Genomic DNA, 144,179 nt, shown 5'->3' on the forward strand with positions numbered 1-144,179 from the left:
TGATTAGTTCTGTTTGACCCAGGCAGGGTAGTAAAATCAACATATGCTTAGTGACTGTATGAATGACATGATGAAACTATGTTTTCATTTTTTTCAATTGAAAACTTGTATATTGTACCACAAAAAGGTTTAACTCCCTTCTAGCTCTGATCTCCAAGTATTATTTTGTCAGCTCTATGTCACAATATTCCATGAGTCATAGAAAGAAATATAGTAAGAGTGGAGGTTAGAGTCCAGAGCACACAGTGGGGGAGACAGACCCAAGAAGGAACCTGACATGGTGACCCAGACAGAGCCAGGAGAGAAGCCATAAGCTTAGCTCACACACATTCTGACTGTGATAAGAGACAAGAGATGGAAGGCAACTTTAAGAACAGGAAACAAACTCACACATCCAGAGGAAGTGCACAGGTCCGGGCAAACGAAAAGCCTGAAATCACATGGATGGCAAGACAAGAGTCAATCCTAACAAAACCAAGGAATTGCTATTTCTTAATAGAATACTCCAGTTTTCCAAGTCAAAACCTGGGTGCTCTCTATGATGGCTACCTCTTCCTTAATTTCTATATCGAATCAATCTTCTAGCTTAGTTGACTATGCCTTGTAAATATCTCTCATTCATCTACTTTTCTTGATTCCCATTTTCAATAACGTAGCTTAGGCCCATGTCATCTTTTGCCTGCATTAATGTTACAGCTTCCTAATGGATTATTCTTTCCCCGCTAGAGCCCCATTTTCCAAACATCTTTCCATGACATCTCTCCAGAACATAAATGAGATCATGTTATTTACCTGGGCAAAATATTCAGTAGTTCTCAGTTCTCCTAGAATAAAGTTTAAAATTTTAATAAGACCTTATGTTACTCATCAATTACGTCTCTTTTCAGCCTAATTTCACCCCATTCCTCTACTACCCTTGTGACACTTCAGCCACACTGAAATGCTTCCCATTCCCAGAAGAAATTAAATTAGCTTTTGCATATGTGTGCTTTACTTCCAACTCCCCTTACTTTCTTCAGCTGATGCTTTCTTTCTTACTCATCCACTGAGACTTTACTCATAAGCCATCCTCACCCACAGAGTTCATCTTGATTCCCCTACCCTTGCTCAGGCTGGAATAGGTATCCCCCACTTTCGGTTCTCATAACCTCTGGGTTTATCTCTACCGCATTCCTTACCATGATGCATTGTTATTTCCATGTTATTTGCCTATTCCTTTCTAGTCTATGAGTTTCTTAATGACAAAGGCTCTATTTCATGCAACATGGTATCCTCAGTGTCTACCACAGAAGCTGACAAAGGAGGTGGTCAAAGCATGCTTATGGAATAAATGAATAAGTGAACATGTCCAGTCATGTGTGGAGAACAATGGGATGATCACCTTCCTTGTTTCAGACACCATACCTCTATTCATGCAGACCAGCCTAGCTTTTTCATTTTGTTTGGTTGTTGTAACACGACTATCTCTGCCTCCAGTCTTGAGGTTTGCCCTTCTCTCTTACGTAGAAATAAAAGTGTAATAGTGGAACTTCCATTTCAGGCCATGATGGAATGACAAGAGTCCAGACATATTCTCCCATCATAAACAACAAGAAAACTGGGCGAAAATGACATGAAACAAGTGTTTTCAGATATTGAACAACAGATAGTGCAATACTTAGATTCCTAAGGAAAGGGGGAAAAAGTGAGGTAAGCCCTTGGCCTTCTGTCTGGGATCTCGTTCTGGACCCCATGGCAGGCTGAGGAATCCGCAGCAGAGCTCAGCAGTCTCACTAAGTTGAGGACAGAGATTTAGTTCAGGGAGGCTAAGGTGACTCAAAATTGTGGAGCAGAGTTTCAGAGAGGACAGCTGCGCAGAAAAAACACTTCAGAGTCTTTGCTGAATATTAAGTCATGCATGCCTAGGGCAAAACTCCATGAGGCCAGGCAATGAATGGGGAGCTGGAGACTGAGAAATGCCCCAAAATCACAGCAGTGAGAGATATGTAAACTCCAACCAGCAGGAGCAGAACGTCCTCACGGATCACCTGGACCTTCAGTAGAGACCACAGAAGTGTCATGACTGGGTGGTGGGATTATCCTTAGAGCCATTGCTTCTCTAGACTTGCCCTAAAAATCTTCAAAACAAGTTGTGGGAGGATCAAATCAATCAACAAGTAACTTATCTAACTGTCAAGAAACACCTTAACTTCTTTAAAGGACAACAAGAAAATCCAGACACTCAAAACATGATATTCAGTATCCAATAAAAAAATTACTGGACATTCCAAAAAGTAGGCAAATGTGATCTGTAATCAGGAAGAAAAATCAATCAGAAAATCTTAGAAATGATCGAATTAGCAGACAAAGACTTTGAAACAGCTGTTAAGTTCTGTCGAAATGGTCGAAAGTAAACATATATGTAGTAAATATATAAATGGAAGATACATTTTCAGAAGACAAAATGAAACTTCTAGAGATTAAAAAATACAGTATATGCCAATGAAATGTCTTCTGGAAAGATTGAAAACATATTACATATTGCAAGAGAAAATATTAGAAAACTCAAAGACTAGTAATAGAAACTATCCAAAATGAATCATATACAAGAAAATGACTCAAAAAATAATGAACAGTGTCTCAGGGACCTGTGGGACAATTTGGAGTGGTGTAGCATAAAGTTCCAGAAGGAGAGGCTGGGGCAAGGGAAAACAGTAGAATATTTGAAGACGTGATGGCTAAAATTTTCCAAATTTGATGAAAAATGTAAGCTCAATGAACCTCAATTAGGAAAATGAAAACTCCACCAGAGCACATTATAATCAAGTTTTTGAAAACAAATGATTCAGAGAAAATCTTAAAAGTAACCAAAGGAAAAAAGACACATTATGTGTAGGGGAAAAAAGATAAAACATAGGTTCAGACTTCCCATCTGAAACTACACAGGGAAACAATGGATCATGTTATTTAAAGTGCTGAAGGAAAGAACAAAACAAACTGTTGGCTTAGATTTCTAGATCCAGTAAAAATATTCTTCAGAAATAAAATGAAATAAATACTTGGAGACAAATGTGAGCTGGGGTAATTTGTTGCCAGCAGACTTAAACTGTAAGAAGTTTGAAGAATATCCTTTAGACAGAAAGGAAATTTCAACAGATGGAAACTTAGATGTAGAAAAGAAATGGAGAATTCAAGGTATGGTAAATGTGCAAGGAAATGTAAAATGGACTCTTCAAAACAAATATAATAATATATTTGCAAGCTTATAATATATGCAGAAGTAAAATGTGGAAGAAAAGACAGGAGAGGGAAAATGGTAGTATATTATGGTTTTTATATGTGAAGTGGTATAATATTATTTGAAGGTAGATTGTGGTAAGTTGAGGAAACCTATAGTAAACCCTAGAGCAGAGACTGGCAAACTTGTGTAAAGAGCCAGATAGTAGAAATTCTAGGCTTTGCATGCCACATGGTCTCTGTCACAACTACTCAGTTCTGCCATTGTAGCATGAAACTCATCAGCTAGAGAGACAACCATAGGCAATACATAAATGAATGAGTGAAACTGTGTTCCAATATAATTTTATAAAAGCAAGTGGTGGGTCAGATTTGACTGCAGCCTGTAGTTTGCTAACCCCTGCCTTAAAGCAAGAACTAAAAATAAAATAAAATACTGGGCTAATAAGACAGTAGTAGAGATAAAATGGAATAGTAAAAAAAAAAAAAAAAAAAAAAAATTCAATCCAAAGGAAGGTGGGAAAAAACAAGGAAAGAAAAAAGAACACATGGGACTAATAAAAATACAAATAAGCAAGATGGTACATTGAAGCACCACAATATTTCTAAATATATTAAATGTGAAGCACCACAAGATTGCTAAATTCAATTAAACCTAGTTGAAACACTCAAAAGACAGGTATTTTAAGATTAGATTAAAAAGCAAAGCTCGGCCGGGCGCGGTGGCTCAAGCCTGTAATCCCAGCACTTTGGGAGGCCGAGACGGGCGGATCACGAGGTCAGGAGATCGAGACCATCCTGGCTAACACTGTGAAACCCCGTCTCTACTAAAAAATACAAAAAACTAGCCGGGCGAGGTGGCGGGCGCCTGTAGTCCCAGCTACTCGGGAGGCTGAGGCAGGAGAATGGCGTAAACCCGAGAGCCGGAGCTTGCAGTGAGCTGAGGTCCGGCCACTGCACTCCATCCCGAGCGACAGAGCGAGACTCCGTCTCAAAAAAAAAAAAAAAAAAAAGCAAAGCTCAACAATATGTGGTCTATTAGAAATCTATTGAAATATAAAATCTTAGAATAAAGGGGTAGAAAAAACATACTGTGAAAACAATAATAAAGCTGGAATGGCTGTAATAATAACAGACAAAGTAGTCTTCAGCATAAATGGCATGACCAGGGATAAAGAGGTATGCTTCATAATGATAAAGGGATCAATTTATCAAAAGGATGCAATAATCCTAAATCCCACCCCAGAGCTTCAAAATTCATGAAGCAAAAACTGACAGAAAGAAGAAATAGATAATCTACAATAATATCTGGAAGTTTCTAATACTTCTTTCTCAGTAATTGATATCATAGATATAAAGAAAATCAGCAAGAATCTAGTAGACTCTAACAAAGTTATTAACCATTTTGATATTATTGATCTCTATAGAACATTCCACCAATATCAGAATATACCTTCCTTTTAAGTGCACTTGGAACACTTAAGATATATTATATACAAAGCAATAAAAGAAGTCCCGGTAAATTTTAGAGTATTAAAATTATTTAAAGTATGCTCTTTGGCCACAGTAAGAATATGTTAGAAATCCTTTTTCTAGGCACATGTCTGGAAAATCCTCAAATATTTGGAAATTATGTAAGATAGTTCTCTATAATGATCAGAAAATGAATCACAAAGAATATTAGAAGACACATTGTAGTGAATGAAAATGAAAACACACTTTATAATTTGTGGGATGCCGCTAAGACGGTGACCAGGGCGTTTATGGCTTTGTTTATATTGGAAAATTAGAAATGTCCAAAATCGATGACCCACCTTCAGATGTTAGAAAAAGAAGATTGACTTAAACTCAACTGTGTATCATTACACATTTGAAGAAAATGATACATATATGAACAGAAATTGGCTGGGCATGGTGACTCGCAATGGTAATTTCAGTACTTCGGGAGGCTGAACCTGGAGGATTGCTTGAGCCCAGGAGTTCAAGACCATCCTGGGTAACAAAGTGAGACCCTATCTTTACAGAAAATAAAAAATAAAAAATAATTAGCCAGATATGGTGGTGCACACCTGTAGTCTCAGCCCAGCTACTTGGGTGACAGAGGTGGGGGATGGCTTGAGCCTGGGAGGTGGTTGAGACTTCAGTGAGCCATGATTACACAATTGCACTCCAGCCTGCATGAAAGAGTAGGACCCTGTCTCAAAAAAAAATAAATAGATAAATAAAAGAGAGATTATAAAACCTAGAAAAAAAATCAATGAATCCAAATCCAAAAGCTGAGTTTTTGAAAAGGTAAATGAATTGATACATTTCTGGTAGAGTCATGAACTAGCAGAGGAAGAAGATATGAATGTTAAATAAAAGGAATTAAAAAGGAGCCATAATTGCAAATCTTATGGAAATTAAAAAGATAATAAGGTAATATTATAAACAATCTTATGGCAAAAATTCAACAATTTACATGAAATGTATCAATTCCTTGAAAGACTCTTAACTACCAAAGCTGATTTCTGACGAAACAGAAAATCTGTATTGCTCTAAATTTATTACAGAATTTGTTACCGTTATTAAAACCTTTCCATAAATAATAATCAAGACTTCCAAGGTAAATTATCAAACAGTTAAGGAAGAAATAGTACCAGTCCTACACAAACTGTTTCACAAAAGAGTGGAAGAGGGAACACTTCACAAATCATTTCATGAATCTAGCCTTACCCTACTATCAAGACCAAAGAATTTATGAAGAAAAGAAAACTACAAGCATATCCTTCGTGAACCTAGAAGTAAAAATCCTTTTAAAAAGTAGTAAATAAAATCCAAGAATATGTAAAAAAGGATAATATACCACTTCCAACTAGGGTTTCTTCCAGAAATACAAGGTTGGTTTAATATTTACAAATCAGTTAATGTTATTTTACATATTAACAGAAAAAAGGAGAAAAATTCTGCAATGGATGCAGAAAAAACATTCTATAAAATTCACTATCCATTTATTACTTTAAAAAGGCAAGCTGCTCAAGAGCTAAAAATAAAAGGGTACTTCCTCAACCTAATAAAAGGTGTCTGAAAAATCCACTAACATACAAAAAGGAGAATGACTAACTAAATAAATGCCTTCATCCTAAGATAAGGAACATGACCATCAACTTACTACTTTATATCACAACACAAAAAATTACTTGAAATGGGTCGTAGATCTAAATCTGAATCTAAATCTCCAAATATAAATCTATATCTAAAACTAGAAATTCCCAGAAGAAAACACAAGGCAAAATATTTACAATCTTTATGTTAGCAAATATTTCAATGGAAAATATGCAGTATGAAAACATTGGACTTAAAATTTTAAACTGCTCCTCCAAAGAGAGAATCAAAAGAATAATAAGGCATTTCATAGACTGGGAAAAATGTTTGTCATAAATAAATCTGACAAAGGACAAGTATTCAAAGTTTGTAAAGAACTCTTGCAATTCATCAGAAGACTGAAAAAAAAATTTAAGTGGGCAAAAACTTAGAATAGGGACTTTCCAAATGAAGATACATGATTGACCAATAAACATATGTGAAGGTAACTAATATTATTAGTTATCAGAGGAATGAAAATTAAAATCACGGTGAAACACCAAGACATATCCATTAAAATGGCTAAATTTAGAAAGACTGATACTACCAAGTGTTGGCAAGGATATGAAGCAATGAAAATTCTCATATGTACTGGTGGTAACTAAAACAGTATAACCACTCTGGGAAATTGTTAAGTGAAATGGGGTTCTTACATCCCAGCAATTCCACTTAAAGGTGTTTACATAAGAGAAATAAAAACATACGGCCACACAAAGATTTGTACACAAATGTTCATAACAGCTTTATTGATACAGTTCCTAAATTGGAAACAACCTGAATGACCATCAACAGGTGAATGGGTAAGCACATTACTCCTCAACAAATAATTCAACCAACCAATCTACTGAAAAATGCAACCACATGGAGAAACCTAAAATACTATTATATACAAAGGTATATATACTGTATAATTTCATTTATATGAAACTCTAGAAGAGACAAATCTAATCTACAGTGACAAAAAGTTGTTTGGCAGTTGTCTGTGGCTAGGGGTGTTTGGGGTTGATCAATTGGCTAGACAGAAAATTTTTAGGTGACAATGGCGGATATCTTTCTTGATTGTGGTGGTGATTACATAGGTACGCACATTTGTCAAAAATGATCCAACCATACACTTAAAATGGGAACATATTTTTATATATAAATGATATTCCACAAACCCCAAGTTTCCAGAAGCCTTCCCAAGAGTTCCCAAGAGAGGTGCACCCTTGTTTCTGGAGCTCACCCTATGAACTCATCCATCTCAGTTCTCACCCATTTCTCACTCCCTTATCCCTGCTTCTCATGGCTGTCCCAGTTCTCTCTGGCGTATTTCACCAGAAAATCCCCGCATGCTCCTCTCTCCTTTATCTCCCAATGCACCACCAACACGACACTGCTCTGTAAAGAGCATTTTACCAAAGTTTTGGTGATAAAAGCGGAAAGTCACATCACAGGAGAGGAAACAATTAAGACTAAATGTCAGACAGCATGTCAGTGGTATTCATCCTCCACCCCTTGAAGTCTATGACTCACTGCCCCTTCTCTCTTGGCTGCAGCCTCCTTCCATGGGGCTGGGCCCTTGTTCCTTTCTCTCCCTAATTCAAGGACGTAAGACTCTGACAGGGGTTGACAGTGGAAAAACTCTCTAGTCCTATTATGTTGTAAAAGGGAAAAATGTAAATCTCATCCTTTCTTGCCCTTTCCCATCAAGAGGAGCCCTAACACCTATAATTGCATACCCCCAAAAGCCAATTAGAGTAACTTTTTTTAGCAAAAGAAGATTTACTTTCTTAAAGTTTTCCTAGATTTGTGCTTTTCACCTGGAACCCTTACTAAAAATGCAAACAACTGTGCCCACACCAAATCCAGTGAAGAAGAATTTCTTGGTTTGGGACATGGTAATCTGTATTTCAACTAGCACATCCCCTCACCAAACTCTCCCTACTTTGAATTCTTAGGCAGCTTAAAATAGAAAAAAAAAAAATGCTGCTTGTTTTGTGGTTACTAAATTATCTAGGTATATTCTAAGAAATGTCCTTTAAGCCAGAGGTCTCTCATCCTTGATTTCAGTAACTGATATTTGAATTCCTTGTGAGGGACTGGTCTATCTCCCAATCTATCCCCACAGCCCACACTTGGAGCACAAGGAAAGTTCTAGACCACCAGTCCCACAATGCTGCAGTAGGGGCAGAACTACAAAAATACAGTTAAAATACATTTTTGTCATAAGCCTTCCTTGGGGTCCCCAGATTGCATTTAAAGCTGGTGGCCTGGGAAACATCTTATAACCACGTAGAGTGATGTCTGTCTGTAACTCCTTAAAGTCGTCAGTCACCGCAAACAATACCCCTGCTCTGAATCACAGGTTACTGTAAGTTGCTCATGCCACCAGGAAGTTTTGTGGCAAGTCCTAAAAATGCAAATCGTCCTATGGAATCTTTAGATTGGCAAGATCTAATTGAAGTTGTTAGACAAAGTTCTGGAAAGGTGGTCTGGGTGCGTGCTCTGTCTAGAACCATAGAATTGCTTAAGGAAAAACCTTGAAATAGCAAATGACAAGACTTTCCTTGAGGTTCGCAGATGTTATCCACAAATGCTAGAAGCATGCCAAGGATGAAATTTCATTTTCTGGGCCTCTTATCAGTGAGCAGACAAAGATCAAGAATCAGCACTAAACATGTGGCTTGATGTAAATAAAATGTTTAAAGCCCTTCTGTTTTCCATTCCAATAATTGCTTACAGGACAATTCTTTTTTTTTCTCTAGATTTTGTTGAATTGCTTTGATTCCTCCTGAGATTATGAATGTAGAGACCAAGGTATAGATGTATTAAACTTAGGCATTAGCCAGAGACCTTTCGGAGGTACACTGTCTATCTGCTCATGAAAATTATGGTGATCCTCGTGGCCCACAGATAACCTCGCTTAGTAGGCATCCATCTAGTCATTTAAATACAAATGTATTTGTACTTTTCTATTGCAAATTTTGAATCTCCCTGAGTACAGTTGACATACAAGTTTTTACTAGCCATGAGAATGTTATGACTCCATGGATAATAATGGCAGCTAACATTTATTTAATGCCTCTATGTTCATGCCACCTTATGTATTTATTATGCCCTTCAGTCCTCAACACAATCCTATGAAAAACGTTATATGTTCACCTCATTTTGCAAATGAGGCTACTGAGAAAAAGTTGCCACAACTGTGGATTGAGGGCCAGAAGGTCCAACTTCAAAGCACTGATGCCTAACTATGATGTCATACTCACTCGAGAGATATTTGCTGAGTGTTTACTCTGTGCCAGGCACTGTGATAGGCTCTGGAAATAAAGCAGAGACCAAAAGAGACAAAGATTTCTGCCCCGATGGAGCTTACATTTTGTCTCACATCTATCATGTGAATTTACAATAATTTACCTAACAAATCTCTGTTGTAGGATGTTTAAACTGCTTCTGATTTGATGACCTTAAAAAATTAAAAAATTAAGTGTGAGGGAGAGCATTTTGATTTGTAAATCTCTATGTATCCTAGCCTCTGCTTAATTCATTAGGAGAGTTTTCCAGAACGGGAATTATAAAGATAAAGGATATGAATATTCATTTGAGTTCTTGATTCATATTGCTAAATAACCCCTGGCAATGGTGTAACAATTTACACTTCCATCAACTTCGGCAGTTTTGAGAATGTCCATTTCTCCACGCCCTTTCCAACATTCTTTGTCTCTTTTTAATCCTTGTCTACCTGATGTCACATTTATAGCTCGGTAATAACAAAAATGGTACTTGCTGACTTAGTTTTATTTAGAGAAAATGAATTTCCCTGATTCAAAATAGTTGAAGAATGACAATTTGTTTTAAAAACACCTCACCAGGCCGGGCGCAGTGGCTCAAGCCTGTAATCCCAGCACTTTGGGAGGCCGAGGCGGGCGGATCATGAGGTCAGGAGATCGAGACCATCCTGGCTAATACGGTATAACCCCATCTCTACTAAAAAAATACAAAAAACTAGCCGGGCAAGATGGCGGGCGCCTGTAGTCCCAGCTACTCAGGAGGCTGAGGCAGGAGAATGGCGTGAACCCAGGAGGCGGAGCTTGCAGTGAGCTGAGATCTGGCCACTGCACTCCAGCCTGGGCAGCAGAGTGAGACTCCGTCTCAAAAATAAAAAAATAAATAAATAAATAAATAAAAAAATAAAAACACCTCACCTCCCCTCATAATCAAAAGGAAGAATTAAATACTTCCCTCACAGTGCATATGAATATCTTTATTCAACTCTCAATTGTATCTGAGAAGCTTATCTGATACTGAAACGCCTTGTGAACATAGAAATCTCTCTGTGGAATGGCTCACGGGCACCTGTAACCATTGTGCCTGTGAGTAAATCGGCTTTTGTTGTGAGGTAGTGACTTACCCACCCTGAAGGAATCTAAAACCATGCCACTCTGCTGGAATGACATTTGATCTGTCCCGTTTTAGAATCTTCTTTGCTTGCACTACCTCTCTTAATTAAGTGCAATTTCTATCTTCTTGGAATTTCCAGAGCACATTTTATGTATCTCTGTTATGATACTCAACATAGGTTAAGTATGTACTTTTCTTAGTTCTTGGGCTAGAAAAATAGAGTTAATGGCATCTGCTGTATAGATCTGTTGAGAGAATTAAATGAATCAATGCACACAAAGCACTTAGCACAGTGCCTAGCACAGAAATACCTTCAACAAATGTTTTGTTGAATGAAGGAATGAATAGTCAATGCATAATAAATCTTAGATGCTGTCAGCGGCTGGCAAGTAGTTCTCAAACCTTAGTGTACATAAAATTAATGGGGGGGAGCTTGTGAGAATGCAGACCCCACCTCCAGAGACTGTAATTCAAGAAGTCTGGTGTAGAGGCCCAGGAATCAGGGTGACACTGAGACGGATGATCCAGACATCACACATAACTTAGGGAATCATTGGTTAGCCTGTGAGCTCTGTGGTAGCAAGGAAACTATGATATTCATCTCTAAATGACCCTATACCTATCCATCCCAGTCCTTGGTATGCAGTAAGTGCTCAAGGAGAGGTAACTTGAGTTTCAGCCTTGATGGTGGAGGAGGGGTTGTTTCCAGTCCTATCAATACAAAGTAGACAGACAACTGATGGTTCTAGAATGTTTGGACCCTAATCTCTCTCCAGACATGATCTCAAAAATATGGCTGCTATTGTCCTGGAGCAGAATTTCCCGAAGCCTCACATTCTTCTATGTCCCCCTAAGCAGGACCAAAATTTGAGCACTTTACTATGTACCAAGTGTTTTATTTGATCTAATCCACATGATAGCTCTGTGGGCGGGGAAACTGAGGCTTAGAGAGTTTGTTACCTGTCTGGAGTCACACAACAAATAAGTGGCAGGGGGGTTCATTCTAGGCATAAACCATTGCCAAATCTGAGCACCTTTCCCATAGCTCTCTAGTGGGATGGAGGAAGGCAACTGAGAAACATCGCCCTTGGCCTGCCGGGGCAGGTGAAGTGTGGATTCCAGTGTGAGTATGAGTGTGTGTGTGTGTGTGTGTGTGTGTGTTGCCAGCAAATTCCTGATTAGAGGTATCTGTGTGAAACAGAGGAGATTTTTCCCTTGTAAGTAGATACTATAAATACAGGTTATTAAATAACCCTGACTTCATCCCTAACTAACCAGCCCCTGCCAGTTTGCATGCTACTCATGTGTACAGCATGACTCAGAGGACCCTCAGGGAGCAGGTGGGCTAAAAATCTATCAGACAATAATAATTTTCATAGATGGGAGCTCCCCAGCTTCCCAGTTGGCTGTTCAGTTGATCATGAGTCATGAATTTCCTTTTTAGGGTAATATTTACCATAGAGCATGGCTGGTTATAGGGAATACGTAATATCCATTTATCTGATGGGAAACATGTTATTAAAACATTACCTAATGATAGATTTGCCTGATAAATAATCCTTGGGATTAAACAAAAAAGGCTGGGGAGGGGCTAGGGAATGATTGAAGGAAGCAGAAAGGTGAACAGGAATAAGCCATGGCTTGGTCGTAAATAAAGAGGGCATTTGTTCAGAGCTGGGTGATGAAAGGATCCTTACTGTAATAATTAGAATAGAGAAGAGAAAGGGAGAGACAGAGATACTCAGTCAAAGATAGATTAAAGGAGGAGGGAATAAGGACGAACATAGGAAACGGTTAATAACATAATAATAGGCATCTTTTAAATGTATTGTTAGTATGTTCAGGCACTGAGCTAATTCTTTTACATATATCATCATTTCTATTCTCATGAGAATCCCAGGGAACACTCCCACTACCACCCTTATTTTTTATTCCAGCCAGTATAGTAAAGCAGTTGGAAGCACAAACCTGGAGGTAGAGTGTCTGAATTGGTGTGTCAGCTCTCTATTTATTAGCTGTGATCCCTGAATTTTTCTGTGCCTGTTTTTTCATCTGTGAAATGAACATAATGATAATTTTGCCCACTTTTGGAGGGTTGTTTATAGGATTAAAATGGTTAATTTAACAATTACTTACAACAGTGTGTGGCACATTTTAAACAATAAATTCAGCTACTATTTCAACTGCAGCTGAGGAATCTGAGCTCAGAAGCTAAATCACTTGTCCAAGATCACAGAATTAGAAAGTGACAGAGCTGGGATCTGAACCCAAGTCTGTCTGATTCCAGAACATGTGCTCTCAATCTCTCTGCCTTGATTGATGGGAACAATAATGGTGGGCACTAGAAATACCACAAAGCATCTTTTCCTAATGCACGTGATGCCAATACCTTCCATTTGAGTCAATCAATTTTAAATTTTGGGGTCATTTTATAACCAGAGAGTACAATTTAGAAACGACCCTAGAGGGCATCTCATCCAAAGATTGTGAACTGTTAGCCAGTCATCCACTCATTTCCTACAGATATGATTTGTTTGGTCTGCACAGTGTTGGCTGGTGCAGAGCTATGAAAGCTTTTGAATCAGTTATTCAAATGAAAATTGTGAGGTTTCATGAAAAACAAACAAACTAACCCAGAGGTGTATATTCTCTAGAAAAATTGGAGGATCTTGCAACACCAGACCCCTATCCTTACGTGTAAGAGTCAGATGTGCTCAGAAGCCTCTGAGTCTGTTCTCATCACTTTCAGCTGTCTCCTGCATTGGGCCCGCTTCAGATGTTTATGTTCACATAACTGTCCATGTGGACATCAAATCTGGGACAATAGAACCCCTGTTCCTCGAACTTCCTCTTTTTAGAGTTACTACATTTTTCCAAAGGATGGGATCTTAATCCTCTCCCCAGGCTGCCTTCCTCTTCTAAAGCCTTAATGGATCCATGCCCTTCTCCCAGCATGTGGCACTGAGAGAACCTGATTCCTTGGGTGGAGTCTGACCAGCACAGAGTACTGGGGGATAGCCAACTCACTTCCTCCGAGACCTCCCATTCGACTGTCTCCTGTTAGACCAGCCTCCCCATGTTAAGGAGGACTTCCATGTGGCTCTCCTCAGCTTCCCCATGATAAGGAAGCTCGGGATATTCCAGAACGTCAGTCTGTCCCAGGGCCTTCACTGGGCATTGGAGAAGCTTCTTGTCTGAGGTTATCTGTTATCTCTGAAAGTTACAGGGTTTCTCTTCCACTACAGCCAAGCCCATCTTGTTCAAGTGTTTTCAAGATCGCAGTGACACTCACTTAACTTGTACAGCTGCAGTGACACCCAGCTAACTTCAGAGACTCCAGCAGGAGCCTCCAATTCAATAGCTCAGTAATTCCCCATCCTCCTTCACGTCAGGTTCTGTGATTCTGCCACATTCTCAGGAGCAGGTGCTGCTAACCTTGCTTTGAGTACCAGGCTCTCCTATTTAATCTTCAGGACTACTCTGTGAGGCAGGTGTTAAGATCCCTATTCTACAGATGGGAAAACTGAGTCTGAGCAAAGTTAATATCTTGTCCAATGACAAGTCTGTCTAATTCCAAGGTTCCATGTTCTTTACAGTCTGGCAAATATAAAAACTCAGATATATACAGATATGTACTATGGAGGAAAGAATATAACAACATAATAAATCCTCTGTAAGATAAGAGGCAATTCAAAAAAATGTGAGAGAACATCTTACAGAGAAGATAGCTCATAGAGGATTGAGATAGCTCAGAGCTCCATAGAGAAGGTAAACTGGAGTAGATCCTTGAGAAATGGGGACCATCTTTAGGGTGGAAGAGAAGATTACATACGGAGGCCACAGCAATACACAGTGTTGAATGGGAAAAATCTTAGGATATATAATTTAGTTTACCTGACTTGGGATATCTTTGCAGTAATGAAGAGAAAGATAAGGCTAGATGATAAGTGTTTCTCTAAGAGGCAATGAGGAATCCCAGATGGAGTTGGAGCAGTGACCAGTCATAATCATTAGCCCCAGAGAAAGACACTCTCTCCTCCCCCACTTCCTCCTCCTGCTGGTGTTGTGTCCTCCTGCTACAGACAGGCTTTATTGTGGGGGTCCAAAGAGGCAGTCATGCATACCAAAAAATGTATGGGCTTTGAAGATTGACTCCAGCTGGGGCAAGGAGAGTTGGGAGTTATTGATAGAGAAGGGGGCATTTGACCAGAGCTGTGAAGGACAGTTGAGCTGTCAGCACTCAGAGATGAGGGCAAAGGACATCCCAGGTGGAGGGACCAATGGAAGCAAAGGGACAGAGGCAGGAATTTAGCAGGCACATTTGGAGAGCAGTGAATAATTTACTCTTCTGAAACAGAAAGTTTGTGAGAGGACAAGGGGTGTGAAGTAGGTATAAGGCAGAAATGATAGATTTTTGGCAAATGTCAGAATAAGGGCTCCTTTTCTCATCTGAAACACAAAGTTGGCCTGGACCCACTTTGAGCAAGGGAGTGATATTGAAGGCTTGGGCAATAGCTGGCAGAATGGATCAAGAAGAGGGAAGGAGACTAGAGACAGACACCAAATAGAGGGCTGACCCAACATTTATGGTGAGATGTAATGAAGATACTGGAACTGTGCCAGTGAGAATGTAGCATTCTTTCTACCTCAGACTCTAGGAATATTGTAGCCTGGTTGTAAGCAAGATATATTCCTGTCATTATCATCATCTCCTCCTCCTTCCCACCCCCTTCTTTTCCTCTTCCTTTTCTTCTTCCTAGTCTTTTCCTCCTCCTCCTCCTCTTCTGCCTTTCTCCTCCTTCTCTTTGCTTTCTCCTCCCCTTTCCCTTTCTCCGCTTCTTCTGTAATTATGTACATCACAACAGCCTACTCAAATCTGCTTTCACAATTATTCACTCCTTTGGTGGATCAGAATGTTTTTCAACTCATAAGAATTAGAATTGGATTCTACTGGGAGTAACAGAAGACCCAAAATAATGATAAGCTTCCTTCTCCGTCTCCTCCTGCATGCAGCACAGGCCTAATATGGCAGCTCCCTGATTGTTAAACCCAGGCTCTTTCTATCTTATTGCTCTACCCTTCTCACCTCATGGTTTCCATCTCATCACTGAAGATGGCTGTTCAAGCTTTAGTCATATCTGTTTTTCAGACAGCAGCATGGCAGAGGAGGGCTGGGGAAGGGTACACTCTCCCCTTTAAGGACACTTCCTGGAATTTGTACACTGCAGTCCTGTTTACATCCCAATAGCCAGATATCGGTCCTTTGTGTTTCTTAGTCCTTTTTCCACCTCTGTGTTTCAGATTGCCAGGCCTAGGGCTCAGGGAGACTGAGAAATGAGGGCTTTGTTGCCACTTGCTGGAATTGGGACCTGCTAGTGTGGCAAAGAGAGATCTCCTCGATCTTTCCTTTTGAGGACCAGGAAGAGGAAAGTGATTACATTACTGGCAACACCAGCAGACGTTTTCTTACCACTGCCTGTGTAGGCCTGTGCCGTATGCTCTGGGGAGTATGGAGAGTTATTGAATGCCATAACTACCCTCAAGATGCTTAAATGCTCACAAACCGTAGAATCCCCCAGCTGGAAGGAATCTTAGGGATTGTCTAGTCCAGGCCTCTCTTCTACTCCATTGTAAATGAAGTAGAGAGAGGCCTGGACTAGATAATCATCTCGTGCAATTATGATGTGCATCTCCAGAGTTGGGGGCTACCATCTGAGCAACTTACTCTGTGAGTCAACAATAGTCATTTCCTACACGGAGTGACATGTGCAACCCTGTAACTTCTACGTAGCAGCTCTCAGTGTTTTCAGGAAACAGGTCTTGCTTATTCTTCATTCTACAAAATAAAGTATTTGCTCTGTGAAAGCAGGCCTCACATCTGTTTGACCATCTGTCTGTCCCCTGCTTTCCCAACCAGTCTCCTCTTTACTAAAAGGGGTGAACTGTAAGTTTAAGCTCACACACTTTGGAGCTCTCGGGCCTGGCTCTCACACTTACCAGCTGTGTGACCTTGATTAAGCAAGTGACTTACACTCTCTGAGCCTTCATTTTTCCATTTGTAAAATGAGGCTAATATTAATATTACTCACCTCATGACATTATTGTAAGGTTTAAATGAGCTGATGAATGTAAAACACAGAAACTGACACCAAGGACAGCAGTTATTATCATTACTTATATCTTTATAATTAATAATAATGAAACATCTGCTCCCTCTTCTCTCTTGAGTAACTTGTGATATTAGCTAATAAAGGAAAGGAAACTTTTAACACTTGGGGGGAAATTAGCATAAAAATGCTGCCTACAAGTGTGAGCAGGAGTCATACTTTTTGTTCCTTTTACCAGTGCCACTGGATCCCTAATGCTGTTCATAGAAAAATCACCTCCTGGGGTCACCAGTTTGCTGTCTCCACTTGCAAACTGCCTTCTGGGAGGTTCCATCTGTTACAATGGGTATTGGCATTCCTTGGCTATTTTTTTTTTTTTTTTTTTTTTGGTTAGCAGAAGCAGACAGAACACAAATAAACAAACATATTGGAGAATTCAGATTGTACAGTATAGGGAAAAGAAGTCAGGAAGACTGGGATTCTGAATTCCACCTTACCACCCACTGGCTGGGTGGCCAGGGATAAGTTATAGTGCCCTGTGGGTCTCTCGGATTTTTGAGAGCCTGTTCGGCAACAGCATCCTGTGACTAGAGAAAGGATTTGCAATGGCCTGGATTCCCCTGGAATCTCTTTCTTCCCACCTAGGGCTGGTCCAGGTGGGACCAGCATCTGGGCGGAGGCTGGGTACATGCCCAGACAGCCCTGTATGGTCTGTGAGCCAAGCATAGCCTGCCTGCTACCAGGGTGTGATTGTTCTTGTGATTTGGCAATACCCGGCAAACATGTCCCATCGGGGCTGAGCTAAAAATAGGTCCTATGCATGGGGCCCAGGAAAATCAGCAGCCCAGCACACAGGAGGTTGCCCAACAAGGCAGAACTAAGCTGCCACCACCACTTCAGTGGCACGATTACCAAAGAGAGGAGGTTTGGCCAACTCTTCCACATGTATCCTCTTTTTTCACTCTCCTCTGGTATCAGGGCCAGTGCCTTCCCACTCTGTTTTCTCCCTCTCTTCTACTTCTGGATAAATTGATTTCTGCAGAGGTACTGAACAAAGGCATAGTATGGTGAAAAAAGCTGGTGTTTGGGCATTCGTGGGCTCAGGTTGAAATCCTGGCTGTACTATTTTCTAGCTGTTTGACCCATGAGCCTGAGACCCTATTAAGGCTCAGCTGCCTCAGTGAAATAGTGGCATTAATTATCCTTAATTATGAAAATTTTTATGAGTTACTAAAAGCAGTTAGTGTCTAGAGCAAGGTTATCAAAATTTATCATACATGATAATCACTTGAGGAGTGGGGAAGCTTGTTAAAATAGAGCTAGGCCAGATGCAATGGCCCATGCCTGTAATCCAAGCCTTTTGGAGGCTGGGGCAGGAGGATTGCTTGAGCCCAGGAGTTTGCCACCAGCCTGGGAAATATAGTGAGACCCGGTTTCTCCAAAAAAAAAAAAAAAAAAAAAAAAAAGAAAGCTGGGTGTGGTGGTGTGCACCTGCACCTGAAGTTCCAGCTACTTAAGAGGCTGAGGTAGGAGGATCGCTTGATCCCAGGAAGTAGAGGCTGCAGTGAGCCATGATCACACCCCTGCACTCCAGCCTGGGCAGCAGAACAACACCCTGTCTCAAATAAAAATAATAATAAAATAAAATAAATATTAAAAACCAGAGGGCCCCACTGTATCCCACCCCCACTTTCTGATTGGGTGGGTTGGGGAGCACGGCCTTGATGCTGCTGGTCCAGCAATCATGACGAGGAGGAGCACAAGGTTAGAGGTCAAGTATGTGAACTCTGGAGCCCAATCATGAGGGTTCAACCCTGAGCCCTGCCCCTCTGGCAGAGTGTCTTCGGGCAAGTTCCTGAACCTTTCTGAACCTTATTTGGAAAATGGGAGAGTAATTGTTACTTTATAGTTGATGCAAAGATTAAGTGAGTTAATTCATATGAAAACACTTAAAACAGCATCTGGCAAACAGTAAGCTTTGAGTGAACATTAGCTTTTATTAGTATCACAGAGTCTGCACAGGGTTCAGTACGTGTTCTTTTTCTGCTCTCTCTCTCTGCAGTTATTGCCAGTCCCGCTTGCATTTCTGTCTCTAGGCCACCCCTCCCAGGGTCTATGCTCTGAGCATTGTCCTTCTGCATGGAAGGGCAGGCAGGCATATGCCGGGAGGATCTGGGGCCACCAAGGAGCACAGACTGAATGTTAAAATTTAGAGATCACAGAAGAACCTGAAGCCCTCAGACAGGAATGGGCTCACCCCAGGGTATCCGTTCTGGAGCAGCAAAACTAGAACTTGACCCAGGTTTTCTGTCTTCCCAGCCAGGACACTTCCCATGACATCATGGCCTATCTCCTGTTACACAGCCCTGGCTATTCCTGAGAGTGCTTAGGAAACAACCAACTCCCCACCCCACTCCTACACCATTGCTTGCTTGGCATTTGGGAGGTTTCTCCTTTGATTGTTTGTGCTTGAGGATGACACAGTGGTAAACATTTAACATCTGACTATAAATGACTATTTTCTTTTGGATTTTTTTTTCCCTTTGGGCTAATGTCCTCAGAATGGAATTACTGGGTCAAAAAGTACAGACAGTGTTATAACAAAAAGAAAGCTAGACTTAGCAACTCTCCCAGGGGGAAGAACTCACTGCTCAGAAACTTGAAGGTGGCTGGGATGTTGGTATCTGAAGCAAGTTAGGGAGTGGAGGGAGAGCCCAGAGCTGAATCTTCAAGTCAGCAGAAGGAGATAACAGTGGCTTGGAGAAGAGAGCCCTGGACCATAAACGAGATGTCTATCGGCCACTGGTAATTTCCCCAAGAAATGGTGTTTAGACGAATGCCTCTCAAACATTAATGTGTTTAGGGATTCTCTGGGAGATCTTACTAATATGCAAGATAAGATTCAAGAGGCCTGGCGGGGGCAAGAGTCTGCGTTTCTAACAGTTCTAGATAAGTTTTAGATAATGCTAATTCTGCTGATCAAGGGACCACACTTTGGAAAGACAATGGTTTAGGTTGCCATGCTTTTGCTCATGGTGCTTCTCTTTCTAAGCCACCAGTCCCACCAGTTTTTAGACCCAGCTCTGAAGATGTCCCTGGATATACCTCACCAGGCTGGATTGGGTACTCCTATTCTATGGTACCCTATACCTATGACTATGACAGCGCTTACCTTGCTGTACTAAATTGTCCGTCCCTCTCTCTTCCTAGGGCATGGAGCAGTCTTATTCATCACTGTATTCCCAGAATCTAGCACAATGCCTTTTGTGATGTGGGCCTAATTATTTATTTATTTATATATTTATTTATTTATTTATTTATTGAGACAGGGTCTTGCTCTGTTGCCCAGGCTGGAGTTCAGTGGTGTGACCTCCGCTCACTGCAATCTCCACCTCCCAGGTTCAAGCGATTCTCCTGCCTCAGCCCCCCGAGTAGCGAGGACTATAGGCATGCACCACCATGCCTGGCTAATTTTTGTAATTTTTAGTAGAGACAAGGTTTCATCATGTTGACCAGGCTGCTCTTGAACTCCTGAACTCAGGTGATCCACCCGCCTTGACTTCCCAAAGTGCTGGGATTACAGGCATGAGCCACTGCACCCAGTCACCTAATTATAATTCTTACTCTAGTGGGTGAATAGATGGATAGATGGATGGATAAATTAATAAATGACTATAAGGAGAAAGGAATAGAAAGTGATGGGTTAGGAAAAGCATCATGAGCAACCAAATTTGGCTTCAAGATCATTATTATCCACTTGGCATTCTTTGAACCATACTTACCTACTGAAAGCCTGGAGTCAGTGACCCTTCTCTGATCCTTGCCAGCTTTTTCCAGGCCCTGAAAAATGTTGACCCTGAACCAAGAGTGAACTCAGATAAATGAATAAGATCCAGGAAGCTTAGAGGTCCTTCACAGGGTGGCTCTAATAAATACCAGAAAACAAATAGCAGGTGTTGGCAATTTTTCTCCTGCCCAAAGAGCTATTTACACAAGTTTCCAAAACAATCCCTTCATCGCTTTACATGCCTATTACATGGTTCTCTTTAGGGAAAGGTCTGGAGTTGGTTAGCTCAGTGGATTGAAGAGTGACTCCCTCAAAGACAAGGGGTGGTGGGAGGGGGCCTTTTTCCTTCATTTTCTCCAAGGCTGCAAACTGACTCCCCAGTCCTGGCCACTGTGTCTGTGATCCTTCGTCTTAATGATTAGAGAAAGCATGAGTCAGTGCAAACCCGATTCTCCTGCTCAAAATGAAAGGCAGTGCCACGGAGTAGACTTAACTTGAGCTTTGGTATCAGACAACCCTAGATACAAAAACGCACATGCCTCCGTCACTTTCAACTGTATACTCTTTTTCTAAAAATACTTTTTATTTTGTAACATTTCAAATCTGTAGAAAAGTTGCAAGAACAGTACAGAAAACTCCTGTGTACATTTTGCCCAGATTCACCAATTTTTTTAATCTATTTTTTTTTATTATACTTTAAGTTCTGGGATACATGTGCAGAACGTGCAGGTTTGTTACATAGGTATACACATGCCATAGTGGTTTGCTGCACCCATCAACACATCATCTACATTAGGTATTTCTCCTAATGCTGTCTCTCCCTAAGGCCCCCACCCCGCGACAGGCCCCAGTGTGTGATGTTCCCACCACCCCTGCCATGACCATGTGTTCTCATTGTTCAACGCCTAATTATGAGTGAGAACATGTGGTGTTTGGTTTTCTGTTCCTGTTTTAGTTTTCTGAGAATGATGGTTTCCAGCTTCATATATGTCCCTGCAAAGGACATGAACTCATCCTTTTTTACGACTGCATAGTATTCCATAACAGATTCACCAATTTTTCAGTTTGTCATATTTGCTATCTCCATCTCTTTCTTTCTTCTGAGTTTTTTGTTTCGGTCTTTCTCACTGAAGATGGCAAAAGTTCACTGAAACAAAAATATTAAAATAAAAAAGTTATACGGAAGTCTCAAAACTGAATTAAAAGAAACAAGTAAATTTCAAAATGATACTGTTTGTAAGTTGTAGCATTTATATTTTGAAAACTTTAATCTGCACTAAAATTTTTGGGACACTCTGTAATACGGTCATGTGTCACTTAACAAAGGAGGTATGTTCTGAGAAATATGGCATTAGGCAATTTTGTTGTTGTTTGAACATCACAGAGTGTACATACACAAACCTATGTGGTACAGCCTACTGTGAACCTAGGCCATATGGTATAGCACATTGCTGCTAGGCTACAAACCTGTACAACTTGTCACTGTACTGTTGTACAATGGCAATTTTCACACAATGGTGAGTATTTGTGTATCTAAACACAGAAAAGGTACAGTAAAAATACTGTATTATAGGCTGGCCGAGGTGGCTCATCACTTTAAAACATCCTTAAAACATCTGTAGGTTAAAATAGTGTAATACTACTATGTGAATAGTAGTGGTATTCTCAGCACTTTGGGAGGCTGAGGCGGATGGATCACTTGAGGTCAGGAGTTTGAGACCAGCCTGGCTTATGTGGTAAAACCCCATCTCTACAAAAATACAAAAATTAGTTGGGCATGGTGGCGGGCACCTGTAATCCCAGCTACCTGGGAGGCTGAGGCAGGGAGAATCACTTGAACCCGGGAGGCAGAGGTTGCAGTGAGCCGAGATTGCGCCATTACACTCCAGCCTGGGTGACAGAGTGAGACTCCATCTCAAAACAACAACAAAAATAACAAAAAACAGTATTATAATCTTATGGGAACACCATCATGTGTGGCTAACCATCGATTGAAATATCATTCACAGTACATGACTGATTTATATAATAATATATTGTGTATTTTTTTTAACTATTTGAGCGTAGGTTGCCTATATCATGCTCCATATAGCATACCTTTTAACACTTCTGTATATACTACCTAACAACAAGGGTATTCTCTTGTACAACCCCAGTGAAGTTTCAGGAAATGTAAAATTAATAGAACACTTTTACATATAGTTCATATTCCAGTTTTTAAAATTGTACCAATAGCGTCTTTTATAGTAGCCTTTGTTCTTCTCCAGTATCTGAAGTAATTATTTGGTATATTTGCTTCTGTTTGTATTCAGTTTTATGTTTTTCCTTGTTGATTTAACTTTGTTTTTTGAATCTGTAGAATATTAACATTCTTCCAAAGTCAAGCTATACAAAAATGTGTACTCAGAGAAGTATTCTCCCTTCCTTATCCTTTCCACCCCATTCTCTCAGGCTTTGTCGGTGACCAATTTTATTGTTTGCGGATTTAGCATTCCTGTGTTTCTTTTTGCAAAAGTAAGGAGACAGATACATATGAGTTTTCTTATTTCTCTTTTTTTCTCACAAAAGGTAGCATCCTATATGTATACTTTCATGTTTTGCTTTTTTTCTGGCAGTCACTCCAGATGTACTCATGGAAATGATCCTTATTATTTTTTTACACTTGCATATTTGTGGTAGATTATTGGATGCTTCTCTGAGCCACAAATTATCTGCTGCTCCTCCTAGGGAGAGGTAGAGTCTATTTCCTCTCCCTTGAACTTGGATGGCCTTGTGAACTGTTTGAGCAATAGCATGTGGTATATGTGATGTTCTGGGACTTCTACGCTCAGACTTTAAGATGACCATTGGATTTTGTTTTCTCACCCTTGGAAGGCACCTACCATATTGTAAAGAAGCTCAGGATAGGCCACTGGGTGATGAGAGGTCACATGCAGAGTGGTCCTGGAAAACAAGAGACCATCTTGTGTGATCCAGCATCAGCTGAATGACCTCAGCCTATTTCATGTGGCCAAGAAGAACCACCCAGGTGAGCCCAGTCAACTTACAGAATCACGAAGAATAATACGTTGTAGTTTTAAGCCAGTAAGTTTCGATGTGGTTTGTTACCAAGCAATGGATAACTGAAACAATAGTGTGCCACTGTAGGTATGCTCGATCTCCCACATTTGAGCATTTAGGTAGTTTTTGCAATTACAAACAATGCTTCATTGAATGACCTTGTGCATATGTATTTTTGTATTATTTGTGGTGTATCGTTAGGGTAAAACTCTAGAAGTAGGATTACTGAATTTCGCTTTTGAATTTTTGCCAATCTGATGTGCGAGAAATGGTATCTCAGTGTAGTTTTAATTTGCATTCGTGTTAGTTATCTATCATTACATAACAAATTGTCCCAAACTGTAGTGGCTTAAAGTATTAAAAGTTTGCTTTCTCATAGTCTTTGTGAGTCAGGAATCCAGGCATAGTTTAGGTGGTATTTCTAGCTCAGGGCCTCTCAAAACAGCAGATCAAGGTGTCTGCTGAGACTGCAATCATCTCAAGGATGACTAGAGAAGGATCCATTTCCAAGTACATTCATGTGCCTGTTGGAAGGCCTCAAGTTTTTGCTGGCTGTCAACTGGAGACATTGTGGGCCTCTCTAGAGGGTGGATCACAACATGGCAGCTGGCTTTTCTCAAGGCAAATGAGCTAGAGAATGAGAGGAGGTACCCAAGACAGAAGCCACAGACTTTTTGTAACCTAATCTGAGTAGTGACATCCCATCACTTTTGCAATATCCTATTCATTAGAAGATAGTCAGTAGGCCCAGCTCACAATCAAGTGAAGGCAATTATATAAGGTGTGAATACCAAGAGGAAGAGATAATTGAGGCCTTGTTAGAGGCTCCCTACCACTGCATTTTTTAGCGGGCATGGGTCATTTATGCATGTATCTCTGGCATCTATTCATGTTTTTTTACATACAATCTTTGTTTTTTCCCCTTGAGATTTGAAATCTCTTTTTATGTTAGAAATTATCTGTGATTTGCATTGTAAGTACTTTTTCCTGATTTATCATTTGTCTTTTGCCTTTGCTTATGGTATTTTGCCTTGCAAAAGGTTTTTTAAAGTTTTTAAGTAGTCAAATTTATCAATTTTCTTCTTTTATCATATCTTGACTTTGAGTCATAGAAATCCTTTCTCAACAGTCAGCCTGTAGGAAATTTATCCATGTTTTCTTCTAATACTTGTATTATTCACTTATTTTACCTTTAGGTCTTTGATGCATTTGGAATTTATTTTTATCTGTGGTATAAGGAATAGACGTAATTTTATATTTTTCTAAATGTCTAACTAATTGTTCCAATACCACTTATTTAAAAGTCCATCTTTTTCTGATCATTAAAAAAAAGTTTGAAAAAAAGTCCATTTTTGTCCTAGTGATCTGAGTTATTACTTTTATTATATTCTTGAACTTCATACATGGTTAGGCTTATTTCTGGACTTCCTAATCTAGTCTATTGGTATGCCTATTCGCATAGTAGTATTATACTATTTTAACCTATGGATGTTTTAATGATGTTTTAATATTTGGTAGGGCTAGGACCCTCTTCTAGCAATTTCCTTCAGTGTTTTCCTAGCCATTTTTTGCATTATTTTATACAAATTTTAATATCAGCTTGTTTAGCTTCAGGAAATTTTTTTTTTTGTATTTTTGTTAGAATTATAATAAATTAATCAATTAACTTAGGGTAGACTGACTGACTGATGATGTTGAGATGTCTGAACCAAGAACAGAGATACTTTTCTACTTTTTCAAGTCTACTTTAAGTCTTTTAGATGTATTTTAGTTTTCTTCATATAATTTCTGAACATTTCTAATTTAAAGTTATGTAATCTTAAACAAGTTACTTCGTCCTTCTGAATCTCAGATTTCTCATCAGTCAAAAAGGGGATTGTAATATCTTTCTTGAAGTTTTGTTATGAAAAGTAAATGAGGTAAATTGCAAAATAAGCACTGTGTTAATCCTGGTTCCCTTATTCCTTCCCTTGAAGCTCATGCTTGCTCTTGAGCAGGGAGAGAATAATTTCTCACGTATATCTAACAATAACATTGTCTATGTCAGTCAATAAGTAAATCGATATTCTGGAGTTCATCGTGTACCAGGGGCTGCGCCAGTTGTTGGGGATATAATGATGAGAAAATCAAACAGGATTCCTGCTCTTATAAAGCTTCTAGTTAATGAACCTTTCCTATTTATCACATGGGGTTTTATAAAAGCAAAATGTAAACCCAATTAGCAAGCCAGGCCCTGGAATTTCAACAGATTCTATAATTGCATAGCATAGAAAAGTGAAGGCTTTAAATACTTTTATGATCCAGATCCCAGTTTGACTCATCATGCAAGCAGATATTACCTAAAATAAGAGAGGATCAGAGTTGGAGGGAATACATGAAGGAGGGAACTGGGGAACAGTGGGTCATGATCTGACCAGGATCATATAATTAGTGAGTAACTGAACTGGGACGGGAACCTTGGTATCCAGCCTCCCAGGCTGGGGTGCTTTCCAGCACACACCCACTGTCATTCTACTTTCCATCTGCATCTTTTGTCACTGCCATGGATGTATCAGGGTTTCAGTATCTCTGCTGATTGTCTAGAGAACATTAGCCAGAAATGAACAGCACATTTCTAAGAAGGACCTGATATCACCAGTCATTATGTCATGAGCCTGCAACTCAATCCCCAAAGAGGGTAATTTAACAAAACTACACTGATATGTAGATTCAGGATGTGGACTGAACGAGACAAAAATCAGAGTTACTCTAGCACAGAGTTTTCTGGAATCAAACAGACACAATAATTTACTCTCTGTGTGACTTTTTTCAGGTTGTTTAATTTCACTAAGTTTGATTTTTTTTCCACCTTTAAAATGATCTTACTAGCATGTTTCTTGTGGGATCCAGGAAAGAGACTGCTAATTGTTCCCAGTTTGGTTTTCTCCTTCCTCTGTAATAATAGAACTCTTAGTTCTTAGCTGAGCAAATGACTGTCTGGAATGAAGACAACATTTCCTCAGTTTTTATTATAGTTTGGGATAGCCACATGAATCTGTTCTGCATAGCAGGTCAGCAGAAATGGCATGTCCAACTGCTAGGAAATATCCTTAAAGTACAAAGGCATGGCCTTCTTTTTCTCCTGTTTTTCCACCACCCCCCACTTTGTTTGGAATACAGGGGTGAAAACTTGAGCTAGAGGAGCTATCGGGGACCATGAAGTAACTTTGGGAATGAAGGCCACATGCAAGAAAGCATAAGATAAGAGCCTAGGATGCTGTGAGCACTAAACCCCTGTCCTTTTTAAACTATGGCTATTTGAGAACTAAGATGTCTCACACAGCGATGGGAAGAAGTCTCACTAATATTAACCCCTTGCTATAAGGACAGCTGTTGTTTTGTCTGCTTGGCTTCCATTTCTCCTGATTTTAATAATTGCATCTCACGTTTTCTTTGAGGAATGACCTCTTCCTCCAGCCTTAGCAGAACTGTCAATTTAAGTTGTATCACCTTTTCCTAAACTGGACCAACTGGACTTTGACTTTGGATGGAACTTGAATCTTGAACAGTGTAACCCAAGCACCAAGAGTATAAGAATGGACATGTTCTGGAGGTGGGTGACAAGGAAAGTTCTTTCTTACTAAAGAATATCAATATGGAAATGTAGCAGAAACTCTAAAACTAGAAAATCAGCATGGCCATCATAATGGATTCAAACAAAAATCATCAATGGATGCTAAAACCATTGCATGAAAAGATGCTGGGAAACAGGTATTCGTACAGTCTCCAAGTATAGTGCTCTACAGATTACTTATCAACTACAAAGGCATGAAGCTACATCCCCATTGGAGTAATCTGGTGAGCACCACTTAGCCAGGTGATCAAAATTTATATCACCAATGATAGAGCATACTGTGGGGCCCTAAGAAGGAACATCACCTACGTAGTATTCATGACCAAATGGGTTAACCCGAATCTAATCAAGAAGAAATAAGCAGATAAATCCAAACTGAGGGAGATATTTTATTTCAATTGGCCTAGACTTGGCCTAGACTCTTCAAACATTTTACTGTTATGAAAGACAAAAGGCAAACAAACACAACAACCTGGGAATTCTAGTTGAGGAGACTAAAACTAATGATAGTTAAAATACATGATGCTTGATTGAATCCTGGATAAACAAAACAACTTTAACGGACAGTTGGAGGACAACTGGAGAAATTTGCATCTGGACTGTGTATTAGATTATAGTACTGTATTAAGTTTCCTGAGTGTGAAAACTGTGGTTACGTAGGAGAATATTCTTGTTTCCTTGTTCTTGGAAGCTCCATTCTGAAGTATTTGGATCAAAGTATCATGATGACTGCAACTAATATTCAAATGGTTCAGCAAAAAAATTGAAAATAAACACACACACATACACACAGGAGAGAGAGAGCGTGCAAATGTTGCCAAGTGTGAACCCTTGGTGGGGCTGCTTGGTGGCTTGACGAACTTATGCTTATTGTACTATTCATGCAATTTTTCTGTAGCTTTGACATTTTTACAAATAAAAAGTTGGGGGAAAATTCTGTCTTCCTCTTTCCATTTATAGAGTGAAACACAAAAACCTTCAGTGCAATGCTTACCTCTTGTCACATGCCTCGGGTCCTTAAAGCGAAAAAGCCGATGGATGGCCAGGGGTGTGCCTCTGCAACTATCAGCACGAAGCTGAGGAGACTGTCTGCTGCTAGGAGTGACACTTGATGTGACATCCGTGAAGTCCATTCAGTCTGTGTATCAGTGGCCTTTGGGACGTTCCCAGTGCGAGGAAATTGAGAGCCCATAACAGAGGTAATGAGGCCTGGCCCCTCTCCTTCAGGCTGTCTCCTACCCCTCTCTCTCCTGGCCTTCTACTCTCTGGTTCCTTCTTCCCCACGAATAGGCGCCGTTGGTCCCCACCTCCGGACATTTGAGCCTGTTGGTCTCAGAGTCTGTAATGTTTTGCTCAGGAACCTTGCATGGCTGCCTCTCTCAGCTAAAAGCCACCTCCTCACCAAGGCCTTTCTTGCCCACAATAGCTAATGCTTTCCTCTACCCCCAAACCCCTCTCTACCCTGTTTCACCCTTAGGTTTCCTTCACAACCTTCATCACTAGCTGAAATTCTAGCTGGAATTCTCTTACTCATTGTCTTCTGCACCCAGATACTGTATTATTCAGGATTCTGCAGAGAAACGGAACCAATATGAAAGGAGATTTATTATGAGGAATTGACTCAAGTGCTTATAGAGATGGAGAAGCCCCATAATCTGCTGTCTGCAAGATGGAGATCCAGGACGGCTGGGGGTATAATTCAGTCTAAAAGTCCAGGGGCCAGAGAACCAGGAAAGCCAATGGTGTCATCCCCAGTCTGAGGGCAGGAGAGGATAAGATCTAGATGTTCCAGCTCAAGCTGTGAGGGAGGGAAAAAAAGAGGGTGAATTCTTCCTTCCTCTGCCTTGTGTTCTATTCAGGCCCACAGTGGATTAGATGATGCCCACCCAGGCTGGGGAGGGATGTTTGCTTTACTAAGTCCACTGATTCAAATCCTAGTCTCATTGGAAGTACTCTTGCAGACCTACCCAGAAATAATGTGTAGTCTGCTCACCCCATGGCCCCATCAAGTTGATCCATAAAATTAACCATCACAGACGGGACAAAGCCTATAGCTGCTGCTCTTGTGGTGCTTACGTTCTACAGGGAAGGTGGCATTGGACAAGTAGCCAGGAACGTGATGGGGTTAGGACATGGGGAGGAGCTATGGGAGGACAGGGCAGGCGCACTTGGGCTGGAGGCTGGTGGGATTATTTGCAGTCATCCAGGGATGGAGTGATTCCCATCAGGGTAGGACATATATTCTACCTGTGTCTAATAATAAAACTACAGTGAGGAACTAGGTCTCACTGAAGCTCCTTTCCCTACTCCTAGAACCCACTGTATCAGGCTTCTGTGGGTGCAGTGCCACTGAAATTGTCCTCTCTAAAATCGCTAACTGGCCTTCCAACTGCCCAATCCACTGATCACTTGTTTTAAACTTTACATTTTATTTATTTAATGTTTTATTTGATAAGAATATTTACTCCTGCAAGAAAAAGCTCGCAAAATTAGATTAAGTGAAAAAGGTAGTATACAAAACCAAATAAAGTATGCTCTCACTTTCGTTATATATAAATCTATGCTTTTGTTTATTTGAGCATGTAAGCCGATGTGCACATTGCAAGGATGTGCAGCAAAATCCTAACAGGGATCATGTGAGGAGATGGAATTATGGTGATTTTCATTTTCCCCTTCCTACTTTTTCATGATAAGCATGTATTACTTTTAGAGTCAGGGGAGGAACATTGTTATTTTTAAAGTGTGCTGGGTGTGTTCTACCATCTTGCACTATTAACTGACTGTAGCAGCCATTCATGGATGTGAGATGGCAGCTTAAAGAAGTGGCGCGGCCGGGCGCGGTGGCTCAAGCCTGTAATCCCAGCACTTTGGGAGGCCGAGGCGGGTGGATCACGAGGTCAGGAGATCGAGACCCTCCTGGCTAACACGGTGAAACCCCGTCTCTACTAAAAATACAAAAAACTAGCCGGGCGCGGTGGCGGGCGCCTGTAGTCCCAGCTACTAGGAGGCTGAGGCGGGAGAATGGCGGGAACCCGGGAGGCGGAGCTTGCAGTGAGCCGAGATCGCGCCACTGCACTCCAGCCTGGGCGACACAGCGAGACTCCGCTCTCAAAAAAAAAAAAAAAAAAAAAAAAAAAAAAAAAAAAAAAAAAAAAAAAGAAGTGGCGCCAGTTCTTCACCTTTCTCTGGACCATGTGACTGCAGCTCCTCCCACAGAAGGCAGAGTGAATCTCGTTGCCTCTGTTTTGTTTTGTTTTTTTCTTTTTCAACTTTTACCTTAGAATTGGGGGTATATGTGCAGATTCGTTACAAAGGTACATTGCATGATACTGAGGTGTCGGGTATAGCAGAACCTGTCACCACTGGTTACTTTTAAGGCCACTTCTCACTTGATTTTTCTCTGTGATATCTCTGGTATTGATGGTCACTTTTTCAAAACTCTTTCCCTTCTGCATTTCTGTGACACATTCTCCTGATTCATTAACATTTACCACACTCTTAGTAAGTGCAGGACCCTTTTTTTTGAATCTTACTTGCAACATCTCACTTGATCCTCACAACAGTCTTGTAAGCTAGATGCCATTGTTGTTTCCTTTTACCAAAGAGGAAATAGAGGCTCAAATGTGAACTAAGTTGCACAAGCTCACAGAGTTCGTAGTGGCAGAACCTGGACTCAAGTCTACTCTTATCTGATGCCCAAGACCACAGCCTTAGTTGGGCTCCATGCCATCATGCCATCATTTCTCTCCAACCCCTCTCAATCCTGCTTCATCAGTCTCCTTTGTGGGCATTGCTTTCTACCCAGCTTAGCAAATATCAGGGTTCAATAAGGTTTTATCTTCATGTCTCTTCTTCATAACCTCAGCAGTCTCTTCTTAAATAATCTCAGCTACCTTCAGCTTTGAACTACCTACATGCTGATGATAACCAAATCTTTGTCTGTGACTTGGATGCTCCCAGGATGCTACTGGACATCACTGCCTGATGGTTGTCTCCTCGGCATTACTATCCTAATATTTTCCAACTTGAACTCATCACTGTTAAATGAGACCTGCTTTTTTGCCTTCCTGTGTTCCCTGTAGATGGTATGAATATCCATTTAGTTGCCTGAGTCTCCTATCCTGCATTCCAGCAGTTAGCAAAGCCTGGGAAGTCTATTCCCTCCTCTTTTTCCTTGCTCTATTTGCCCTAGAACTAGTCCTCATCATCTCTCAGGATTGTTCTCCCCATCTGGACCCCTCCAACCCATCCTCCACCCATTCTCTAGAATGTGGAGACCATCACAGAGACCATCACTTCATGTCCCAGCTTAAATTTAGGCAATGTCTCTCCAGTTGGGAGAGAACTCCAGTCCTTGTTGTACACAGAGGGCCTTCCACTCTTGGATCTTTTATGTTTCATCCAGATATTTTCTCATTTGACTCTTTTGCTATGCTTTTGTACCTATGTACAAGTCAGTCTGGACCTTCTGTTGTTTGCCAACTTCAACACATGCTGCTTTATATTTCAAGGCTGCCCACCAGAAGTGGCCCTCCTCCTTACGCTGTCCAGTGACCATCCACACTTTCTTCAATCTTAACTCAGTGCCTTCTTTAATGGAGTTTTTCCTGGTCTCTCTTCCTGCTACAGAAATTACTATGTCTACCAGTCTTCCTCCCTGACTGACTCCAGTACACGCTTTCAATCTAATCAAGGCATCTAAGACCTTTCTCTCTTCCTCGATCTTTCTCCTTCATGATTTTGTGAACTTCTTGATACTGGGAATGATGACTGACTCATTCCAATGTCAAGAGAAATGTCTAACACAGAGAAGGCACTTCAGGTTTATGAATGAATGAACGAATCAATCAATCAATCAAAGGTGAAAGACTTCAGGTTTAATGATAAGATCAACCACAACAGCAACACTGTTGCTAACAAACATTTATTGAGTAGTTATTCTGTGCCAAGCATTGTGCTAGTTGCTTTTACCCAAATTACTAAGTTCCCAGAGGAGTCATGGGTTATTGGTTCCTAATAACAGACAATCAGTATCAAGCTATTATCATGTGTTTAAGCATTTACATGCACTTGCTCATTAAGCCTCACAATAGCCTTAAGAAGAATCTACTACTATTACTATTTTTTCTTGAAAATGAAGATACGGAGGCCTCAAGAGATAAGGTTATTTGTCTCAGGTGCCACATCTAGTAAATGAAGGAAGTGGGATTCATCTCCCTAAAGTCAATGACTAGACTCCGAAATCCAATATCACATACCTCCAAGTGTCCTTTTCGAAGTTTAGAATAACTATAACTATAGTGTATAGTTTTGAATATTCAATGTGGTCATTGAAAACAGTTCTGAACTTCAAAACAAATTTTTGGGAGGTGAGAATGTGATTCACATGCCTATGCACACCACACCTCTGAGTTGCCTGTTACTTAAACTCAGATGTCATGATAACAGACATTTTTACTTGCTTCAGGTGAGATAAGTAACATGATAAAATATCTTAGCATGAATAAGTGTGGAAGATGTGACCAGGAGTGCTTTGGAAAAGCATTTGTTCTGGGTTCCTAAGTCATAGTCCTCCAGCAAAAGGACTTGAAATTCAGACTTACTGGAAACAAACAATAGACTAAACACTGCATGCTCACATTCATGCCAGAAGGTGGGATGTTAGAGAAGCCTGACTTGCTGACTTCAACTTCTGGCTCCTTGGAATATGGAGTGAAGCAGGATCTAGAAGTTCACAATCTGTGCATTCATTTGGCATGAATGCTTGAATCACAAGTGGACTTGAGAATCAGGGCCAGCCTGGGGCTTGTGCTTTCCCAACCCCAGAAACGTTGGGAGCTAGAGTCAGAGAGAAGGAGCTGAGAATAGTGGATATAGTGATAAGTCTGGAATCCTTCAATCTGGGGCTAAATTCATGCCCTATAACCTACTTTCTGTGTGAACCTACGCAAATTACTTAACCTCTCAGTTTTATTTTCTGTAAGATGGTGACAATAGTTTCTACCTCATACATTTGTGAGAATTAAATGAGAATATGTCTGTAAAGTTCTTAATAATAACGAACAATATTTACTGGGAATTTCCAATGCCAGGCATTGTTTTAAGCATATTTTACATGTATTAACTTATTTAATCTGTAAGGAAGGTACCTGGAAATCAGTAGGCTCTCCTGGGACACCAGAGACCAGGGATCCAGGAATGGAAGTGGTCAAATACTTTGACTGTCCCACATAGCAGGTACATCTTGGAAAAGCCACTGCTTAATCTAGATGCCTGCCCCTCACTTCCACCTTTAAAGAGGAAGCACACCAGTGAACAGGAGCAGACAACTTTAAAGTTAGACAGACTCTATCCTCATTCTAGTTTTTCCGCATACCACTGAATGTCCTTAAGCAAGTTGCCTAAACATTCTGAGCTGCAGTTTCCTCATTTATACTATGAGGGATAATCCACTGAACTAAGAGGTGGCAATGAAGATTAACTGTGATAAGATCTACAATGATCCTAACTTTAATGGGTGCTCAGCAACGAGGCTGCTACTGTTATCATTTTAATTATTATTTCCCAAATGTAGGTAGTGCACACCTGCAGCCCCACCCTTGCCTCAACTTTATACAGGTCTCAGCGCTAATTTCCACTCTCCAGAAGAAATTCATTTCTACTAAAGACAGATTTTGCTGGAGATCTTATCAGAGAGACAGAGGAAGTAATTTACCTCCCACATTCCAGAACAATCTCTTGGAATCCTCTGTTATCTTCCCTCATATTCTTATTAAATCTATTTTCTGTGCTGCCCCTAAACTAGCTCATCCGTCTACCATGCAAAGCTCCATTCTCCAACTTTCAAATTCTTCCAAGATCCTTTCAGTCTCTCACCGCTTCTTAGTCTTGACTAAACTTTACATCTAAACTCACACATCCTACTCAACAAACCCAAAGTGCTTCCGTGAACCAGGAGATCCTCCTTAGAAGCTATTTAACTCTTTAGGGATCTCAGCTCTGCCTCCACCCTAAGCCACCTATGAAAACTCCTTCTAAACTCACAGAGCCCACCTGAAAGGTGTTCCATTAAGTAAACCTTTCTCTATCTCATTCCATTACTACACCCTTCACTACTAATATTGGGTAGTGAAATCACCTTTGCAAAACTATAAGTGAGAGAATTCTGACGTAGCTGACTCTGTCTTGCTTCTAACCTCACAAACTACCTTTTCTCATTCCTATTTGTATGCCAGGCTAACTATGAGAAGAATTTAGTTTGCATTTTAATTTTAAACTAAGGATGATAATAGTCTCCTCCCAAAACTAACCACTCTCTTGTTCATTGACTGAAGCTGCTTTTGTAAAACTAATGAAAGGCCACAAGGTTAGAATTATGGTGGGAGCCTCAATTATGCTAAGATGTAAGTATAAACTCTAATTGGTCATTGTTTCTTCTGCTAAGATGTAGGTATTGTTAAACTGTAACCAGGCTATGTTTTACAATCTGCCTTTTGGAACTGCTTACTACTCAAGAGTCACGTAGCCAGTGGTTATAAGATTTATAACATCCCCAATTGCCCCTTTAGATAATGTCAGTATTGTAAAATCTAAGACTGGTGTTTGAGTTATTTTTTAGACCTTACTTTGTGATGGACCAACTGGAACCACCTGGACTGGTAACCCATACCAAGAAACTGACTCAACTGGTCCTGTAACTCCCATCTAAGAACTGATTCAGTGCAAGAAGACAGTTTTTTGGTGTTTTTGAGAGAGTTTCACTCTATCGCCCAGGGTGGAGTGCAGTGGCATGATCTTGGCTCACTGCAACCTCTGCCTTCTGGGTTCAGCTGATTCTTGTGCCTCAGCCTCCCAAGTAGCTGGGATTACAGGTGTGTGCCACTAACACCCTGCTAATTTTTGTGTTTTTAGTAGAGACAGGGTTCACTATGTTCGCCAGGTTGGTGTTGAACTCCTGACCTCAGGTGACCCAACCTCCTCAGCCTCCCAAAGTGCTGGGATTACAGGCATGAGCCACAGCACCCGGCCAAGAAGACAGTTTTCACACCCTATGATTTTTATTCCCAATCCAACCAATTATATTTTCTATTCTCTAGCCCTTCTGCCCACCAAACCATGCTTGAAAAACCCTAGATTCTGATTTCTCAAGGAGGCAAATTTGAGAAATATCTTCTGTCCTCCTCATTCAGTTGCCCTGTGATTATTAAACTCTTTCTCTGCTGCAACATCTGCTGTTTTCAGTGTATTGTCTTTTTCTGGGCAGCAGACAAGAATAACACAATTGCACAATAACAGTAGCTTAGCACATAATAAGTATTCAGTAAATTATAATGATTATATTATTATTTACAGATCACTCTTTCTGTTCTTAGTAAGCAGATTTCTTACTGACTTTTCTACAAAATACACTTAACTGATAGAGTAATTCTGCATATTTGGGTGTCACAAACATATAACTTTTTAAAAACATGATACCAGGGTGTCTGATATGGTTTGACTCTTTGTCCATAACCAAATCTCATCTTGAATTGTTCTCTCATAATTCCCATGTGTTGTGGGAAGAACCCATTGAGAGATCATTTGAGTCATGGGGGTGGTTTCCCCCATACTGTTCTTATAATATTGAATAAGTCTCATGAGATCTGATGGTTTTATCAGGGGTTTCTGCTTTTTCATTTCCTCATTTTCTCTTGCCACCACCATGTAAAAAGTGCCTTTCACCTCCCGCCATGATTCTGAGGCCTCCCCAGCTATGTGGAACTATAAGTCCAATTAAACCTCTTTTTCTTCCCAGTCTCAGGTATGTCTTTATCAGCAGCATGAAAACGGACTAATACAGTGGACTTACCCAAGATTTATTCAAATGATGATGACTCTTTCCACAGTTTAACATGTAATAGCATTTTTTAACACTAGGATTTTCTTGAATGTTACTGACTCATAAGTAAATAAAGAAAGTTGAACTGGTACAGAAACACCCTTGCTTGATCCTTTAATAACAAGGAAGACAAAATGATACCTGCTCTTTTGCTCTTTATAAAGCAGCAAATGACCATTAGTTTGTTGGATGTAAAACACTGATGACCTGCAAGTAATATTAGCAGTTAGACAAAATTATCAAAATTTCAAATATTATTCTGGTTTCAAAGGATTGGACTATCAAGTCTCATTGAATTTTTAACTGACAAACAAAAGTGTGTGTATGTGTATAGAACAGATAGAGTTTCTGACTATCCAGGCCACTTTCTAGAGAGTTAACCTTGCCCCCAAGGCTGATGAATCCTATTCTTCAGTACTGGAGAAGAGGGAAGGTCTTCTATTCTTGGACAGAAAAGAACTCAATATGAGATCCGACTTTCTTTATTAGAACCACCTGCTCCAGGCAGAAATTTGCAGATCTTGATAATATGCCACATTTCTAAAGACTTTTCTTATTCTTTTTGACTTTGGGTGTTTCCAATTCAGATGCATGAATCCAAGGGAATAGGAGTAGGGTATAGAAAGAAAATACAAGAGACAGAATGTGGGGGATAAAAGCATTTATTGAACACCCACTATATTCCAGGCATGCTGCCAATTGGTTTCACCTCCATAAGGATGTTTAATTTTCATTACATTTCAGGTGATCTGTATTATTATTTCAATCAAATAAATGAGGAAACTGAAACTCACAGAGAGTAAGAGGCTTGCCCAAGTTCTCAGAGCTCTGGAGGGGCAGAGTTAAATTGTTTCTTGATCTTCTGATTCCAAGGCTAGGTTCTCTTGTATGTTCTTGGTCTTCTGATTCCAAGGCTACACATACTATAATGCCTATGAGGGAGAGAAGAGAGGAAACATGCTATGGTTTTCCATAGTCAGACTCCTTGCATGCCTTTTGGGGAATGTGGATGGTGGTAAGAGCTCAGTCTTTGGAGTGAGTTTGCAATGTGCCTGTAAGGCTGCACCCGTTGTTAAAATACTAAAAATTGAAATATTTTTATACCAATTGATAGATTTCTGTTGCCCTGAGTCCCTTGAATATTCTCTCTGTTACCTCAGTCATTCCAGACTCTACTCCAAGATTTTCCATACCTCCCTGTGAGTCAGCAGCCCAGTGGTTATGTCACTGGACATTAGAGGGCCTTGAGGACCCTAATTCAATTCCTTGGCTAATCTATTCTGATTCATAGGTATCTTTATGATATGATTTGGCTGTGTCCCCACCAAAATCTCAACTTGAATTGTATGTCCCAGAATTCCCATGTGTTGTGGGAGGGATCCAGGTGGAGGTAATTGAACCATGGGGGGCTGGTCTTTCTCATGCTATTCTCATGATAGTGAATAAGTCTCACGAGATATGATGGGATTTCAGCTTTTGCTTCTTACTCATTTTCTCTTGTTGCCACCATGTAAGAAGTACCTTTTGCTTCTTGCCATGATTCTGAGGCCTCCCCAGCCATGGGCAACTGTAAGTCCAATTAAACTTCTTTTTCTTCCCAGTCTTGGGTGTGTCTTTATCAGCAGTGTGAAAATGGACTAATACTCTTTACTATATCCATCATTAATAATTTTGAGTTAATTAATAATAATTAATAACCATTTCTGCCCCATTCTCCCTCCTCCTCTCTCATAAACCTAGTCCATCTATGGAGATTTCTATCTTTGTTAATATGAGTCCTTGATTTTTGTGGTGCTTTATGTGAAATATGGGTTGAGAAAGGCAGGAGAGGTAGTCCATACAAGGCAGAAGACAGAAACTCAGTTCATCCACATTATAAATTATTGAGAGGAGATATAGGAAAGAAAATAGCACCTTGAAGGCTGAAGTTTGATAAAGAGTGCCAGTGTGTTTGCTGAGCATGTGGTCCTGCAACAACAGTCAAATTCAATAAATTAGTAAGGAAGCAAAGATTTCTTGAGATATGTTTTTGGGAATTGATCTTTCTTAAAGTTTTCAAAGGACCTAAGAGAAAATGAGAATTTGTTTCTAGTTACTACTGGGTTATGCTTCTTTATATTCTAGTCAATGCAAAGACTGGGCCACATGAAGCTCCTGATTTATGAAGGTGACAGGATGATCTCTAAGATTCCTTCCAATGTTAATCATAAACAAAACACCTGAATCGACCCCTCAGAAGTTCGTCAACTTCTATAGGTTCTATAGGTAAGATGACAAGCTATGAGGTCACGTGAAACTGATCTCAGTAGGTGAGTTACAGTCTTGGATGTACCTACATTTGACTGTGAGTTCATAAGAAAGTATCTTACCTTTATTGATCTCAGTATTTTTATTTGTAAAATAGTAGGTAATCTTTATTGCTGTCACTTATTTTGAAATTGTTTTTGTTGTTTGTTGTTACTATTTTTTGAGTTTAGGTTGTGCCACTCTACTTTTTGTCTATCATTTAATTAAATCTGTACAGCAAAGGTGTAAATTATTTATGATCATTTCCTTTTCATAGAGTAGACCTAGAAAACATGAGAGGCATGCCGAAGACTCCTTGCTAGACAGTGGCAGAGCTGCAATTCACAGTGTCCTCTCTGCTCCAAATCCAAAGCTTTCTTCTTTACAACACATGGCTTCCCAACCTACCTCAAGACCCTAGACTGGAAGTCATGAGCAAGCTTTTGTCTAAGAGAATGTTTTGAAAAATATAAAATGCCATAGAAATATCAGGGTTTTCAATATATATTATCAGCTGCTCATCTTCTTCTCTGTACTTTTTGTTGTTTCATCAAAATTGACCTTATAGATTTGAGGTGGACGAGGTGGGCACTGGGATGCATCTCCCATCTCCCCTGCCTCCCTCCCTCCCTTCCTTCCTCCCTTCCTTCCTTCCTTCCTTCCTTCCTTCCTTCCTTCCTCTTTCTTTCTCTCTCTCTCTCTCTTCTTCCTTCCTTCCTTCCTTCTTTTCTTGAGACAGGGTCTCACTCTGTCACCCAGGCTAGAGTGCAGCGGTGCGATCTTGGCTCACTGCACCTTCCACCTCCCAGTTTCAAGTGATTCTCCTGCCTCAGCTTCCCAAGTAGTTGGAATTATAGGCGCGTGCCACCATGCCCAGCTAATTGTTGTAATTTTTGACAGGACAGGGTTTCACCATGTTGGCAAGGCTGCTCTCGAACTCCTGGGCTTAAGCAATCTGCTCACCTCAGCCTCCCAAAGTGCTGAGATTACAGACATGAGCCACTGCACCTGGCTCCAGATCCCTTTTCAATCAAGAACTTGTTACTCTAGTTCCTGGAGTACTGTCAACCTTTAGGGAAGAGATGGCTGATCCCAAGTCACACTCCTTCCTGGAGCAACCTACATCTAGTGACTGATTGATAAAGGAGTATAAAGAGCTCTGGCTAGCTTGGCTTCACTTTTGATAACTCTGAAGGGTCATTTTAGTTCCAGGGCTGTTGGGTGGGGTTGACCAAGAAAGTTTTGGAGCCTGCATCATGCTTTGCCTTCTCACTCTGCCAGTCCTGCTTGTGGCCTTTCCCTCTTCCACAAGTGTTCATCTCAAGGCATTCCCTGAGAACATCCTGAGCGCTAAACACCTTCTGAGCCTGCTTCCTAGGGAGATCCATCCTGTAACAATATTTTGTTATAGTTGGTTCTTCATAAGTCTGACTTCCCTACTGACCTGAAAATTTCTTGAGGGCAGGAAATGTGTCATATTCATTCCTAAGTCACCAGTGCTTGGCTTGATATTAGGTCCAGAAAAAAAAAAAAGTTCATTATATGTTCAATGAACTTCTAGGATAATAATAATAATAGTTAACCCTTATGTAGTATCCTCGATTAGCTAACTTCTGTATTAAAGGTTTTGAACATATTAGCTCAACCCTACAATCATCCTAGAAAGTATTATTATTATTATTACCATTTTACAGATAAATAAAGGCAAGCACCTAATGGTTCGAAGTTCTACCTAAGCGCACATACGTAGTGGAGGATCTGGGCTTTGATTGCAGGAAATCTGTCTCTGAAATTCACTCTCCTAGCCACTACTCCTTACTGCTTCTTGTATCTGTGTATCTATCAATCCACCACTTTATTGAAGGGGCATAGGAAAGAGCTAGGTAAGAGCATAAGGAAGGATAGTTTTTTTGTTTGTTTGTTTTTTGTTTTTAATTTCAGGGGGACTGGAATTATCACAGAACATTTCTGGGGATGGAGTGTCTGCTTTTCTTGCTTGGAGTCCTGGCATGGCATATGAATAGCGTAGGGCAACAGAGCTCCCCAGGTGACTCTGATGCATAGGAAGGTGTGGGAATCCCTGATGCAGGGGGCAGTTTCAAGTGTGCAGAAGGTACTTTTGCAATTGCCGTAACAGAGGCCCTAAGATGTGAAATGATCTGGCAGTAGCTACCCTGGTAGAGAGAGAGAAGCCAAGACTCTCCCTTGTTTCAGGGTCCTGGTCCAGGGCTCTTTGAGCTGCACTTCCTGAAGTTGGGCCAGGAATCTGCCTTGGGCATGGGGGAACCACATACCTCACACGTGCATCTAACGATTACTCAGGAAGTGGAGGCTTTGGGGCTGACAAACGCTACACCGGAAAGGAGAGGGGAGAGCCTGCCAGGAGGGGGTCAGCAAAGCCAGTTCCCTCAAAGCATTGTCCTTTCCTTCCTCCAACAGGATGCCAGGAGCCCCACAGTAAAGGGACTCATTTGTCTTCCTTCCCAGCACAATAACTTGTTGCTGGCCTTTCTCTAGGGCCTTGCTCAGAGCAACAGGATACAGTCTTTGCCAGGGGAGAAGGAAGGAAGGAGGGGAGGGAAATGACAGGAGCTCAGGATCTCCAGTCCCCATGCTGGGCCCTGGAGAGACCCAGCACTATGAGACCAGGACCCGGCCTAGGGCTGTCCAGGTCCTTAACCTTACTCAGATGTAAGCTGAGTACCCGTTAGAAGCTGAGCTATCATTTATGAGCATATCTGAGTGGCCTCTCTCCAACTTTTATCTTAATCTCATTTGAAAAGAAAATATAAATTGGGTCAATTCAGAATTGTACCTTCTTTCATCTTTTAATTCATTGTTAAGAAGAAGAAAAGAAGGTATGCATTGGAGTTTTTGTTTGTTTGTTTGCCATGGAAAAACCCTCTTATTGACTTGATTAAACAAAAATAACACAAGCTACACAGGAAAAATTTTAGCTACATAGACACCACCTTTGTTTTAAGGCTGTAGTAGTTGGCATAGCATCTTCTTGCTACTTTCTCCAGCCTTCTCTGTAGACCGCAGTGATACGTTCAGAAGTCTGTTAGTTAACACAGGAATTTTTGAACACTTTTCTATTAGTTTTCAACCTGCTCATTGTCTGTCATGTCTGAGGCCTGCAATGGTAACCTTTAAAATTTAAAGGCAAAAGCTGTTGGGCACAGTGTCTCACACCTGCAATCCTAGCGCCTTGGGAGCCCAAGGCAGGAGGATAGCTCGAGTTCAAGAGTTCAAGACCAGCCTGGGCAATGTAGTGAGACTCCATCTCTACAAAAATAAAAAATAAAACATTAGCCATGCACTGTGGTGTGCACCTGTAGCCCCAGCTACTTGGGAGGCTGAAATGGGAAGATTGCTTGATCCAGGATCATTTGAGCCTGGGAAGTGGAGGTTACAGTGATCTGAAATTGTGCCACTGCACTCCAGCTCCAGCCTGGGCAACAGAGCAAGACCTTGTCTCAAATTTAGAAAAAAAAAAAAAAAAAAAAAAAAAAGGAGGGTGGGGTATGTGGGGGGAAGCTAAAAGAGAGAAAAAAAAACATGGAGCATTTTTAAAGCTCTTTTTTTTACAATTGAGGTTTGTCTGGTCTCACCCGAAACCTACAGCATCAGAAAGTGCATGTGTGGATGGCAGGGGCGTGGAGGGGGCTTAGCTGTGGGAAAGATGGCAGTGGGGTGGGTTGTAGAATTGGAATCAATATTGCAATCCACCACAGAGGTATAAACAAAACTGAACAAATCAATGCATTTTAATAAATGTTTATTTGTTACATTTATGAACATGTATATATGCCAGACCCTGTGCTGGGTGTGGGTTGTACAAAGCTAATCCTGGAGCTTGTAGTTCAATAGGTGGCTCAGATGAGTAATGAATAGCTGAGAGCGTTAAAATTATTTACGCAGGGAGAGTCAGCTGTCTGGGAGACTGAGAGGCCCTCCTGAGGAGATTCCCTTACCCTGGCCAAGCAAATGGGGGAGAGGGACAGATGAAAATGAGTCCGAGCTCACCTTCCTCCGTGGGAATGGTTGTTGAAGAAATTTGCACTCCTTTTAGATTAACATTCTAGTCTTGCCTCTAAGACTTTTTCAAGGTGAAAAAAAAAATTGTATTCAGTTAAAACATGGGCCCTTGATATGAACTCTGCTGCCTGTCAAAGAGATCACATAATTAATTTTTAAAATTAAAGTTATTTGGATTTCAGCACCGACAATTTAGTGATGAGACTAGTGCTCTCGCATACACACACACACACACACTCTCTCTCTCTCTCTCTCTTTTCTGTATTTCCCACCTGAGTTGAGATGCAGATGTGAGGTGGTGAAGAGGCCTGAAGACATTTCTGTGGTGGGCCCTGAGGGAAGAAGGGGAAGAAAACAAAGTCTCTGCCCTGTGTAGCTCCCAGCCCTGTGTAGCTCCCAGCCCTGATGGAGGTCATAGTAGAAAGTAGTAGACTGGGATAAAGTCTAGAGTCAACTGACTCCATCCCCTCTTCACCACTCAGAGTTGCCCTTGGAGAAGATTTCCTAAAAGGGGTGAGAAAAACAGGAAGGGTGGTGGGAAGGAGCGAGAGGGCCAGGGAGAAAGAGGGGCAGAGGTTTATTGTGTGCTCTGTCAAGCACTTTACACATAGGATTTCTCTTGGTCCTTACTGTTAATACACCTCCATGAATTACAAATGCTTGTCCTCATTTTCACCGGGGTGAAAATGGAGGCTCAGAAGGATGGATGATTCATACAGTCATATCACTGGAGAGAAGAAATGGGATTCTTCCCCAAACCAGCCTCATTCCAAAGCACATATTCTTTAGACTACCCCAATCTCCGGATTAAAAACCCTTTCTTGGCTGATTTTGCATTATCTGATGAAACTGAGATGTGACTGGATGGCCTGGTGAACCTTGCCTGGTGAAGAGCCACTCCACTGTCCAATGGGGAAGGTGCCCTCTTTCACGTCAACAAAGGCACAGTTTCTCTCTCAGAACTTTAATGATTATTTTACAACTTGTAATTTTCCCTCCTTTCTGTAGGTATCTAGTGTTTCTTGATTGTTAAGGAAGGGAGGAAGTTTTCGTTTTTTAAGAGAGAGAATTTTTCTGGCTAATGTATGCCCATGAGCCACAGTCTTGGCATCACCTGGGAGCTTGTCATAAAGAAAGAATCAACAGTCACAGTCTTCCAGAATCAGAACTTCAACAAGATCTGCAGATGGTTCATATGTATATTCAAGTTGGTAATGCATGGGATAGAGGACATGATTTAGATTCCCACCCGGCTTCAAATTCCCATTCTAGTGTTTACAAATAAGACCTTGGGCAGTTTACTGAGTTCCTGTGGATTTCACTTTCCTCACTCATAAACTAGGGAAGATGATGCTCATTGCACAGGCTTGTTGGAAGAGTAAGGCAGCAATGTTAACTTCAGTGCTGCTACTCAGTATGTCAGTATGCCATCCGTGAATGGTAAATCTTTTCTGCCCCCATCTTCCTTTCCAAAAAAAAGAAATTCCCTCTTCAAGAACGTGCACACTACAGAATCTGTTCTCTGAAATACAATGCTTCTGAAATACTAATCATATCCATTTGACCAGTGCTTTGTAATGTGGTAGCCATGTGTGATGCATGACTTGCTTGCTATGTGACTGACCACTGGAATTAAATTAAAATTAATTAAAATTAAATAAAACGAACACTTCAGTTTATCTGTTACACTAGCCACATTTCACTCCTCAGAAGCTGCATATGGTTAGTGACTAGCGTGTTGGACAGCATTGATATTGGACATTTTCATCATCATGGAAATTTCTACTTGACAGCATTACATTAGACACCTCCCATTTCTCCTGGGCATTTGCTAACCCACAGTTTACTGCTCACGCAGTAGGAGCTCAATAGGTGCACCTTGGCTTGAACTCTGCAGCCTCCCTTATTGGAAAAGAGAAATGATTTGAGAATCCCAAGATCTGTTTTCCAATTACTGCTCCACCTACTGAGGAGATGCGTGACCTTGGGTAAGTCACTTTTCCTCTCTGAGTCTCAGTTTTCTTATCTGCAAATTTACAGGGGAAAAGGTAATAAGAATACCTCAAATTAGTCTAGAAGCTTTTTCACTTTTTATCTCTTTTGGTAGTTTCACCAGTCTTCCGTCCTATAGGGTAACCAACACATCCTAGTTTGACTGGTCCTGAAAACTGAAAGTCTCACATCACAGGAACCCCATCATTCCCAGGCAAACCAGGACAGTTGGTTGCCCTACGTACAGGTCCCCTCCAGTTATAAAATCCATGGTCCTGTGCAAGCCTGAGAGTACTGTGCCAGAAACCCCAAAACTGCTGCAAATACCAGAGGAGTCTGAGCTCAGTCTCTGAAATCAGACAAACCTGAGTAAGATGCTGATGCTCCCACATTATTTCCATGTAAACTTAGGCAAATTCCTTAGTTTCTCTGAGACTTAGTTTCCCCCTCTGCAAAATGAGAGTGCTAATGATAGTTCTTCCTCTTGGGTGTTGTAAAGATTAATTTAACAAAGCTTTGCAGAATGCTGAGCACTCCGAACAATGTGAGTAATTAATTCAGCAGACTCTGGAAAGGGGGCCGATCTACCTTTCGGGAGATGTGATTAGGACATTCGTGTGTAACCCAAAGTATCTGCTAAAAGAGATATGACTTGCTTATAAGCCATTAAGTTCCTCTTATGAAAAACTCCCACAACCTCTGCCCCAGACTCAATTCGAATACATAACAGTTCAAACTGGTTAAATAGAGCACATGTCAACTCCCCCTGCCCCTGCTGGGATAATGACTCTGATGCAGCAAGTTTACTGAAACACAAACTAATCATTCCTGTTGCCAAAGTAGGCTTTTGGCAGAGGTCTGTTAAGAAAGAAAGAGAGAGTGAGAAAAATGTCCTGGATTGCTGAGGCAGCACTGTATTTAGACAATTAAATTTGGAAAAGCAAGACAGTTCCTGTAACTACCTCCCACATCCCCTACTCCAAGAACAAAAGGTTTTGTTGAAAGTATTCATATGGATATTAATACTGAAACTTTAATGAGCCCCTCAGTAAACTCATCAGCTAAGTAATTACACCCAGCCACGGTGCTACCAGTGGGAAGGGTACAAAATCTCGCCTCCAAAAATTAGTCACTTGTAAGTTAACCCCACAGTCACGTCAAGCAACCCACACTTGATGGCTGATTCACAAAGATTCCTTGACATCTCTGTAGTTAAAGGGGCCAGATCACCATGGGAAGTCTGCAGAAAGGGAAAAGTTCATATTTACAAAAGACCTTTATGTTGCAGAAGAGTTTTGAGGAAACCAGGGTTATAAGTTAGTCACTGGGTTAATGAGGGCAGAAAGACTAGTACTGCTAAGAACTTGCTGGGTGCGAAGCAGGGCGCTGAGCATTGCGCCTGCCTGATCTAGTTTAATAGTCACCTAAATCCTGGGGACAGGGATGTTTCTACCATGCCCAGGGGAGGAAACTGAGACTCAGGGGATGTGGAAGGCTTTGTCTAAAGTCTCATTGCTAAAGGGGCAGGGCCAGAGCTTTGAACTCAGGCGCTAGGTGAGATTTGAGCCTCACCTATGAAATTGAGATAGAAGAAAAAGATGGGAGTTTTCTTTTTTACTTACTGGAGTTGTTTCAGGGGTTAAATATTCACCTTGGGTTTGGCCTTGACCCTTGGAATGTAAATCCATAGAGGAAAGACTCTCTTTGCTTTCTTAACCCACCCCATCTCTAATTGTCTCTCTCTCAGGCTCAGAGTCTACACAGAAGACCAGGGCTCAGACCTCTCATCTACTACCCAGACTGCTGTATCTTTGTCCAATCTTTTATCTTTCCTTTTTTCTAGCTGGTTATATAGAGAAATAGGAAAGACTAAGAATGAAAGAAAGAGAGCATATAAGAGTGAATGAGAAAGAATGAAAGAGAATAAAGAACAAAAAAATTGAATAAGGAATATTGAAGAAGAACAAATGAGAGTGATAGGTTAGGCTGTTTTTGTCACCTAAACTGCATTTGAATCATTGCTCTTATGTATACTCGCTAGCTGTAAAATTTTGAGTAAATCTCTTTGCCACTCAGTTTCCTTTTCTGTAAAATGACAGTGATACTACTAATTTCACAGGATCGTTGTGATAATCAAATAATATTGTCCATGCATTTTCCATTCCCCATTAGGCACTCCATAAACCAACTAACCTGCATCCCTCTTGTTAACTTCCTTCTGGTTTAGTCCTTGAAACAACTCATGGAGCAAGTGGTATTTATATTCTCATTTTACAAATGAGGAATGGGGAGCCCAGGGAGAGGAAATAATAAGGATCACCCAGCAAGTGAATGTCCTAGCCAGAATTCAAATGCAGATCTGTCTTTCTCCACTACTTATGAAAGAAAGAGCAAGGTTGGGGGTGGGGCCATCTGAATGGCCTGGGCTTTTACAGTTTCTCCTTTAGCTGCTCCAATGGAGGGCTGTTGAGAAAATTATCCAAATCATGTTAATGAGCAATTGAGTGCCGAGTTTCTCTGAGGGAAGATAACGAACAAAAGCTCTGGTTAGGGCTGGCAGCCAGGAGCTGCGATAGTTATCTCAGCTGATACCACCAAGGAGCTCTCAGCTCAAATAATTAACTCAATTGCCTCCTCTCAGGGGTGAAGTGGGGCTAATAAAACATAACCACCTAGCCTATGGGGAAATGACTGTGTGCCCGTAGATGAAGTGCTTTCAAGACCATCTGGTGCCTAGTGGTATCATTGCAGAAGCCATGGTGAATACCAACTGGGCCCAGGGAGAGCCTTGACTCCTTGGAAGGAGCCTGCCAGTCTTGCTATTGGCTCAACAGAAGTGGATCTGAATCCAGGATGTGTCACTCTGGAGCTTAGGATGTTGGATGTAGCTCTCAACCTCTTTGAGACTCGGTTCTTCCTCTATAAAATTGAGTTAATAGAATTTACATCCTGGCAAAGGTGTTGGATGGGTATAAAAGAAAGATCTTGATATAGGACCTGACACACAATAGTTACTCAGCATACTTGAGATTTGTCCTCCTACACCAGATGTCTCTGGGGAAGGAGAAGAAGAAAGAAATGCAGTCCCCGCAAGCAAATAAACTGATTTGCATCTTCTTGTTAGGGAAATGGCAGTTTCCCAACTCTAAGATTTGAGTAGGCAAATCACTTTTACTGATGGTGTGAGTTTTGATGGCTTCAGCCAGTTGGTCTTTTCCTCCCACTGCTCCATTACTACAGAAATGTATTTCCTTTATTCCTTCTGACCCACAGTCCCTGTTGATTGAGAGCTTATTTGAGGCACCGTGCTAAATGCTTTCCTGAGATCTCCCATTTCACAATAATAATAAATGAGTGATCGCATGTATCCTCCAACAACTCTGGAATAGGTGCAATTGTTATCCCTGTTTTACAGATGAAGAAACCAAGGCACAGAGAGGTCAAGTCACAGACCCAGGGTCATTTAGTAATAAGAGGGAGAGTTAAGACTCAAACACAAGTCTGTCTGAGTCCACTACTCTTAGCATGGTTGGAGTCAGGAACTCTTCACTAGATCACTTTGCAAACACCAGCTGACCAGGTTGGGCAGCTCATCTGTTCAGTTCAGTCACTCCTTCCTAGAGTCTGATGTCTGCCACCCTCACCTCCCGAAAGCAGGTTCAGAGCTTCATCTTCATTCGGAAGTCACTGGCTACCTTTCCCAAAGCATCAGTAGGGTTGCCTGACAAAGAAGACTATACTAAAGTTGCCAAATTGAGTCGTGGCCCCTCTCCCCTTGCCCAGTCCATCTCTGCTCACTCATTCTGTAGACCCAGGCTTCCTCTTCCCCTCAGTGCTGCATGGTACACAGTAGGTACCTCCCCCTCAGTGCTGCATGGCACTCAGTAGGTACTTGTCTGTGGCCTGAGCTCTCATCACATTTAGTCTTAAATAGTCTTATATAGTCACATTTAGTCTTGCTATATTACTGACCACTGGAAAAATCACATTCTCTGAATCTCATTTGCCTTATCTGTAAAACCAGCAGGGGGAGAGATGAGGATAATTCCCAGAGAGAAGTAATATAGCTAGAGATTAAGAGCATAGGCTTTAGAGCAGACTGCCAGAGTCCAAATCTTGCTTCCACTAGCTCTGTAACCTTGGCCACTTCACGTAACCTCTATATGACTCAGTTTGCTATAAAAGGCAGATGATACCAATAGTACCTAGTTTGCAGGTGTGTTGTGAGGAGTAGTGAATACATGTAAACTACTTAGAACAACCTTCTAAAGGGCTGTATTCAAGATTTAATAATAATAATAATAATAAACAATAACTACTACTTGTATCCTGTTACAGAATATCAATTTATAAATATAAATGAGATTTCACTGATCTCATTAGCATCCCATGGAAGCCTTTGAGAGGTTACCCTACCTCTTTACTTTTGAGATAACAGAGATTCAGAAAGGCCAAATAATTATTCCAAGATCAAAGGGATGCAGACCAGGATTTCTCTCCCCTGCAGAGGCAGATGTATGGTAGAGCCTGACATACATCTTAGTGATTTTCTCTTTCTCTCTATGCCCCTTCCTCCTCCATCTCTGTGAATACCTGAGAATGTCTATGTAATCTAAGCCTTAGTTTCTTTAACTTAGTTTCTTTAAGTATGGGGGTGATACAGCCTATCTATTATCTGGGAATATCTAAACATTTGCTGCTCAAAATATGAGCCACAGAACAGCAATATCAGACCCCCTGGAGCTTGTTAGAGATGTGGACCCTCAGGCCTGCTGAGCCCAAATTTGCATTTTTAACATGATCCCCCAGGTGATCTGCATACATGTCAAAGTTTGATAAACACTAAACTAAAAGATGTAAAAGTGTTTTGTAAACTGTGAAATCAGGTACACCATGTTAACAGTAATTTGATAGAAATGAATAGCAGCATACCCTATACATGCTCAGTATTTCCATTCACATAGTCATTACTGGCCACTTGTTCCTGAGGAAGGGGAGCACAAGAGTGACCAAAGAGAGGCATTCCCTTGGTTAAGTGAATTGGTTCCTGGGGAACACGCTTATGTGGGACATATACTAAAAAATTATTGTTGCTTATCTGAAATTAAAATTTAACTGAGTGACCTGTATCTTTTCTTTTCTTTTCTCTTTCCTTTTCTTTTCTCTTTTCTTTTCCTTTCCTTTCCTTTTCCTTTCCTTTTCACATTTCCTTTCCTTTCCTTTCCTTTCCTTTCCTTTACTACTTCCTTCCTTTGCCTTTTATTTCTTCTTTCTTTATTTCTTTCTTTCTTTCTTTCTTTCTTTCTTTCCTTTCTTTCTTCTCTTCTTTCTTTCTTTCTTCTTTCTTTCTCTTTCTTTCTTTCCTTCTTTCTTCTTCTTTCCTTTTCTTTCCTTTTCTTTTTCTTTCCCTTCCTTCCTTCCTTCCTTCCTTCCTTCCTTCCTTCCTTCCTTCCTTTCCTTTCCTTCCTTCCTTCCTTCCTTCTTTCTTTTGAGATGGAATCTCACTCTGTCACCCAGGCTGGAGAGCAGTGGCACTATCTCGGCTCACTGCAACCTCCGCCTCCCAGGCTCAAGCGACTCTCCTGCCTCAGCCTTCGGAGTAGCTGGAGTTACAGGTGGGCACCACCATGCCCGGCTAATTTTTGTATTTTTAATAGAGACAGGGGTTGCACCATGTTGGTCAGGCTGGTCTCGAACTCCTGACCTCGTGATTCACCTGTCTCAACCTCCCAAAGTGCTGAGATTACAGGCGTGAGCTACCGCACCTATGCATGACCGAGTCTTATCTGGAAATTATTCCTAAATGGATCCAGTTGTCTTTTAAGTGCAAAGTCCTTGAAGTTTGGGGTATTCATTTAGCTAATCGCAGAGCTCAGCGTTAGGCTTTCTTCTGATCCTAAGGTTACTGAACAATGGTAGGGAAGGGAATCCTGAATCCTATTAGCAAGTGTCCCACTTTGTGGAGTACCCATCATTTCCAGTCACTTTACTTAGATAATTACTGCTTCAATCTCGAGTCTTGCTGCTCCAAGTGTGGTTATGGATCCGCAGCGTTCCTTGTTAGAAAGACAGAAAGAATCTTAGGCTCCCCTCTAGACCTACAAAGTCACCAGCAGTACAGGTGATTAACATGTACCTTAAAGTTTGAAATCCATTGGGCTAGGCAATTTGGGGTAAGGAATAGTCAAGTATTCCTTGAAAAAAAGAATCACTAGTAGACTTGATTTTTTTTTTCTAGACTGGTTTAGGTGTACAGCGAAATTGAGCAGAAAGTACAAAGTTCCTATATACTCTTCTCTACTTTCACCTAGTTTTCCCTATTATAAACATCTTGCATTAGTGTACTACATTTGTTACAATGGATGAGCCAATATTACATTATTACTAACTCAAGTCCGTAGTTTACACTGAGGCTCACTCTTTGTGATGTACACCCTATGGCTTTGTGGGGTTTTGTTTGTTTGTTTGTTTGTTTGTTTTTGCGGTGTAAATTTTACAATTTATTAAAATTTAAGGTACATTATAAAACTTAACCTTTGCAATAACCCCGTGAGAGTAGATAATTGAGGGTATTTCTAATTAAATTTTACAAATGAGAAAACTGAGGCTCAGGGGGGTTATTTAACTTGTCCAAAATCACAAGGCTACCAACTGACAAAGGCAAATTTAAGGCTAGATCTCTTAATAGAAATGAATATATTTTCTCCTTCAACCACAATGACTTAAAGAATCTGTTCTCTGTTTTCAAAAAAATTATTTCAACTTTTATTTTAGATGCAGGGAGTACTTGAGCAGGTTTAGTTAATGAGTATATTCATTGCATAATGCTGAGGTTTGGGATACATATGATCCCTTCACCCAGGTGTGAGCATAGGACTCAAAAGTCATTCAGTCCTTACCTCCCCTCTTTAGTAGTTCCCAGTGTCCATTGTTGCCTTCTTCTTCTTCTTTTTTTTTTTTTTAAGACGGAGTCTTGCTCTGTCGCCCAGGCTGGAGTGAAGTGGAGCGATCTCGGCTCACTGCAAGCTCTGCCTCCCGGGTTCACGCCATTCTCCCGCCTCAGACTCCAGAGTAGCTGGGACAACAGGTGCCCGCCACCACGCCCGGCTAATTTTTTGTATTTTTGGTAGAGACGAGGTTTCACTGTGTTAGCCAGGATGGTCTCGATCTCCTGACCTCGTGATCTGCCCACCTTGGTCTCCCAAAGTGCTGGGATTACAGGCGTGAGCCACTGCGCCCAGCCTCATTTGTTGCCTTCTTTATGTCTATGAGGACCCAACACTTAGCTCCCACTTATAAGTGAGAACGTGATATTTGGTTTTCTGTTCCAGTGTTAATTCACTTAGGATAATGACCTCCAACTGCAACCATATTGCTGCAAAGGACATGATTTCATTCTTTTTTTGGTGACTGTGTAGTAGTCCACATTTTCTTCATCCAATTCACCATTGTACCACATTTTCCAATGTACCACATTTTCTTTATCCAGTTCACCATTGGTGGGCACCTAGGTTGATTCCATATCTTTGCTATTGTGAATAGTGCTGTGATAAACATACATGTGTCTTTTTGGTAAAATGATTTACTGTCTTTTGGATATATTCTATGGGTTTTGACAACTGCATGATGTTGTGTATTGACCATTACAGTATCGTATAGATTAGTGTGTTACTGCCCTAAAGATTCCATGGGCTCCACCTGCTTGTCTCTCCTTTCTTTTCCTTGAACAAACTACCAATCTTTTCACTGTTGAATACTGTCTTGATTTGTTGAAAGAAAGAAAGAAAGAAAGACTCCATCCATAAGGACAAAGAGTATGTTTCTGATAAAGAAACCGATACTTGCCCAAGGTCACCAAACTAGTAAGTGTAGACGCTGAGTTTTCAACTCATGTCTGCCTAACTCCAAAATCTGGGTTTTTTTTTTCTTTTTTTCCCTCTCTAATATGACCATGCCCTCTCTTACTAGGAGAGGAGACATTTGTACTTTCGTGCTATAGGAAGGTGTAGCGTTCTCCACAGTTTTTCCCTCTAAGGATAGCATTAGGGCAGGGAGAAGGGATCTGACTGGTGTTTGAACTACTGAGGCTCCCAAGGGTTCCCAGTGGGCACTTCAGCGGGACCTGTAGGTAAATTTCTAAAATCTCCCACCAGCTGTTTATTTATTATTATTATTTTTTAAATCACCTCACTCAAACCAGTTTTCATTTACAAGTGGGAACATAGAAATGCTAATGATCCAGACTGGGCTTGCTAATTACTTCTTAATCAACTGTGAATGGGCCTTTGCTACCAGCACTGGGCGGCTGAGAAGAGGGCTCCAGCTGGACAGATAAAAGGAAGCAGGTTGTTGAAGTGCCACTGGCCTTGAGAATAGGAAGCTGTGGAGTGTGGTGGTGTCTTCTTTGCATGTTTTCTGTTCTGCTCTTTTGTCCTGATGCTTTGGCCCAATCATGCGGTATCCCAAGGGAAGCCAAGGTATTCAGAGGATGTAAGAAGTCAGACAAAGCCGTAGTGAACAGTTAGCAATCAGAGGTTAGTCAACAAATGATGACTGGATCTACACAAAATGTTGGCTATTGTGTTGAGTGCTTTCTTCCTGATCCTGTGAAGATTCTGGTTTTGGAGAGAGGACATGAAGGCAAGTGAACTTACAGGGAGGAAACTTCGAGGAACATTTATGAGAGAGGAAGTCATGAGTCAGAGGCACCTGCAGGGGGGCAGGAGAGAACAGGAAGAAAACACTTACAGGGCATGTTCTAAAATAATTGTTGAATAAATTATCTAAAATCAAACACTTTCTATGAAAGATACTTTAATAATAATAGCTGCCACAAATTGTGTACCTAATATGTGCCTGGCCTGTGGCAGTCCATCACAATGACCATTTGAAGTCGAGGTTTACTGCACCTATTCTATAGATGCAGAAACTAAGACTTAAAATGGTTAAGGTTCAGACCCACAGTCATAGTTCTAGTAAGTAGCTCTTCTGATTGCAAAGCATATACTTATTCCATGGCTGGGTCTGCCCTTTTATTTGGTTAGACGTTTAGATGATAGAATAAAGTTAGATATTTCAAAGCTCAAAAGTTAGAGAAGGGAAAATCCTATATTACATCAGTAAAGGTCCAGCTGAGAGAGAAACCATACCAATTATTTTAACATGGATAATTTAATATAGAGAATTGCTGCCTGGGAACTGAGCAACCAACATGGCAAAAAGAGAATGCTAAGGTATCGTGGAGCCAACAACTACAGGAAGCAGCTGCCTCTGGGACTGGGACAACAAAAGAAAGAGGTTGGCATTATTAAAACTTAGAAATATGGGAGAGAAGGCCCTGCAGAGATGAAATTCAGACTCTGAGAAGGGACACTGCCTGGCTGATGATAGTGTTTCTGAGTTTGAAGGACAAGTCCCGTTGGTCTGGGACCCAGATCTCTGAGGAGGGGCTCAGATTGGTTAGTGTCACTGAGGGGGCACAATGAGGCTGTTTCTGTGAGTGTTAGAAAAACTGCAAATTGGATTTAACCATTGCTTCTGAAACAGCTACTGCTGCCAAGGTGAAGAGACATTGCTCATGGACATAGGCAGGAATGGGAAGTAAACAGAAAGCAGGAAGCAAACAGAAAGGAACAATCACTTCTTTCTCTCCTCTGAGTGTGCAGCCTCCTGCTGTGGCCCCCATGGGCTGAGTTCAGCAGGTAACTGGCTAGCCAAGCTGAAATGTGGTTTGCAGAGTTCTAGCTGCAGCATCTCAAAGTACGTGTTGTGGTTTGTGAAAAGTATCTGAAATTTAGCATCCAAAGACCTGGAGTACTGCAAAAGCTTTTAATTGGTTTTCCTTATTTCAGTCTTAAATCTATAAACCATGCCTATTGCAACCAGAGTGATTGTCTTAATCATAAATCATATGGTCATTTCTCTTTCTAAACCTACAATGGATTCCTACGGCACTTACAACTACTTAAACTCCTTGATCGGTTTGCAAGACCTTGCTTTGTTTCCAATGTCTCCAGCCTTGCCTAAACCACTCTTTCCCTCAATTGCTATATCCTGGCTACAGCAGCCCTCCTGGGGTTCTTTGAATTCACAGAGCTCTGTGACAACTGAGGGACTCTAGACTTGCTGCTCCCTTGGTACGAAATCTTCTTCCCCAATTCTCAGTCTAATTACTCTTCATTTTTCAAAGCTGAGACTAAACGTACCTTTTCCATTCTCTGATATTTCTCTCTCTTGACTGGACCTTTATTGATGCAATGTAGGATTTTCCCTTCTCTAACTTTTGAGCTTTGAAATAACTATTGTATTGCATCATCTAAAAGTCTAAGCAAACACCCACCTGCCATTTTTCTTATTGCACACTGTATATATTTATGTACAATTTAATGCACTTGTGTGTTTTATTTGTAACTACTAAGTATCTATCTCAGCCATTGCATTTTGAGTCTTAGGAGGGCAGAAATCCTGTCAGTTTTTTTGTCTCATAAAACCATGGGCCTGGCATAGAGTCATTACTCCTTAAATATTTGTTAAGGAATGTGTGGGTTTTTATCTAGTTCCCAGATTAATGGTTGTGCACCTCATATTACTTTTAGGGAATATTTAAGCTCTTCGAGGGCAGGGACCACATCCTATAGGTGTTGTATAATAATGGGCAAAGAATAAGCATTGATGGGCTGGGTGCAGTGGCTCACACCTGTAATCCCAGCATTTTGGGAGGCCGAGGCTGGTGGATCACCTGAGATCAGGAGTTCAAGACCAGCCTGGCCAACATAATGAAACTCTATCTCAACTAAAAATACAAAAGATTAGCTGGGCGTGGTGGTGGGCACCTGTAATCCCAGGCACTTTGGGAGGCTGAGGCAGGAGAATCACTTGAACCCAGGAAGTGGAGGGTGCAGTGAGCTGTAATTGCACCATTGCTCTCCCGCCTGGGTGACAAGAGGGAAACTCAGTCTCAAAGAATAAACATTGATGAAGTCTTGTTGGTTTTTTATTCATAGTAACTAGTCATATACAAGGTCACCTACAGACTGTTCAGATTCTTTTGTACATTTTCAAGTCTTCTATCTGGAGCTGGTAGTGGCTGCCTTAGGGGACAAAACAGGGGAACTGTAATCACAGATAAGCATGGAAAACATATATAGAAGTGCTGAAGAACATAGGCTACAGATTGCCTGGGTGTGAAACCCAACCCTACCACTTACATGACCTAGATAACCCTGGGAAAGTTGCTTATTCTCATTGTCTCAGCCTCCTCAACTATAATGGTAATAATAATGCCTTCTTTATAGGGTGCTATATAGGGTGTATTGAGGTATTCATATGCACAGATGCTAATGGAAAAATACAAACTAAAGTGAATATGTAGAACAGTAGTCCCCCTTTTATCCTTGGGAAATACATTCTAAGATCCCCAGTGGCTGCCTGAAACCATAGATAGTCCTGAACTTTCTATGTATTAGAGTTTTTCCTACACACGTATATCAGTGATAAAGTTTAATTTATAAATTAGGTACAGTAAGAAATTAACAGTAATAGCTAGTAATAAATTATAACAATATTCCAGCATCACCACTCTCGCACTTTGATGCCATTATTAAGAACAATAAGGGCTACTTGAACACAAGCACTGTGATATAATGCAACAGTTGATCTGATAACTGAGATGGCTGCTAAGTGGCTAACAAGCAGGAAGCATATGCAGTGTGGATACATTGGACAAACAGACGATTCACCACCCAGGTGGGACAACGTGAGACTTCATCATGCTACACAGAATGGCACACACTTTAAAACTTAGGAATTGTCTATTTACATAATTTTCCATGTAATATTTTGGACCACAACTGGAACTGCCAAAAGCAAAACTGCAAATAAGGGGAGACTACTGAACTGTGTTTGGAAATATAAGCACCTGACAAATAATAGCACCTGCCTCTCAGCTAAATTTCACTTGTAACAAGGAGCTGTCCATATCTTCTGTCACCGTCTTCCAAAATAGAATTGATTACGCAGTATCCCATGACCTGAAATCTTTATTTTCTATCAACACTACTTACACGTCAGGCTAAGACTTCTTTGTTCATCTCACCTTCAGGTGTAACACTCAGTTTTTTTTTTGTTTTGTTTTTTTGCAAGGCCATTCTTGTGTGTTAACTTAGATTTTACAACTGCATTATATGTTTCCCAAAGCCACATTTTAATTCTATGTTACTTTTCATTTTGCTAATGAGACTTTCAGGATACAAAGTGGGTTCCACATCTACTGCTTAATTCTATCCCGACACAAGGTGGAAGCACCTCTTGATACCAGTTTCAGTAACTGTAACAGTCAGTTGTCAGTTGCAGAGAGTGTATTTAATTCTTCTAGCTAGTTTAAGCTGGACAGAATTTTGTGGTTGTTGTTGGTCAATTATACAGGAGACTATTATTCACCAACATCAATTTCCTTCCTTTCAAGATGAGGACTTTATCACCTTCCAAGTTTCAGCTGGGCATTTATGTGGCTGCCTACATTGCAATTACATTTGCCAACCCTCTGACAGATAGATATGGTCCTGTGGATGAATTATGGCAAATGGGATGTGTGTAAAAGTAACGCATGACGTGTTAAGTCATTTCCTTAAAAGGAAGCTGTTAGACTTTCATTTCTACCCCCCACTTCCCACATACTGGATGATGGGACCTGGTGGTGGGAAAAAGATTCAGGTGGGAAACACTCTAGGGGTTAACAGGACACCAAGAAAAAAGAAAACTAAGTCATTGAATATCTTTGGGAGATAGAGCTACTATGTTCCCCTGGACTGCCTACCAGCTTATAATTTTATATGAGAGAGAAAAAAAACTTTTACTTTGTTTAAGTGTCCATCATTTATCTTGGTAAGTCAGCCAACACAATGTCCTAATTAAAATATATTAGTATTAAAATAGCTTGTAGAATTGAGCTTTTATAAATCATTCCAAAGCCCTGGGCAATACAGGGGTCTTCTATTTTTTTCCTTGGACCTTCTATGAAATGGAAGCTTTGGTTCCAAAACTACCTCAGTACTGCTCTAACCTGGAAGAGCCACGTTATGTATGCTACAGTCTGTACCAACAGAATGGATGTTCAGTGCCTTGCCTCCTGGTCCCCACAAAGCAAGTGACCCAGCATTGGGCCCTCCACTGACATGGCTGCAGAAAAACCAATCACCCTTACAACTATGTTGGCCATAGACTCAGTAGAGGCAGCAGAAGTATGTCCCCTCACTCCTCCATTCCAGAATTTGTCCTCCTGCTTCTGACTGGCCAAGCCTAGATCTCACCCAGTGCTTAGCTGTGAGAGAGTCTAGGATATATCTTTTTTCTCTGTGGATTTCACACTGGGGATACATACTAGAAAGAGGATGAGATGGATTTTGACTGCCAATCCACCATATCTGGCATAGTAAACTTATCAAATCCTGAAGGTATGTAGCTAATCAACAGATATTTTTGAGCATTGGTTATGTGTCAGCCGCAGCATTAAGTGCTGTGGTTATAGCTCAATTGACACAGTTCACCCTCAAAGGATCATCTATGCAATTTGCAACTCAGTGTGCTAAGTTCTGTGAGGTGATGGGATTCAGGACACACTACCCCCAAAATATGGTACCTGGGCATACTGAAGAAAACAGCAAAGGCAGGAAAGGGACTCTGACTTTCCTGTGCTCTTCTCCCCTGAAGTGGGTCTTAAAACCTGGGAAAGAATTTTTGGCCTTCTCTTAAGCAAATCATAAGACGTCCCTGTGAGAGGTGCCTTCCTTACACCTGGAAGAAGGGAGCATTTTGATTTCTGAAGACCCAGGGATACAGAGAAGAATCTGAACAACTGGCCTTGATACGTTTCCTCAATTTATTCCCATTAGATCATACCCTTTTTGCCTTATCATATTTCTCCATGGCTGTCTACACTTTATCAAACCTAGCATAAAAATATTCAGATTTAACCATTTCTTTGGGTCCTCATTTCCTTATGAAAGCTGCCATGTCACATAAAATGTTGAATATATTGATACATGTATATAAATTATGTTAAATAAATGTGTATGTTTTTCTCTCATAATCTGTCTTTTGTTAGAGGAGCTTCAACCGTGAACCCAGGATGGTGAGGAAAAGGCATTTTTCCTCCCTTACAGAGGGAAGCCCGCAGCCCTGGGGAAGGCAGAGCAGGGCTGCTCACAGGAGCCACAGGTACATGTGGGGAAGAGGATGCACTGCTCAGGGAACGATGGGCTGCTCAGGGAACGATGGGCTGCTCGGGGAAGTCCTGGGCAGGTGACGCCTAAACTTAGTCCTGATGCTGACGCACACCACAGCTTTGTGCCTGAACTTGGACTCTGGTGTGAGACTGTGTTGAATCCCACTCTATCACTTATTAACTAAAACCTTGAGTAAGTTGATCTGTATGTCTGAATAAAAGGCAACATTTGTTTTTGTTTTTTCCCCCTTAAAAAAAAAAAAAAACTATGCTTCAGAAAAGAGGGAGTGACTTTACATTCAACTCTTTACAAGAGTCAGTGTTTCATTAAACAAAAAGATAGGACATTACCTTGAAATAATGATCCATTAATTGGATATGTGATGCCTTTGGAAGAAGTCACTCACCCAAGGTCACACAGCTAGAGGCTGGTGAAGACAGAATTGCACTTTTCTCCATAGCCCAGCTCTTAGCTATTCACCACATCATTCTTCTTGCCTACTGGCTGCTTCTCCCTGGTGCACATTCCCTGCCCTGTGAGCTAATTTTCAGGCAGAACTTCTGATGCTTAGTACTTTGCCTTTACTGTGTATTTTTCATTTAGCCTGCACGTTTGGCCTTAGTATCTCCCAAAGTTGCAGGCAAAGACTCAGCTCCAGCTCTGGGGCCCTGGGGAGCCCTCTTATGTTCTGGCCCCTTTGCTGATTGGTGCTGGACTCAGCCCTTTCTCGAATCAGACATACCCCAATCTGAGCATGTTTTCAGATCAAGAGGAGGAGACAACCCTATAGACCCCAGACATGCCAACAGGCTGGGATGATTCCATCTGCGTGAGGGAGCTGAATTCAAACTCTGTAAACAGCTGGCCTGCTTAACATTTGTACGAGCACTCGCAATTCAGTTACAGGCAATTCCCTTCTCTGTAACACAGCAGCCAGAATTTGACTCATCTGCCACCTGTATAAATGGGAAGCGATACGTAAGGGATTCCCAATCCTTTCCCCTGCCCCTCCCTGAATTTCCAGAGATGCCCTGACATCACTAGCTTTACCTGTTTTTCCACCCTCACTTTTTCTTAGATCCACTTTGAGCTCTCAAACACTATGAGAATATGATTTGGGGCCCAATCCAGGGCTGGTGGGCCCAGTTCCCAGCCTGCCAGTGCCTTAACTTACCTAGCAGTATGGAACTGTATTAAAGGACTAAGGTTCACCTTCCATGTTACCCTGAGACTTAGAAGACATTTTCTTATAAAATAGAGAAAAATAAGCCTGGCTTCTAGGAAGACCACAAGCTGGAGAGGCAGCCTGAAGGCATGACTTTTGGGAGTCTAAAGATGGGAACTGGAGTCCTAGTTCTGGTGCTGATAAGCTGTGTGAACTTTTGCCAAGGGATTCCCTCTACCTCTCTTGTTGCCTTCACAGTAAAATCCAGAATTTGGCTAGATGACACGAGGGCTTTTCAACTGCTAATATGCATACAAGTCACCTGAGCATCTGTTAAAATGCAGATTCTGATTCAGTAGGTCCAGGGTTGGCCTGAGATTCTGCATTTCTAACAGAATCCCAGGTGAAGCTAAATGCTGCTAGACACAGTTGGAGTAGTGGGACCTTTATAAGATTTCAAAAGCTCCCTCCTGCTCTTGGTCTCCGTGTATCACATACTCTTTTAGTAACAACAATAACAGCTCCAAAGGGTTTAAATATATGCTTATACACATATTTGTCAAATTACACCTATCATAGGTGGTTAAACCATCAAACAATACAGAAATATAAAAACACAGAATGTGGAAGTGCCCTGGTAACTGAACCCCCCAAAAGAACTATTGTTAATGGTACAAAGTACTTCAGAATATGAGGACCCACACAAAAGTTTACAGCCTTCAGCTGTCCCTGCCCAATGTGCCTCCAGTATGTTTTCTGGAAGGAGTTAAAGTTTCTTCTCTAGCTCAAAGTCACTGCAACACCCCAGTATGGTAGATGACAAGGTGGTAAGCTTGGGCATATTAAGTGGAGGACCAGAGCTCTTTGTGCTGTATTCTTCTATGGGGATTTAGAGGTTATGGTGACTTCAGAAAAGGATCTTCACAGAGCTAAGGAAGGGAGAATGAAAATACAGCCTCAGAAATCCAGTCACCTGGGGCTTTCCAAATAGGGGCTTTTTCCTCTTTAGTCTTTCTGTGGGGCCATTGCCCACTTATTAGGGGGAAAGTTTGGTGCAAGTTTTCCCTAGAAAATGTCCTGTGACATCAAAGTGTGACCTAATGGAACCAAGAACAATGAGAACTTCTTTAGCGATGGGGGCTCAGGATCAACTGGGTCCTAGCTATCCAGAGCAGAATCCTTAGTCCAAGATACACAGGAGAGAGGGAGATTTTATCTTCTGCCACCTCAAGCATGCAGGTGAGAGGGCCAGATGCAGACCCTGCTCTTGTGGCTGTTTTGAGAAGAGGCTTCTGAGACAAGCTTCCACAAGTGCCCTCAGAACTACGTTCAAACTATTCTAGGTGTCCCTTCTTGGCTGGGCACCTCCCCAGTTACATTTTCTTCTCCAGTCTTCCTCCTCCTCTGCTCCTTAGGAGAAAGGCTTGATGTGTTTACAAAAGTAGTTTTCCCAAATGACTCTGCTGTTTCTTGCCCCGGACCTTTTGTAGGCTGTACTTTCTTTCTGGAACACACCCCTGGTGCTATCATCTCCTGACAGCCTTCACTGTTTTCCCATTTTCCCCCTCTCCCCTCCCCAAGTGGAGTAGAGTGTCTCTTTTCTCTGCTGCTGTCATCTTACACCATCCCTATAACACTTTTTGTACATTATAATGTTATTTTTAATCTTCCACATTAGACTGGGAGATCCCTAAGGGCAGATATCCTATCCTATTTAAAATGGTTTCACCTAGGAGTTTACAGCCTAGAATGTGCTCATTGAATACTTGTTTAATGGATGAGAATCCTAGAAATTTCAATCACTCAAGGAGAATTTAAATGATCATAAGTAAAGATGTTTGCATGAATTCGTTTCTGGTTTATTGAGGATTTACTAATAAGGATAGAGCCCTTGATGGACACATTTTGAGGAGACAGTATGGTATAGTGAAAAAGACCCTGGGCTTGAAATCAGAGAGACTGAATCCCAAGTCTACCATTTGTATATTGTTCATCTTTCAGCAAGTGATTGACCTTTTTGGGCACTGTTGTCTTCAACGGGGAAAGAATGATTTTTGTCATTCTCACAAGATTAAAGATAATGGCTTGAAAGAACTGTATTGAGATGTGCAGATGTCAACACATTATTATTATGGGACATTTAAGGAAATTAAAGAATATTCCATACTACTGTCACTTGAATTGGGGATGGCTCCATGTACAAGTGATGAGAATATTATCTCTCAGTCACAGTTACAAAGTCTTTCACACTCATACTCGGTTTTGGGACACTGGGCTGGGACTTTACAAATCAAATTCCTTCTTTGTCAGCAGCTCCCTTTTAGGCCCTGCCAACAAGGGATGCTAGAGAGAGACTGTACGACAGGAGGAGGAAGAAAAGACTTGCTGCTTCCTGTTTGCTTCCGTTTCTGTCACCTCAGCCTGGCTTCTTCACTCTGGTAGCAGCACTTCCTTCCAGTTGAGCCCAGTTTGCGGTTTTTCCAATACATGGAGGAGCAGCCTGGTTGCATTCCCTCAGAAACACTAACACTAACTGCTGGAGTTTCCTCCAAAGAGGTCTGGCTTCCAGCTCCACAGAACTCCTCTTCCTAGCCCAGAGGAAGGAATTTCTATGCATTTGTGACCTGTATTCCAGTGCTCTGGGGCTAATCTTTCAAGTTTCTGCCTTTTAATCATTCTAACCTCTCCTTTTGTTTCCTCAGCAGTAGGGGTTGTAACTATTTCCTGTAATTGCTAACACTTGTTACTCTTTTTGTTATTATAGTTCTTCAACACTTAGTCAACAATTCTTTATGTCAAATTATCTCTTAAAAATAAGCGATATGTTTTTTTTTTCTGTATCCTGAACCACTGCACAAATGGACATATTAGTCTAGGTTTGGAGAAGAAATAGGAGGAGAACTTGCATAGAAAAGAGCTCAGGAAATTCCAATAGTCCTTTATAAAGGTTCTTTGAAAAATTCTAGAATGTTCCTAAGGTAAGTAGCTTCTGTGATGGCCCCCGATGATACTTACATGCTAGCATTCACGGCAGAATTGATTATGCCAATGCCACTTCTAAGATTAGGTTATTTTAAAAGTCTGCAGCTTCCATCTTAGGTACTCTCTCTTGTATTGCCAACTTTGGGGAAAACTAGCTGCCAAATTATTAGGTGGTCCTGTAGAGAGACCCACATAGTGTGGGGCCACAGTTTGCAAACACAGAGTGAGCTCAGAAGCAGATCACCATCCCTGCCCCCGCATAGCCCTCAGATAAGACTGCAGCCTCAGCTGACTGCCTACAACCTTGTGAGAGACCTTAAGCCAAAGACACTCAGCCAAACCACACCCAGATTCCTGACTCACAGAATTGAGATTAAAAACGTTTGTTATTTTAAGCTACTAAGTTTTGGGGTAAGTTGTTATGCAGCAATAGAAGCCCAGTGAAGTTTCTCTTATTGAGAAACTATGGAAGGATGAAGAGAAAATATTGTTCCAACTGTATTTTCCTAATCAGTGAATATAGAAAACTGATTAAAGAATCAGCAATTGCCGGGCGCGGTGGCTCAAGCCTGTAATCCCAGCACTTTGGGAGGCCGAGACGGGCGGATCACGAGGTCAGGAGATCGAGACCATCCTGGCTAATACGGTGAAACCCCGTCTCTACTAAAAAATACAAAAAACTAGCCGGGCGACGAGGCGGGCGCCTGTAGTCCCAGCTACTCGGGAGGCTGAGACAGGAGAATGGCGTGAACCCGGGAGGCGGAGCTTGCAGTGAGCTGAGAGCCGGCCACTGCACTCCAGCCTGGGCGGCAGAGCAAGACTCCGTCTCAAAAAATAAAAAAAAAAAGAATCAGCAATTGTATATAATTATATTCCATTGATATTCTTTCAGTTTCTAAGATTTTACTTTCTCCAAACCTTGGTGTGTTTCTCTTTCTGTCTTCCTTTCTAGTGAAATATATGCTGTTGGAGAGGGAACTGGGGCAGAGAGAAATAACACATATTTCTAAATAATCTTCTGGCTCTAATTTACCCACAGGCATACCCTGAGCTAGGTATTAAATAAAGAAAAACTGTATATTTCAAACCCTAGCTCTCATTTCTAAGGCACTTAGAAGTCCATTGAGATGACAAGACACAGACAAAATTAAGTAACCTAAGGAGACCAGGTCTAATCAGGATTCTTGTTTGGGAACAGTGTATTTGTCATGGTAAGTTAACATCTTTAAAAGGCAAACACAAAGTATCAATGCTTCAACATTATGTACAACTTTATTTCTTGGCATGAAGGGACTGTGAGGCAGGAGGGGCTGTGTTCTATGTACTTGTTTAAGAACCAGGAGCTCTAGGTCCTCCCATCTTGTGCCCCTGCCTTCCTAAGTGACTTCAGTGAGCAGCTGGGGAAGGAGAGCAAATAGCTGATGATGTGGGAAGTTTTTGTGGGCTAGCTCTGGAAGTACATCACTTCTTTTCACATTCCATGGGTCAGAATTCAGTTATTCAGAGTTAGAGAACTTCAAGGCAGGCTGGGAAATGTAGTCAGCTGTGTGCCCAGGAGGAAAAGGAAGTGAGGTTTAGTGAACAAATAAATGCAGCCACAAATGAACAAATTCTTATTGAATTCAATAGAAAAAATATATTGAAGTGGTATTTGCATAGCTAGTGCTACCAAGTAGAGTTGTACAGGTTTTGTACTGCAGAAAGGTTCCTGGATGAGGGTGAGTGAAAGCTGTGTTCTGTGTTCAGCTTGAAGAAAGGTTTGCTTCTTTCAAATGATCTACCAGGAGGGACGTGCCTTTAAGAAACCCATACAAAGGCACTATGTGTGTTAGGACACCCTGTGTCTAGCTTAAGAATCAATGAGAAGGCACAAGGATGACGCTTGGATATCAGGCAGAGCCCAATGCTGGTCAAGAACAATCTACTACAATGTTGCTGGTGACCCTGCCACCACTGGGCGTTCACTACCATGTGACAGGACCCTGACACCCTGGCAGCTGTGTCCTTATATGGTAGAAATGAGTCTAACTGGCTCTCAGGGGTTTCTTTTATAAGGGCACTTGTAAGGGTGGAACACACATGACCTAATCATCTTCCCACAGGCCCCACCTTCTAATACCATCACCTTGATAATTAAGTTTTAACATATGAATTTTGGGGGACACAAATACTCAGACCATTGCATCATCTTATTGTTTCCTCAGATCACTCCAGGGACCACTTATCTGGGTTCTCTGAGAAACAGACACTAGATAGCCTTCAATGTGTGATAAATTTATTAGGGAAAGTGCCTACAAGAGACAAGGGAAAGGAAGTTCGGAGTGTGGGAGAGCATGCAAGTGATGCAAGTTTGACCCCAAGTGCAGAAGAGAGGGGGGATTAATGAAGGACAATTGGGCATTAAGTGTCTAGATTGCAGTGCACCTCAAAGAGAAGTGTGGCAACATTGTTGGGGAGGCCTGAGCTAATGTTGCTCATCAGAGGAGCCCCTGATCTCCCCAGGACCTGACCTACTTTAGTACTCCTGGAGTGCTCAGTTTTTGGCTAAGAGCAGCAGTGGGAGCATGGTCCAGCGGCAGGTGCAGAGATGGATTCCAATGCCCAGCAATGAGGGCACTTATGCTCCAGGTAGTTGGAGATCTGAGGAGCCCATTGTCATGACCACCATAGCAGCAATTAGAATGCTCTAAATCAGTGGCTGGACTCAACTGTTTAAAGATTAAGCTTTTGTCATCATTCCAAAGAGTGAAGGGTAAAAAGTTCCCTGGAGGTGAAACCCTGTCTCTACTAAAAACACAAAAATTAGCCAGGCATGGTGGCATGCACCTGTAGTCCCAGCTACTCAGGAGGCTGAGGCAGAAGAATTGCTTCAACCTGGGAGGTGGGGGTTGCAGTGAGCTGAGATCATGCCACTGCACTCTAGCCTGGGTGACAGAGTAAGACTCTGTCTCAAGAAAAAAAAAAAAAAAAAAAACTCCCTGGATTCTTTATTAGTGAATATAGAAAAGGGGAGGATAGACTCTACAATCTTTTAGCTAACCCACATATCTTTAAAATCATTAATTTCATTAACAAAGCCCCTTTTATAATCTCTATTATGATAACTAACAAAACTTCTGGTGTTGAATGGAGATGAAAGTAACTGAAATGGCTCTGGAGTGGCCTTTTGACTAAATGCTGGCTTAATATTCAAGCAGTGTGTTTTCCTGCTTAGAGTCACTAGACATCCGTGGTGTAGAATAAAATGAACTGCTATCGTTTGGGTCTGTGTCTCTGCCCAAATCTCATGTTGAATTGTAATCCCTGGTTTTGGAGAAGGGGTTTGGGAGGTGATTGAATCATGGGGTCGAATTTCTCCCTTGCTGTTCTTGTGATAGTGAGTAAGTCTCATGAGATCTGGTTGCTTAAAAGTATATCACACCTCCCCCATCACTCTCTTTCCTTCTCTGGCCATGTAGGACATGCCTGCTTCTCTTCTGCCTTCCACCATGATTGTAAGTTTCCTGAGGCCTTCCCAGCCATGCTTCCTATACAGCCTGCAGAACCATGAGCCAAATAAACCTCTTTTTTAAAAAATAAATTGCCTAGTCTCAGGTATGTCTTTATGGCAATGTCAGAATGGACTAATACACTGACACAGACTTGCAGAGCTCACTGAATCTACACTGAATGACGTTAAAGCACATTGGGGGCGATATAACATGATAACCCCATATATGGCGGAAATAACAAAGGTGGAGCAAAAAAGACCAGTATCTTGGAATCATCGAGCTAATCCACATACAACACTTTATTATTATATCTTACCATATCACAATTTAGCAGAGTTTTGTAATATTATGGAAAGAAGGCTTTGATGCTATGGAATGACCAGAATTTTCTCATTTCCCTTTGCCAAGATATGAACAGAAGCAAGCAGAGGATGAATCTGACGGTGTGCATGGTAAAAAAGGAGGGCCAGCCCTGTATCTGCTTCACATATGCAGGATATGTATAGACAGGTAACTGGATTAGATGTATACTGGAAGGAAGGACTACACCCCTGACTATGTGCACAGGTGTGTCACAGGTGGGGAGCCACGAAAACACCAATCCTTTCAGGTGTAACTTTTGATTGAGCAGAATCTGTTTCAATATCACAATGAATATTTATACACAGCTTTGCTATTTTCAAAGCCTTTTCCTATACTACATTGTCTCATTTAATCCTCATAATCCTGAAAATCAAGTAGCATTTTAGTCCCCACTTAAAAAAGTTCCTAAGCACACCTAGTCATTGAAAAGCCTGAATCGAAACTGAGTTCCCAGACTCATGTCCATCTGTCACCTGTCACCACTAGTTCATGCTGAGGTTACAAAAGCAACTGGGATGTATTCTGTGCTTGCAAAGAGCTCTTCTCTACAGGAATTCCTTGAGAATATTTGACACTACTAAAAATTCTGAGAAGCTGGAGAAAAAGTACTTTTTCAATTCAGGTTCTGGGAGAGTAGGGGGAGTAGAGTCACAGTGAAGGGAGGGTATTTGTGTGTGTATATGTGTGTGTGTGTGTGTGTGTCTGTGTGTGTGAGTGTGTGTGTATGAGAGAGTGAGACAGAGAGAGAGAGAGAGAGAGAGAGCACTTGAGAGAGACAGACAGAGGGGGGCAGCCAGCAAGGCATCACTAGCTACTGTCATAATGAGTTCTTTCCAGGCCAGTGCTTGCTTACCCCCCAGCTCTGATGGAGACACACACTTCCTCCTTGGGAGAGGAGCTGAGGTGGCTTCCACGGCTCCAGAAAGTTAGTCTTGGGAGGCAGAAACCTGGAGACACTAGCCTGGTGGTTACCACGCAGGTTGAGGCTTGGATCCCTGATCTGTCTGTGACCTTGGGCAAGTTTAGGAACCTCTACACTTTTAGTTCGCTAATAATCCTAGCCTCCTAACCCCTCCCTCTTGTCCCCTCTCTCATTCCCTTTCAGAATTGCCATGTTGTACCCAGGAGTAATCTTTTAAAAATGTTAATCTGCTGGGTGTGGTGCCGTATGCCTATAGTCCCAGCTACTCGGGAGGCTGAGGCAGGAGAATTGCTTGAGCCCAGGAGTTCGAGTCTGCAGTGAGCTATGATCAGACTACTCCAGACTCGCAAAAGAGACCCTGTCTCACAATTTTTTTTTTTTTAATTTTAAAAAGTGAACCTGATCAACTCAGGACTCCCGCAGCTTCCTCAACATTGTCATCAGTAAATAAACCCTAAAGATTTCTCATTGTACTTAGGACAAAATCTCACATCCTTCTCATGGAAAGGATTATGTGATTTGGCCCCTGCCTCCCTCTCTACTTCACCACCCCCTTCACTGACTGTTCTCCAGCCCCACTCTTTTTTTTGTAATTTACCCCGAGCAGCCACCTCTTCCCCACCTCAAGGCCTTCTTGCCTGCCTGCTTCTGGGGACTCTCTTTCCCTTCTTTTTACCTGGCTAATCCCTACTCATTCTTTAAGTTTCAACTTACCTTCCTAAGAGAGGCCTGCCCGGAATACTTTATTTGATTCAACTCCTCAACCCCTTTGTTTTCCTTTAAAGCATTTAGCATGATTTATAATCATGTATTTGATTGTGCAATTCCTTATTAATCTCTGTCTCCTCCCGTAGGTTGTAGATCCCTTGAGAGCAAACAGTGTTTCTATTTTCTTCCTTTATGTCTACTCCTGGAGTCAGTCACAGTGCCTGGTACATAGAAGGTACTCAAAAAATACATGGTGTATGAAGGAATAAATGATGGAGAGTCACATGTAAAGCACCTTATCAGGGAACTTTAGCAGATTTTTATAGTCCTGTCCCCTCCTAGTGGATACAGCCAAGCAACATTCTCAGGAGTGGGTACAGACAGCCCTCACCCCAATTATCCACCACTGGGGAGAAGGTCCTGACCATGACCCTGTGGGTTAGCCAGATACAAAGCCCCCGAGGCTGTGGAACCAGGCTGAGCAGGTCCAGTGGCAGCCCTGCCACCCCGGAGCATAGGAGTGGCCTCGAGGGAGTGGGGACAGGTTGCTGGAGAGCAGGTCCCCTGGGTCCTCATCAGACTGAAACCCTCCCTGTCTCTTTTTCCCTACTGCAGAAAGCTATTCTGCCCTGTCCAATGCCAATGGATCAGCTGCTTGTTTTGTTGTATGTGCTGCTAGGCAACTGGCCTGTTTTTGCTTATTTACCTCCCCTGGGTCATTTCACAACACTTTGTAATAGGCTGTGCTCTCTCTGCTGCACATCTGGTTTGGATTGAGCCTGTCAGAGGTCCCTCTGCGAGGAGAGCTAGTACTTTCCCCAGCAGTCACCAAGACGGCCCCCCAGGGCTCTGGCTGCTCTTTGGTGCCAGATCCCTCTACACCTACCCAGCCCCCATTATCTCTTCACTCTGCACCTCCCAGTCTTTTCAATAGTTCACACATTTCAAAGCCTGAAGAGGAGAAATTTTGAGATGGAAAAAACTGACAAGTGTTCAAGGAATATAAGAGGAGAAAGGAAATTTAACAAGAATAAAGTTTGAGTCCCAAACCCTCTCCTCCTCAACCAGAGAGGAGAACTGACTTACCCAATGGGACAGAAAGAGAAAGTGACAGACTCAAGACACTGCTTTCCTTGATACCACACTCTCCAAACTGCAACTGTCTCATCAGCAAAACCACCCTGTAGTTAGAGAGGGTTTATTTGGACATTACTAGGTTTGAAGGAAAAAATAGGTTTGCGCTTCTCCCCATCCTACCTGAAAATTTCAAGTGGGGTTTCTGTAAAGGACCAAAAGAGAATCAGAGGTTTGAGAGATGTCATCTTAGAGGCACAGGGAGACAAATGAAAGTTTCCAGCTTTTTGACCCACCTGCATAGAACAAGTTGTCCAAAGCAGGGCAGGGGCAGGTGCAGGTGAGTGAAGGAGGGCTGGGAACAAACACAGGGCACCTCTCTCTGCAACTCTCCCATTGTTCTGGCAAACACATTCCATACACAGTAAAATCCAAAATTCTGACAATGGCTTGCCTGGCCCTGTTACCTCTCTGACCTCATCCTCCCCTTCACCCACCCTGGTACATTCAGCTCCAGCAATTTGTGCCAAGAGAGCAGAAAAAAAAAAGGTTTTCCTCGTGTGAAAGCAACCAGCCGCTGGGCAGAGCTCAGTGAACAGAGCAAGGACGGGATCACACACCCCTTTGTTCTGTTCATTATTAGTTCTTGTACCTAGAACAGTTGTGCACAAAGATTGGGCTCCATAAGGATTTATTGAATGAATGTATGAACAAATGAACAAATGAATGAGTCTGTTTTTCCTCCCAGCCTTTTCACATGATGATATTTCCCTATACTTGCCTCTCACAACATAAAATGCTGACCTATCATCTTACAGTGTAAATCTCTCATGAGCATCCCTTTATCTCTCTGTTCCAGGTCACTGTGCTCCTGCCCATTTTTGAGCTTCTGGAATACAAGCTGTGCCTTTGCCTGGAATGTCCCTCCCAGTCTGACTAGACATCTTCTGATGGAGTTTGACCCGGTCGCTTCTAACACTAGGATGGACCTCTTGGCAATTTCTGGATACCTTTCTGTGGTTTGTTATCGTGGTAATTATTATTTATCTGGCTGCTTCACATTGATTAATTAGTGACAGATGAGAAAACCAGATGGCTAGTTGTGTTGTAACGGAGAGCAGTCCATGATCTCTATCCTCTAAGGTTTTCTAGTGATTCTTTTTCAGGGTTTTTTTTTTTGCTTGTTTTTGACCTTAAATATACGCCGCAAGGGTGCAGAGTGATATGTAAAGCAGGACTCTTGATTTATATTTTCTCCTTTCATTTTTCCCAATTACTCACAGTGCATGGTAATACCATCCATTTAATTTCTTAAGACAAAAAAGCCTGGGACTTAGCTGTTGATCATGATTCTGTCTTCCTCTAGACCCAAGCCATCAGCAAGTTCTATCCATTCTACCTCCATGGAACCCCTCAAATTCATCTTCTTCTCTCTACCTCCATGGTCCAGGTTCCCAGCATTCTTGTCTGCACCACTAACTCTTTATTTTTGTTCTCCATTGTCCAGCAAGTGATTGGAATCATGTTTTAAAGCAAATTTGATCATGTTGCTCCTTTGCTCAAAGATGCCCAAATGGCTTCCTGCTGCACATGGGATAAAAAGTCAGGCCTTTACCTTGGCCCTGGAAGCAACACTCTGGCCCCTGCTAACTTCTCCAACTTTAGTTGGTACCGTCCCGTTCTCCACTTCTCACTGTGCTTCAGCCACCCCAGCACTCTTCCTGTTCCTTGAACTGGGCAAATCATTCCATTGCCAGAGCTTTTTCATTATCTTTGTCCTCCCTTTGGAATATGCTTCCCTCCAGTCTTCACGTGGCTGACTCATCTGAACATTCAGATCTTGAATTAAATGACACCTCTTCAGAGAAGCCTTCCCTGACCACTCCATTTAGAATAACATGATCTTCCTCCCCTTTGTACACACAGTCATACTCTCCCACATCATCTTGTTTCAGGTTCTTCCCAACATGCACCACCAGATTTTCTATTTGTTGTCTCTCTTCCCCCAGTCAGAATGAACTCTATCAGAGCAGGAACCACTGTGGCTCTAGCACCTAGACATATAATAGGCTCTCAAAATGTTGAATGAATAAATAGATGAGTCAATAGCAACCTGAGAATAAACTGAGAGTCAGGCATCCTGGGTTCAAATCTTACATGGCTGCTCTCAAGCTATGTGACTTTGAATATGTCATGTGTGGTCTCTGGGCCTCCCTCTCAATATCTCTAAAATGAGGTCTGATTTAATGATCCCTAAAGTCCTTTGCAAGTCCAGATATGCTCTGATCCTATCAGTCTTTCAATATTGTTGACCATAAAAAATGGTCAAAGACACTGATGACAGCAATGACCCCAGCTATAGTTGAACTATTTTTTAATCCCATGCAACATCCCAGATTACATTTTATTTATTATTTATATTCAAGCATCATATCCAAACAGTATTTGATGCAGCTCAAGTTTCAGACCCACTTCCCCAAAGAAGTCCTTACTTGCACCATTTATACAGGGAGAAGAAGAAGCGCTTCCATCTAGATTGCTGTATCAGAATGGACTGCTATGATTGCTAATGGCAGAAACCTAACTCAATTCAACTATAATAATGAGGGAAATGTCTCGGAAGCTCTTGAAATCCATGGAAGAACCAAATGATCCAGGTGCTGGAGGGGCAGCAACAGAGCTGGACCTCAGGTGCTGCTGGAGTCAGAGGCTCAAATCTCACTAGTCTTCCTTCCAACTTCATCTCTGTCTTCATGAGTGTATTGATATTCTTCTCTCTCAATACAGCCTGGTTCTTTCCACATAGTCCAAGCACAGCATTTATTACACTCTGTATTAACTTATTTATTTGTTTTCAGTCTCTCAGTACAATTAAATTTGTTGAAGGCAAAAATCCTATGCATTTCCATATCCCTTGCATCCAATGAAGTGCCTGGAGCATAGAAGGTGCTCAGTAAATATTAATTGCATAAATGAGTGGTAGAAAACATAGCAACCAACTTCTTCAGTATTTAATATTCAACAACTTTAGTTCCTAGAAAAAAAAAAAAAAACTAACAAAACTCTCTAGGGTTCTGCTCAAAAAATAAAATGAATTAATGAGAAAACCAAATAAAATCTCAAGGAAGGGACTCTTTTGTCCAACTAGGCCATATGCTTACCCTTGGACCAAACAGCAGTAACTATTGAATGTGATAAGGTCTTTGCATCTGTGTGAAGTAGGGGAGGAGAATCTTTTAGAAAAAGGTCATAGGAAGAAATCCCAGAGGAGTCAACACACTCACAGAGTTGTCGTGGAGATCAAATGAGCCATTGCAGAAGAGGGCGCTTTGGAGAGCTATTATGAAGTTCCCATTTTTGTAGGTCAAAATTGATCAAATACTGGCAATTTTATATATTTCCACTTAATGTAAAAGTGTTAAAAGTGTTACATGGATGCAAAATATGACTAATTTGATTTTAAGTCAGCAGAATAAGAAAAGAAAACCGTGTTTTTAAGATGAAAGGTTAAGTTGATGCCCTTTTATAATGATGGTAGCCAAATAGGGTTAGCATGTGCTAGCTTTATGAGGAACAGTGCTACATGGGTTACCTCATTTTTTTTCTTCCAACACTTCCATGAGGTAGGTACTAATAATTACATCCCCATTCTACAGACAAAGAAACTAAAGTTTCAGTGAGGTTAAATTATTTGCTCCAGATGACACGGTTCAAACAGTCACAGAGCCAGGAATTGAACCTAGGTTTCTTAGCCATTTGTCACACTACGTTACAGAAGGAGTCAGAGGTTCAGCTCCCGTTTGAAAGCTAATCCAGTACTACTAGGAAGAATGAATCTTTCCTTTTCCTGTGAATCTACAGACCTGGGTTTACTCTGCTTCCAAGTCATTTGCATGGCATTATAAGTAGTAGAGTATGTGTGACCTATGGCCAGGCACATCTCCTTGAGGGCCTATCTTAATCACCTTTACCCTTACAATGAGCCTTACATTCTACTCAGCCTGTGAAAGGTACTCATCAAAGGTTGATTGAGGTAGGCAGAAGACAAAAGATACTTTACTATCACGAAAGGATGTAGTCTTTGGTCTGCAAGGACTACAAGTTCCAGGATGGTGAGGGAGACGGAACAATGGGAATGGCAGGGACAATCATAAAGACAAAGCTCTCATTTGTTGAGAGCCTATTAGGTTTCAGAAAGTTATGTCCAGTATCTCTAATTTTTCTATTGCCTTGCAAGGTAAGTGGTGGCATCTCCTGGTCTTACTGCTTAAGAGCTACAGAGTTGTATTATTTCTAAAGTGTAAACATCTCTGTGATACCGAAGCTGGACCATGAAGACGTATTTGCTCTAATTAGGATCACACAAATCACTGAACCTAAAAACTATCCACAGCTAGAATTTCACAGAATTCCATTCTGGGCAGGCCCCTAAATTTCTCCTGAATTCAAACCTCACCCACACTCCAGAGCCCTACAACTGTGTCAAACAGATGCTTAACTTGATTTTATACATGAACTTGATCTTGAGCCATGGAATTTCAGTGCTGTGCCTGCAAGTCTGGAATTTAAATATTAGCCTTCCCGACCTAGATAGCTTTGATCTCTCAAGTTTACACACATAAGTATTGATAACACAGCTCGAATCGCAAGCAAGAGCACCAGGGCTGTAGCCCATGGCTGCCAAATGTGTGCATGTGTACATAGATCTCTACTGAGATCAAAATCGACTTAGGTTACACAAGGGCTTATCTGATGGAGGTGGGAGCCCTGCACATGGGCAGAGAAACAGACCTTACTTTCATGCAGCCGCTCTTATTCATTGCATCCTACAGGACAGACCTAAGAGTGAACTGTAGGTGAACCCTGGCATGACCAGGCCATTTCAGTATGGCCCAACCTTCTTTAATTTTCTAAAGTCTGATTTCTCATTTGGGAGTGGCTGCCATGGTTAGCTACTATTTGCCAAGTATCTGTCTTGCACCAGGTACTTTATGTGTTTATATAATATTAATATACACATACATTAATATTAATATTAATATCACATATATTTATATTAATATATACTATTATATATTATAATCAATATATTATATATTAATTATATAATGTAATCAATACATCATATAATATATTATAATGTATTGAAGTTCCCATTTTTATAGGTCAAAATTGATCAAATATTGGTAATTTGATGAACTGGCCATGTTCCTCACTGCTCCTCCTAATAAATATAGAAGTATGTATTTACCACATATACCATATATAAATATATGTATATATTTATTATGTATGTCATATAATAATGTCATATATTAATATATTAATATATCAATATAAATATGTGTTTAATATAATATAATTATTATGTTATAGTAATAATGTTATACAAACATATAACGTACCTGGTACAAAAGAAATACTTATTACTATGTAAAACTTATACATGGCGGCTGAGTGCAGTGGCTCACGCCTGTAATCCCAGCACTTTGGGAGGCCGAGGCGGGCGGATCACGAGGTCAGGAGTTCGAGACCAGCCTGGCTAACATAGGGAAACCCCATCTCTACAAAAAATTAGCCGGGTGTGGTGGTGAGTGCATATAATCCCAGCTGAGGCAGGAGAATCGCTTGAACCCGGGAGGCGGAGGTTGCAGTGAGCCAAGATCTTGCCATTGCACTCCAGCCTGGGCAACAGTGAGAGACTCTGTCTCAAAACAAACAAACAAACAAACAAACCTATACATGGCAGAAACTATTCTGTGAGTTTTACACATTAGTCATTTCATCCACATAGCAGTCATATAAAGTTGGTACTACTACTATCTTTATTTTACAGGTGAAGGAACTGAGACAGAGAGCGTTTAATTAGCAAGAGTCACACAGAAAACAAATGGCAGAGCTAGGATTTAAGCCTAGACATATATCTTTCTGTCTCCCTAGGAGCCTGGCGAGGTAGGTGTGGTCATTTAACAGAGAAGGAGAAGAAGTTTAATTAACTTGCCAAAAGTTACATAACCTGTCCACAGCAGAACCAAAATTCAAACCCAGGTCAAAATGTTTTTCTTTGGACAGCCTGTTTTTGCATGGCCTGGTTTTTGTATGGCTGGTAAGCTGAAAATGTCTCTTACATTTTTAAAGGATTTTTTTTTAAAAAAAAGAATATATAACACTGATCATGTGTGACCTCCCCCCATCACCAAAGCCCAAAATATTTGCTATCTGTCTCTTTAGAGAAAGTTTGCCAACCTCTCCGCTATACTGTCTCCTCTCCATATTGGCCTAAAGTATTAGGTTAGTACAAAAGTAATTGTGTTTTTTGCCATTGAAAGTGATGGCAAACATCGCAATTACCTTTGCACCAACCAAATACTTTATGAGGATCAAGTGAAGGTAGGAGTGTATATATATAATTTGGGGCAAGTAATTTCCCCTTCACTAGACCTCAGTTTCCCCACTTAGAAGGAGAAGTAAGATCTGCAAGCCTCACTACAGTTCTAATCTGCCCCAATGTAAGGTGTTGTTCTGTTGTTGTACTAAAGTAAAGTATTACTTTTTCTATTCCACCACCTCCCATGTTATTACTTGTCACCTAACTTATTGCAAGGAATTCAGACACAATTATACTTCAATGCTGGAAAAAATCATAACCTCCAAAATAATCCTGGAAACTAAAAAATGCTCCACCTCTAAAACATCAGCCTTTCTGTGATGTGCTCTGAACACAGACACCTTAATCTTTGCTTATTCTCCCAGCCTCTCTGTGTTTCGGGTTATTTCCTCAGAGATGTTTGCTTCTGATTCTCCCAGTCTCTCCTACTCCCCTCCTTCTCTCCCAGTTCTCCATGATATTTAACACTAGCAAAAGAAAAAAAAAAATCAAAGCAATCTACCGATTTTCCTCCAATTTGTTTCCTAGTGTCAGATGCACACACTTTCCCTTTTCGGGATCCATTCTTCTCTTGAGCATGGCCTCCCACATATTCTAAGAACAAAGGCAGCTCCTTCTAATCTTCTGATTTCCTTTATCCTTCTCTTCCTCTCTCAGTGGTCAAGGCAGCCTTGCTCATTTACAGATTTGCAATCTCTCCCAAAGTCCCCTTCACAACCTCCCTCCACCCCAAAAGAAACCTAATCTAGAACTCTCCCCAGGACACTAAGACCTCACTCTGGTCTTGAGCACTAGCCCAGCGTACGGGCTGACCAGCAGCCACACCTGTTCCTCACTTGCCCTTGAAGGAAGACAATGGCACTATGGTAAAGTAGACCCAGCCTCCATGGAGCCCATGGGTCTGGTTTGTCTTCATCTTGCTCAAGAGAGGGTAGGCCTCTGCTTCTTCAGACCCTCACCCTCATCTCTGTAGGATGGTTGCAGTAGCCTCCCAAGGAGACCCCTGCCTCTAGACCCCTTCCCTTTCCTCAATTCGTTCCCCGCTCTGCAGTCATAGGAAGTCCACGCTTAACTGCCCTTCATAGTCCCCTGTGGCTGCAGAATAGTGCTCCCTGCCTTAGGTCTCCATGAGCCAGCCCCTGTCACTCTCTGAACACATGTTTATTTCCTACCATGCTCTCTCTCATTCCATATGCCTTTGCTATGCCAAAGTACTTAGAATATTCTAAGCATTCCACACAAAAGGATTGCACATTCTTTCCCTCCATGGGATGTCCTTCCTCAACTCTGCTTTCCAGAAAAAATCTGTGTATCCTTCCAGTTCGTATTAGGCCATTTTCGCATTACTGTAAAGAAATACCTGTGGATGGGTAATTTATACAGAAAAGAGGTTTAACTGGTTCACTGTTCTATAGGTTGTAAAGAGAGCATGATGCTGGCATCTGCTTGGCTTCTGGGGAGGCGTCAGGAAATTTACAATCACGATGGAAGGCAAAGGGGGAGCAGGCACATCACATGGCCAGAGCAGGAGCAAGAGAGAGAGGGGGGAGCATGACTCATACTTTTAAATGACATCTTTCACGAGATGTGAAAACTCACCATCATGAGGACAGAACTAAGGGTATGGTACTAAATCATTTATGAGAAATCCACCCCCATGATCCAGTCACCTCCCACCAGGCCCCACCTCCAACACAGGGGATACACTTCAAGGTGAAATTTGGGTAGGGACACACATCCACACTATATCACGGTCCATGCAGAATAGCTTTCATTTGCACCTCTAGATCCATACATTACCTTTCCTCATCTGCTCTGTGTTCAAGAGGTTGATCTATGGGAACTGAATTGGTGGGTTTTTGAACCTTCTGCTTCTGGTTGGGTTTGGCCAACAGAGAGCCACAGGAGACCAGAGGGAGGGGGAAAAAGGGAGGGAGGGAGTATGATATTCCTTTGATACATTGTTCGCAACATCACTGAACTGGCCATGTTCCTCGCTGCTCCTCCTAAGGAAAGCAACTCTGCAGGACAGTTCAGCAGCTATTAAGTGCCTACTCTCTCTCTTGTGATTCTTCTATATCCACACCTTTGCATATAAGCCCTCTTTGAAATTTGCTATTTCCTGGGAGCCATCAGACTGTTGGGACCCTGACTGGTACATAGTGTGACCTGGCACAAACCTCAGGGAGCTCTCTGAAGTGACATCTGCTATAGATCCCATTACATCACCTGCTGCAGGTTTGCTTCCCTGACCTTCCCACCAGACTGCTTCATTTCACCTTGTCTTATAGATATGCAAGAGGCCTACCCACATGTAGTGAGCAGCTACTATGTGCTGGGCCATGGCTTAGGCACTGCAGATTCAGAGATTGATAAATGGTAATTCCTGACCTTGCAGATCCCCGACTCTAGTGCAGGAGCTGAGACTTGAGCCCCATTGAACACTGCGGCTCTCAAATCCCAGATCCACCACTGACTAGCTGTGTGAACTGGGCAAGTCATCTCTCTGAGCCTCAGTTTCCTCATCTGTAAATGGAAATCAGGAAAGCTACCTAAGAGGATGATTGTGAGGATTAAAATAGTTAGCATAGTGCCTGGCATACACTAGGTACTCAGTAAGTGTCAATTATTATTTTTATTGTAGCAGGTGCTTAGTGTATATTAAATGAATAACTCAATGTATTATCTCATTTGGTCTCCATAGCAACCCTTTCTCTACCCTTCCCCACTATATACAATCCAAATAGACACGGAAGGAATTTCTTTCCCCATTTCACAGATGAGGAAATTGGGAGTGAATGAATGAATATCTAACCTACCAGCCTGTCCTGCCTCCCACCTTCTCCCAGAGGCCACAGTGAGGCTGTTTGTCCAGGGAACTGTGAGCCCTGGGACCTAGAGGAGTCATCCTGGCTTTCTGTCTGACTTTCTGGCTCCAGAGGACTTGTGCCAGTAGCTCACCACAATTTGCTCTGTGCCCAACACAGTCTGGGGTTCAGGTGCTCCTGAAGTTTGTAAACACTGGGGTCTGCCAGGCGCTGCCCCCAAAGCCCCAGTTTCCCAGAACCAGTGGCCCCAGTTCCTGTTCAGTTGTCGCTCTTTCTGTAACTCCTTTGCAAGTACCACTGCCCCTTCTGGTAAGTGCAGGGGCCAGGAGGCAGGTTCTACTTTCACATTCACTACCACACCCACAGGAGGGAGATTTCTTAAAGTGGAGGGGAACTTTCCTTTCGCCGTAGGCCCAACCTCAAGCCTCCTCCTTAACACCTCAGTTTTTTCAGGGGATACTTAGTTTCCCACTGAAGCTCAGGAAGGGTAAGTCCCCACAACATCAAAATTTCAATCTGCCCCCAAAACACAGGAGTCCCTCATCCCTACAGAGACCCTGCCCTGCACTTGGCACATTTGATGTATACCCTTGTGTACTCCCTCCAACGCCCCTGCATGGTGGGCATGGCTTCTGAATGACAGCTGCGGGACTGAGGCTCCGGGTAATGGAATGCCTTGTATTGGAATGTTCAAATAAGAAAAACTACACCTTCAAACTTTGGAAACAGAGTTGGAAATCACTGCAAAACAAAAGTCCCTAAACAGAATGAATCTTTGCTGCTTCTGTACCATATGCACAGCCCTGCTAATTTGCTTTCTGTGAGTTGCATGTCTATTTGTGTCCCTATCTGTCTCCCCTACTTGACTATACCTCCTCAAGGATGGAGAAGATGAGTCGCTCACATCCGTCTCCCCATCCCAGCACACGGCCTGAGGCAGGAAGTGATGGTTGTCCTGAGAAGCTGAAAGCAGACCATCGTGCTTGGTGGTAGGGGGTCAGAGTAGGAGAGATGCAGGGCCAGCTCACACAGGGTCCTGTAGGTCATGGTGAGGAATCAGGATTTAATTATAGGTGCAAATGGAAGCCACTGAAGGCTCTTGAGGAAGGCCCTGCCTTCCATGTTGTAGAAAGATAATTCTGGCTCTAGAATGAAGAATAGATTGGAAGGTGACAGAGGAGGAAGCAGGAAGCCCAGTTAGGAGCTATCACAACAGACCAGACAAGAGTCAGGGATGTTTTTTCAGCACAGCTCACTGGCCCCAACCTCAGAGTTTCTGATTCAGTAGGTCTGGGGTGAGGCCTGAGTGTTGAGTTTCTATGAAGGTGAGATGCTGCAGTCCCCAAGAACCACTGCTTGAGAAAAGGAGAGGAAGAAAGGGATAATGTGCAGTCTTATTCTCAAAGAACTTTCATCTCTGTGAGTACTACATGAGCAGTGCAATTCTAGAGAGCCAGATGAATGTCCATTTTGGGAGCCCAGGGAGGAACATCTCCTCAGTGTGCGTGTGGAGGAGAGGGTCAGAGGAAGTGTAGTAGTTCATTCTCACCTTGCTATAAAGAAATACTCGAGACTGGGTAATTTATAAAGAAAATAGGTTTAATTGGCTCATGGTTCTGCAGGTTATACAGGAAGCATGGCTAGGGAGGCCTCAGGAAACATTCAATTATGGCAGAAGGTGAAGGAGAAGCAGGCACGTCTTTACAGGGTGGAGCAGGAAAGAGAAAGTGCACGAAGTAGGAGGTGTTACACACTTTCAAACAACCAGATCTTGTGAGAACTCTGTCACAAGACAACACTAGACGGTGTTAAACCATTAGAAACCACCCCATGATCTAACCACCTCCCACCAGGCCCACCTCCAACTCTGGGAATTATAATTCAACATGAGATTTGGGTGGGGTCCACAGTCAAACCATATCGGGAAGCTCCTAGAAGAAGAAACTCTTGAATGGAGTTATACTGGTTAACTGGGACTTAACCAAGGGAGGGAGGTCCCTGGAAAGAATGAGAAAAAGAGGATCTTCAAGACAGGGGACACAGCTTGAGCAAAGGCAAGGAGATAAGAAATGGCAAGATGTGTTTGAGCAATTGGAGCTGAGAGTTCCAAAATGAAGATGGTGTATGTAAAAACTGTCATGAATGGCTTTGTATTTCCTTTAGACTGAGAGGTCTTAACTTTATCCTGCAGAGCAGTGGTTTGTAAACATTTTTTAGAATTTTTTTTTTTTTTTTTTTTTTGAGACGGAGTCTCGCTCTGTCGCCCAGGCTGGAGTGCAGTGGCCAGATCTCAGCTCACTGCAAGCTCTGCCTCCGGGTTTACGCCATTGTCCTGCCTCAGCCTCCCAAGTAGCTGGGACTACAGGCTCCCGCCACCTCACCTGGCTAATTTTTTGTGGTTTTTAGTAGAGATGGGGTTTCACCGTGCTAGCCAGGATGGTCTCGATCTTCTGACCTCGTGATCTGCCCGTCTCGGCCTCCCGAAGTGCTGGGATTACAGGATTGAGCCACGGCGCCTGGCCTGTAAACATTTTTTAGTACAGGGGGTTGGTCACAGACCCCTCTGAGAATCTGATCAAAGTCAATACTCACACAAACAGAACTAGGGTATACATTTCAGGGCATTCACATATTTCCTGAAACCTATCCATGATCTTCAAATAAAGAATCCCTGCAGTTAGCCAGGTGTGGTGGCTCACACCTGTGATCCCAGCATTTTGGGAGGCTGAGGCAGGAGGATTACTTGAAGCCAGGAGTTTGAGACCACCCTGGGCAGTATAGCAAGACCCTGTCTCCGTAAAATGTCTCCGACATTTTTTGTAGAGTGTGGTGTGGTGTGTTGGTGCATGCCTATAGTCTCAGCTATTTGGGGTGCTGAGGCAGGAGGATTGCTTGATGAGCCCAGGATGTCAAGGCTGCAGAAAGTCATGACTGCACCATTGCATTCAGCCTGGGTGACACCGTGAGACCCTGTTTCAAAAAAAAAAAAAAAGACTCCCTGCAGTGAATAATGGGTTTTAAGAGGGGAGGCAGCCTAATTGGATTTTCATTTTAGATGGCTTTCTTGGTGACCACACAAAGAATGGATTTGAGCAGGGGTAGTGGGCACAGAAAAGCTGGGGTCTAAGAATCTGAGTGAGAGATAGTAAGTGGTAATGCAGATGGGGGACTAGGTTAACACCTGTAGGCAAGGGTTAAGTTGGTGAGTGTTATGATCAGACTTACTTTTCAGCAAGGTCACTCTGCTCAATTCAAAAATCATCAGTTGAGAGCTAAGCTCAGAGGCCTTCTTTGCATGGCTTGAATCTAGGCTGATGGGCAATGCAGGCCAGTCAAGCAAGAATGAACCTTCCCCACCCTCACCCCACATACTGGAATCTGCTGGTCATCAGTCAGTTGGAGTCCAGATATCCCATGCCTGTGGGGGCTGGAATCCAAGGACGTGAAGGAAGGCAGTACTCTGACAAGCTGGGGAGAGGCCACGAGGGCAGAGTGGGGTGGTTAGTTCCTGGGAGGCAGCCGAGGTGTCATTCCTTCCAAAGCTTTTGCAATAGCCAGAGGAAGTAGACAGAGCTCAGATGATTATCTCCGTTGTACAGATGGGAAACTAAAGGCTAGGGAAGGTAAGGACTTGCCAAAAGATGTGTAAGAAACACCAGGGCAGAACTGGGACCAGAACCCCAAGAACATTTGACTCCTATGTCTGTCTTATTTTAGGCTGGCCCTGGGGCAAATTCTGCCTTGCCCACTTCTGGTGGCTCTAAAATCCTGTAATTCTGTGATTTTAAGTTACTGAGTCCTAGCAAAAGGCTCTCCACCATTCCTTTGGGTTATTTTATCTGTATCAGCTGTTCCACCCCAAGATGTTACTCTCAACCACTTGTGAAGTTTGGAGCGAGTCATTTGGCCTTTCTGGCTTGAGTTTTCTTTTCATCTCTAAAACAAGAGGGTTCCTTTTAAATGTTCCCAAAATATTTTCCTTCTCTGAGTGGCGGTGGTTCAGCAATGGCTTCTGAGACCTTAAATTCTGCCCCAACTCTGACACGATTACATGAATCTCAATAGCCCATCTCCTTTTGTGTATAGGTACCAGGGAATAATAACAGTAATAATTAGTATCTTTTCTTCCTTCCCCATGGGCCACACACTGAACTAAGCACTTTGAAGTGTCAGAACAACTTTACAAGGCAATTGCTACTCTTGCCCCCATTTTACAGATGAGTAAACTAGAAAACACGGTGAGGTTATATTACTTAATGTAAGGCCATCAGCTAACCAGGGTTCAAATCCAAGCAACCTGCCTCAGGGTTCATGCTCCTTATCCCTAGGAGCTGAGTAGTGAGGAATTAAAAGTGCAGGGAAGGTCTGAAAACAGCCAGGTAAGCTCTCTGTGACAAGAGGCTCACTACCCCTCTGTGGCATGTTCTATCATTAACCCCATTTTGCAGGTTGTGCTATGACATGGTATCTCCTACCACCTGCAGGGGGCCGCAATTATAAGATGTTTCTAGTGACTTGTGGAAGAAGTTGTCAGATTTGGCAAATAAAAATAAAGGACATCTGGTCACATTTGAATTTCAGATCAAGTTTGTGTGTGTGTGTGTGTGTGTGTGTGTGTGTAAGTATGTCCCATGCAACATCTGGAACATATTTATTCCAAAAAAGTTTTATCATTTATCTGAAATTCAAATTTAACTGGATATCCTATATTTTATCTGACAAATCTATTTCCAGTGCAACAGAATAAGGACAAGTGATGGTGATTTCTTTCCCTTTAGAAGACTTGAATGCATGTGATTACTGCTTTGCTCAACTGGTGCAGAAGGTTGACATGAAAGGCTTGGCTGAATCAGTCTCAAAGGAATGGGGATGACCTCTCTTTGCTCATCTCCACTGGGAAGTCCTTTGAGGCCTCCAAAATCACCACTGAGGGAACCTGGAACAGCCCTCTAAACTGGAGCAGGACTCCCCGGAATGATCTGGAGCAGGCCTTGCTCACTGGCTGGCTGTGTCCTTGGCTTACTTTCCAATGCCTGGTGCACAACTCGGAAGCTACCTTAAATAATAATATCCCTCCTTCTCAACTTCACAAAGGATCTCCAGGGTCCTTCTAGGACATTTGGATCTCCAAGCACTAATTCCTGCTTCTTTCTGAAACTTAGTAACCTCTTCTGTGATAATCAGAGAAAGAAGAAGAAAAACCCATGGTAGATTTTCAATAGACATAACCCATTCACTCCCCCCAACCAACGCCACCATCTCACCATCAGATGTCATGGTAGTCATTCCCTTGGGTTTTCCTGCCAATGCATATTACAGAGTCCTAGAAGAAGAATAACAAACCTCAAAGGATTGCCTGGTTTTAACAACATATTGTGAATTCCCAAAAAATTTCCCCCAGGAAATCCATTTTGAAATATGCATGGGGTTACTCCACATCATAGACATCTGTGTTGAAGCTTGCCTTCTTTATGGCTGGCATCCCAGACAGGCCCCTTGGCTTGAGTGAACCTTCATCTCCTTGTCACAACCTGACCCCCAACCCTTCCACCTCCCCCTCTTCCCCACAAAGTCACACACCCATGCCCTGTGTGGAGTGGTTTCTATCAGCAGAGCATGTTTGAGCTCATTGGGAAACTGGCCTCTCACATGATTTTAATCTGCTTTGTCTTCCCTGATTACCAAGATATCCCAGACCAAACTACATTTAGATGAAATGCATTTGGGTGGGTGTACTCTGCCTGCCTCAGCAGAAATATTGGAGCAGCCACCCAGCACATAGCTGAGACATGCACAAAATGCAGACCAGTCTCTCAAAGCAAAGGGAACTTTATAAGGTATATTACATTAACATCCATAAATATGCACATTTATAGGCATCCTGATTAGGCCTCAGGCAAAGGCCACAGTATTTTTTTACAAAGGAAAACTCAGTTAAAAAGGACTGAGAACAAAGCAAAACCAAACCCTTCTTGGGTTGTTTAACTTTGTGGTGTGGATATGAACTTTTCCTTCCTCCTTGCCCTTCCTTAAATACAGTACATCTCACTGTGGTATTGTAAAGGACAGGGCCCCAGCTTTTTTTCTGAATAACTTCTTAATGGAAGCTGCTAAACTGACTTTATCAGCCAGATATGTCCTTGACTTTGTCAACTGAAGCCAGAATATCCTCATCACCATTATCTTCATCATCCCATGGCTAAGAGTCATTGATCATTTTATTTTGTGCCATAAATATTCTGTATGATTTATCTAATTAAATTTCATGAGGATCTTCTATTAGATGTGTAATTTTTTTTTGAGATAGGCTCTTGCTGCGCTGCCCAGGCTAGAGTGTAGTGGTGCAACAATGGCTCACTGCAGCCTTGAATTCTTGGGCTCAAGCAATCCTCCTGACTTGGCCTCCAAAAGTGTTCAAATTACAAATGTGAGCCACAGGGGCACCCCAGAGGTATGATTTTTAGTCCTCATTTTAAGACTGAGAAGATTGAGGTTTAACAAGATTAAGTGATACGCCCAGGGTCATATAGCTAATCAAGGGGAAAACTGGTATTCAAATTCCAGAATGTGCAACTCAAGGTTGGCACACTTAACAATGCCTATTGCTCCCCAGGGATTGATAGCAAGGCAATTCTGGTAACTACTGGGCCAGGGAGATTAAAAAGACTCATCCTTGAAGGCCTCCACTCAAAACCTTCCTGTATGAGTAGAGCGGGTTCATCCCTTCTTTTTCCTTACTTCTCTGGTCTAGGAAGTCATTTCTAAGAGTTTGAGCTGTTTTGAGGAGACAAGAGAACATAGTGGGGCAGGGAAAAACCCAAAAACTTTGATGTGAGACAAAGCTAGATTCATAGCACAGCCCAGAACCTTATGAGTTATATGAAGTCGGGACACTAAATCTTAGTTTTCTTACCTCTGAAACAGGCATAATTATATTTACCTCATAGGATTCATATGATTATTAACTAGAAAAACCTAGCCTCCTGTTATAGTTCGAATGTTGGTGTGCCCTCCACCCCAAAAATTTATAGGTTGCAACCTAACTCCTAAGGTGATAGTATTAAGATGCAGGGCCTTTGGGAGGTGATGGGTCATGATGACTCTGCCCTCATAAATGGGATTAATGGCCTCATAAAAAGAGGGTTGTTTTCCACCACCATGTGATGACCCAAGTCAGAGGGTGCAATCTATGAAGTAGAGAGCTCTGTGAAGCTCTCTATGAATCTATGAAGTAGAGAACTCTCACCAGACATTGAATCGCTGACGCCTTTATAAAGTCCATGATCTGGGACTTTCCCTTTGCTAGAACTGTGAGTAATGAATTTCTATTGTTTACAAATTACCTAGTCCAAGGTATTTTGTTACAGTAGCTCAAATGGACTCAGACACCTGCATTCAGACATCCAATTTTTTTTTTTTTTTAGTACCTATTATATACAGGAACCTTTAAGGCCTTGAAAAACGTTCATTCTCATCTTTCAATGACAGTATTTCTAAATTACAGGCTTTGTATCTCCAGGACCTAGCACAGAGCCTGGGAGATAATATGTGCTAATTAAATGTAGAGCATATGATACTTTCATGAATTAATAAATGAATGCAATAAAAGCCCATCCAGTTTATCTTTCTGACCTCATGGACCACCACTCCCCTCCAGCTGCATATGACTAATTTGGTATTTAACATACAAGCCACGTCTTTCCAAATCGCAGCCTTGACACAGGGCTCATATGATTCTCTGTGTCTTGAATGCCTGCCACACCCACTTTGTTGGCCTGGAAAACTACTTAGGAGTTTTACTTTATGAAAAATGCAGAGTGAGTCTGCTCCTACTCCATATGTCAGCTCTTCAAGCAGTTGAAGTCAGTCCTCATGACTCCCCTCCTTGTTCTACAAATTAGTGCTGCCTTCCAAGTCGAATTTCCATCCCTCCAATAATTGTTATTGGAAATGACCTCTGAATCCCATACTATTGTGGATGTTCCCTTCTTTTCCAGTTGCCTTCTATTCATTCATTCATTGACTATTTATTAAGCACCTACTAGCTGTCACATGAAACAGATTTTTTCACTGGACTATAAGTTTATGAGGTTTGCATTCTGATGAGGGGAGCTGAACAACAAACAAAAATGTACTACGTATGTCAGTTGTTGATGTGTCATGAAAGAAAATTAAGTGGGGTGATGAGGATAGAAGGAGGGGGAGGACAGACAATTTATGTAGAGTGTGATCAGGGGAGACCTCTCTAATACCATCCCATTTGAGCAGGGGAATGAAATGAGGGAGCAAACTATGTGACTGTCTGAGGGACGTGTGTTCCAAGTGAAGAAGAGAAGCAAGTGCCAGTGCCCTTAGGCAAGAGTGCCTTGGAGAGTCTGAGGCAGTGCCAAGAGTCGGGAGAAGGAGCAATTGGAGATGATCTCCAAGACAACTAGAGGCAGATCATGTAGGGCCTTGAGGCTGGTGGAAAGCACATTGCTTTAAATAAGATGGAAATCCAATTCAGAGTTGATTTAAATCCCCTGAAAACTTCTCTCTAGGGCTCTGCAAAGTTGAGCTTTTAGAGGAACAATGATGGGAGCAGACAGAGCTGTGGGGGAGTGATTGCAGTGACTGCAGCAAGAGGTGATGGTGCTGGAACCGAGGTGGCTATGCTAGAAATGTGGAAGATGCACATAAATTCTAGATGCGCTTGGAAAGTGGAGTTCATTGCATTTGGTTTTCTGTGTGTATTTTCCCCCAGTTCTATTGAGGTATGTTTGACAAATAAAAATTGTATAAATCTAAGGTGTACACAGTGGTGATTTGATGTATGTACTAATATATATCATGAAATGATTATTGCAATCAAGTTAATTAACATATCCATCACTTCATGTAGTTACTGTTTGTGTATGTATGTGTGGTGAGAATACTTCGGGTCTATCCTCTTAGCAAATTTCAAGTATGCAATGCAGTATCATCAACTGTAGTCACTATGGTGTACATGAGATCCCCAGAACATATTCATCTTCTAACTAAAAGTTTGTACGTTTTGACTAGTGTTTCCTGAGTTCTCTCACCCCGCTCAGTGAGAGCAATCATTCTTTCTACATCTAAGAGGTCAATTTTTAAGATTCCACATATAAGTGAGAATATATATTTGTCTTTATGTGTCTGATTCATTTCACTTAGCATATTATCCTCAACATTTATCCATGTTGTCACAAGTAGCAGGATTTCCTTCTTTTTATGGTTTAGTAACATCGCATTGTATAAATTTGTATAGCATTTTTTATCCATTATCTATTGACAGACATTTAGGTTGTTTCTATATCTTGGCTCTTGTGAATAATGCTGGAATGAATGTGGAAGTGCAGATACCTCTTTGAGATTTATTTCCTTTAGATATATACCTAGAATGGGATAGCTGCATCATATGCTAATTCCATTTTTAGTTTTTTGAGGAACCTCTATACTGTTTTCTATAGTGGCTATATCAATTTGCATTCCCATCAATAATATACGAGGGTTCCCTTTTCTCCACAATCTTGCCAATAACACTTGTTAACTCTTGTCTTTTTTTATAATAGCCATCCTAACAAATTCCAGGTAATATCCCATTGTGGCTCTGATTTGTATTTCCCTTATAATTAGTTATGTTGAGCACCTTAATACACCTGTTGTACGTCTGTAGGTCTTCTTTGGAAAATTTCTATTAGGTTTTTGTTTGTTTTTGAATCAGGTTATTTGTCATTTGCCATTGAGTTGTACGAGTTCCCACTGCATTTGTTGGAGAATTAGATGTGGTGCATGAGAGGATGTGCCCCTATTTTCTTATTTGTAACCTAAGGATGGTATTTTCACTGCAGGGTTGTTAACCTTCATGGTAGATGCTCAAGGAATGTGAATTTTCTCCTTCATCTGTCCAGTGCTATGATCAGCAATGGTTGTAAGACCATTGATTGTGGTAAATTATTCAAGGAATGGATGGGGGACAGGAGATGATGAATTTCAGGTACCTGTGTGATCCCCAAGGGAGAGGTTCCATTGGATAGGGGTAGCTGACAATTTTGGATATAAACTTCAGATATAGGTTTGGGATAAAAGTTTAGGAGATGTCAAATAAATAGTTTGAGAGCTGAAACTGTTGGGACAAGTTAAGAACAGTCTTTTTCCATTTCACTAGCAATATTGTGTAACATTTATGGAACTAATATATATCTTAAAGAGGGAATCATCGGATCACTAAAAGAAGTATGTAAAGTCTGGTATCAAATGAAATGAAGGGATAATTATTCCAGAACTTTAGGCTAAGGGGAGTCAGGGAAGAGTGTGCATCTCCCAAAAGTGTAGTACAAAGAAAAGCTGAGCAGCTAACATATGTATTAGTCATCAAGAAAAGGAAGACAGTTTAGGCAACACAGGTGTAAATCAAAGAGGCATGAGTCTTATCCAGGACTTTCCCCCTACACTACTAACTACTTGCTTTTTTCTTTTTTGAGATGGAGTCTTGCTCTTGTCACCCAGGCTGGAGTGCAATGGTGCAATATTGGCTCACTGCAAGCTCTGTCTCTTAGGTTCAAGCAGTTCTCCTGCCTCAGCCTCCCGAGTAGCTAGGATTACAGGCACCCACCACCACACCTGGCTAATTTTTGCATTTTTAGTTCAGATGGAGTTTCACCATGTTGGCCAGGCTGGTCTTGAACTCCTGACCTCGTGCTCTGCCTGCCTTGTCATCCCAAAGTGCCGGGATTACAGGCATAAGCTGCCATGCCTGGCCCACTACTTGCTTTTTAAAAGATTGGCCATGTAATTTTCGTTGGTTCAAGTCAGGGGACAGTACATCCATTTGGTCAATGCTTCTGCATCTATGGATGTACTGGTGGTGTTCAGATGCATGGTCTGTGATCCCTGAATGATGATACAAACATGGTAAATTCCACACACAATGTTTGCATGTTGGGAAGGCTAGTCGCTTCTCCTGCTGGCTTATTGGTGTTTTCTCCATCATCCCCAGGTGCCTGGGGATCAGCAGAATGGGAGTCTGTTCTGGTTCTGTCATTGCCCAGTGGTATCTGCAGGCTGAGATGATTGCTCTGCTCTCCACGCTTGCATAGCCATGTGCAATTCTGGACCAATACCGTATGAAGGTCACTGACAAACTGTGATTCCCGAAGAAGGGGACCAGGTGAAGCAGTGGGGTTTGGATTGCCTGGAAGACTTGTCTCCCTCTGTCACCCAGGCTGGAGTGCAGTGGTGTGATCTCAGCTCACTGCAACCTCTGCCTCCGGGTTCAAGCAATTCTCATGCTTCAGCCTCCCGAGTAGCTGGGATTACAGGTGTGCACCACCACACCCAGCTACTTTTTGTATTTTTAGTAGAGACAGGGTTTCACTAGGTTGGCCAAGTTGGTCTGGAACTCCTGGCCTTAACTGAGCTTCTCACCTTGGCCTCCCAAAGTGCTGAGATTATAGGCGTGAGACACCATACCTGGCCCCATCCTTATATTACAAGTCTTTTTTTTTTTTTTTTTTTTTTTTTTTTTTGAGATAGTCTTACTCTGTCACCCAGGCTGGAATGCAGTGGCACAATCTCAGCTCACTGCAACCTCTGCCTCTTAGATTCAAGCAATTCTCCTGCCTCAGCCTCCTGAGTAGCTGGGATTACAGGGGCACACCACCACACCCGGCTAATTTTTGTATTTTTGTGGTAGAGACAGGGTTTCACCATGTTGGCCAGGCTGGTCTCAAACTCCTGACCTTGTGATCTTACTGCGTTGGCCTCCCAAAGTGCTGGAATTACAGGCGTGAGCCACCGTGCCCAGCTGACTCTGTCTCAAAAAAAAAAAAAAAAAAAAAAAAAAAAAAAAAAAAAAAGATGACAGAGAGAGAGAGAATGGGCTGAAAAAAAACAGGGATTTTTTTTTCATATGGGGAATAAGAAATTCAGGAGGTCTATGACAATGTCTTCAAAGATTTTAAGGGCAACTATTTGGAGGAGAAATTGACCTGTTCCTCATTCACACTGACTAATATATTTATATTATATATCACATCTGTATTTATATAGATTTTTATTTATAGATATAATACATAAAAAATAAAATATTTCTAATAATTTTTGTCACCCAACAATGAAAAGAGCTCCTCTTGGAGAAGTCTCCATATTCAGGATGACTGACAGAACCCTTTGAGCTTGGGCTCAAGTGTGGGATCTGCGATTGAACTGGATAAACAACACCCTCTCGCCTTCTCACTCCTCAGTCTCTTCCCTTCCCCATCTCTATGGTCCTCTGTTTCTCCCTTGGAGGAACAAAGCTACATGAACTTTTTCTAAGTGGGAGTCAGAACTTAGGCCCCTTTCCTGTCAAGATGCAAACTGTCACTTTGACCCAAGATATTCGTAACTCTTCCAAGTGATTAATAGGGGAGTCAAATACCTCTCATTCCTCAAGGCTACTGAAGACCATGTGGTGACTGACCTCATCTGGGCACCGAATGGCACCCCAGCCCCCAACAGTTCCTTCTCTCTGGTGCGGCCCCAGGTCAAGGCCGATCAATTTTGCTTTGAGGTGAGGAATGTGAGCACGTCCTCCACGAAGGCCTGGAACAGACGCTATGTTGTTCTTTCATGACTGCCTTTGCTAAGTGGCTTGTGAACTGAGCCCTTGACAATGAAGCCAGGCATGGCTGGGGAAGCTAACTACACAGATGAGCAGCCCCCTTAGGACAAAGGGGTAAAGTCCAGTGGGTAGGACGGACGGAGAGGGTGAGCTGTGTCTCAGGAGCTATGGAACTATGCAGCAGTTTCAAAGCCAGAGAACCTAACAGGCCTCATAGTCTTCTGACCCCTTCATTGTACAGGTTAAGAAACTAATGGTCAGAGAGACAGTGACTGCCTTCAAGTCATGCACGAAATCAACCGTTAAGGATGAAATTAGGGTGAGGCAAATGAGGTACCTACACGACCCTAAGAGGACCCCTCCTTAAACTTTGCACCCCAGGACCCTCAATCAGCTTACCTAATCTTGGTCCTAAGTCCTACACCACCCGGGCTGCATAACCCTTGCCAGTCAAAGACTTTGCGAGAGATTATGATGATCTAAATGTTTGTGTCCTCCTCTGGTTAAAATTCATATGTTGAACTCCTATTCCCCAATGTGATGGTACTAGCAGATGGGGTCTTTTAGAAGTGATTAGGTCACAAGGGCAGAGTCTTCATAAATGGGATTAGTACCTTTATATTTAAAAAAAGGACCAAGGGACCGTCTTTGCCTCTTCTGCCATGTGAGGATATATAGAAAGTGCCATCTATGAGGAAAGGGCTCTCACCAGACACTGAAACTGCTAGCACCTTGATTTTAGGTTTCCCAGCTTCCAAAACTGAGAGAAATAAATATTTGTTGTTTATAAGCCACCCAGTTTATGATATTTTGTTATAGCAGCCCAAACCGACTAAGAGTTTCTATCCACAGAAGGTGCCATGTTTTCTGGCAGATGAGCCTGTCCTCATCGGAGCAAAGAAGGGCCTCTGCCTACAAGTAGCCAGTGGAAGTCTGGCAGGCAGCTGGGGAGAGCTTGTGTGGGCCACTGTCCACTGGGGCCTGGGTGATTTCACTGGATGATCAGATTCTCTCTTGGAAATTTGAACCGTCAATAGGGGAGAGTTTGTAATAGCTGAGAGAGGAAGTCGAGGGCATTCTTGCTCCTCAGTTATTTGTTGCTTGTACTGTCTTCTACACATTCCTGTGGTGGAAAGGGAGAGAGAGGTGACCAGTCTTATGCCTCTTCCAAGTGGCTGTTGTGCCGGTCACTGTTCAGATTGCTCCCTACCTCATGGGAGAGTGGAGGAGCAGGGGAGGGGAGGGGACATCTGCCTCTCCATTCATTCATTTAACAATGATTGAGCACCTCATTATTGCTAGACACAAAGATCATTAACACTTGGTCCCTGATATTAGGTACTTACACCTTAGCAGGGGAGACAGAGGCAAAAAAAGATAATTATATTGCCATTACCACTTAATAATTGTAATGATGAAGAAAGGCAACAGATATTGTTGGGACACCAGGAAAAGATACATATCCATATGGAAAAACTAGGAATGAGTGCGAAACAATGTTTCCTGGAGGAGGTGTTGCCTGAACCGAGTTTTAGAGGGATGAGCAGGACTTCTTCATTCACCAAGTGAAGAGTAAGGGAAGGGCTTTCCAGACTTGATCAAAGGACATGGCTGAGGACCAGCATGGCAGATGTGGAGGTACTGCAGACAGTTTGGTAGCTATATGAATTTTAAGTGAGTCAGAGCACAGCAAGAAGGAGGCTGAATCTGGTTAGCCTGGCTAAGGAGCTTGTGCCTCATTTGCCAGGCCAGCTCTCACACACTGGTAGTCAAGGCCAGGCACGGAATTTCAAGACAAACTTTATTTGGCCCATAGAAGATTTTACAGAATTCTGAGTTTGGGTGTCTTTAAACAGCCAAGCTCCATTTCACTGCAATCCCCACTGCTCCCCATTGCTTACCTATGGACCTGGTACTCATTTCTGTTTCCTCCTGCCTTCTGTAGACTCTAAGGATGTGGTGCCTGCTCTGGTGAGTGGAGAGTCTTTGAAGGGTTTCCACCAGGTGATAAGCATGATCATGGCTTTGCTTTACCAAGGTTCCCCTGGTGATGATGCAGAGGAGGATGGAGGGGTGTCCTGGAGACAGATGAGTCCCTTTGGAGGTTGTTGCAATAATCCAGGCAAAAGATTTCAAGGGCCTGCAATTGTGTCCTGGAAGAAAGCTTAGTAGGCATGGCAGGATAACCCCACCATCACCCATTGTGGACCCTTGAGGCCTGGGGCAATATGGGAGAAGGTGATGGGCCTGGAGCTAGCAATTCTATGTCCAGGACCACTTTAAATGACAGACTATTGTAAGCATCCCTAACCTACTGAGCACCTACTATACCCAAAGGTATGACATTCATAGTCTTCTCTAATTATCCCAACAACCCTGTGGAGCTATTGCTGCCCCTCCCTGCACTATTCTAAGGCTCAAAGAGCCTTCAAGTAGCTCCCACAAAGGATCCTTGCTAAGTGGTTGTCCTGGAATTCAGACTGAGAATTATGCGATTGCAAGGCTGGGGCTGCGTTCACTACACGATACCTGTGTGGGTTTATCCTGATGTCATCAGAGTCCAGAGGCCATCAGAGTGGTATTTGAGGAGTGTGACCCAGTAGGGGATCAGTATGGACTTTGGCAGCTCCCTGACTGAGAAAAAAATAACAGAGAAAACTACCCAAGAGGACAAGCTGAGAATGTGCATTTGGAACTTGTTATTTGGCTTGGAGTCTTAGTCCATCCGGGTTGCTGTAACAAACACCATAGACTAAATTTATTTCTCATGGTTCTGGATGCTGGGAAGTCTAGGATCAAGGTGCCAGCAGATTTGATGTCTGGCGAAAGCCTATTTTCTTATTCATACATAGAGCCTTCCAGCCGTGTCCTCACATGGTAGAAGGGGCTAGCTAGCTCTCTGGGCCCTCTTTTATAAGGCACTAATCCCAGTCGTGAGGGCTCCACGTTCTAATAGCATTACCATGGGGGTCAGGATTCAACATATGAATTTTGGGGGACACAAACATTCAGACCACAGTACTTGGCAAACACCCCTCTACTTTTTCCTCAGAAAATTAGGAAATATTTCAAGTTTGTTTACACATTAGAACACAAATGCCAAAGCAAGGCTAGATGTTGTACTTTGGGTCTGCTGGCTATAAAATCTCTAAAGGAGAAACCAGGCTGGAGAGAGCCTCAGGTGGACTGGCCTGGGAGCTCCAGTCCCTAGCTCTGTTCTCTCTGTTCCCCTCCACCAGCTTTAAGGAGAATTAGAAAACCACCTCTATGTTCCAAATGCCAAGCACTCGAAGTCAGTGGTTCTCAAAGTGTGGTTTCCCAACTCACAGCATCAACACCACCTGAGAACTTGCTTGACCAAATTCTCAGGCCCTACCCAGACCTCCTGATATGGTTTGGCTCTGTGTCCCCACCCAAATCTCACCTTGAATTGTAATCTCCATAATCCCAATGTGTCAAGAGCGGGACCAGGTAGAGTAATTGAATCACGGGGATTGTTTCCTCCATGCTGTTCTCGTGATAGTGAGTGAATCTCACAAGATCTAATGGTTTTATGAGTGTCTGGCATTTCCCCTGCTTGCACTCATCTTCTCTCCTGCCACCCTGTGAAGAGTTGCCTTCCACCATGATTGTAAGTTTCCTGAGGCCTTCCCAGCCATGCAGAACTATGAGTCAATCAAATCTCTTTTCTTTATGAATTACCCTGTGTTGGGTATTTCTTCACAACAGCATGGGAATGAACTAACACTTCCTGAATCAGAAACTCAGGGGATGAGGTCCATCAATCTGTGTTTCAATAAGATTTCCAGGGGACTGTGATGTGTATTCAAGTTTGAGAACTACTCTGGTAAGTGATAATAAACATGACAACACATTTTTTTTTTTTAATGTTTTAATGAACCTCATCTATTTTCCTTGCAATGCCCTGGGTTTCCTCCAAATGAGTAAAGAATTTCTGCAAAGTCACTTAGGGTTCAGCAGAATCCCAGCTGTGGCCAAAGAATGTGCATGGGCAGGTATAGACCATCAGTAGATTAGAACTCAAGCCCCATGCTGGCTTTGAAAAAAAATTGATGTTGTTTGATCTGATCTCAGCTTCCAGGGCACCTCTTCAGGGAAGGCTTCCCTGAGCTTCCTGGACTAGGGTAGAAGCTCCCGTCAGATTTTCCCAGAAGCATTCCAAATTTCTGCTCGTCGTCACAGTGTTCATTATACTGCAAAAGGTCTATTTATTTAATCATCTGCTTCCTTCACTTCACCCTAAGCTTAGTAAGGGCAGAGACTCTGGTATTCTTGTCCTTGAATCCCTGGAATCTAGGAGAAGAACACTTAGTAAATATGCATTTAGTTAGTTGAACACCAAGCTCACCTTTGTCTGTGGGGCCTTATCATGCTATCCCTCGGCCTGAATTCTTTCTCCCCAGATTCTCTGTGGCTTGTTTAGCTTCTCATTCCAACCATAGCTGCTAGATCATCATCTCTTGAGCACCCAACCCCACCCGGGCACTACATTGCTCTCTACCATCCCCATCACTTTGCATTCAACACGGTACTTTATCACTATTCGATAGTCTACTGATTGTTTTATGTTCTGACTCCTACTTCCTAGAGTGCAAGTTTCCTAGTCAGGCGCTGGTCTATCCCACTCAACTCCACCCTCAGCACATGAAATCCCTCAGTAAATGGCTTTGAATGATGTATGACTTTTTACTGACTCATTTATCAAAACACTCAGACATTATCTACGTATGATCATTTTACAGATGGAGGAAAATAAACTCAAGAACTGGTGACTTGCCCAGGTCACACTGCTGGTGGGTAGCAAGAGAGCAGCTAGAATCTATAGCTTCTGGCTTTCCAGCCAGTCCTTGTTCCATTACATTCATTATTTCTTTGCTGGACTGAAAAGCTTAAGACTTTTCCTGTAAGTAATAGGGAGCCATTGAAGATCTGAAGTTTCAAGGAAGTGGCAGGATGTATTCTCTTTTACTATAAGGTAAGTGCCTCCCTCTCCCATTTTGCCACATTGACTAGTCTTATTTCAAAGGCATCTGTTTTTCCACCTGGGGGTCACAAAGTTACTGCCTCACACCGTAAATCCACTGTTGGCATTTCCTTGCAGCTGTGTTGACAGCTCTGAATCACCAGCTCTGTGAAGATGTGGGAGAGCTAGTGCTATCAGACTCCATCAGCAGAAGATAATATGTGATTGCTGATGGTTGCACTAATGTACCTGCTCTGTCAGGGAGGACCTTCTGCCCTGTCTGACATTTCCAGGGAAAGATACAGTGGAGATAGAGACGTCACTTCAGGAGGCAACTGATTTATGTCAGAGGATTAATATGACCCCATATCAAGTTCAAGTTTTGGTCAGTCAACTCAGAGCCTCATAAACTTTAGAGAAAGGTAACCTCTTTGCTGTTACTTTGGCCCAAAAGAAGAGCACCAATGTTCACTAAAACACATGTGATAACTGCAAAAGAGGGAAAGATTGATTAAATCAACTGTAGTACTTTCATAGGATGGAATATTATGTGGCTATTAAGATTTGACTTAAAAATAGGTAGAAATTACTGGATTCTTATAACAAATTGGTTAGAAAAATTAGGTTACAAAATGTAAAGTACCTTATGAGCCTATTTTTGTTTTGGAAAGGTATAGATGGATAAATGAATGGGTGGATGAATAAAAAGATCATATATAGATATGTATACAAATGTATAGTTAGATGGACAGACAGATGATTAAGATAGAAAGACACTAAAGAAAGGGTGGAAAGGCCAACATAAATATGTTAACAGTGGTTATATCTGGTTGGAGAGATTAAAAGTAACTTTAAAAATCACTTACCTTTATTTCCTGGTTATTTAGTAATGAACTTACATTGTTTTTGTTAACACAAAAGCATAGCTATTAATACCAACAATTCTAATATTCGGAATCAGGAGCTCATCTTTTACCTATGTGTCCTCTTTATACCCTCTTTAATCTTGTTACATGAATGTTCATAATGCCCATCCATCCATCCATCCATCCATCCATCTGTCCATCCAGGTGACAGAGTCTATTTGGACTTCAGGATGGCATTTAAATAATCCCCCATGGAACTTTTATATTGATTTCATGTCCTCTCATGTCTCTGGGCTATTTTATTCTTGTTGTTATTGTTCCTCTTCTAGACCATGGAGCCCCTTTCTATATCCTACCATGCCACCCTTTGTCCTCCTTGTCAATTTCTACTCACGTTATAAGACTTTCTTCAGACCTCACCTTTCCTTCTTTCCCCTTGTTGCTTTCATCCCCTCCTTCTACTCCCTCCTCCCCCATGGCCTTTGTTCTCCAATTGCACCTTGTACCTTGTACTCCATTTGAAACTTTCCAATATGTACACTTATTATCTATGTACTTGCTGTTTCTTAATTAGACTTGGTGCTTCCTGATGCAGACAGTATGCACTCAGGGCCTTTTATCTCTGCACTCAGGGCCTAACTGCTTAGTAAAACTAGTCTACTTCTCTCACAAGTATGTTTCTGAGAGCCTAAACAGAAGATTGGCCAACAACCTCAATATCATTCATTTAATCTGCAGGAATTTACGAAGCATCTACTATATCCCAACCACAGAGATTAGTAAGACACAGTTTCTTCCTCCAAAGGCTCACAATCAGGTCGGGGAGGCAGACATGGGCACATGAAAAAGAACCATAAACAGGCCACCATAGGATGTCAGCGTCCTATTTCAGACTAGAGAGTGGGCCTTCTAGGAGTTCAAGAGACCCCTATAGGCTGTCTGGACACAGGAGAGACTTGATGGCTCAGGAGCAGTTAAGATTAGAACAGAGACTTCAAAGAAGAGAAAGACTTAGACAAACACAAGGGATGAGGGATGGCATTCCAGGTAGGGGGCACAGTGTGGCAAAGTTGCAGAGCTGGTGGGCGCCAGGCTTATTATGAGTGTCCAGGCTGTGGGAGCTGAAAGGGCATAGAATTAGTGTCAGCCCCAGGAGTTACATTTGGTTAGTATCATTTAGAAGCATTGCGACTTTTCAGAGCCTCAGCTTCTTCACCCATGAATTAAATATTAAATTATCTGCTTTATATGACTTACAAGGAAGTTGGGAGAATCCAGTGACACATGGTGTATGGAAATTTTTTGTAAATTGTAAAATAATACACTTATGCAATTCAGAGAATAAGAATAATCAGCAATATGGCTAGAGGAAGGGATTTATGAGGGAAGGAAAACACTTAGACATGTTGGAATATTTAGAGTTGGGTTTGGGGAAGGTCTTAAAGATTCTGACTCTGACTTTCCATTTGGCTCTCATGATCCCCAGTGCCATTTCTCTTGTGAATTCATTGATCTAGCCCAGCCTGGGTTAGGTGCCCCATCTCATGTTCCCAATATCCCACTTACTTAATTAGTAAGATAGCCTTTTAATTTCTGTTAACATCTATCTTCCCAACCAGGCTGGGAGTTCATTGAAAGCAGACATCTTACTTTATTCATTTTGTAGACTCAGTGTCTAGCACATTATCTGGCACACAGTCGGGTTCAGTAGATATCTGTTAGTGATAACTGTTTTAATGGCTACTCTTCACGAAGCACTTACCAGTTGGCAATCATTTTGATAACCACTAAACAAGAATTTGCTCATCATCACAACAACCCTTATTCCCATTTTACAAATAGAAAAAGTGAGTCATAGGAGGCTTAAATAACTTAGTCAGTTTCACTCAACACATGAGCATTGGACCTAGAATTTAAGCTGAGGTCCTGAGGTTTCTGAGTGCCATATGTTTCTTGTGAATTCATTCACTCATTCACTCCACCAATAATGATCGTGTGCCTGTCACATGCCAGGAACCATTTCGGGCTGAAGGAATGTGTCTGGAAGAAGTGATAAATGGGATATCAGATAATCTCATGCTCGGTGAAAATGTGAAATGTATGTGTGACCAAAGTACAGAGTACCCCAGAGGTGTGGGCAACTCAGCTGTGGGTGGGGGTGGAGAGAAGCCTCCAAGAGAAGAGGAAGAAAGCCAAGGGCATTCCATCCAGGTAGAAGAAAGGGCAAGTGGGAGGACACCAGGGTGGGATGTAGCAAGTTGAGTCTGGATATTGCAGTGAGTCTTCCTGACTAGACAGTGTACTTCTTGAAGGTGGAAACTGTGTCTTAAACATCCCCCACTTTCATAACCCTGCATCTGGTTGCTCAGTGAAAGCTTGGTGAATGACTGAGATGGGTTTCTACATTTTGAAAACAGACAGCAAACCTCAAATTTCAGAACACTAGAAGGTCACACGAGAAACTGACTCCAATTTGCAAGGGGCAGCCAAGCATGACCAGAAGGAAATGAAGTTGTGTGTTTACCAAGAACCTCTTTGCTTGGCTCAGAATATCCTCAGGTCCCCATCTCAAACCTGCTCTCCTGTTAGGAGAATGCAAGACAAATTCTGTCTAAGGTACTGTGGATTTTGCAAGTTGCTAGGATATTAATATATTTATCCACAACCACAGACACTTGGCTCAAGAAAAGCCCACTCAGCCCTCACTTGAGGCTAGATCATGGGGATTCAATCAACATGAAGTCCTGAAGGGGCTTTTATGTCAGCCAGGGACGTGGTCATTGCTTGGAGGTGCCACAGCTGAAGTTTTTCTCCAGGTTTGGTGATGATAAGTTATTTTTGTTAAGTTGATTTGCTTTGGCCTCTTTTGAGGTTTCAGATTCAGTTGTGATTTGCACCTGCCTTTTTTAACCTAAAAACACATATGAAGGAGAGGAATGGAGGCATATTTTCCCATTCCACAGTCCTGGGCTTCCAAAATGGGGATGCTTTGGGTCTAGATGTCCTCAAGGAAAATAGGACATTTGGGTTTTGAGGCTCATTACACGGATGTGAAGGAAATATGGCCTAGAACCTGTGGATATTGTAGCCCAAGGGTCACGTACTAGAAGACCACTACCTCTACAATGATTTCAGTGGTGGGCTTGGGGAGGCGAAGGGAAGAGGCGGGGCTGTCTTTTGTTAAACTATAGGCTATAGGGATGACTCATGACCTATACAGGGCCAAGCATTTAGCTTTCACATGCCTCAAACACAAATCAATTGGACTACACCAGGGGAAAGCAAAATAAACTCACTTCCTGATTATGTTTTCTTTGGAGGGTGTCTTTCCTTGTTACCCAGGCTGGAGTGTAGTGATGCGATCATGTCTCACTGCAGCCTTGACCTCCCAGGCTCGAGAGATCCTCACACCTCAGTCTTCTGAGTAGCTGGGACCACAGGCGTACCCCACCATGCCAGGCATTTTTTTTTTTTTTTGTAGAGACAAAGTCTTGCTATGTTGCCCAGGCTGGTCTTGAACTTTGGGCTCAAGCAATCCTCCTTCCTCAACCTCCCAAAGTGTTGGGATAACAGGCATGAGCCATCATGCCCAGACCTATTCTTGTTTTTTTGAAGAGCTGCAACCTTCTCTTGGCATCACCTACAACCGTCATTTTTTGAGGCTGCCTTCATGTAGACCCTGAGACTACAAATGCCAGCACTGGTTCCTACCTATCACGGTTGCATAATAAGTCACAAAGGTGTCCCACCCCACATTCCCACAGAGATTATAAAAAAAGAATATTCTCTCTGACTAAACTTATTACTTCAATGAATAAGTGATCTTCCTTCAAATTATTGGCAGCAAGGGTGGCTTAATATCAACACTTCTGAAACTTTATTTTGAGCTGGTAACTACAAAAAATGTATTTGTCTCATACCCCATAACACTTAACAATAGCTCAAGATTTTTTTCCTGGTAACTTTAGTAATATAATTGGCAACTAATTTAACCTGGAAGATTTATTGGCAAGTTATATTGCTCAAAACTGTATGCTTACAGCTATAGTTTTAATTATAATTTAAAATAATTCTGTATAATGAAATGGGGAATATATATGGGAATAAATTCTATTCCATTTATTTCAATTTGAATGTCCAAATTACAATGTTTCCCTTTGTGCTATAGGAATAGGAATAAATGGGGGAAGACTCGAATTTATAAGGGTTGTATATGGGGGGAGGGCAGAGATGGAAGAATGAGGGTTGTGATGATAGTGAATAGCAAAGAGTGAATTCTGTGTGTTTTTGCTGTGGCGCTGAAGTGAAGAGGTACTAGCTTTGGCTGTTCACAAAATAGAGCACCACGATTTTCAGTGTTTGAGAGAAAATTGATACAAAAAGTTTGCAGTACTTGACATGTATTTGCATGCACAAAATAAAATTATTTGTCCACCTTAAAAAAAAAAAAAAACTGGTCAGGCACGGTGACTCACGCCTGTCATCCCAGCACTTTGGGAGGTTGAGGCGGGCAGATCACAAGGTCAGGAGATCGAGACCACCCTGGCTAACACGGTGAAACCCTGTCTCTACTAAAAATACAAAAAATTAGCTGGGCATGGTGGTGGGCTCCTGTAGTCCTAGCTACTCAGGAGGCTGAGGCAGGAGAATGGCATGAAACCAGGAGGCAGAGGGTGCAGTGAGCCGAGATTGGCCACTGCACTCCAGCCTGGGCGACAGAGCGAGACTCCTTCTCAAAAAAAAAAAAAAAAAAAAAAAAAAAAAAAACTGCATGTTCCATGGCACTTTACTAAAATATTTACTAGTGGACAGACAACTCCTACTTTAAAAAGTGTTCAGGTCTAAATCATTCGACTATACTCAGTGGTTTGTATGAGCTTTCCCCAAAGCTTCCTTTGCCAAACAGAGTCCCACCAGAAGATCATATGTGTAGAGGAGATCAGTGATCTGACTAACCCTGTGACTGCCTTTGGTCATGAGGCTGCACAGAATCAAATGGATCATTCATTGATAAACATCATGAGGGTTCTTATAATTTTTTCTGAACATCCTGATTCACATTTCGTATTTTAACATTTTAAAATCTTATAAATACATAAAATTATGGCTTTTTTTTTTTTAACATCACCAGTGATGCCTCCAGGCCCCTTCCCTTATTAAAGCCTAAAATGAGCCTTTTTATGTTTTTTACCAAAACAAAACAAAACAAGATTCTACTATCCCAGTTCTGTTCTTGTTGAATTTAAGACACAATCTCTGATCTCAAAGTGGCCATGGAGAAAGGGTGGAAAACCATTTTCTGCACTGCACCTTTACCAGGGAAAACTGGAGAAATAATACATACTCATATGAACTCTAGCGTGTTGTGTGTTGTAGCAGCTTTGTCAGGTCTGGTATGTTAGAGAAATGTCTCTTAATCATATAAGTATAAATAGCATGATAGGCCACAGAGCAAATCCAAAATCCTCCTTGTCTTCTGCTAGTTTCCAGACATGATTTCCATACAAGGATCCTCTGCTCCAGCCCAGCTGGAATTTTCCCAGTGGTAAACACCTCTTCTACATCACCACCTCTGCCCCCCTCTGCCTCCTTCAGCCCCCTTCTCATCCACCCTGACCCAGGACCCTCTCCCTCCTTATATGTGTTCACTCATTCAATCACTTATTCATTTGTTCTTTTTATTGATATCTACATCTATCCACATCCAATATCCACATCCAACTGGCAAGCAAGTGGCATCTGTTTCCTATTAACCAGAGTAGAAGTCTAAGAACTTGTGCCCACTGCATGTTGGTATTGAAATTGCCACGGAAAACACAACACAGTCAAGCACTGGATGGAACGGGACTTTACTCACATAGAGAAGAGACACAGCAAGATCTGCTTTAGTAGTGGGTGTCATTATCCCACGGTCAGCAGGTCCATCCCAACAGCTGACACGGGCCATTGGGTGACCCCTCTTATACTGCAGCAGAAGGGCCCATGCCCCGCCTGCAAAGAACAGATAGAGTAGTAAAGTTTCTAAGTGCCATGTGATGCATGCCCTTAAGCAAAGCAAAAGAGTACAAACAGAAAAAGATATTCCCACAAAAGGTGGTAAGTCCAGCACAGGCTGAGGATTCTTTATTTCATGGTAAGGAAGTCTTCTAGGCCCAACGCGTATTCTTAGGTGGCCAAACAGGGGTGGAAAGATGGCATGCAAGAGACTGCCTTTCCCAACACACATCCCCACCTTTATCCACATGTGTATCTGCATCCATATCTATCCATACCCATATCCATATCCATATCCATATCCATATCCATATCCATATCCATATCCATGTCTACGTCATCTCCCAGGTGCTATCAGTTATATTCATCTTCCCGTCTTGATTCATTTATTTTGATGGTGGATTTTTTTTCTCCTATATTAGACCATGAGTTTCTTAGAGATAGTAGCATGATTTACTGATTTTTGCATCTTACATCAGCACACAGTAGATCCTTAAGGATTTGAAGATATTGAGGAAAGCAGCACCTTTGTCAGGCATTGTTCTGGCCAGTTAGGCCGCACCACCTTATTTTAACCCTGGTTACCCTATGACCCTGTTCACCTTTGACCTTTGCACTGGCTGTCCCCAAATCTGCCTATGGTTGGCTTTTTCTTTTCATTCTTATTTAAATTCAAAAGTCATCTTCTCTGAGAGTCCCACCCTGACCACCTGACCCAGGGATCCCAACCTGATTCCCCCACAAAGTTATTCTGTATCCCAGGGTCCTCTTTCATTCTCCCCATAACACCTATCAATGCTGAAGTCAGCTTTTTAATGAATTTATTGATTTGCTTATTGTCTGTCTTCTCCAGCCCCTTTCCCAACTAAAATGTAAGCCCCATGGTGGCAGGGGTTAGCTTATCTTTTTTGAGGCTGTATCTACAGCTTAGAGTAATGTCTGACACATAGTAGGTGCTCATTTATCAGCCAGTGAAAGAGTAGCCTCAAGCAGAGGCTGTTACTATACCAATGTCTTTTTGTTTTATTTTGTTTTGTTTTGTTTTTTTGAGATTGGGTATCACTCTGTCACCCACGCTGGAGTGTAGTAGCATGACCTTGTCTCACTGCAGCCTCCACCTCCCGAGCTTAAGCAATCCTCTCACCTCTGCCTCCCAGTTAGCTGTGTCCACAGGCATATCCAGCTAATTTTTTTGTATTTTTGGTAGGATGGGGTTTTACCATGTTGCCCAGGCTGGTCTCAAACTCCTGAGTTCAAGCAAGCCAACTGCTTCAGCCTCCCAAAGTACTGGGATTACAGGCATGAGCCACCATGCCTGGCCTATAGCAGTTTTGGAGATGAGGAAGCTGAAGTTCATGACAAGCCTCATGTCAACAGATCTGAGATCCAAAGCCCTTTTCAAAGCCCAAGTCTCTTACAGGACAAGAGACTGCCACTTACCAAGCACAGTGGATACGTTGATAGAAACATGATGCTTCTATTTTGATCAGACTTTCTGATGTTTCTCTTGTTCCCTTGTCTATTTTGAAACTGTAGACAAACAGGCATATGAGTCTCTAATTCCAGAAAGTTTTATTTACTAGCATAATAATAAAAATAATAGCTTCAAAGTATGCTAAGAACTCTGTATACACTATTTCACTTAATCCCCACAACAACCCTATTAAAAGGATAATTTAATCTCAATTTTACATGTAGAAAAATAAAATTCAGGAAGATAACATACCCTACCTAAGGTCAGTGGTATCAAAGCAAGAATCAGAAGATACAAGCAGTACCTCAATGTAGTGGCTCATGCCTACAATCCCAGCACTTTGGAAGGCTGAGATAGGAGGATTACTCGAGGTCAGGAGTTTGAGACCAGAATGGGCAACATAGTGAAACCCTGTTTCTACAGAAATTAAAAAAAATATTATCCAGATGCAGTGATATGCACCTCTAGTCTTAGCTATTTGGGAGGCTGAGGCAGGAGGATGGCTTGAGCCCAGGAGTTCGGGGCTGTAGTGAGCTATGATTGCACCACTGCATTCCAGCCTGGGTGACAGAGTGAGACCCTGTCTCTAAAGAGAGAGAGAGAAAAAAGATACAAATGGCATAATTTGAGAAGTAATTGATAAAAGACTAAGGAAACCAAGACTCAAACTCACATCTCTGCCTAACCACAGTGCTAGAGTAAACACTCCCTAAAGACAGGCTCTGAACTGGGTCCCAAGGATACGAAGACTCATTCCCTGACCTCAGCAAGCTCACAGTCTGGAAAAGGAAGACCCAATTCGGACAAGAAAGAAACCACGCACAAGACAAGGGGAAGAGGAGAATGGAGAAGGAGGGCTGTGGGGACATGCTAGGCTCCTGCAACCTTAATGGGGGTAAATATAAAAGTGATTGACCTTCTAGTTTTTCAGTGTAACACCAGAGCTGTAGAGGGAGAAGGGCCACTAGGAGATTCCATTTCAGTGATGTAGCCAGCAGGAAAGCCCACGTAAGTTACAGCCTGGAGAAGTATCTGGCTACCCTGGACCATGGCAGGAGGGAAGAAGAGGAGTCACTGTAGGGTGACTAGAGTGATCCTTAGATCCAGTGGTTTACTTCCCCTCCCAGTCTTGAGGGAGCTGCTGTGACTCATGACTCTTTGGCTGCAGGTAACCCATTATAACCTAACTTTTTGCCTAGGGCAGTTGGTTTTGGTTTCATTTTCTAGTCTGGAGTATGATCAGGTTGTCTATTAAACTTACAAATTTCCTTGAAATTTTCAGTTTCATGAAGAATGAAAAAGAAGTAATCTTGTGACCATGTGATCACCTTGCTGAATGTTCTAGAGCTGACCAGAGGGACAAGGGACAAGGGCTTCCTTATCAGGATGAAGCCTCGGTCTATGAAGCCAGCAGTCCCAATATTTAAAAAAAAAAAGTTGTCTCAGTCAGTGTTCTAGCAAAAAATGGATGGTACACTCAAACTGTGTAACTTGGAGGGAAATTAAGGAAAAGACTATTTACTTAGATGCAAAGGAAACTCTGGGGCTTATAACAGCAGGGAGTCATTACCTTCCCTATCTCTTAAAAGGCAAGAAGAGGGAGCAGCTCCTGGAACAAAAAGAGGGGAGTTGTAGGGACAGTGCTGCCCAAGAAGAGGCTGCCTTCATGAGAAGAAAGCAGCCAAGCCCTAGCAAAATCCTGAAAGGAGGGAACAGGGAGAATAAATCCCCCATCCTCACTCTCCTGCCACTCCCTGCATCTCTTGCTGGTAACTCGCAAAGTCTGGGCCCAATTGGAAGCTAGAAGGCAAGGGAGATCATTGATGGGGCCCATGCAGATCAACCTCCTAGAGGGCAGAGGTGGGTACAGAAGGGTGGGGAGGTCTGGAGAGCCATGGAAACTCATGTAACATGTAACAATAGTTATGGCTGGTAGACAATAACTATACAAAGAGTGACGATTGTGGTAGACAACTGCCATTGACTACTCAGGATACATCTGGCCCTTTCAAAGCACTTTTATGAACTAGCTCTTTTGATTCTCACAACAAGCCCTTAAGGTGGACACTGTCCTGGATCCATTTTCCAGCCTGGGAAACCAGGGATGGAAGAGGTTAAACATTAGCTGGGAAATGAAGGAGTATGAACTCAAACCCAGGTGGCTGTGGTTACAGATCCAGGGCTTGTTGTCCACTGGACTGGCCCATCTTACCCAAAATGATAACCGAGGAGGTAGGTCCTCAATCATTGCTGAAGAGGAGGGACATGAGTGTGGCCTGGGGAACAAGAGGAAATAGTTCCATAAGCATTGTTTGGCATAAATGAGATGAGACAAACACACTTCATTTAAAAGATGTTAAAATGTCACCCAAGGGAGTGGGGAGTGGAGAGACGGAACCAGACAGAACGAGCGAGAGCGAGCGAGAGTGAGCATGTACCAACTGCACATAGGATACGGGCCAAATGTCTAATTATAGCTGATAAGGCCCCTCCTGATCTGTGCTCTGTCGACTCATCTTTCCCTGTTCCCCATGGAGCACTGTGTCCCAGCCAAAGGAAACTCTACTTAGTTCTCTAAATAGCCCTGGGTCTTCTGCCTGGGACATTTCACCCCACCTTGTATTCAACCATCTCAAATCCTGTTTATCTATTGGGTCCTAGTTTTGGCCTTTCTCTTGCCTTTCTTCATCTCTCCCTCCCTCCTTCCTTCCCCTAGCAAATGCTTATCGGCATCGGGTGTGTGCAGGTACAGTGGCCAGTGTTGCTGACCTGGGTCAATACTGGTCCCTGCCTTCATGGAGTTTCCAAGAGGAAATCTTCCCTCCATGCCCAAGTGTAGGTTGGGTATTCCTCCTTTGTGTTTTCACAGCCTCTCTTACTCTGTCGACTAGCACCTGGTTTTGTGCCTGTCTCCTCTCTTAGACCATAGACTTGTGAGGGTGGGACTCTGTCTGATTTTGTGGGTGTTCATTTCCTATCACTGCTATAACAAATTACCACAACTTCACAGTCTAAAACAACACAAATTAATAATCTTACAGTTTCAGAGGTAAGAAGCTAGACACAGGTTTCACTGGGCTAAAATCAAGGCAGTGGGAGGCTTTACTGCTTTCTGGAGGCTCTAGAGAAGAATCCATTTTTCTGCCTTTTCAACTAGAGGCTGCCTGTATTCCTTGGCTGATGGCCCCTTCCTTCGTCTTCAAAGTCAGCCAAGGCTGGTCTTTCTCACATCATATTTGGACATTGATTCTTTTGGATGCTGATTCTTTCGCCTCCTTCCTCCACCTTTTAAGGACTCTCGTGATTACATAGGCCCACTCAGATAAAGTCAGCTGATTAGCAACCTTAATTCCATCTGCATCCTTAATTCTCTTTTGCCACATTCCAGGAATTGGGACATGCTAGTAGATGGGGGCAAAAATGGAATGTCTGAATATGCAGGATATGCATGTGTGTGGAACACATAGAATCTCTATATATGTCAAAGGCATGTGTCCAGGTAACACATGTAAGTATGTTGCATGTCCACAAGAGCACATGTGGAAGTGTGTGGTTTAGGAGGTATACACTGCCTGATCTCATTAGTTGTGGTCATATGCATGTATGTGTGTTGTGAGGTGGGAAGACCACTTGAAGGGAGAAATATAAACATGAATAGGCAACCAAGTACTATTTTTCTTACAGTTGTGAAATATTTGTGTTTTTTCTCCCATTATGGACACTTGTACTGCAGAGACCTGGATTTCTTCACATGTACTGGTGACTGCCCTCAGAGTGAAGGCAGCATACTCTCTGGGCCAGTAGCTCTTCTAGAAGGGCCTATATGAGTCAGCCTGCAACTCAGACATATTCAGTGCTGCAGGCAATGAAATCAATCAGAGCCTAGTTTCCCATTGTCCTGTGAGGGTAAAGCCCCCTGACATGGAATCCTATTTAAATTCCCAGATCATCCCTTACCTAATTTCACAAATCCAAGAGCAGCAGAGCCCTTAGGGATCATCTAACCTGAACCCTTCATTTAACAGATGGGATAGGGCCTAAAGAGTGGGGACTTGCGCAGGTTGATGCGACCATCCAGAGCAGAACAGGAGGAGGGACCCCTATTGCAGTTAAGATCTTAATGAGGTGACTCTTGCTTGAGGTCAGGAATGTTGCATCACGTGCTCCCAAAACATCAGGCTTCTGTAGAGCCCCCTGCTCCCAGGTCCTCATGTTTCTAAGAGATAAAACCCAGAGATGGTGCTTCTAGACACAACCTCTTCCTTCCCAAGAGAAGCTTCTAGTCACAATCTCCATCAGATTTCTCACACAGGGAGTTTGGCTGTACATTCTAAAAGCCTCAAGGAATTTTTTCAACCCATCTTTTAAAGCTTAGATCAAAGCTAGAGCAAAACTGTAGCTTCTTGCTCAGTGTTCTTTGGTTCTGTCCTGGTCCCCTCAGCATTCCCAAGCATATATTCCTCACCCACATATATAAACCAATGTGTTTATGCAACAATTTTGGGGGTTCCTACTAAATACGACCTCTAATGCTAGGTGTCAGGCACACTGTGGTGAACGAACTGACCTGGATCCTAGCCCTCAAAGGGGTGGATAATCATAGAACTTCCAGGTTACATCCAACTCCAGTCAGCCCTAAAGCTGTTTCACTTTTATTTATTTATTTATTCTTTTTGCTTTTTATTTTTTGAGATGGAGTCTCGCTCCGTTGCCCAGGCTGGAGTGCAGTGGTGCAATCTTGGCTCACTGCAACCTCCTCCTTCCAGGTTCAAGTGATTCTCCTGCCTCAGCCTCCCTAGTAGCTGGGATTACAGACTTGAGTCACCACGCCCAGCCCTGCTGTTGCACTTTTAAATATGAGAGAGAGAGAGGGAGAGGTGGACACCTGCATCGGAGTGAGAGTGAAGTGGGCAAAGAGAAAACAGATCATGAGAGCAACAAAAAGACATCAGAGGCACACAAAGACCCAGAGGGAGACAGTGTGGTGGAAGGCCTGGCTGTAGTTGTGTGTGCCCTGCTGTGACATCAGTGAAGCACGGCAGGTGTTCTGTAAATGGTCATGCCCTTCCCCAATAAGGCTGAGAGCAGAAACCATTCATTTACTCTCATGCCCCCAGTGGATATTTATTGAGCATCCACAGTGTGCTAGACACTGCACCTGGCACATGTCACATCCCTAACTTTGACCCAGGGGTCTACAGAGCAGGTCCTCACAACCCTGTACTGCAAACAGAACAAGGGTGCTAATCCCTATCATACAGACAGGGGCTGGGCAGGCCCCTGAAGGCACCTCCCACACGGAGTTCAGAGTTCTTGTACAACAAGGATGCTAGCTTCAACTCCTGGCACAGAGTAGGCTCTCTGAAGAGTGAGTTTGCACGAGTGAATCAAGCACTGGAATTTAGGCCTCTCAGATCTGAGAATCCTTACTGTCTCGTTCAAGTTCTTAGGAGGGGGACCCCTGCCCTCAACCCCAGAGCCTCTTTGCTATCCTATTCCTGAATGAAACATGTACCAACAGGCAAAAGTGAGATCATCTTGTAAGCATCCTGGCACTTCCTCCTATGCAACAGAAGCTGAGTCAGGGCCAGATCAGAGTTGGGGGAGGTGGGAGCCTGAGCCAGGCTGGCCCCCACTTTAATTCCTCATGTTTAAGGGACATGACAAATTTAGGCTTGACCTCCCATGGGTCCAAGGGGGTGGAAGTACGTGGTGGCAGGAGGATCCAGACAATCCGTAGCACCTGGAGTTAGGGGAGGTCCAAGCTGATTTCCCTTTCATTCTCAAAGGGGATCTCTGAAGGGAACACAATTTGCTGCCTATAATAGCAGCCCCTGCCCTGTTCCAGTCTCCTCAGTCACCCTTAGACCTAGACCAACGCTCTGTCCATGGTTTTCCGAGCAATGCTGGAAGCCATGTGTTCACCCTCATCACCACAAGCACATCCCCAAATGGGCCTCTCTTGAAACGGGCTCAGTAAGGCCCATCTTAAGTCTCTCCCATAGGCCAGACTCTACAATGGGTAGAAGGGGTATAGTCTGAAGATGTGTAAAAGCTGCTTCAGAAACACTTGGAGGGAGCAGCACTCTGCTTAGAGGAATTCAGGGAGGCTTTACAGAGGAGCTGGGGTTTGAATCGGGCCTTTAAGCATAAGGAGGGTTTTTTTTTTTTTTTTTTTTTTTTCCAGCTAGAGAAGAGGGAGAAGAGCACCCTAAGTCAAGGGACCAGCACAGAAGAACATGGCAAGTGTTTCGGGGTGTGGCCGCATGTGGAAGGGCATGTGGATGTGGCCATTGAGTGGCAGAGCAAGCCTGAGACTGGCTTAGGGAGGGCTCTGAGTGCCACGCTTCAGGTCTTGGACCAGCTGCATAGGGTGAGAGGAACATAGGTGATTTCTAAGCAGGGAAGCGATTATACTGCGGTCAGAACACTCTTGAAGCTCTGGAGATTAGTTTCATGGGGGGTAGGGAGAGTGAGATTTGATGGAGACCAACAAGGAGGCTGCAGCACTGGTCTAGGTGAGAGGCAGTAAGAGTTTGAATGAGGCAAATGGCTATGGGGAAAGAGAAAGGTGGACAAATTTGAGAGACATTGGGCAGATAGAATAAACAGAACTCAAGGCGTGATCAGACAAGACAGCAAGGAGTTAGAAGGACTCCAGGCTTCCTGCAAGGGCTTTAGGGGATGATGGTGTCACCAGGTGGGGAATTTGGAGAGAGAACAGATTGGCGGAAAGAGCAAAAATTCCATTTTCAACAGGGTGGGCTTGAAGTTTCTGTCTGATATCAGGTGAGATGCTATGGCAGCCTGGACACGTGAATCTGAGCTCCTGGAGCCATAGGCGGTAGCGTTATCCAGAGGTGGATGGAGGGAGAGGTTGTACAGAAACAAGCAAGGCACTGAGAACCATATTACTATGAGAGAAGGAAACAACACACCATCCTTTTGAGCCTCTGTGTCTTCTAGAACTCAGGATTGCTATTGGTAGAAAGATTCTTCAGTCTTCAAACTGAATATGCAGACATTAAGATTAGGTTTACACCTTCTGGCTGGAACAAACATTTACCTATCCCAGAATGCCAAGATTTTGCTAAAACATATTAGCTTTTCATTTAAAAATCTTTATTTCCTTAAAACACAACAAATTTCAGTCTGTGGTGGGAGGCAGAAAGAGCTCAACCTAGAATGAAAGCTCAGTGTTTGAGGCAGCCCTTTCCTCAGCTGGCTCTTACCTACATGTCCAAGATTCCTTGTACAAGATTAGCAGATTTTCTCTGTATTACCAATTTACATATTTTTCTTCCAGCCATCAAAAAAAGTGTTTCAGGATTTTAAAATTTCCTCCTGGCATTGTACACAATAAGGAATAGCAACATGGTTCCCGGCCATCGAGGCTCCCATGTGCCTAGGAGAAATTGTTGACGGTACATGTTAGCCTGAAGCAAATCCACCATCAGCGTTTTCATAAACCTCACAGAAAGAAGAAACAAAAGCTGTCGAAATGTGAAAATAATTAGGGAAGAGACTTTCCCAGGGAACGAACATGGCCCACGCTGTACACAGGGAAGAACAAACAAACTTTGGAGAGGTTATGGAGCTGTAAAACCCTTGTTTATTTCTGAAAAAAGAAATAAAGTTGGAGAAAAGCCACTAGGTCTGCACAATAATAAATCGAGTTCCAGGGGGCGGGGAAGGAGGAGTGAGACTGTAAATTCAGAGTCAAAAACAAAGCAACATTCCAGCAGTCCCTGGTGGCGTGTGAACCTGCACCATCTGATTTCTGGAGAGATCTGGCTCCCGCCAGTGTCAGTGTCCTCAGAGAGTCAAAGTGCCCTGCCTGGTTGCTCCTCAGGGTGGTCACCCATCAGAAAAGCATTTGGTTTGGGTTAAGATATCTAAATCAAGTCTTACGGTTGTTCGACTTTCAAAAAGAAAGAAAAAAAGCAAAACACCCCAGTTCCCTCTTCTCAAGCTGAACTTTCCACAGCAGTTTCAGCGCTGACAGAAACTGCAAGGAGCTCAGTGAGGCGTGGCCAGAGCAGGCCCAGGAAGGCCCTGGAGGAAATTCCCACAGCCCAGTGCCCTTGGAAGGGGAGCTCCCTAGACCTCTTCCCGCCCTAGGCTGTAAGTAAATTTGCCTGTGAAAGGTCATAACGGTCTCTTGGCTAAGGGATTTTTCTCCAGGCAAACACCTCAGGTTTCTGGGAGAGACAGGTACAGTTTCCTGAGAAGTCAACCTCCTAGAAACACCGACAGTAACTGAAAACCCTGCGCCTCATAAAACCAAGACGGAGGTCGGGCACCAAGTTGCAGTTTTCACATGTGGTGAAGAGCCCAATAACGTTCTTTGCTTCAGATCTTCAGAATTTTTTTTTCTCTATTTTTAAATGGAAATTCCAGCGAAGGCATTTAATTCATTGAATATTGACTGAGTGCCTACTACCTGCGTATGCCAGCTTTAAAAGCACTGTCTTATATACTCCGCATAACAATTCTGTGAGATAAATACCATTATCATTTGATATTACAGATGAGGAAGCGGAGCATCAGAGTTTACATGATTGACTCAGTATCACACAGTACCACACAGTAAATGGTGGGAATAGAATGCAAACTACGGCCTCTACCTTCGTTTCTCTTAATCACTAAGCTCTGCTGATTGAGTAACACAAGGTTCCTGCCTACAGAAGTTAACTGGTTCAAAAATACAGGACATGAAATTTTTCTACAGTTAATTAGGTTCCCTGAGAGCTGAGTAACAATAATAACAATAATAGTGCTAAGAAACTACTAATTAATGAGCACTGACTATGTATGCCCATGCTAAGTGCTTTCCTGTATTATTTTAACCTTTCCACAAAAGCACCCTTTGAGGAAGGTGGTATTCCCATTTTACAGACAAAGTAACTGAGTCAGAGAGCAGACAAGGATCTTCCCGAAGCTCACCCAGCTAGTAGGTGGCAGAACCATCTCAGAGTGTCAGCTAGGTTCTAGCAGTGGCTCAAAGACGGGTTCATGTGAAGAGTCTTGGGGTCTTGGTGGTCCCTGCAGAATATCGCCTATAGGCATAATATTTTCTTTTTTAAATTTGAAATAACTAAATGTATAATTTTGTGCTAAGTCACATGCCATCTTAACAGGTTTCTGGGATGGGCAAAAACCAAAGACCTAAATGAAAGTATAGGGGTGAAAAAGTATGAGGGCAAAACATAAAATTAATACAACTCTATCTTTGCACTTCTTTCTCTCCTTGTAAAGTGAGTATAGAGGGTTCCCATTGAATTTCATCAGTGGGTCACATTGGTTCAGCTATTGCGTTCCACAAAAGGAGAGTTAGAACCCACCTCTGCCACCCGGCCGTGTTTGGTCATTCTTTAATATTAATGTAAGAGCAGCTGCCCTTTATCGAGCCTCTACATGTGACAGGTAGGTTTTTATCCTGTCTTACAGACGAGGAGATTCTGGCTGACAGAGCTGAAGTGATCTGCTCAAGATGAAATAGCCAGTTGGTGAAATGACTGAGACAAGCACTCAGGTCTGTGGAGATTTTCTGCAGGGCTATTTCAAATCCCCCACATTAGTTCCACGCCTCATTCTTATTTCTTTATTTCTGCTATTTTTTCCCCTACCTTGATGTCATAGTTTCCTATTGACGCTGTAACAAATTACCACAAACTTGGTGGCTCACAACAACACACGTTTGTTCTCTTACAGTTCTGGAGGTCACAGGTCTGAAATCAGTGTCCCTGAGCTGAAATCAAGGTGTTGACAGGGCCGCACCCTCTGCAGAGGCTCCTGGGGAGACTCCATTTCCTTGCCTTTTCCAGTGTCTAGAGATACATTCCTTGTATTCCTTGGGTCACGGCCTTCCTCCATCTTCCCAGCCAGCAGTGTGGCATCTCTATAGCTGATGCAGCATCCATGGTTGCTTTGAAGCAGTGTAATCTCCCTCTCTGCTTCTTTCCACACATTGCCTTCTTTTCTGTCTGTGTTAAATCTCCCTCTGCCTCTCTCTCAAAAGGGCATTTGTGATTGCATTTAGGACCCATCTGGACTATCCAAAATAATCTCACTAACTCAAGCGCCTTGACTTAATCACACCTTTTTCCATTTAAGGAAATAATGACAGCTTTCAGGGATGAGGACCTGATATCTTAGGGGAACATTTTTCAGCGACCGCACTTTACCTCAGAAAATTATGCTTTGCATGATTTTTACGGAAGTGGAAGTGGGATTAAGTTTGATCATTCACACTATCTTGCTTGGTCTGCTTGGTGACCGTGAACACTATATGTTTACTGATTTCTTTCCAGCTATTCAACTTTGTGAGCCAGTTGCCTCATTAGAGTGTCCAGTTCATGGTACCCTCTCCCTTACATGGTTGTTATGAGAAAATTTCACACAAGGCAACGCCTACTCAACAGTAAAAGATAAGGAATTAAGCTCATGAGAAGGAGAAAAGTGCCTTTAGGGAGCTGATGACCAAATTGTGGCAATGTATCCCACATACACATGAAAAGTTGCCTAGTAATGCCAAGGATTGTTTACTAATTCACAAGCCATGGAGGACAAATTGAAATTCAGAAGAGAAAGTGTCCCATGAGCTGAAGAGGTCAGAGAAGGCTGGAGGGGCTGCAGCCTGCATCGAGTTTTGAACAGTAGGTAGGATTTGTAACAAGTAGAAGGAAGCTACCATATTTGAACATCTTCTATGGGCTGAATCTTTCATACCTGTCATCTCATTTATTTCTTACCACAGCCTTGGGTGGTGAGCATTATATGTTTACAAATGCGGAAACCGAGATTATGTCCCTTGCTCAGCTAGTAGATGGCAGGCAGAGCTGAGATCCAACCTTAATCCATCAGACGGGTGTGTGTTCTTTCTACCCTCCAACATCTCTGGCCTGCCACCCTGGTCTCAGGGCTAAGTCATGGTAACATGGTCATGGTGTCCATTGGACAAAGGGAAGAAGATGCCAATAGTGCAGAGGAAAGACACTACACGCTATGAACACCTACAATAGTAGAGGTGGCCCACAGGCTAGATCAGACTTGAAGATATAGTTTTGGACGGGCTCACCCGAGGTTTAAAGAAAATATGAAGCCCATCCCTGCAGTTAAATTTAAAAAAAAAAAAAAAAAGTCACCTGGGCACGGTGGCTCACACCTATAATCCCAACACTGTAGGAGGCCAGAGCGGGTGGATCACCTGAGGTTGGGAGTTCAAGACCAGCCCGAACAACATGGAGAAACTCTGTCTCTACTAAAAACACAAAATTAGTCAGGCGTGGTGGCACATGCCTATAATCCCAGCTTCTCGGGAAGCTGAGGCAGGAGCATTGCTTGAACCAGGGAGGCAGAGGTTGCAGTGAGCCAAGATCGCACCACTGCACTCCAGCCTGGGCAACAAGAGCAAAACTCTGTCTCAAAAAAAAAAAAAAAAAAAAAAGCCATCAACATAATGAAGGAAGTAGATTTTAATTCCTACCACCCACTTTCAGGCTTTAATCTCCAGGTTTCTATATGCATGCAGGTTGGGGACTCTTGGTAAACCATATCTTTCAACACGCAGGCAATCATTTTGACAAACACATCAGATATTCTCTACCTTCAACGTTGATTAAACTTCTAAATAATGTCAGTATACTTACTAAAGACGTATTAAAGCACACTTGGATGTTTGAGCCGTACCTCCTTAGAAGCCCTGCCACAGGTCCCTTCTTTAGCATCACTGAAGAAGCATCACATGACTATTTGAAGTTAATAATACCTCCTGTCAGACATGTATTGGATTTGCGTACAAAACATTTTCCTATCCCTTTGTTCTTATTATCCTCAGAAAAGTGCTATGAGTTAGAGGTTCCTAGTCCCATATGCAGATGGGAGAATTCTTTAGATTGGCAGTGACCCCTATTGGAAAGAACATGGTGTCTGGGTTCAAGCCCTTGTGAAGTATCAAACCAGGGCTTCCCTTTCCTGGCCTTCATGTCTCTACCATGTGGAGGTGGTCAGACAAGATAGCTTGTACCAACCCATCCACTCTGAAATTCTGTGAAAGAAGAGCAGAATTTTACCGCTGTAAACATATTCACCCTCCTTTGCAATGACACAAAACGGCTCCAATTTAAAATCAGCTGTGAACCTTGGTGGGCAGGTTTAGAGCTTTAGTATCCATTTTCCTCTTCTGACCCAGTTCTGCCCACATCTCTGTACGCCCAGAACACCTTGCCATGTCTCCTTAGCACAGGTTTTTAGAAGGAATGAATTCCTGACTGTGAAAACTTAAACTGGTCCTCTGAAGAAAGTGAGGCTGAGAGAGGTTCAGTACCTTGCCTGGGGACACGCAGGTGGTGAATGACATTGTTCAATGCAAGCAGCACACAGGACAGCAATAGTCTGTGTAGAGGTGTTCCAGGTAAGAGCATTTTCTCTGTGATTCCTCCTGGGGCTGAATGTCAGGTGAATTCAGATCTGTCCTTGAGGTTAGGCCCTTTTAGGTCAGATTCGAGAAGCAACCCTTGGCCTTTTGGAGGTCTGAGGCTTCTGCTTTAAAAATATACAGAGGGCCCAATGGCATTACAAGGCAAGGCTGTGGATATATCTGAGCCAATGTGGACACATGTTTGGGTCTGAAGCCAAAGGTTCACAATTGGCTGGAGTGGCCCAGTGGGTGACGGTTTGTCTAGCTGATGGTCCGGCACCGTCATGAGTCACAGCCTCAGGAAACAGAGCCATGTGCTTGGAGATGGCACCACCTGGGACACCCTGAGCCCTGGTCTGTAGCATCCTCTCCACCTATCTTTACTTTGTTTTCCTCCTCTGGTGAATTCCCAGAACTGTTCTGAAGCATAAGACCACCGACTTCACATCTCAGCTTGTTTCCTTGCTATGTGATTTGGGGCATGGTATTCAATCATCTGAGCCTGGCTTTCCTCATCTGTCAAATAAGCATAACAATGATGTCTCCAAAAGGTTGTGGTTCAGATGAGATAAAATCCTAAGAGTAAGGAGCCTGGCGCTTAGGATCAAGGCAGCCAATTTTGTTAGACTCTGAAAGGGTTTTAGGAAACACTAAGAGCCGCTGCAGTCTACGGTGGAGGTGAAGGCAGCATCACTGCTGTGTTGTTGTTACTATCCTTGACAGATGGGCCTGGATGAGAGGACTGAGGCGAGTCAGGGAAGACATGAGTCATGTGAGGGCAGCCCCCGGAGCTCCCAGTGCAAGAAGCACTGCATTTTAGACTAGTTGTAGAATTCATTCCACTGCCTTTTTCAGCCCCAATGACACTGGAAAAAATAAAAAATAAAAAGCAAACCACAGCATTTGCAAGCCTCCCACTGGTTTTGCCTTTCTTCCCCCCACGTATTGTTTTTGGGAAGGGCAGTTTCAGCCACAGCGCTGTCAAGAAAACAAGGTGGTTTCCCTTGACCCTTGGCAACCAACGCATGCTTTTTCCTACGCTTTGGTGCAGAAGCCCACAAGTGATTTTTTAGAATATAAAATTCTTCTCTATAAATAAACCCTTATGCTTTCTGCTGTGGGTCTTAGAGGGGTGAGTTTCTTCTTCTTTCTGAACTCAATAAGGGCTAAGATCTCCTCCACAGAAAAACTGCACATTGTGAAGCAAGGGATATTTTGGGGAATCACCTGCCATTGTGTTCTCCGTCAATGCAGGAATGGCAAAGTTCTGGAACTTTTATTTAAAGATCCACTATTCCTCAAGAAGACCTATAGCCTCCACAGAATATCCTAGCCCCTCTTCCCCTAGAGATTTTACTACTGCTACCCTTACTGGCTTTCCAGAGTCTGACAAATTAAGCATTTATAGGAATTGACTCAGTAACCCCAGAGCAGTGGAAAGAGGATGAGTTTTAGAGTCCAGAGACCAGGGTTTGAATGTTAACTTTGCTCCTGACTAATTGTGTGATTCTGGACAAAAGGCTTCTATAATTTTGGGCAAGTTACTTAACATCTATGTTAAATACATGCCTGTCTTGTTTTCAGAATTCCTGAAATAGATATAAATGGTCCATAACTCGTGGAGCTGTGGTGAAAATTAAATGGAAAAAAATGCATTTGAAGCCCCAAGTACACAGTAGGTACTCAATAAATGGTAATCAGTACTGGGTAAATTCTCAGCATGACTAGTTATCATCAAGAAAAAGAAGGCTAATGCAGCACGGACTTGGAAGTGGGATTTGATGAAGGGACAACAGTTTATAGGGATAGGGACAGAGCTAAGGAAACCAATAAGAGATGTTGTAGCACTCAGAGACTTGCAGCACTGGGGAACCATTACTATCCTGAATCTGCAAGGACAGGAGGAGGGCGAGATGTTGCTGAAGCCATAGAGGAGGGGCTGCTGGCAGAAACTATGGTTGCAGAGGAACCCAGCCACTGACAGACCCTGGCACAGAAGCAGGGAAAGAGCTGGAGGAAATTCCCAACCTCTTTCTCCTCCCACCCTTTAATCTCTTGCTGATGCCTACCACTGGCTAAACCCAACTGGAAGATAGAAGGCAAAGGAGTCCCCCGAGGCAATCAGGGGCATTAACCTCTCTATGGCACAGTGCAGACCAGAGAACAGATCTGGATGGAAAGGGGGTACAAATGGAGAATCACCAGGTCAGTCAGAGAGAATTTATTGTGATTCATATATTGGCTAGTGTTAGTCCAACCAAATCATGAATAAATCTCCTGCAAAAATCCTAAAGTGGTGACTGTGATCACATCACTTCAGGTGGAAAAACAGCACATTGGACTCCAGTGCCTAAAGAAATGAGTTCCCCTCTCACCAGGCATCCTGACCCAGGCCCTCTCTCCCAGCTTATGTCCTGCCTCTCCCATTCTGGCATTCTCTGGAATGCACATGCCCTGTCATGCTTCCCTGCTTTCCACTAACAGTTCTGTTTGAAACTCGATGGGTGAAAATTTGATGGGTGAAAATTCTCACCAATCCTCTGCCCCTAGCTTCCTCCGATTGGCCAACTTCTCATCCTGCAACAGTTAGGCCAGTCATCGCCTTCTCTGCGAAACATACCTAACCAATCCTTCTCTATGTTCCCATACCTCTAGAAGCAGCAGAAAGTTACAAGCGGGGCTATTCCTGGTTGCTCTAGTTCCTAGCTGCATTGTGCACTTGCCACTTAATACTGTTGGTATGTAATTATCGTCATCTATAAAGTGGGCTGATAATAGTACCCACCACATAGGGTTTGCCTAGGGAAGAAATAAGTCCATGTATACAAATCAGTTAAAGCAATGCCTAGCATATAGTAAGTATGTAATAAGAATAGATTTTGACTAACTTAGTTTTATTTTTTAATTACCATTTTGTCATAGCACTTAACTCACTGTAGTATAATTCAACGTTTATTTTACTCCACCATTGATTCTGTGAGCAACTCAAGGATAGAGTCTATGTGTGTATTCCCAAAGCCTGGCATAGTGTTTGGCACATAGTAGGTGCTCAGTAAATGTCGGATGAGTGAATGAGTTAATGAATGAATACATGAATGATACGAGGCCTCAAAGTGAGTTTTTGGAATCTGGTTTGAGGTTTCATGTGATGCACACTATATGCCTTTTCTCAAGAATTTGAATAGCAAAGAAGTCAGGTCCAAAAACATTCAGCCCCGCCAGAGTGAGATGGGACCACTCAGCAGGACAACACTCCCGTAGGCCTACTTTGGGTGCCTGCCCTGAGCGGCCAGCCAGTTTCTAATCTAATTGTGTGATAAAAGAAACACCTCCTCCACCCTTCACACTTCCTCCTCCCACGTTAGAAACCAAGAGTAATGATCTGCATTTGTGCCAGAGCCCCAGCCATCACTGGGGAAGACACACATGTTCCCCTGTTCAGGCAAAATCATCCTCAGGACATGCCGGGGTGGAGGGGTCTGATCAGAGAATCCAGGGTTCTGGGATATTCCAGGGGTCAACTCAGTCCTGAAAGCAGGTTTGTGCTTGGGGAGTTCAGGACACAGAACCTCTGTTCCAGGCCCTCAGCATCTGGACACACTTCTGGACTTCTAGTACTCCTTCCTTACTTCCATTGACTCATGTACTCTCTTACCTGTTTCCTCCCATCACATTCCATCATATTCAATTAAGATAAAAGGCAAAATCCTGTACAGCCCTGCATGATCTGCCCCCTGGCAACACCTCAGCCCTCATTTCCTCCGCCATCCCCCACTCTCACCTACGGCCGGTGAGCAAACCCCTTAGCTGGTTTTGGCTGAGCAAACACACTTACTATTTCCTTGCTTGGAAGTTTCTTGCCTTAGGCATCCTCTTGGCTCTGTCCTCCTCATTCGTTCATTAGCTCTTTTATTTAACAGACAATTAAACATTTTTGTTAAATTTTAAATTTTCACTTTTAATTGTGGAAAAATAGACATAACATAAAACTTACCATGTTAACCATGTTTAGGTGTGCAATTCAGTGGCTTTAAGTTCATTCACACTGTTGTGCAACCATCATCACCATCCATCCCCAGAACATTCTTCATCTTCCAAAACTGAAACTCCATACTCATTAAACAATAACTCTCCATTTCTCCTTTTCCCCAGCTCCTCACAACCTCCATTCTACTTCCTGTTTCTATGAACTTGACTACTCTAGGTTCCTCATAGGAGTGGAATTATACAGTATTTGCCCCCTTTGTATCTGGCTTATTTTACTTAATAGGATGTCCTCAAGGTTCATCCATGCTGTGACATATCTCCGAATTTCCTTCCTTTTTAAGGAAGGCTGAATAATATTTCATTGTATGTGTAGGCCACATTTTGTTTATCCATTCATCTGTTAATGGACACTTGAGTAGCTTCCACCCTTTTTCCATTATAAATAATGTTTCTATGTATGTGGGTGTACAAATATCTCTTCAAGTCCCTACTCTCATTTCTTTGGGGTATACACCCAGAAGTGGTATTGTTGAATCATATGGTAATCCTATATTTTTTAATAAACTGCCATACTGTTTTGTTCTGTAATTGCACAATGTCACATTTCCACCATTAAGGCACAAGAGTTCCAATTTCTCTACCTCTTCATTAACACTTGTTATTTTTTGTTGTTGTTCTTTTCTTTATGGTAGTTATTCTATTCTAATGACTGTGACATGGTATCTCATGGTAAACAGACTATTTTTTGAGCACCTACTATGATCCAGATCTAAACTGGATGATTGTCAGAGCACGCAAGTAAAATCTAGTCCCTGCCTGCCAGGAAGGGAGAGGGCAGCAAAATAAACCAGAAGTGAACCATGCATGAAACTGAGCCCCTTACTGATAGTCTCTCATTTGATCCTTACAATCTCCCTAAGGTGGGTGTAATTATCCCATTTTAGTGAAGAAACCAATATTCACCAAAGTTCAGTAACTTGCATTCTGGTCATAGAACTAATATACGTGACCCAACTGAAAATACATGTTTTTGAGACTTAAAAGCTCTTTTGTCTATGACAGTTGTTCTCAAATACTTTTTTTTAAATTTAACTGAGCAGAAAAATATAAAAATAACTTTGAGGCATTGATAGAGTGTTGTCAACTTTTTATTTGGCAAAATGAGAACATTGGAAATCAATTAATTTATGATCTAATGTCACTATCCTTGCCTAAAAAGAAATTTTAACCACATACCCTTTGGGAAAACACACACACACACACACACACACGCATGATAAAAGAAAGTTTATTCAACTGAATAAACTGAGCTTTGTAAGAAACCCACTCCATTGCCAGTATTTTCCTCATTTCCCATGATCCGCAGTAGTGAGCATCATGTCTCAAAGTATGGCCAGTCCTTGGCTTCTAGGTGTGGAGTAAACCAGCCTTCCAGGCCCTCAGGTGCTGTGTAGGTGTCGTGGGAAATGCCAAGCCAAACGTGAGTCTGCCTTCAAAAACTACAGAAGACAAATGTAGTCATGCACAGGGCAGAGAGAATTAAGTGTTCCTGCTGCTTAGCCAGCCTGCTTTGCAAACAAGGAGGTGAGAAGGTTCACCAATCCTCACCATTTCCGCCGCTTTTATAACCTCTCCTGAATTTTCCTCTCTTTCACCTCTGAATCAGGTTCCATTTTCGAGAGGGAAGTAAAAATTTCTATGTACAAAAGCCGCCATAAACAAAGAGAAAAGATGAGGTGTAAATGGGGAAAGTAGTTGCTAAATATATAAAATACACAAAGGATTGCATTAAGAATATGTAAGATTTCAGTAGGGAGGCTGGGCGCGGTAGCTCATGTCTGTAATCCCAGCACTGTAGTAGGCTGAAGGGGGCAGATCACCTGAGGTCAGGCATTCGAGACTAGCCTGACCAACATGGCGAAACCCTTCCTCTACTAAAAATACAAAGATTAGCGGGACATGGTGGCACCAGCCTGTAATCCCAGCTACTTGGGAGGCTGAGGTAGGAGCATCACTTGAACCCACGAGGCAGAGGTTGCAGTGAGCCAATATCCTACCACTGCACTCCAGCCTGGGCAACAGGTCAAGACTCCGTCTCAAAAAAAAAAAAAAAAAAAAAAAAAAAAAGAATTTAGTAAGGAAATCAATAAGCAAAAAGAGCCTACTATCTCCCTGCCTTCAGCCTTGGCTGAGTCTACACTGTTGTCCACACAGCAAGCGGAGTAATTGCTCTAAAGTAAAGCATTGCAGTGGATTGTTCATGTGGTTGACCAGCTCAAGATTTGGGACTAGGCTGCCTGGTTTTCATCCCAACTCCTCATTTCTACCTTTCTGACTTGGAGCAAGTTATTTAACCTCTCTGGGTTTCAATTTATCTCTAACTAAGGACAGGTGTGCAAGCTTCATAGGGTTGTTATATAAAATAAGTAAGCTACTACTTCTGGAAGTTAGAGCATTACCTGGCATGTGGTAAGTGTTTAAGAATTACTAGCATCACCTGCGGGAAGCCCTCCAAGACCTATTCTTCCCTCTGCCCCTAGGCTTTGTGCTTCCATAAGATCCTGAGGATGCTTTTATCAGAGTGTTCATGTATTTTAAATATATAGTACTTATATATTTTAAAAACTTTCTGGGCACGGTGGCTCATGCCTGTAATCCTAGAATTTTGAGGGGCTGAGGCGGGCAGATCACCTGAGGTCAGGAGTTCGAGACCAGCCTGCCAACATGGCGAAACCTTGTCTCTATTAAAAATACAGAAATTAGCCAGGCATGGTGGTGCATGCCTGTAATCCCAGCTACTCTGGAGTCTGAGGCGGGAGAATTGTTTGAACCCAGGAGGCAGAGGGTTGCAATGAGCCGAGATTGCGCCACTGCACTCCAGCCTGGGTGACAGAGTGAGACTCCTTCTCAAAAATAAATAAATACATAAATAAATAAAAATAAAGCTATAAAATATTCACTATGCAGGAAAATACAGACAATGTAATGAATGGTCATGTCTCTTTCATTTCACTCTTCAAATCTTATCATTTTGTCTTATTTGATTCAGATTTTTTAAGAAGAGTTCAAACATTACTATAAAGCAGCGGCTCCTTGTGTGTCAATCTCCAATCCTATTCCCTTCTGTCACTCCCCAGATGTGGCCACTATTCTGATTTTAATGTTTGCTATTCCCTTGCAAACGTTTATACTTTATCCATAAACAATTGTAATAATTTTGCATATAGTAAAACTTTATATAAATGATATCATGCTATAAATATCCAGCAATTTCCTTTCTTGGTCAACATTTTGTCTTTGAGATTTATTCATGTAGAATTATGTACTCTGTATTTTTGTAGTTGCCATTTACCATGTTAAGGAAGATCCCTACTCTTTCTAGTTTCCTGAGTCTGCCATAGACGGATATTGCTTTTTCTGCATCTATTATCATGTAGTTTTTCTTTATTCTGTTAATAGGATGCGTTATAGTCTTTGATTTTTTTCAATGATGAATCACCTTGCATTCTTTGTATTAATCCCACTTGATTGTGAGCTGTTATCCTTTTCGTATACTACTGGATTTGATTTGTTAATATTTTGTTTAATTTTCTTTTATTTTATTGTGCTGTGTCTGGTTTGAGTATCAGGATAATGCTGGTCACATAAAAGGAGTTGGGAATGTTCCTTTTTCTCTATTTTTTGAAAGATTATATACAATTAACATTATGTTTTCCTTTAATGTTTGGTGCAGTTCACCAGTGAAACCACTTGGGCCCAAACTTTCCTTCATTGGAAGGTCTTTAACTATAAACTCAATTTCTTTAGTAAATATAGGACTATGTAGGTCACATATCTCTTCATGAGTGAGTTTTGGTAGTTTGTGTATTTTAAGAAAACAGACCATTTTATCTAAGCTGTCAAATTTATGAGTCATTTATAGTATGTCAATTATCCTTTAAAATCTGTGAGTTCTGTGGTGATAGCCTCTCTTTTTGTTCCAGATATTGGTAAATTACATCTTTTCTCTTTTTATCTTGTGCTTTCTTCATTCTTAAAGTCCAAGTATTTTTGTTGTTTTTATCATTTCCTCTCCACCTGAAGAACTTCCTTTAGCATTTATTTTAGAGCAGGTCTACTAGTAGCACATTTTGTTGGTTTTCCTTTATCTGAAAATATGTTAATTTTGTCTTTGCTCCTGAAGGACATTTTCACTAGATACAGAATTCTGGGTTTGCAGCTCTTTTCTCATAGGCTTTTAAAAATGTTGTTCCACTGTTTCCTGGTCTCCATGGTTTCTGATGAGAAATATGGAGTCATTGTTCCCCAATGTTTTCTGGTTTCTTTCAAGATGTTTTTCATTGTATTCGGTTTCATCATATGTCTTGGTGTATTTTACTTTGAATTTATCTTGTTTGTGGTTTCTTGAGCTTTTTAAAACTGTAAATCTATGGCCTTCATCAAATCTGAGATCTGAAGTGATTTTCCATCACTTTAAGCCAATCATGAAATTTCACAGTGATTTCTGGGGTGGGGGCAGAAGGAAGGCAATGTTAAATATCATCAGGGCTGTGGCCCAGTCAGCCTGCGGAGGTGCAGGCAAGGTGGGCCCTCACTGGGGCAGCTGGAGGAGCACAGACTGCCCTGCCGGCAGGTAGGTGATGTTTTGAGAGCGTGAGAGCTGGTACACGATGTCCTCTGCAGCTTACAGCTTGCGCAGCTCGATCAGGCTGTCTGGGGGCCAGTGAGTTGGCAATCAGCTCAGCTGCCTTGGACTCACCCTCAGCAGAGATGATGGCTGCCTTTTCCTGCTGCACAGCCTTTTCCACCATAAATCTGGCCCTGTCTGCTTCCTGCTGAGCCACCTGTTTGGCTTCCACCGCTTCTGCGAACTCCTTCCCAAAGGTCAGATATGTCAAGGACACATCATCTAGGATGAGCCCAAAGGTGGCTGTTCGCTCCATAAGGTCATTGCTCATCTGCTTGGAGACCAGCTGTCTCTGGGTGATTAGTTCTCCAGCATCAAAGTGAACCACCACTGACTTGAGTATCTTGGTCGTGATGGACAGCAGCATGCGCTCATCATAGTCCTCTCCAGTGCTGGTGAAGATGTGAGGAAGCTGGCTAGCGACGGGCCGGAAGGGGATGCGCAGTGTGATGTTGACATTCTGTAAATCTTTGCTACCAGTGATGACTGGCGCATTACATGGTCGAGAATGGCAGTCAAAGGTAATTGGTTTCTGTACTCATAGGATGAGAAAGTGAGTCCCTTCCCCCACCACAATGTCCTGTACTCCATGGAATCGGTCAAAGATGACAGCTCTGTGCCCAGCATCCACATTATATAAGGCAGAGTTCACCACGCCTCCTGCAACAGCTAAGGCCAGGCCAAACTTGCCTACAGACTCAAACACTTTGACAGCCATGTTTTCTTCTGCTGGACCACTCACGCCTGCTTCCACTCTGACCTCCACATGAATTCCCCCGAATCTGAGAAGTTTTAGCTGTGATTTCTTCAAATATTTTTCTAATACTAATCTCTTTCTTCTCTTTTCTATCATTCTGTCTTTTCACTCCAATGACATGAATGTTACATCTTTTGATATTAGTTCACTTGTCCCTGAGGCTGTTTATTGTTTTTTGGTTACTTTTCTGCGTTTTTCAGATTAGACAGCTTCCATTGATCTATCTCAGTGGTCAGAAAACCTTGGTTCACAGGACAAATCTAGCTTGCCTGTTCATTAAATAAAGATTTGTTGAAACAGCTATTTCCATTAATTTACATACCATCTATGGCTGTTTTCATGCTATAATTGCAGAGCTGAGGAGTTACAACATAATTTGTGGTCATTCAATTCTGAAATATTTACTCTCTGTAATATAGTAAATATTTACAGGAAAAGATGGCCAGACTAATTCCTCATCTTCAAGTTCACTGACTCTGTCTCCATTATGTTACCGATCTCCTTCAGTGAATTATTTTATTTCTATCATTGTATTGTTTCATTATAAAATTTTCATTTTTTTCAATAGCTTCTATTTTCTTTGCTGAAAATGCCCATCTTTTCATTTGTTTCACTATTCACTAATATTTCCCAGTTCATGGAGCTTAATTATAATTGTGTGTGTGTGTGTGTGTGTGTGTGTGTGTGTGTGTGTGTAATAGTTTCTTAAAGTCTTTGTTTATTCCACCATCAGCATCTGGGTCAATTGGTGTCTGTTGATTGGTTGATTGTCTTTTTCCTTTGAAAGTTGATGAGATTTTCTTGATTTTTTGTTATTTGTGTATTGACTAATTTTGAATTGTATCTTAGACATTTGAATTATGTTATAATTCTCTGGGTCCTGTTAAGATTCGTTGAAGAGGCTGGGTGTGGTGGCTTGCCTGTAATCTCAGCACTTTGGGAGGCCAAGATGGGTGGGTCAGTTGAGCCCAGGAGTTTGAGACCAGCCTGGGAAACATGGCAAAACCCTGTCTTTACAAAAAATACAAAAAATTTATCAGGCATAGTGGTGTGTACCTTTTGTCCCAGTTATTTGGGAGGGTAAGATGGGAGAAGCACCTGAGCCTAGGAAAGTTGAGGCTGGAGTGAGCTGTGATCATTCCATTGCACTCCAGTGTGAGTGTTGCAGTGAGACTCTGTTTCAAAAAAAAAAAAAAAAAAAAAAAAGATTCTATGAAGAATGTTGATTTTTTTTTTAAAGCAATTAAAAGAGTTAGGCTCATACTACAACTCCCAACTTACCTTTTGTGGGCTGAGGTTCTAATGCTAGCTTCATTTTCAAAGCCTTTGCAGTGCTATTAGGGTATGCCCCATGTGGACACTATCCAGGGGCTGGTCTGGGACCTAGGAAATGGTCCGCATTGTAGTTCAGTCTCAAAACCTTCATTATACTGTTCTGGGTCAGTTCCTTGTACATGAATCCTGGGAGTGAGCACAGGATTTCATACCCAGATTTAATAGACCACTTTTTCCACCTCCCTCTTTGCTATGATTTCCCCACTCTTCCATATACAGGTTTGCATTTTCCTGGTGTGCTGCATTTTCCTGGTGTGCCAGGGTTTGAGCCTCCTGTGCTGTCAGACATTTTTCACAACTGTGTCCACTTTGAGAATGAAGCAGTTAGAAAAAGGAGGAACAAAATAATGGAGAACCCTTCATAGTCTTTAGACCACAGAAATCTCTTTTCCCAGTTCTTTTGGTCAGAGGGAAGAATTTTCTCTTATACTTTTTATTGCCTCAGAAACCACTGTTGCCACCACCACTGCAGGAGTATAGTTCATGACTAAGGCTGGCTTTAGCACCAAGCTAGGAGAATAAAAAGAATAAAATGAAATGGAAGTACCCCTACAGTCTTTGTCCTGAAGGGCCCACCTTTCCAGTCTTCCAGCCAGAAAGAGAGAGTTCGTCTTGATGTTTTTACTGTCCATATTTACTGTGCAGTTCAGAGATCCAGGCTGCCTTAGGGTTTAAGCTAGGAGATAAAGCAGGGAGAGAAAACCTCAGGAGACTTAACCCTCCAGTGATGGTTGATTTTATGTGTCAATTTAACTGGGCATTGGGGTACCCAAACATTTGATCAAACAGTATTTTGGGTGTGTCTACAAGGTTTTTTGTGAATGAGATTAATATTTAGATTGATAGACTGAGTACGCAGATGGCCCTTCCCAGCATGTATGGGTATCATCCAAACATCAGTTGAAGTCCTGAATAGAACAAAAAGACTGACCTTCCCATGAGTAAGAGGGAGCGCTTCCTGCCTGACTGAATTTGAGCTGGGACATTGTTGTTTTTCCTTCCTTCAAACTTGAAGCATCAGCTCTTCCTAGGTCTTGAGGCTGCCAGCTTGTAGACTGGTTCTATACCAGTGGCTCTCCTGGTTCTCAGACCTTCAGATTCAGAATGGAACTACACCACCAGCTGTCCTGGGCCTCCAGCTCGCTGACTGAAGATCTTGAGACCTTTCAGCCTCTATAATCATATGATCCAATTTCTTACAATAAATCTCTCTCGATATATATATAGATATCTATATATATAGATACATATCTATAGCTAGATACATCTCTATGTGTGTATATATGTACATATATCTTTATATGTGTGTATATCTATACACACATAGAGAAAACAATACGTGTATATATACATCCTATTGGTTTTCTCTTGAGAATGCTGACTAATAACACCCCTGTATCAGTTGTGCTTTTAGTTTTTATTTCCCTTCCCAATCCACCTGTTATTGTTTACTTGTCAGAGTCCTCAGATAGTTTCTTACGTATTCTCTCCAGGCTCTTTAGTCGTCAATAGTAAGAGAGACAGATTAGAGTGTGCTCATTCCATTTTAACTAAAACCAGAACGTCCCAGCTCACTTATTTTTAACCGTTATAAGTATTACATGAGATGAATATACTACAATGCATTTCTCCATTGATAAGCACTTGGGTTTTGTCCGCATAGTCTCTGTGAATATATGCAGAGCTTATCCAGAATATATACTTAAATGTAAAATTGCTGAGATACAGAGTATACCTATCATCAAATTTGCTGAATAATGCCCACATGTTCTCCAAAGTGATGATGTAACAATTTAGACTTATACCAGCAAGGTCTGAGTGTTCTCACTGTTTCATATGCTCATCAGCTTTTGGTATTATTAGATTTTTAAGTATGTGCCAATATGATATATATGAAGTGACAGCTCAGTGTTTTATTTTTCTGATTACTAGTGATATTGGGCTTCTTTTCCAAAGTTTACTGCCCCTTTATATTTCTTCTTCTGGACTTGTTTATATCAGTTTTCTTCTGTTAGACTTTTAAAAATCTTTTTCTTATTGATATTCTTAGTTAATACTTATATATAGTCTATTTTCTTTCATATATGTAGCAAATACTTTTCCCCATCTGTCTCTTGTCTTTCTCACTTTGTTTATCGTAGCTTTGGTCTATAGAAGCTTTTATGTTTTAGTGCCTGAAGACGGAATCATTGTGAATACTTTCTTTTTTCTTACCCTCTACATTAAGGTAGTTTCCAAACCCTATTGATCTAGATTTCCAAACCCTGTCTCTGCCATCTAGGCCACATTAACTGCTTCTGCCCCAGTTCAGGCCCTACTGCCTCTCTCCTGGACAATTACAATAGTTTCTTAATAGCTCCCTGATATCTGCTCTCACCTAGACACACAGTCTTTACGGGGCACTTTAAAACCTGCAGATCCAGGTATTCTTCTGGGTTAAGACATTTTGTGGTTTTCCTTCACATAGAGGACGAAGTGTAAGCTACTTCACGTGGCAAACAACAACAAAACGCTCCACCAGGCTCTGCCCATTGGTGGTTCCCCAGCCCCGTGGACTCCTGCTTACCCCTGTGCTCCAGAAACACTGTGTTTCTTCTTTTTTCTTCAGAACACCAGGCATTTTCACACACTGACTTCCTAACTGACACCTTTATATTTAAAATAACCAGTGATAACTCCCTCTCTCCTTTGCCTCAAAGAAATATTTCCAAGGCTTCAAGGTGGGGTGGGAGGCTCTGGCACAGAATGAATAGCTGCTATGTACCAGACACCTCCACCTGTGTGATAGTCATATTTAATTCTCACAGCAACACTCTGAGTATAGACCACTGACCTCATTTTATAGACAAGGTGGCTGATGCTCAGAGATGTTAAGCAACTTACTAAAGACACGTAGCTTGAAAGCAGCAGAACCAGAGACTGAACCCAAGTGTTTGGTGCTCTAGTGACTGATGCGGACCCTTTCTGGCTCATAAGGACTGGATTTGAATCCTGGGTCTGCCTCTCCCTAGCTTTATGACCATGTGAAAGTCATTTCACCTCTCTGAGCCTCACTTTGCTCATTTGCAAAATAAGAAAATTGTACTTAATGGTCTGTAAGCTTCTTTTCCTCCTGGAGACATAGAATTCTCTGCAGTACCCACATGGTCCTACACATTCCTTCAGTTCAGTGCTGCATGCTGAGAACAGTTGACTTTCTGATGATCCCAAGTCAGCAGAAACCTGATGATCTTCTCCCACCCCCTTTAAAGTTTTTACACCAGTTTCTGAACTAGCACAACAACTCCTGCCAAAAGTCTGCATGTCTAGGCTCATGCCTCGCTTATTGCATCTTTTCCTGGAGCCAAAAATCCAGTAGAAAAAGGGAGACAATACATGCAAACACAGCATTCTCATGAAATTACATTAAATTCTGCTCACTCTCTTAGTGACCATGTGTAACCCTCTGCCCGACTTTGAGCCTTGATGTCCTCACATGTACAAAAATGAGGGTTGGTTTACAGTAGACTGAAGTCCAACCTTCTATGATACTAAAACATTAAAAACCATCTGTGGCAAGAATTTGCTAATGAAAGAGTGAATTAGGAAATAAATCCCCAGTCTCCTAGGGAAAACCACACCTCAGCATGTTCAGGCTGTCTCTTTTGGAATTCTCGGTTACTGTCTCAATTTCAAGGTGACACTGCAGGAAAAATTTCCCAAAGAGCAATGATTTAAAACTGAGGAAAGGAGGGAAGGAGAGGAGTAAAACGAAGTTCCATCTTACTGGATGGACATTTAAGATGGTGCATCTTAAGTTTGCAGAGATTTTGAGTCAGGTGATCTTAGTTTAACTCCCCGTGCTGTGACTCACCAGCTGTGTAACCTTAGGCATGTCACTTAACCTCTCTGGGCCAGTTTCATTATCTGTTAAGATGTAGGCTAATCCTTTTTATCACCATTACCTGTGAGGCTTACAGGAGATGGCATGTGAAAGTAGCATTTATTACAATGTAGGCATTCAAAATTGCTCATTTATTTTCTTGTATATTTTCTATTTAAAGAAAATTAGGAACTGCCAAGAGAACACAAAGAAACTCAAGGCCAGATGTTTTCAGATGACACATCTATAAAAAACGTGCTCTGGCAGCATCCTGAATCACAGAATCCTAAAACTGAAAGTGACTCCAGCAAGGATCAATTACAGAATGATTACACCAGCTTTACTATGCTGTATTCCCCGCCATTTGCCACTGCTTGAATACCGACACTGATGAGGAGGTCACTGCTTTCCAGAGTTCAGGAAGAGAGGTGGCTTGGGGCAAATCATTGGAACTTCAAATGTCAGACCCAGTGACCCTTCCAATAATGATGTCTCCCTATGTCCTCGTTTATAATCTAACCATTACTAAACTATTTGCAGTTTCTAACACACTCCTGTGTCATTCTACCAAGCTTTTGTCCTTGCTGTTCTCTCTCCTGGGATACCCTCTCCCTGCTTTGCCCTCTTCTTCATCCTTTAAGGTGGAGCTTAAACATAACCACCTCTGAGAAGTCCTCAATGGACTTCCTGCTCCAAGTTGGGTTAGGAGCTTCTCTGTACCCCTTAGGTCCTTTTATAGGGCATCCAATTAAAGTAAGTGATATTATCTCTTCACATTTTGGTCTCTCTCACTAGACTGGGGTTGTTCAAAAGCAGGTGACTTTACTTCCACATGTCTATATCCCCAGCTTCTTGCACAAGGTCTAACTCAGTAACATAACTATAAACTCTCTGAGGAGCTGAGTCACCCAAAGGAGCAGGGAGGTCTGCATAGAGGAGGCAGTGGCTGTGTTGCACAGGGAGGATCTGCCCAGCAAGTGAACTCAGATCTGGTCTCCTGAATGGGATGAAATCGAGAAGAAAGGCTTTTATTTCAAAAATTCTCTGGGAACGGATCTTGTTTTATGTCTGTCTGCCTCCACCTGAATGCAAGGAAAAGCCGGTGGAAGGGATCCAAACAGACTTTTCTGTTCTTCCCCCACAAACTATATCCAGCAAATGGGTGGAAGGATTGGACACATGTCTCAACCACACTATGTTCCAAGAACAAGATAGTAACTGTTCTTCGGGTTTATTTGAACAGGACAACGGGGTGTAATGCCATCAAGTCGTAACCAAGTTATTCAATAATGTGGGAGTAGGAGGGGTAGACATTCCACCAATCCGAATACTTGACATTGTGCTAGGTGCTTTCCACACATTAGGGCACAATACATCTGTGAGGATGAGGATGGTTGTCTATTTTATACATGTAGAAACTAACACTCTAGAGGTTAAATAAGTTTAAACTAGTCCTACGTGTAGGAGGAGATGAGCCAGGTATAATTCCAAAATGTATGCTTTTTTGTTACAGTCCCATGACCAATATGCTAGAGATTATAAATTACCTACCAAATACTTGCTTTCCCCTTTGTGTTGCAATATGGAACTCCTATTCTTTACTGGGCAAATTGCCATCTGGAATAAAGCTACCTTTCTTAGCTCTCCTTATAGTTGGAGAAGTCACATGACAAAGTTCTGCTCAAGGGTGGTATAGTCAGAAGGGGCTAGTGGGGCTTCAGGGAAGGCTCCTCGAAAAGAATAGTTTAAATGTCCTTTTGTTTCCTCCTGATTTCTCCTGCTGCTAAGCTAAAACCAGATGTGATACATGGATCCCTGAAGCCATATTGGACCTTGCGGAGACTTTGAGGATGGAAGCCATATGCTAAAGGTGTCCCTGATAAGCATAGAGCCTTCAACCAACGCTGGGACTTCAGACTTCTTTTGTACAATAGAGGAAATCCTCTATTTCAGAGACTGATAAAATACTTATGAAGTCTAGGCTGAATCACAAACTTACCGTGGAACTTTAGGCAAAGTATTTAATCATTTTAGACCTTGATTTTTTAAATCTGGAAAATAAGTAAATTGAATTAGAGCAGCATTTTCAAAGGTTCTTTCTAAGGCTAAAGCAGTAATTATAATAACTGGGCAACCAGCACTGCTGGATCCAAAAAACCACAGAATATCCAAGTCCTTTTCTCAAGGATTTCCAAGGTAGTTAGGAAGACAAGCAGAACATTCATTCGTTCATTATTCATTCATTCATCCATCTATTCATCCAATGTAGTGAATGCTGTGGAGTACTGCCCCGATGCCCAACTAAGATCATTCCCCTAATTGTCAATAGTACTGGTAACCGACAGCTCACAGTTCTTCCTGTTCAAGATTTACCCTTGGTTGAAGGGTACTCCCCCAAGCAAAGCTTTGCCTGGTTTCTATGGGCAGTCCATATCCATCAGTGGATTGATGTCACAGGTACAAGAACCTGGTCCCCTCGCCTCAATTTGTGACATTTCAGAAGCGCCATCCAAACTGCAGAGCCTCTGACTGCTGCATCCCAGTTCAACTTCTCCCTCCACCTAATCCTACTTTACTTACTGCCTCATGGCTGGTGTTTCCGGAAGCACTCACCAGTAAACTTCCTGCATGCAAATATCTGCCTTACAGTCTGTTTCCCAAGGCACTGAACCTCAGCCTAAGATGGTTGGTACCAAGAGTTGCTCTACATTGGGATTTTGGAGCTGAATCACCTGCCGTCTGGCTGGCAATTAAAATCCTATCTCTGGAGCAGGGAGAGTACTGATAGAACCTGGCATGCTGTAGCCTGACAAATGGGAGAATTTTCACTTTCAAGGAGCTGAGATGGGGTTATAGTAAAACGTAAGGCACCCACAGGTGTAATATATCAGATATTCAAGAGCTAAGAAGGAAAGCACATTTATTAAGACTGTGGAATTAGATGCTGCTGCTGAGTGCTATCAGTGTATTAGAGAAAGTCGTGAAGGCTTGGAGTGATTATTCACTAATTTAAGACAAAGTGTGAAAGTCAGAGGGCCTCCTGGACAGCATATTCTTATCTCCTGCAGCTGGAGGGCAGGACAAACTGAGAATCAAGCACATGACTTAATTACAAGGGTAGCAGAGTTTCAGTGCAAGTCTAATTTACCATCCTGACAGATGAAGACCAGGGCCCTGGTCAGGAGGAGCAGGACCCTTAGATGTGGGCTAAGGATATCTGGGTTGAAGTCCTCGAGAACCTGAGAATGTTGACATTCCAGCTCTGCTTGTACTTCCTAGGCTGCAGAAGTGGCTCAGTCTTCCCAATTATGGGCCAACTCTTCCTCCTTGCTTGAAGATGACAGAGAGGACTCTGCCTGGCAAGGTAGAACACTTCTGCTCCCCTTCTAGGCCAGCAGACCAAAAACGAGGATCGAGTCACAACGTAATTCTGCCAGGGACTTGCTGGGCTTCCAGGAAAGAGACTAGACCCTGAAGGAGCTATCAGGCCTAGCCTACCTGCACTGGCAGGAGCCAGGAGTGTGTGTCTGTAATTGGATCCTGAGGATGCAAGATGGGTGATATGGGGGTGGGGGGTGGTGGTGATGGTATAGACAGACGGTTGAATAATGGAGAATGTATTGATATGGGAGCCCTCAGTAGTGTTACACAGGATTTAACACATGGTACTCTGAGAGACAGTCTCCATATGCCACTAGATTGGGTGTGAGGATCTTTCAGGAGGTCATGCTAGGGGCCCACACTTACTGAAGTAGACAAACCAGGGGCAAGAAGGGAGGAAGAAATCAGAAGACTCAGAGAAGTGAGCATGCTGGGGTGGATCAACTACATAAAGCCAGAGAATCTGACTTACGGCCTCCAGTAAATATGGCCTGAGCATTCCCAGTGGGGAAAGGCATGTGATAGTGTCTTGGGACACTAGGATCAATCAGACACAGCCCTTGTCTTTATTGTACCTATAAACTGTGATTATGAAGCAATGAGACTGATTTCTAAAAACAAAATCACTCAGAATACATGGATCCAAATGGGTGTGACTCTTGTAAGAAGTCCCTTTGGGAGACTCCAGACATCTCACTCAAGTGGAGGAATCAGGGGAGGTGAAGTCACACAGACTCGGGTTTAAGGGTTGAAGTCTGGTTTTGATATAATTTCATTAGACCCACAGTTTAAACCTATAAGGCCTTGGGAAACAAACTTCTCTGCGCTCAAATTTTCTCATCTGTAGAACTCAGATGATAATATCTGCTCTGGTGGGGTGGTATCCCATTTAAATTAAAGTAAGATCGCATAAACAAAATGCCTGGTCCATTAAACACATTATAAACACCCAATAAAAGCTGGTTTCTTTTCCTTCTCTTATGATTCTGTCTACCACTCTGCCAACTCCCTTTTGTAAAGTGACGTTTAAGTTTAGTCTAAGAGCCAAATAAGAAAATTCATCTTGCTTTTCCTTCCTTCTTCCCTCTGTGTCTTCTTGCTCTGGTTTATTTAACAAACATGGACTAAAGAACCTATTATGAGCCGGTGCCTGTTTCCATCACTCACTTGTCCTCTTCACCTGGCTCTGAAAGGGTTTTGACTAGTTTTACGTAATGTATGTAGACTTGCAAGGTGAAGATTTGCCCCTCTAGGAGACACATGCCTTGGGTTCTGAAGCTGCAGGAAATGCTGGAGCCATAGCAGCTTCCTGGGATAAGCCTTAGTCTTCATGATGTGATATGCTTGAGAACTCTGCCCTCACTGGATATCTGACCTACATACCCGAAGTTCAATAGGAAAAGAGAGAAGTGACAATCCAGAACAAGAAATGCAAAGGTGCACTATCTCATGTGTCATAATCTCATATTTCGTTTGTCATTAGTATTAATAATGAAAAAAATACTTAGTGTTTACAGTGGGCCAGATGTAGACCCTGGACAAGCGATGAGGGAGACAACCCATAATGAGACACAGCTTCTGAGGGCTCCGAGTCCAGTGGTGAATGGCTCATAGGTAACTACGCCATGTGCTAGGAGACCCAACCAAATATGCTGGAAGCAGATGCCTCTGCCCAGGGGTCAGAAGGCTTCACATAGGAGGCAACCCTTAGCCTGAGACTTAAGGATGAAATGAATGGCGTGAGGAGGATGGCATTTCAGGCAGAGGGAACACCATGTCCCAGGCACAGTGGCCAGAGCAAGCAAGGAACATTTGGTTAACTACTAGTTGTCCATTAGATGCTGGGAAACTGCAGGTGGGCTGGAGTACAGGAGAGGTCAGCAGGTCACACAGGGACTATGTACCCAAATTTTAGTGTTATCCTAGTTTAGGCCTTGGTGTCATCCTAGTTTAGGCCTGTTGTCCAAGCATTATAATAACAGCATTGCCTTTCACCCTCGAAAGTATCCCAGTTTGGGCAATCAATTGTAGAGTCACCTTGTTGAAAGCAGGAGAGACATATGCTCCAACCTGTATTGTAGGATATTCACTCTAGTTGCCAGGTGTACTAGCTTGGAATAAGACTAGAGGCTTGATGATGTCCTTTTAAGGCCCATTCAGCTGCAGCATTCTCTGATCTAGATAGTTTTTAGACCACTTTTGGAATGGCACAAAACTGTCTTTTACTAACGCATAAATGCCTAATGAGCCTGCAGATGTAGCAGAGTTAAGAGGAGGGTGCTATCTCTGTGACCTGAGATGCTCTGGGCAAGATTCCTGGAGAAGATGAGTCTGGACCTTGACCATGAAGGATGGACAGGATTTACACAGTCAGAGAGGTATAAAGTGGACATAGTGTGAGCTAAGGTGCAAAGGCAGGGATGATGACGGAGTGCAATGAGAATGCCTAAATGAAACAACTCTCACCTAAATGTCAGCAGCCATGATTGCCACCCAATAATAGAAGCAGCTTAAAAGCATTTCCTCTTTTGTTATTTCTCCAAACTTCCTCCACATCCCTGGGAAGTGTGGAGGAAGTGCGTTAACTTGTGCGTTCCCAGAGCACTTTGAGCCCAGCCCTGGAAGCCATTCCATATGCACAGAGGGGCTCAGTGTAGAGTCTGCCTCCTTCTCCACTATAGGCTCCCAAGGGCAGCCCCAAGCATCCCCACAGTTTTGAGGCTTGGAACAGAGAAGACACACAATAATGTTGGCTGATCAATTGACCAGAGAGAAAACAAAGGCTCAGAAAGTTTGAGTGACTTGCCTAAGCCACACGTGGTGAACAGATGCTGGCACTGAACCTTGAGCCCAAGACTCTAGAACGCTGTTCTTGCCACTGAACCATGTGGCCAACAGGTATAAATTAGTGCTCCAAACACAGACAGCACAGCTTTGCAAAGTGGCAAAGTTAGGAAGTGATTTTAACTACATAGGGTTTACATCTATCTCTCAGCCTCTCTTTCCAAAGGGATTCCTCGCTTTGCACATCCCTGGGTCTTTGCATGTCCTTCCACCCAGCATGACCTTCCCCTCCATCTCTCTGTAAAATCTTGCACATCCTTCAAGGGGCAGCTGGAGTGTACCTCCTCTGTGGTCGTCTTCCTGCTACCCTGACTGAGTGAGTAACCCCTCCTCTTTGCAGTCATAGCATCATGCTCAAACAGCAACTATCAGCATGAAATCTACATTGTGCAGTGGGGCACTTACATAGTAGAACACATAGCAGAGTCTTCCTTCTATATAACACTGACCATTGAAGACAAGGGACTCTATTTTATTTATCTTTATATTCACAGCATCCAGAATAGCTCCTAGGTATTTGATGAATATTTGTTGAATGAATGAATGAATCTACTTAGCCCTTATCCAGAGCTCTTGCTGTGATCCTATCCTAATTGTACCCTTATCTAGTTTTCAGCTGGGTTCAGCCCATGGGAAGCCTTAGCAGGAGATCAGAGGCTGGGAGGAGCAAGTGAGCCATTCATTCCTCTTTCCGACTTTCAAGCTTAGAGGGGAATGTGTTCATTTACTAGGGCTGCCATAACAAAATATCACAGGCTGGGTGCATAAACAACAGAAATTTATTTTCTCACAGCCCTGGAGGCTAGAAATCTGAGATCAAGATGTTGACAGGATTGGTTTCTTCTGAGGCCTCTATCTTCTTTCTGTGTCCTCACATAGTCTTTCCTCTCTACATATCTGTGTCCACATTTCTTCTTCTTATAAGGACACCAGTCATGTTGGATTAGAGCCCACATTAATGACCTCATTTTAATTTAATTATCTTATGGCGACCTCATCTCCAAATGCAGTCACATTATCAGGTACTGGGAGTTAGGGCTTCAACTTGTGAGTCTGGAAGGAACATGATTCAGCCCACAGCAGGTGCTAATGACTCCCTGCTATTGTGAGTTCCTGGGTGCCAGTCCCTAACTCTGCCTATACCTCTGTAATAGTGCCTTTATAAATTCTATTTAGCTTCAACCCTTTACAGGTATACTGGCTGTTTTCTGGCAGGTTCTTGCAGATGCAGATATTGACAGCTTTGGTGATAATAATCTATGACTACTAGTAAGTTTCTTGAGAAGAGGAGTTTAATGCCAGCTGTGTGAGAAATTCAAAGTCAAGTAATAGACCCTTCTCTCTCTCTCTGTGCCTCATTATTTTCATCTGCAAAATGGGATACTAACAACAGCCCCCCCCTTATAGAGTCTTGTCGGAGTCCACTGTGATGAAGGGTGGGACAGCTTTGCAAACTGGGAAAAACAGTAAGACTGAAGGTGTTTTGAGTCCACAGAGTAGATCCATTTTACAAGAAGCAAAGAACAGCTCTACAATTCTGGATTCCCAGGTTAGGAGCCTGAAGTTCAAAGCTGCAAGAATGGGGGGACATCTTAAAGGACCAGGCGCTGCTGCTAACAACAGAGAGGAAGTGGAATGTGGGCCGTGGCATTTTTTCTGGTCTTCAGTCAAGAGGCCGTCTTGTCAGGATAAGTTCTAGGAACAAGGGAGGGTCTCTTTGTTCCTTCTTGGTAATAATGATGTAGCTCATGGGTTTGCTGAGTATTTATGGAAAACAGTCCAGGCAGAGATCTTGGATATGTCTATTTATGATGATGTTGACGTAGAGAGGACCAGTATGTTCATACAAAGGACATGTTTCCTGTTTCTATAAACATCTTCAATGTGAGAAAAGACTTTGATGGGTCTGTAGGCACAAATTTATGGCTTGATCTGTGTGAATATAAATCAAGCATACATACCATCCCAATGAAATCGTGCAGATCATTGATTTAGGGTAATGAGGACCTGCAAGCAGGGTGGATTCCAAGGCAACTTATTTTTGCACATTGGTTAGTCTTCATCTCTGGGACCAGAAAGGGCCTATTTGGCCATGTAGTACCATAAAAGGGGTGCAAGCTCTGGCTTAGACAGTGTGGGCTCACTGCTAGCATGGGACCACATAATTTAATGCTTTAAGTCTTAGTTTTCTCCTCTTTTAAAACTGAGTTAATGGGGCTCCTTCAAGAGGCTGTTGAGGTGGGGGGTCAAATGGTACTACTTAGTGATAAATGTCACTAAATTGCACTTAGCAGGTACTACTTTAGTGCTAGTTGATACTCCCTTTCTCTAAGATCCTGGGTTTGTTTCGTTGATGTCTTGCAATTTTAAATTGGTCTCCAAGTTGGCAGAAGCTGAGCCAGTCACAGGAGTGACCTCTAAAGGCAACCTGAAGCACTTGAAATGTACTCGGAGATAATGAACATGACCCTAAGACCCCATCAGGAGCTCGTCTAACTGAGTGTGGAAGACCACAAGCCCTTTCATTTGTACTATTTGCTTTGGATGCTGATTCTCCTAACTACTTTTTGAGAGGAGTAGGTGATTTACCTCTATTTTTAATAATAATTACAAAATAATAAAAATGGAATAATAATTTAGCATCACAGTAAGTCAAGTTGCAGTCTACAGTATTGTACTGTCTCTTGGGAATTAAAATGGTTCATGGGTTACTAGGAATCCTTGGCAGTTTCTAAGAAAGAGAGTTGTTACAACCAACCCTCTACAATGTAGTCAGATTGAGTTACCTGCATCTTCCACGGGCCAATTGTTTCCCAGCCTATTCAACACTTACTCTACTTTAGAGCAGCAGAAAATATACATGATGTATCTCCTGTCACTTAGCCTTGTGGATTGTTGGTTTCATGGATTCAGAAGATCTGACTTTGGCACCTAACTCTGCTACTCAGTCACCATGACACCGCATGCAATCATTTCCCCACTCTTGGCCTCAGTTTCTTCATCAGTAAAAATTCCTACCTGATTCAAAGGAGCATAAGAGAAGACCCATTGAGAAGATAAGTGTATGGTAGTTTGTAAACTGACTGTTGGGTCAAAGACAAGGATGTTTGCTTTTCCTCCCCAGACCTCAGCTTCGCCCTGTTTTAGTCAAAGTCGCCAGCATCATCTATTTCCTCTTCATTTCTTCACCCACCACATGCCATTCACTGGCAAGCCCTAACAATTCTATTTCCTTAGATGTAGAGTGATTCTTTGTATTTGTAATATATTTATTTTGACATATTTTAACTTTTTATTTTAAAATTATTTGACTTATGGAAATGTTGCAACACTTGTACAAAAAATTGTGTTGTACCATTCATCCAGATTTCTCAAATGTTAACGTTTTGCTCGATTTGCTTCCCCACCACCCCGTGTGTGTGTGTGTCTCTCTGTCTGTCTGTCTGTCTACCACTGGTCATTCAAGTTTTAGCTCAATGTCTCCTCTTAAAGGTCATCTTCCTAAGCCCATGGTCCCACCCTATGGCACCATTCCAACTGTAGTACTCTACAGAACACTGAACTCCAGCTGATATTTTTCTTGGCTTTTTATTTACTAGTTACCTCCCTGCTTCCCCCAAGAGGATGGAAGTCTTATTGGAGAATTGGCCTTGTGTCCCTTGCGTTATTCACTGCTGAATCCTCAGAGCCTAGAACAGAGCCTGCACAGAACTGGCAGTTAATCATTATTTTGGTGAATAAGTGAATTGGGGAACTGCTGTGTCTGTCCTGTACAGGATCTTAAGTGGCATGCAGCGTGTTCTCTGCAGTCAAGGTGTAAATGTCCTTTGGAGCCTATACTGGTTGCAACATTCACTTCCATCATGAAAATATTTGTCTGCTCTTACCCTAGGAGGGGATTACTTAACACAGAGCTAACACTTGGGTATAAAGTCTCCAAGAAAGAGAGAGAAAACCACAGAAATGTGGACACACATAGGAAGAGAGTATGGCAACTTAGTTGTTTGCATTTGGCTCTGGAGGTAGAATGCTTTGTTCGTGTGCAGGTTTTCCACTTACTGCTGTGATTTTAGACAAATTACTTAAACACTCCATGTCTTGGTCTCCTTATGTGTAAAACAGAGATAATAAAAAATCTTCTCCATAAACTTGTTGCATGATCAAATATATTAATATGTTTAAACTGCTTAGAGCCATGGCTGGCATATGGCAAGTGTTCAGTAAATGTCATCATGAAAAATAGTTACATAATTGAGAGCAGATGGTGTATACTGTCTTATAACCTTTTTTTAACTTGACAAAATATTCTAAATATTTCATATCAACAAATATTCTTTTACCACATGATTATTAAAGGCTAAAATTTTTCTGTCATATAGATGCACTATAAGTTTCCTGAAATATTTAAGTTGCTTCCAATTATTTTTATTATCAACAACACTACGTTGAATATCCTTGTACATGTATCTTTTCACACATCAGCAACTATTTCTCCTTCTTGTATATCTAGAAGTGGAATTGGTGGGTCACAAGCCGTGCATATTTCCTGACCTGAAATACAGATTCCAAGTGCCCAAGACAGGCTGTCCCAACAGAGGCATTTCCTCAGAGATCCAAGTCCAGAGGCGAGGGCAGTTCCTAATCTCAGCCATTTCCCTGTCACTCTCTGCCCCCGCGCCAGTCAGGCTACAGCCAGTGTGTCCAGCTGAGGCCACCGCAGGTTCCAATAATCCTGTTTACTCGGCTCTGGGCAGGAACACAACCTGGATGTTCTCTCTCTAGGGGATATCGGGGACTTTTGCTTTGAACTTCATCCAAGAGACTAAAAACAACCACATCCACCACGTCTGCTATTTCACCACTGGCCTCACCCCTGTTGCTTGACCCTGTTGCCTGGCTGTGTTTACAAAAGCATCTACACTTTTTAGACCCTTTTCAATCATGGCCTTCCCACCCCTGTCACCCAGCAGAAAGCCTTCTCTTCTTTAAGACTTAGCTCAAATGCCACCTCTTCCAGGAAGGCTGTTCCCCTTCGATCAGCGCTTCCCAGTGTGGGGAAAGGAAACTCCTGGGTAGTGGAGCCAGATGCATCTGGGCAGAGCAGCAGCACACTCCCCTCCAGCTGTGTGCCCTTCTCCTTGGGGGTTTTCTTTCTAGCCTTAGCATCCTCTTCTAAACTCACAGATAAAATGACGACCCTAACACAAACCTCTCAGTGTCTTTGTAAAGTGGTGTCTTTAAGCTCCCAGTAAGATTGATACCAAGGCAGGTGATTTTTTAAAAAGGAATGGTGTCCACATGTTCTCACTCATGAGTGGGAGCTGAACAATGAAAACACATGAACGCAGGGAGAGGAGCAATACGCATTGGGGCCTGTCGGGGGTTTGGAGGAAGAAGAGCATCAGGATAAATAGCTAATGTATAAGGGGCTTAATGTATAGGTGATGGGTTGATAGGTGCAGCAAACCACCATGACACATGTTTACCTATGCAACAAACCTGCACGTCCTGCACATGTGTCCTGGAAGTTAAAATAAAATTTAAAAAAAAGGAATGGTGTTTTTGTGCTGTTGGCTTGTATGTTTAGTTTTTGGTCTGCTTGGCAAGAATGTCCTTTCAAACTCCCCAAGAGAAGGAGGACACTCTTGTCTTTCTGACGGGCTGAGCAATGCTTATATAACCTCTCCCCTATTACCCTGCTTAAAGAGAGATCCATTATTCCAGAAGAAGAAGGGTAGGCCAAGACTGGTGCTAAGGTTGAGAAGGTGGAATGGCCCGTATCTGGCAGGGATTCTCCAAGATGGCAAAATAAACTACAGTGGCTGCCATTTCCAAAGACGGGGAGCTGCATCCTACTACCATATAGCATCCCAACCCAGGAGGGGCAGAACCTCTGGAAGAGCAAAAGAAAAAGCCAAAAGATTTCACATACAGAGCTGTGGTTCTAGCGGTTACAGGCAAAGCTATCCCTGGTCTTTTTCTAGCATAGCAGGAGGGCTAGGAGAACTGTCTCCTTTAAATGGGGCACAGCACAGCACTGCAGGGGTAGATCTAGACTCTCCATTCTCATACAGTCTCCCTTGGCTACAGACTTTTGAATATAGGACAGATACATTTTAATAAAGAGAATCTGTTATCCTAAAGAAAATTCTCTGGGTGAGCCAATGTATAAGAACTCAGGGTCACCATGTGTTATTATTACTTTGGATTTTTTTTGGTTTTTTTTTTTTTTTTTTTTTTTTTTTTGAGACAAAGTCTCACTTTGTAGCCCAGGTTGGAGTGCAGTGGCACGATCTCGGCTTACTGCAACCTCCGCCACCCGGGTTCAAGTGATTCTCCTGCTTCAGCCTCCCA

The 144,179-nt window shown here is 42.2% G+C and overlaps 1 long non-coding RNA gene and 1 pseudogene across 1 annotated transcript; both read right to left on the reverse strand.

The window, feature by feature from the left end:
• Positions 1 to 36,866: 36,866 nt before the first annotated feature.
• On the reverse strand, positions 36,867 to 105,616 carry LOC104664283. Its single transcript, XR_004052163.1, has 3 exons — positions 105,468 to 105,616; positions 104,518 to 104,607; positions 36,867 to 37,099 (listed from the first exon to the last, which is right to left on the reverse strand). It is a non-coding gene; the product is annotated as an uncharacterized LOC104664283 (long non-coding RNA).
• A 19,934-nt stretch (positions 105,617 to 125,550) lies between these two features.
• On the reverse strand, positions 125,551 to 126,364 carry LOC104664282 (annotated as a pseudogene).
• Between the last annotated feature and the right edge of the window lie 17,815 nt (positions 126,365 to 144,179).

Source organism: Rhinopithecus roxellana, chromosome 12 (genome assembly GCF_007565055.1).
Source record: "Rhinopithecus roxellana isolate Shanxi Qingling chromosome 12, ASM756505v1, whole genome shotgun sequence".
Taxonomy (NCBI): Eukaryota; Metazoa; Chordata; class Mammalia; order Primates; family Cercopithecidae; genus Rhinopithecus; species Rhinopithecus roxellana.